The sequence below is a fragment of the Dama dama genome, chromosome 6 (genome assembly GCF_033118175.1).
Source record: "Dama dama isolate Ldn47 chromosome 6, ASM3311817v1, whole genome shotgun sequence".
In the NCBI taxonomy this organism is placed as follows: domain Eukaryota; kingdom Metazoa; phylum Chordata; class Mammalia; order Artiodactyla; family Cervidae; genus Dama; species Dama dama.
Genome location: NC_083686.1, coordinates 50608519 through 50752697, shown reverse-complemented (window position 1 = coordinate 50752697; position 144179 = coordinate 50608519).

The following is a 144179-nucleotide window of genomic DNA, read 5'->3' as shown; positions in this document are numbered from 1 at the left end:
GAGCCTGAAAAGGTGTGACAAATATTAAGAGCTTCAAAAGGTGTCAAAAATATGAGGAGCATGAAACGGTCTCAAAAATAGGAGGAGCATGAAGCGGTGTTCAAAAATATGGAGAGCCTGAAAAGGTATGAAAAATATGAAGAGCTTCAAAAGGTGTCAAAAATATGAGGAGCATGAAACGGTCTGAAAAATAGGATGAGTTTGAAACGGTGTTCAAAAATATGAAGAGCCTGGAATGGTGTGAAAAATATGAAGAGCCCAAAACGTGTCAAAAATATGAGGAGCATGAAACGTTCTGAAAAATAGGAGGAGCATGAAACGGTGTTCAAAAATATGAAGAGCCTGGAAATGGTGTGAAAAATAGGAGAGCCCCAAAACGTGTCAAAAATATGAGGAGTATGAAACGGTCTGAAACATACGAGGAGCATGAAGTGGCGTTCAAAAACATAAAGAGCCTGAAAAGGTGTGAAATATATGAAGAGCTTCAAAAGGTGTAAAAAATTTGAGCAGCATGAAACGGTCTGAAAAATAGGAGGAGCATGAAGTGGAGCTGAAAAACATGAAGTGCCTGAAAAGTTGTGCAATATATGAAGAGCTTCAAAAGGTGTAAAAAATGAGATGAGCATGAAACGGTCTGAAAAATAGGAGGACATTAAATGGTGCTGAAAAACATGAAGAGCCTGAAAAGGTGTAAAAAATATGAAGAGCTTCAAAAGGTGTGAAAAATATGAGGAGCATGAAACGATCTGAAAAATAGGAGGAGCATGGATCAGTGTTCAAAAACATGAAGAGCCTGAAAAGGTGTGAAAAATATGAAGAGCTTCAAAAAGTGTCAAATATATGAGGAGAAAGAAACGGTCTGAAAAAAAGGAGGAGCATGAAGTGGTGTTCAAAAACATGAAGAGCCTGAAAAGGTGTGAAAAATATGAAGAGCTTCAAAAGCTGTCAAAAATGAGATGAGCATGAAACGGTCTGAAAAAAAGCAGGAGCATGAAGCGTTGTTGAAAATCTTGAAGAGCTTGAAAAGGTGTGAAAAATATGAAGAGCTTCAAAAGGTTTCAAAAATATGAGGATCATGAAACGGTCTGAAAAATAGGAGCAACATGAAACGGTCTTAAAAATAAGAGGAGCATGAAATGGTTTTGAAAAACATGAAGAGCCTGAAAAGGTGTGAAAAATATGAAGACGTTTAAAAGGTGTCAAAAATATGAGGAGCATGAAACTTTCTGAAAAATAGGAGGATCATGAAGCGGTGTTGAAAAACATGAAGAGCCTGAAAAGGTGTGAAAAATATGAAGAGCTTCAAAAGGTGTGAAAAATATGAAGAGCTTCAAAAGGTGTCAAAAATATGAGGAGAATGAAACGGTCTGAAAAATAGGCGGAGCATGAAACGGTGTTCAAAAACATGAAGAGCCTGAAAAGGTGTGAAAAATATGAAGAGCTTCAAAACGTGTCTAAATATGAGGAGCATGAAACGGTCTGAAAAATAGGAGGAGCAAGAAGCGGTGTTGAAAAACATGAAGAGCCTGAAAATGTGTGAAGAATATGAAGAGCTTCAAAAGCTGTCAAATGAGATGAGCATGAAACGGTCTGAAAAATAGCAGGAGCATGAAGCGGTGTTCAAAAACATGAAGAGCCTGAAAAGGGGTGAAAAATATGAAGAGCTTCAGAAGGTGTCAAAAATGAGATGAGCATGAAACGGTTTGAAAAATAGGAGGAGCATGAAACGATCTGAAAAATAGGAGGAGCATGAAACGGTGTTGAAAACATAAAGAGCATGAAAAGGTGTGAAAAATACGAAGAGCTTCAAAAGGTGTCAAAAATATGAGGCGCATGAAACGGTCTGAAAAATAGGAGGAGCAGGAAGCGGTGGTGAAAAACATGAAGAGCCTTAAAAGGTGTGTAAAATATGAAGAGCTTCAAAAGTGTGAAAAATATGAGGAGCATGAGACGGTCTGAAAAAAAGGAGGAGCATGAAGTGGTGTTGAAAAACATGAAGATGCTGAAATGGTGTGAAATATATGAAGAGCTTCAAAATGTGTGAAACTTATGAGGAGCTTCAAAAAGTGTCAAAAATATGAGGAGCATGAAATGGTCTGAAAAATAGGAGGAGCATGAAGCGGTGTGCAAAAACATGAAGAGCCTGAAAAGGTGTGAAAAATATGAAGAGCTTCAAAATGTATCAAAAATATGAGGAGCATGAAACGGTCTGAAAAGTAGGAGGAACATGAAGCGGTGTTCAAAAACATGAAGAGCCTGAAAAGGTTTGAAAAATATGAAGAGCTTCAAAAGGTGACAAAAATATGAGGAGCATGAAACGGTCTGAAATATAAAGGAGCATGAAACGCTGATCAAATACATGAAGAGTCTGAAAAGGTGTGAAAAATATAAAGAGCTTCAAAAGCTGTCAAGTATATGAGTAGCATGAAACGGTCTGAAAAATAGGAGGAGCATGAAGCAGTGTTCAAAAACATGAAGAGCCTTAAAAGGTGTGAAAAATATGAAGAATTTTAAAAGGTGTCAAAAATATGAGGAGCATGAAACGTTCTGAAAAAGAGGAGGATCATGAAACGGTGTTCAAAAACATGAAGAGCATGAGAAGTTGTGAAAAATATGAAGAGCTTCAAAAGGTGTCAAAAATATGAAGAGCTTCAAAAGGTGTCAAAAATGAGATGAGCATGAAACGGTCTGAAAACTAGGAGGTGCATGAAGCGCAGTTGAGAAACATGAAGAGCCTGAAAAGGTGTGAAAAATATGAAGAGCTTCAAAAGGTGTAAAAAATATGAGGAGCTTCAAAAGGTGTCAAAAATATGAGGAGCATGAAACGGTCTGAAAAAGAGGAGGAGCATGAAGCGGTGTTGAAAAACATGAAGAGCCTGAAAATGTGTGAGAAATATGAAGAGCTTCAAAAGGTGTCAAAAATATGAGGAGCATGAAAAGTTATGAAAAATAGGACAAGCCTGAAGCGGTGTTGAAACACATGAAGAGCCTGAAAAGTTGTGAAAAATATGAAGAGCTTCAAAAGGTGTGAAATACATGAGGAGCATGAAACTCTCTGAAAAATAGTAGGAGCATGAAGTGGTGTTCAAAAATATGAACAGCCTGAAAAGGTGTGAAAAATATGAAGAGCTTCAATAGGTGTGAAAAATATGAGGAGCATGAAACGGTCTGAAAAATAGGAGGAGCATGAAGCCGTGTTCAAAAATATGAAGAGCCTGAAAAGAGGTAAAAATATGAAGAGCTTCCAAAGGTGTCAAATATATGAGGAGCATGAAACGGTCTGAAAAATAGGAAGAGCAAGAAGCGGTGCTGAAAAACATGAAGAGCCTGAAAAGGTGTGAAAAATATGAAGAGCTACAAAGGTGTCAAATATATGAGGAGCATGAAACGGTCTGAAAATATGAGGAGCATGAAGCGGTGCTCTAAAACATGAGGAGCCTGAAAACATGTGAAATATATGAAGAGCTTCAAAATGTGTGGAGAATATGAGGAGAATTAAAAGGTCTGAAAAATAGGAGGAGCATGAAGAGGTGTTGAATAATATGAAGAGCATGAAAAGGTGTGAAAAATATGAAGAGTTTTAAAAGGTGTCAAAAATACGAGGAGCATGAAACGGTGTGAAAAATAGGAGGAGCATGAATCATTGTCGAAAAATATGAAATGCCCGAAAAGGTGTGAAAAACATGAAGAGACTGAAAAGGTGTGAAATATATGAAGAGCTGCAAAAAGTGTGAAAAATATGAGGAGCATGAAACGTTCTGAAAAATTGGAGGAGCATGAAGCGGTGTTGAAGAACATGAAGAGACAGAAATGATGTGAAAAATATGAAGAGCTTCAAAAGGTGTTAAAAATATGGGGACCATGAAACGGTCTGAAAAATAGGAGGAGCATGAACTGGTGTTGAAAATCATGAAGAGCCTGAAAAAGTGTGAAATATATGAAGAGCTTCAAAAGGTGTCAAACAGATGAAGAGGATGAAACGGTCTGAAAAATAGGAGGAGCATGAACTGGTGTTGAAAAATATGAAGAGCCAGAAAAGGTGTGAAATATATGAAGAGCTTCAAAAGTTGTCAAAAATATGAGGAGCATGAAACGGTCTGAAAAATAGGAGGAGCATGAAACAGTGTTCAAAAACATGAAGAGCCTGAAGAGGTGTGAAAAATATGAAGAGCTTCAAAAGGTTTAAAAAATATGAAGAGCTTCAAAAGCTGTGAAATAGATGAGGAGCATGAAACGGTCTGAAAAATAGGAGGAGCATGAAGCAGTGTTCTAAAACATGAAGAGCCTGAAAAGGTGTGAAATATATGAAGAGCTTCAAAAGGTGTGAAATACATGAGGAGCATGAAACGGTCTGAAAAATAGGAGGAGCATGAAGTGGTGTTGAAAAACATGAAGAGCCTGAAAAGTTGTGAAAAATATGAAGAGCTTCTAAAGGTGTGAAAAATATGAGGAGCTTCACAAGTTGTCAAAAATATGAGGAGCATGAAACGTTCTGAAAAAAAGGAGGAGCATGAAACGGTATTCAAAACATGAAGAGCTTGAAAAGGTGTGAAAAATATGAAGAGCTTCAAAACCTGTCAAAAGTATGAGGAGCATGAAATGGTCTGAAAAGTAGGAGGAGCATGAAGCAGTGTTGAAAAACATGAAGAGCCTGAAAGTTTGTGAAATATATGAAGAGCTTCAAAAGGTGTCAAAAATATCAGGAGAGAGAAACGGTGTTCAAAAACGTGAAGAGCCTGAAAAGATGTGAAAAATACGAAGAGATTCAAAAGATGTCAAAAATAGGAGGAGCCTGAAACGGTGTTGAAAAACATGAAGAGCATGAAAAGGTGTGAAAAATATGAAGAGCTTCAAAAGGTGTCAAAAATATGAGGAGCATGAAACGGTCTGAAATATAGGAGACGCATGAAGCGGTGCTGAAAAGCATGAAGAGCCTGAAAAGGTGTGAAAAATATGAAGAGCTTCAAAAGGTGTCAAAAATATGAGGAGTATGAAAAGGTCAGAAAAATAGGAGGAGCATGAAGCGGTGTTGAAAAACATGAAAGCCTGAAAAGGTGTGAAAAATATGAAGAGCTTCAAAAGGTGTGAAAATTATGAAGAGCTTCAAAAGGGTGAAAAATATGAGGAGCATGAAACGGTCTGAAAAATAGGAGGAGCATGAAGTGGTGTTGAAAAACATGAAGAGCCAGAAAAGGTGTGAAATATATGAAGAGCTTCAAAAGTTGTCAAAAATATGAGGAGCATGAAACGGTCTGAAAAATAGGAGGAGCATGAAACAGTGTTCAAAAACATGAAGAGCCTGAAAAGGTGTGAAAAATATGAAGAGCTTCAAAAGGTTTAAAAAATATGAAGAGCTTCAAAAGCTGTGAAATAGATGAGGAGCATGAAACGGTCTGAAAAATAGGAGGAGCATGAAGCGGTGTTCCAAAACATGAAGAGCCTGAAAAGGTGTGAAATATATGAAGAGATTCAAAAGTTGTCAAAAATATGAGGAGCATGAAACGCTCTGAAAAATTGGAGGATCATGAAGCGGTGTTGAAAAACATGAAAAGCCTGAAAAGGTGTGAAAAATATGAAGTGTTTCAAAAGGTGTCAAAAATATGAGGAGCATGAAACTCTCTGAAAAACAGGAAGAGCATGAAACTGTGTTCAAAATCATGAAGAGCTTGAAAAGGTGTGAAAAATATGAAGAGCTTCAAAAGGTGTGAAATACATGAGGAGCATGAAACGGTCTGAAAAATAGGAGGAGCATGAAGCGGTGTTCCAAAACATGAAGAGCCTGAAAAGGTGTGCAGTACATGAAGAGCTTCAAAAGTTGTCAAAAATATGAGGAGCATAAAAATGTATGAAAAATAGGAGGAGCATGAAGCTTTTTTGAAAAATATGAAGAGCCTGAAAAGGTGTGAAAAATATGAAGAGCTTCAAAATGGTGTCAAAAATATGAGGAGCATGAACTGGACTGAAAAATAGGAGGAGCATGAAACGGTGTTCAAAAACATGAAGAGCCTGAAAAGGTGTGAAAAATATGCAGAGCTCAAAAGGTGTGAAATACATGAGGAGAATGAAACGGTCTGAAAAATAGGAGGAGCATGAAGCGGTGTTGAAAAACATGAACTGCCTGAAAAGCTGTGAAAAATATGAAGAGCTTCAAAAGGTGTGAAAAATATGAAGAGCTTCAACAGGTGTCAAAAATATGAGGAGCATGAAACGTTCTGAAAAAAAGGAGGAGCATGAAACGGTATTCAAAACATGAAGAGCTTGAAAAGGTGTGAAAAATATGAAGAGCTTCAAAACGTGTCAAAAGTATGAGGAGCATGAAATGGTCTGAAAAGTAGGAGGAGCATGAAGCAGTGTTGAAAAACATGAAGAGCCTGAAAAGTTGTGAAATATATGAAGAGCTTCAAAAGGTGTCAAAAATATCAGATGAGAGAGACACGGTGTTCAAAAACGTGAAGAGCCTGAAAAGATGTGAAAAATACGAAGAGATTCAAAAGATGTCAAAAATAGGAGGAGCCTGAAACGGTGTTGAAAAACATGAAGAGCATGAAAAACTGTGAAAAATATGAAGAGCTTCAAAAGGTGTCAAAAATATGAGGAGTATGAAAAGGTCAGAAAAATAGGAGGAGCATGAAGCGGTGTTGAAAAACATGAAAAGCCTGAAAAGGTGTGAAAAATATGAAGAGCTTCAAAAGGTGTGAAAATTATGAAGAGCTTCAAGGGGTGAAAAATATGAGGAGCATGAAACGGTCTGAAAAATAGGAGAAGCATGTAGCGGTGTTGAAAAACATGAACAGCCTGAAAAGGTGTGAAAAATATGAAGAGCTTCAAAAGGTGTGAAAAAATATGAGGTGCATAAAACGGTCTGAAAAATAGGAGGAGCATGATGCTTTGTTGAAAAACATGAAGAGCCTGAAAAGGTGGGAAATATATGAAGAGCTTCAAAAGGTGTGAAAAATATGAGGAGCATGAAACGGTCTGAAAAATAGGAGGAGCATGAAGTGGTGTTGAAAAACATGAAGAGCCAGAAAAGGTGTGAAATATATGAAGAGCTTCAAAAGTTGTCAAAAATATGAGGAGCATGAAACGGTCTGAAAAATAGGAGGAGCATGAAACAGTGTTCAAAAACATGAAGAGCCTGAAAAGGTGTGAAAAATATGAAGAGCTTCAAAAGGTTTAAAAAATATGAAGAGCTTCAAAAGCTGTGAAATAGATGAGGAGCATGAAACGGTCTGAAAAATAGGAGGAGCATGAAGCGGTGTTCCAAAACATGAAGAGCCTGAAAAGGTGTGAAATATATGAAGAGATTCAAAAGTTGTCAAAAATATGAGGAGCATGAAACGCTAAGAAAAATAGGAGGATCATGAAGCGGTGTTGAAAAACATGAAAAGCCTGAAAAGGTGTGAAAAATATGAAGTGTTTCAAACGGTGTCAAAAATATGAGGAGCATGAAACTCTCTGAAAAACAGGAAGAGCATGAAACCGTGTTCAAAAACATGAAGAGCTTGAAAAGGTGTGAAAAATATGAAGAGCTTCAAAAGGTGTGAAGTACATGAGGAGCATAAAACGGTCTGAAAAATAGGAGGAGCATGAAGTGGTGTTGAAAAACATGAAGAGCCTGAAAAGGTGTGAAAAATATGAAGAGTTTCAAAAGTTGTGAAAAATATGAGGAGCATGAAGCGGTCAGTAAAATAGGAGGAGCATGAAGCGGTGTTGAGAAACATGGAGAACCTGAAAAGGTGTGAAAAATATGAAGAGCTTCAAAAGGTGTGAAATACATGAGGAGCGTGAAACGGTCTGAAAAATAGCAGGAGAATGAAGCGGTGTTGAGAAACATGGAGAGCCTGAAAAGGTGTGAAAAATATGAAGAGCTTCAAAAGGTGTGAAATACATGAGGAGCATGAAACGGTCTGAAAAATAGGAGGAGCATGAAACGGTGTTCAAAAACCTGAAGAGAATGAAAATGTGTGAAAAATATGAAGAGCTTCAAAAGTTGTCAAAAAGATGAGGAGGATTAAACGGTCTGAAAAATAGGAGGAGCATGAAGTGGTGTTGAAAAACATGAAGAGCCTGAAAAGGTGTGAAGTACATGAAGAGCTTCAAAAGTTGTCAAAAATATGAGGAGCATGAAAATGTATGAAAAATGGGAGGAGCATGAACCGGTGTTGAAAAACATGAAGAGCCTGAAAAGGTGTGAAGTACATGAAGAGCTTCAAAAATTGTCAAAAATATGAGGAGCATGAAAATGTATGAAAAATAGGAGGAGCATGAACCAGTGTTGAAAAATATGAAGAGCCTGAAAAGGTGTGAAAAATATGAAGAGCTTCAAAGGTGTCAAAAATACGAGGAGCATGAAACGGTGTTCAAAAACATGGAAAGCAAGAAAAGGTGTGAAAAATATGAAGAGCTTCAAAAGGTGTCAAAAATATGAGGAGCATGAAACGGTCTGCAAAATAGGAGGAAAATGAAGCGGTGTTGAAAAACATGAAGAGCCTGAAAAGGTGTGAAAAATATGAAGAGTTGGAAAATGTGTCAAAAATATGAGGAGCAGGAAACGGTCTGAAAAATAGGAGGAGCATGAAGTGGTGTTGAAAAACATGAAGAGCCTGAAAAGCTGTGAAAAATATGAAGAGCATCAAAACCTGTCAAAATATGAGGAGCATAAAACGGTGGTCAAAAACATGAAACGCCTGAAAAGTTGTGCAATATATGAACAGCTTCAAAAGGTGTCAAAAATAGGAGGAGCATGAAGCGGTGTAGAAAAACATGAAGACCCTGAAAAGGTGTGAAAAATATGAAGACCTTCAAATCGTGTCAAAAATATGAGGAGCATGAAACGGGCTGAAAATTGGAGGAGCATGAAGCAGTGTTGAAAAACATGAAGACCCTGAAAAGGTGTGAAAAATATGAAGAGCTTCAAAAGGTGTCAAAAATATGAGGAGCATGAAACGGTCTGAAAATTGGAGGAGCATGAAGCGGTGTTGAAAAACATGAAGAGCCTGAAAAGGTGTGAAAAATATGAAGAGCTTCAAAAGGTGTCAAAAATATGAGGAGCATGAAACGGTCTGAAAAATAGGAGGAGAATGAAACGGTGTTCAAAAACATGAAGAGCCTGAAAAGGTGTGAAAAATATGAAGAGCTTCAAAAGGTGTCAAAAATATGAGGAGCATGAAACGTTCTGAAAAATAGGAGCAGCATGAAGCGGTGTAAAAAACATGAAGAGCCTGAAAACGTGTGAAAGATATGAAGAGCTTCAAAACGTGTCAAAAGTATGAGGAGCATGAAATGGTCTGAAAAGTAGGAGGAGCATGAAGCAGTGTTGAAAAACATGAAGAGCCTGAAAAGTTGTGAAATATATGAAGAGCTTCAAAAGGTGTCAAAAATATCAGATGAGAGAGACACGGTGTTCAAAAACGTGAAGAGCCTGAAAAGATGTGAAAAATACGAAGAGATTCAAAAGATGTCAAAAATAGGAGGAGCCTGAAACGGTGTTGAAAAACATGAAGAGCATGAAAAACTGTGAAAAATATGAAGAGCTTCAAAAGGTGTCAAAAATATGAGGACTATGAAAAGGTCAGAAAAATAGGAGGAGCATGAAGCGGTGTTGAAAAACATGAAAAGCCTGAAAAGGTGTGAAAAATATGAAGAGCTTCAAAAGGTGTGAAAATTATGAAGAGCTTCAAGGGGTGAAAAATATGAGGAGCATGAAACGGTCTGAAAAATAGGAGAAGCATGAAGCGGTGTTGAAAAACATGAACAGCCTGAAAAGGTGTGAAAAATATGAAGAGCTTCAAAAGGTGTGAAAAAATATGAGGTGCATAAAACGGTCTGAAAAATAGGAGGAGCATGATGCTTTGTTGAAAAACATGAAGAGCCTGAAAAGGTGGGAAATATATGAAGAGCTTCAAAAGGTGTGAAATACATGAGGAGCCTGAAATGGTCTGAAAAATAGGAGGAGCATGAAACGGTGTTCAAAAACCTGAAGAGAATGAAAAGGTGTGAAAAATATGAAGAGCTTCAAAAGTTGTCAAAAAGATGAGGAGGATTAAACGGTCTGAAAAATAGGAGGAGCATGAAGCGGTGTTGAAAAACATGAAGAGCCTGAAAAGGTGTGAAGTACATGAAGAGCTTCAAAAGTTGTCAAAAATATGAGGAGCATGAAAATGTATGAAAAATGGGAGGAGCATGAACCGGTGTTGAAAAACATGAAGAGCCTGAAAAGGTGTGAAGTACATGAAGAGCTTCAAAAATTGTCAAAAATATGAGGAGCATGAAAATGTATGAAAAATAGGAGGAGCATGAACCAGTGTTGAAAAATATGAAGAGCCTGAAAAGGTGTGAAAAATATGAAGAGCTTCAAAGGTGTCAAAAATATGAGGAGCATGAAACGGTGTTCAAAAACATGGAAAGCAAGAAAATGTGTGAAAAATATGAAGAGCTTCAAAAGGTGTCAAAAATATGAGGAGCATGAAACGGTCTGAAAAATAGGAGGAAAATGAAGCAGTGTTGAAAAACATGAAGAGCTTAAAAAGGTGTGAAAAATATGAAGAGTTGGAAAATGTGTCAAAAATATGAAGAGCAGGAAACGGTCTGAAAAATAGGAGGAGCATGAAGTGGTGTTGAAAAACATGAACAGCCTGAAAAGCTGTGAAAAATATGAAGAGCATCAAAACCTGTCAAAATATGAGGAGCATAAAACGGTGTTCAGAATCATGAAACGCCTGAAAAGATGTGCAATATATGAACAGCTTCAAAAGGTGTCAAAAATAGGAGGAGCATGAAGCGGTGTAGAAAAACATGAAGACCCTAAAAATGTGTGAAAAATATGAAGACCTTCAAATCGTGTCAAAAATATGAGGAGCATGAAACGGTCTGAAAATTGGAGGAGCATGAAGCAGTGTTGAAAAACATGAAGACCCTGAAAAGGTGTGAAAAATATGAAGAGCTTCAAAAGGTGTCAAAAATATGAGGAGCATGAAACGGTCTGAAAAATAGGAGGAGAATGAAACGGTGTTCAAAAACATGAAGAGCCTGAAAAGGTGTGAAAAATATGAAGAGCTTCAAAAGGTGTCAAAAATAGGAGGAGCATGAAACGGTCTGAAAAATAGGAGCAGCATGAAGCGGTGTAAAAAACATGAAGAGCCTGAAAACGTGTGAAAGATATGAAGACCTTCAAAAGGTGTCAAAAATATGAGGAGCATGAAACGGTCTGAAAAATAGGAGCAGCATGAAGCGGTGTAATAAACATGAAGAGCCTGAAAAGGTGTGAAAAATATGAAGAGCTTCAAAAGGTGTGAAAAAAATGAAGAGCTTCAAAACGTGTCAAAAATATGAGGAGCATGAAACGGTCTGATAAATAGGAGGAGCAAGAAGCGGTGTTGAAAAACATTAAGAGCCTGAAAACGTTTGAAAAATATGAAGAGCTTCAAAAGGTGTGGAAAATATGAAGAGCTTCAAAATGTGTCAAAAGCGAGATGAGTATGAAACGGTCTGAAAAATAGGAGGAACATGAAATGGTGTTGAAAAACATGAAGAGCCTGAAAATGTGTGAAATATATGAAGAGCTTCAAAATGTGTCAGAAATGAGAGAAGCATGAAACGGTCTGAAAAATAGGATGAGCAAGAAGGGGTGTTGAAAAATATGAAGAGCCTGAAAACGTTTGAGAAATATGAAGAGCTTCAAAAGGTGTGAAAAATATGAAGAGCTTCAAAAGTTGTTAAAAATGAGATGAGCATGACACAGTTTGAAAAATAGGAGGAGCATGAAACCGTGTTCAAAAACATGAAGAGCCTAAAAAGGTTGAAAAATATGAAGAGCTTCAAAAGGTGTGAAATACATGAGGAGCATGAAACGGTCTGAAAAATAGGAGGAGCATGAAGCTGTGTTCAAAAACATGAGAGCTTGAAAAGGTGTGAAAAAAATGAAGAGCTTTAAAAGGTGTGAAAAATACGAGGAGCATAAAACGGTCTGAAAAATAGTAGGAGCATGAAGCGGCGTTGAAAAACATGAAGAGCCTGAAAACGTGTGAAAAATATGAAGAGCTTTCAAAGGTGTCAAAAATGAGATGCGCAGGAAACGGTCTGAAAAATAGGAGGAGCATGAAGCGGTGTTCAAAAACATGAAGAGCCTGAAAAGGTGTGAAAAATATGAAGAGCTTCAAAAGGTTTCCAAAATATGAGGAGCATGAAACGGTCTGAAAAGTAGGAGGAGCAAGAAGTGGTCGTCAAAAACATGAAGAGCCTGAAAAGGTGTGAAAAATATGAGGAGCATGAAACCGTCAGAAAAATAGGAGGAGCATGACACGGTGTTGAAAAATATGAAGAGCATGAAAAGGTGTGAAAAATAGGAAGAGATTCAAAAGCTGTCAAAAATATGAGGAGCCTGAAACGTTCTGAAAAATAGCAGAAGCATGAAGTGTTGTTGACAAAGACGAAGAGCCTGAAAAGGTGTGAAAAATATGAAGAGCTTCAAAAGGAGTCAAAAATATGAGGAGCATGAAAAGGTCTGAAAAATAGGAGGAGCATGAAGCGGTGTTCAAAAACATGAAGAGCCTGAAAAGTTGTGAAAAATTTGAAGAGCTTCAAAAGGTGTGAAATACATGAGGAGCATGAAACGGTCTGAAAAAAAGTAGGAGCATGAAGCGGTGTTCAAAAACTTGAAGAGTCTGAAAAGATGTGAAATATATGAAGAGCTTCAAAAGGTGTCTAAAATATGAGGAGCATGAAACGGTCTGAAATATAGGAGGAGCAAGAAGCGGTGTTCAAAAACATGAAGAGCCTGAAAAGGTGTGAAAAATATGAAGAGCTTCAAAAGGTGTGTAATATATGAGGAGCATGAAACGGTCTAAAAAATAGGAGGAGGTGAAGCGGTGTTGAAAAACGTGAAGAGCCTGTAAAGGAGTGTAATAAATGACGAGCTTCAAAAGGTGTGAGAAATATGAAGAGCTTCAACAGGTGTCAAAAATGAGATGAACATGAAATGGTCTGAAAAACAGGAGGAGCATGAAGTGGTGTTGATAAACATGAAGAGACTGAAAAGTTGTGAAATATATGAAGAGCTTCAAAAGGTGTCAAAATTATGAGTAGTATGAAACTGTCTGAAAAAGAAGAGGAGCATGAAGCGGCGTTCAAAAACATGAAGAGCCTGAAAAGGTGTGAAAAATTTGAAGAGCTTCAAAATGTGTGAAATACATGAGCAGCATGAAACGGTCTGAAAAATTGGAGGAGCATGAAGTGGTGTAAAAAAACATGAAGAGCATGAAAAGGTGTGAAAAATTCGAAGAGCTTCAAAAGGTGTGAAATACATGAGGAGCAGGAAAATGTCTGAAAAATTGGAGGAGCATGAAACGGTGTTCAAAAACATGAAGAGCCTGAAAAGGTGTGAAAAATATGAAGAGCTTCAAAAGGTGTGAAAGACATGAGGAGCATAAAACGATCTGAAAAATGGGAGGCGCATGAAACCGTCTTCAAAAACATGAAGAGCCTGAAAAGGTGTGAAAAATATGAAGAGATGCAAGAGGTGTGAAATACAAGAGGAGCATGAAACGGTCTGAAAAATAGGAGGAGCATGAAGTGGTGTTCAAAAACATGAAGAGCCTGAAAAAGTGTGAAAAATATTAAGAGTTTCAAATGGTGTGAAAAATAAGATGAGCATGAAGCGGTGTGGAAAAACATGAAGAGCCCCAAAACGTGTGAAAAATATGAAGAGCTTCAAAAGGTGTGAAAAATATGAAGAGCTTCAAAAGGTGTCAAAAATGAAATAAGCATGAAACGGTCTGAAAAATAGGAGGACCATGAATAGGTGTTCAAAAACTTGAAGAGCCTGAACATGTGTGAAACATATGAAGAGCTTCCAAAGGTGTCAAAAATGAAATGAGCATGAAACGGCCTGAAAAATAGGAGGAGCATGAAGCGGTGTTTAAAAACATGAAGAGCCTGAAATGATGTGAAAAATATGAAGAGCTTCAAAAGATGTCAAAAGTATGAGGAGCATGAAACGGTCTGAAAAATAATAGGAGAATGAAACGGTGTTCAAAAATATGAAGAGCCTGAAAAGGTGTGAAAAATTTAAAGAGCTTCACAAGGTGTCAAATACATGAGGTGCATGAAACGGTATGAAAAATAGAAGGAGCAAGAAGCGGTGTTCAAAAACATCAAGAGTCTGAAAAGGTGTGAAATATATGAAGAGCTTCAAAAGGTGTCAAAATTATGAGCAGCATGAAACGGTCTGAAAAATAGGAGGAGCATGAAGCGATGTTCAAAAACATGAAGAGCCTGAAAAGGTGTGGAAAATTTGAAGAGCTTCAAAAGGTGTGAAATATATGAGGAGCATGAAACGGTCTGAAAAATAGGAGGAGCATGAAGTGGTGTTCAAAAACATGAAGAGTCTAAAAAGGTGTGATATATATGAAGAGCTTCAAAAAGTGTCAAAAATATGAGGAGCATGAAAAGATCTGAAAAATAGGAGGAGCATGAAGCGGTGTTGAAAAATATGAAGAGCCTCAAAAGGTGTGAAAAATATGAAGAGATTCAAAAGGTGTTAAAAATATGAAGAGCTTCAGAAAGTGCCAAAAATATGATGAGCATGAAATGGTCTGAAAAGAAGGAGGAGCATGAAATGGTGTTGAAAAACATGAAGAGCCTAAAAAGGTGTAAAATATATGAAGAGATTCAAAAGGTGTCAAAAATATAAGGAGCATGAAACGGTTTGGGAAATAGGACGAGCATGAAGTGGTGTTGAAATATATGAAGAGCCTGAAAAGATGTGAAATATATGAAGAGCTTCAAAATGTGTCAACAATATGAGGAGCATGAACCGGTCTGAGAAATAGGAAGAGCATGAAGTGGTGTTGAAACACATGAAGAGCCTGAAAAGGTGTGAAAAATATGAAGGGCTTCAAAAGATGTGAAAAATATGAAGAGCATGAAACGGTCTGAAAAATAAGAGGAGCATGAAGCCGTGTTGAAAAACATGTAGAGCCAGAAAAGGTGTGAAAAATATGAAGAGCTTCAAAATGTGTCAAAAATATGAGGAGTATGAAACCGTCTGAAAAATAGGAGTAGCATGAAGCGCTGTTCAAAAACATGAAGAGACTGAAAAGGTGTGAAAAATATGAAGAGCTTCAAAAGGTGTGAAAAATAGGAGGAGCATGAAGCGTTGTTGAAAAACATGAAGAGCCTGAAAACGTGTGAAATATATGAAGAGCTTCAAAAGGTGTGAAAAATAGGAGGAGCATGAAACGGTGCTCAAAAACATGAAGAGCCTGAAAAGGTGTGAAAAATATGAAGAACTGCAAAAGTTATGAAAAATATGAGGAACATGAAACGGTCTTAAAAATAGGAGGAGCATGAAGTGGTGTTGAAAAACATGAAGAGCCTGAAATGGTGTGAAATATATGAGGAGCTTCAAATGGTGTCAAAAATAAGAAGAGCATGAAACCGTCTGAAAAATAGAAGAGCATGAAGTGGTGTTGAAAAACATGAAGAGCCTGAAAAGGTGTGATAAATATGAATAGCTACAAAAGGTGTCAAAAATATGAGGAGCATGAAACGGTCTGAAAAATAGGAGGAGCATGACGCGGTGTTCAAAAACATGAAGAACCTGAAAAGGTGTGAAAAATATGAAGAGCTTCAAAAGTGTCAAAAATATGAGGAGCATGAAACGATCTGAAAAATAGGAGGAGCATGAAGCGGTGTTCAAAAAGATGAAGAGCCTGAAAAGGTGTGAAAAATATGAAGAGCTTCAAAAGGTGTCAAAAATATGAGGAGCATGAAACGGTCTGAAAAAAAGGAGGAGCATGAAGCCGTGTTCAAAAACATGAAGATCCTGAAATGGTGTGAAAATTATGAAGAGCTTCAAAATGTGTGAAATACATTAGGAGCATGAAACGGTCTGTAAAATAGGAGAAGCATGAAACGGTGTTGAAATACATGAAGAGCATGAAAAGGTGTGAAAAATATGAAGAGCTTCAAAAGGAGTGAAATACATGAGGAGCATGAAACGGTCTGAAAAATAGGAGGAGCATGAAGCGGTGTTGAAAAACATGAAGAGCCTGAAAAGGTGTGTAAAATATGAAGAGCTTCAAAAGGTGTGAAAAATATGAGGAGCATGAAAAGGTCTGAAAAATAAGAGGAGCATGAAGCCGTGTTGAAAAACATGTAGAGACTGAAAAGGTGTAAAAAATATGAAAAGTTTCAAAAGGTGTCAAAAATATGAGGAGCATGAAACGGTCTGAAAAATAGGAGGAGCATTGTAGCGTTGTTCAAAAACTAGAAGAGCCTGAAATGATGTGAAAAATATGAAGAGCTTCAAAAGGTGTCAAAAATATGAGGAGCATGAAACGGTCTGAAAAATAGGAGGAGCATGAAGCAGTGTAGAAAACATGAAGAGCCTGAAAATGTATCACAAATATGAAGAGCTTCAAAAGATGTCAAACATATGAGGAGCATGAAACGGTCTGAAAAATAAGAGTAGCATGAAGTGGTGTTGAAAAACATGAAGAGCCTAAAAGGTGTGTAAAATATGAAAAGCTTCAAAAGATGTCACAAATATGAGGAGCATGAAACGGTCTGAAAAATAGGAGGAGCATGAAACGGTGTTCAAAAACATGAAGAGCCTGAAAAGGTGTGAGAAATATGAAGAGCTTCAAAAGGTGTGAGAAATATGAAGAACTTCAACAGGTGTCAAAAATGAGATGAACATGATATAGTCTGAAAAACAGGAGGAGCATGAAGTGGTGTTGATAAACATGAAGAGACTGAAAAGTTGTGAAATATATGAAGAGCTTCAAAAGGTGTCAAAAATATGAGTAGTATGAAACGGTCTGAAAAAGAAGAAGAGCATGAAGCGGCGTTCAAAAACATGAAGAGCCTGAAAAGGTGTGAAAAATTTGAAGAGCTTCAAAATGTGTGAAATACATGAGGAGCATGAAACGGTCTGAAAAAAAGGAGGAGCATGAAGCGGTGTTCAAAACCTTTAAGACTCTGAAAAGGTGTGAAATATATGAAGAGCTTCAAAAGCTGTCAAAAATATGAGGAGCATGAAACGGTCTGAAAAATTGGAGGAGCATGAAGTGGTGTAAAAAAACATGAAGAGCCTGAAAAGGTGTGAAAAATTCGAAGAGCGTCAAAAGGTGTGAAATACATGAAGAGCAGGAAACTGTCTGAAAAATTGGAGGAGCATGAAACGGTGTTCAAAAACATGAAGAGCCTGAAAAGGTGTGAAAAATATGAAGAGCTTCAAAAGGTGTGAAAGACATGAGGAGCATAAAACGATCTGAAAAATGGGAGGCGCATGAAACCATGTTCAAAAACATTAAGAGCCTGAAAAGGTGTGAAAAATATGAAGAGATGCAAGAGGTGTGAAATACATGAGGAGCATGAAACGGTCTGAAAAATAGGAGGAGCATGAAGTGGTGTTCAAAAACATGAAGAGCCTGAAAAAGTGTGAAAAATATTAAGAGCTTCAAATGGTGTGAAAAATAAGACGAGCATGAAGCGGTGTGGAAAAACATGAAGAGCCTCAAAACGTGTGAAAAATATGAAGAGCTTCAAAAGGTGTGAAAAATATGAAGAGCTTCAAAAGGTGTCAAAAATGAAATAAGCATGAAACGGTCTGAAAAATAGGAGGACCATGAATAGGTGTTCAAAAACATGAAGAGCCTGAACATGTGTGAAACATATGAAGAGCTTCCAAAGGTGTCAAAAATGAAATGAGCATGAAACGGCCTGAAAAATAGGAGGAGCATGAAGCGGTGTTTAAAAACATGAAGAGCCTGAAATGATGTGAAAAATATGAAGAGCTTCAAAAGATGTCAAAATTATGAGGAGCATGAAACGGTCTGAAAAATAGGAGGAGAATGAAACGGTGTTCAAAAATATGAAGAGCCTGAAAAGGTGTGAAAAATTTAAAGAGCTTCACAAGGTGTCAAATACATGAGGTGCATGAAACGGTATGAAAAATAGGAGGAGCAAGAAGCGGTGTTCAAAAACATCAAGAGTCTGAAAAGGTGTGAAATATATGAAGAGCTTCAAAAGGTGTCAAAATTATGAGCAGCATGAAACGGTCTGAAAAATAGGAGGAGCATGAAGCGATGTTCAAAAACATGAAGAGCCTGAAAAGGTGTGGAAAATTTGAAGAGCTTCAAAAGGTGTGAAATATATGAGGAGCATGAAACGGTCTGAAAAATAGGAGGAGCATGAAGCGGTGTTCAAAAACATGAAGAGTCAAAAAAGGTGTGATATATATGAAGAGCTTCAAAAAGTGTCAAAATATGAGGAGCATGAAAAGGTCTGAAAAATAGGAGGAGCATGAAGCGGTGTTGAAAAATATGAAGAGCCTCAAAAGGTGTGAAAAATATGAAGAAATTCAAAAGGTGTTAAAAATATGAAGAGCTTCAGAAAGTGCCAAAAATATGATGAGCATGAAATGGTCTGAAAAGAAGGAGGAGCATGAAATGGTGTTGAAAAACATGAAGAGCCTAAAAAGGTGTAAAATATATGAAGAGATTCAAAAGGTGTCAAAAATATAAGGAGCATGAAACGGTTTGGGAAATAGGACGAGCATGAAGTGGTGTTGAAATACATGAAGAGCCTGAAAAGATGTGAAATATATGAAGAGCTTCAAAATGTGTCAACAATATGAGGAGCATGAACCGGTCTGAAAAATAGGAGAGGCTGAAACTTTGTGGAAATACAAGAAGACCCTAAAAATGTGTGAAAAATATGAAGAGCTTCAAAAGGAGTGAAATACATGAGGAGCATGAAACGGTCTGAAAATTAGGAAGAGCATGAAGTGGTGTTGAAACACATGAAGAGCCTGAAAAGGTGTGAAAAATATGAAGGGCTTCAAAAGGTGTGAAAAATATGAGGAGCATGAAACGGTCTGAAAAATGAGAGGAGCATGAAGCCGTGTTGAAAAACATGTAGAGCCAGAAAAGGTGTGAAAAATATGAAGAGCTTCAAAATGTGTCAAAAATATGAGGAGTATGAAACCGTCTGAAAAATAGGAGCAGCATGAAGCGCTGTTCAAAAACATTAAGAGACTGAAAAGGTGTGAAAAATATGAAGAGCTTCAAATGGTGTGAAATACATGAGGAGTTTGAAACGGTCTGAAAATTGTAGGAGCATGAAGCGTTGTTCAAAAACATGAAGAGCCTGATGTGTGAAAAATATGAAGAGCTTCAAAAGGTGTGAAAAATAGGAGGAGCATGAAGCGTTGTTGAAAAACATGAAGAGCCTGAAAACGTGTGAAATATATGAAGAGCTTCAAAAGGTGTGAAAAATAGGAGGAGCATGAAACGGTGCTCAAAAACATGAAGAGCCTGAAAAGGTGTGAAAAATATGAAGAACTGCAAAAGTTATGAAAAATATGAGGAACATGAAACGGTCTTAAAAATAGGAGGAGCATGAAGTGGTGTTGAAAAACATGAAGAGCCTGAAATGGTGTGAAATATATGAGGAGCTTCAAAAGGTGTCAAAAATAAGAAGAGCATGAAACGGTCTGAAAAATAGTAGGAGCATAAAACGGTGTTTAAAACATGAGGAGCCTGAAAAGGTGTGAAAAATATGAAGAGCTTCAAAAGGTTTCAAAAATATGAGGAGCATGAAGCGGTCTGAAAAATAGTAGGAGCATGAAGCGGTGTTCAAAAACATGAAGAGCCTGAAAAGGTGTGAAAAATATGAAGAGCTTCAAAAGGTGTGAAATACATGAAGAGCAAGAAATGGTCTGAAAATAGGAGGAGCATGAAACGGAGTTCAAAAACATGAAGAGCCTGAAAAGGTGCGAAAAAAATGAAGAGCTTCAAAAGGTGTCAAAAATATGAGGAGCATGAAACGTTCTGAAAAAACGGAGGAGCATTAAGCCGTGTTCAAAAACATGAAGATCGTGAAATGGTGTGAAAAATATGAAGAGCTTCAAAATGTGTGAAATACATTAGGAGCATGAAACGGTCTGTAAAATAGAAGAAGCATGAAACGATGTTGAAATACATGAAGAGCCTGAAAAGTTGTGAAATATATGAAGAGCTTCAAAATGTGTGAAAAATATGAGGAGCAAGAAACGGACTGAAAAATAGGAGAGGCTGAAAAGTTGTGGAAATACATGAAGAGCCGAAAAAGGTGTGAGAATTATGAAGAGCTTCAAAACTTGAGAAATACATGAGGAGCATGAAACGGGCTGAAAAATAGGAGAAGCATGAAGTGGTGTGGAAAAACATGAAGAGCCTGAAAAGGTGTGAAAAATATGAAGAGCTTCAAAACTTGAGAAATACATGAGGAGCATGAAACTCTCTGAAAAATAGAAGGAGCATGAAGCGGTGTTCAAAAACATGAAGAGCCTGAAAAGGTGTGAAAATATGAAGAGCTTCAAAAGGTGTGAAAAATATGAAGAGCTTCAAAAGGTGTCAAAAATTAGATGAGTATGAAACGGTCTGAAAATTTGGAGGAGCAAGAAGTAGTGTTGAAAAAAGTGAAGAGCCTGAAAAGGTGTGAAAAATATGAAAAGCTTCAAAAGGTGTCAAAAATATGAGAAGCATGAAACGGTCTAAAAAATAGGAAGAGCATGAAGCGGTGTTGAAAAACATGAGGAGGCAGAGAACTTGTGAAAAATATGAAGAGCTTCAAAAGGTGTCAAAAATGAGATGAGCATGAAACGGTCTGAAAAATAGGAGGAGCATGAAGCGGTGATCAAAAACATGAAGAGCCTGAAAAGGTGTAAAAAATATGAAGAGCTTCAAAAGGTGTCAAAAATATGAGGAGCATGAAACGGTCTGAAACATAGGAGGAGCAAGAAACGGTGATCAAAAACATGAACAGCCTGAAAAGGTGTGAAAAATATGACGAGCTTCAAAAGGTGTGAAAAACATGAGGAGCATGAAACGGGCTGAAAAATAGGAGAAGCATGAAGTGGTGTTGAAAAATATGAAGAGCCTGAAAAAGTGTGAAAAATGTGAAGAGCTTCAGAAGGTGTGAAAAATATGAAGAGCTTCAACAGGGGTCAAAAATTAGATGAGCATGAAACAGGCCGAAAAATTGGAGGAGCAAGAAGTAATGTTGAAAAAAATGAAGAGCCTGAAAAGGTGTGAAAAATATGAAAAGCTTCAAAAGGTGTCAAAAATATGAGGAGCATGAAACGGGCTGAAAAATAGGTGGAGCATGAAGCAGTGTTGAAAAATATGAAGAGCCTGAAAAGGTGTGCAAAATATGAAGAGCTTCAAAAAGTGTGAAATATATGAAGAGCTTCAAAAGGTGTCAAAAATGAGATGAGCATGAAACGGTCTGAAAAATAGGAGGAGCAAGAAACGGTGATCAAAAACATGAAGAGCCTGAAAAGGTGTGAAAAATATGAAGAGATTCAAAAGGTGTGAAATAAATGAGGAGCATGAAACGGGCTGAAAAATAGGAGAAGCATGAAGGGGTGTGGAAAAACATGAAGAGCCTGAAAAGGTTTGAAAAATATGAAGAGCTTCAAAAGGTGTGAAATACATGAGGAGCATGAAACTTTCTGAAAAATAGAAATAGCATGAAGCGGTGTTGAAAAACATGAAGAGCCTGAAAACGTGTGTAAATATGAAGAGCTTCAAAAATATGAAAAATATGAAGAGCTTCAAAAGGTGTGAAAAATTTGAAGAGCTTCAAAATGTGTCAAAATGAAATGAGCATGAAATGGTCTGAAAAATAGGAGGAGCATGAAGCGGTGTTGAAAATCATAAAGAGCCTGAAAAGTTGTGAAAAATATGAAGAGCTTCAAAAGATGTGAAAAATTTGAAGAGCTTCAAAAGGTGTAAAAATGAGATGAGCATGAAACGGTGTGAAAAATAGGAGGAGCATGATGTGGTGTTGAAAAAAATGAAAAGCCTGGAAAGGTGTGAAAAATATTCAGATCTTCAAAATGTGTCAAATATATGAGGAGCATGAAACGGTCTGAAAAATAGGAGGAGCATGAAACATTGATCAAAAACATGAAGAGCCTGAAAAGGTGTGAAAAATATGAACAGCAACAAAAGGTGTGAAATACATGATGAGCATGAAACGGGTTGAAAAATAGGAGAAGCATGAAGTGGTGTGGAAAAACATGAAGAGCCTGAAAAGGTGTGAAAAATATGAAGAGTTTCAAAAGGTGTGAAATACATGAGGAGCATGAAACTCTCTGAAAAATAGGAGGAGCATGAAGCGGTGCTCAAAAACATGAAGAGCCTGAAAAGTTGTGAAAAATATGAAGAGCTTCAAAAGGTGTCAAAAATATGAAGAGCATAAAACTGTCTGAAAAATAGGAGGAGCCTGAAGCGGAGTTCAAATACATGAAGAGCCTGAAATGCTGTGAAAAATATGAAGAGCTTCAAAAGGTGTCAAAAATATGAGGAGCATAAAAAGGTCTGAAAAATAGGACGAGCATGAAGTGGTGTTGAAAAACATGAAGAGCCTGAAAAGGTGTGAAAAATATGAAGAGCTTCAAAACGTGTCAAATATATGAGGAGCATGAAACGGTCTCAAAAATAGGAGGAGCATTAAGCGTTGTTGAAAAACGTGAAGAGCCTGAAAACGTGTGAAAAATATGAAGAGCTTCAAAAGGTGTGAAAAATATGAAGAGCTTCAAAAGGTGTGAAATACATGAGGAGCATGAAACTCTCTGAAAAATAGTAGGAGCATGAAGTGGTGTTAAAAACATGAAGAGCCTGAAAAGTTGTGAAATATATGAAGAGCTTCAAAAGGTGTCAAAAATATGAGGAGAATGAAACGGTCTGAAAAATAGGAGGAGCATGAAGTGGTGTTGAAAAACATGAAGAGCCTGAAATGGTGTGAAATATATGAAGAGCTTCAAAATGTGTGAAAAATATGAGGAGCAAGAAACTGTCTGAAAAATACGAGGAGCATGAAGAGGTGTTGAAGAAAATTAAGAGCCTGAACAGGTGTGAAAAATATGAAGAGCTTCTAAAGGTGTCAAAAATATGAGGAGCATGAAGGTCTGAAAAATAGGAGGAGCATGAAGTGGTGTTGAAAGACATGAAGAGCCTGAAAAGTGTGAAAAATATGAAGAGCTTCAAAAGGTGTCAAAAATATGAGGAGCATGAAACGGTCTGAAAAACAGGAGGAGCATGAAGCGATGTTGAAAAACATGAAGAGCTTGAAAACGTGTGAAAAAATATGAAGAGCTTCAAAAGGTGTGAAGAATATGAAGAGATTCAAAAGGTGTCAAATATGAGATGAGCATGAAACGGTCTGAAAAAAAGGAGGAGCATGAAGTGGTGTTGAAAAAAAAAGAAGAGCCTGAAAATGTGTGAAATATATGAAGAGCTTCAAAAGGTGTCAAAAATATGAGGAGCATGAAACGGTCTGAAATATAGGAGGAGCATGAAGCGGTGTTGAAAAACATGAAGAGCGTGAAAAGGTGTGAAAAATATGAAGAGCTTCAAAAGGTGTCAAAAATATGAGGAGCATGAAACGGTCTGAATAATAGGAGGAGCATGAAGCGCTGTTGAAAAACATGAAGAGCCTGAAAAGGTGTGAAACATATGAAGAGCTTCTAAAGTTGTCAAAAATATGAGGAGCATGAAACGATCTGAAAAATAGGAGGAGCATGAGGTGGTGTTGAAAAACATGAAGAGCCTGAAAAGGTGTGAAAAATATGAAGAGCTTTAAAAGGTGTGAAAAATATGAAGAGCTTCAAAAGGTGTGAAATATATGAAGAGCTTCAAAATGTGTCAAAAATATGAGGAGCATGAAACGGTCTGAAAAATAGGAGGAGCATGAAGCGGTGTTGAAAAACAAGAAGAGCCTGTAAAGGTGTGAAAAATATGAAGAGCTTCTGAAATGTGAAAAATATGAAGAACTTCAAAAGGTGTGAAATAGATGAGGCACATGAAACTCTCTGAAAATTAGGAGGAGCATGAAGCGGTGTTTAAAAACATGAAGAGGCTGAAAAGTTGTGAAAAATATGAAGAGCTTCAAAAGGTGTCAAAAATATAAGGAGCATGAAACGGTATGAAAAATAGGAGGAACATGAAGCGGTGTTGAAAAACATGAAGAGCCTGAAAAGGTGTGAAAAATATGAAGAGCTTCAAAAGGTGTGAAAAATATGAAGAGCTTCAAAAGGTGTCAAAAATTAGATGAGCATGAAACGGTCTGAAAAATAGGAGGAGCATGAAGTGGTGTTGAAAAAAATGAAGAGCCTGAAAAGGTGTGAATAATATGAAGATCCTCAAAAGGTGTCAAAAATATGAGGAGTATGAAAAGGTATGATAAATAGCAGGAGCATGAAGCGGTGTTGAAAAACATGAAGAGTCGAAATCGTGTGAAAAATATGAAGAGCTTCAAAAATGTGACAAATATGAAGAGCTTCAAAAGGTGTGAAAAATATGAAGAGCTTCAAAAGGTGTCAAAAATGAGATGAGCATGAAACGGTCCGAAAAATAGGAGGAGCATGAAGCGGTGTTGAAAATCATGAAGATAAAGAAAAGGTGTGAAAAATATGAAGAGCTTCAAAAGGTATCAAAATGAGATGAGCATGAAACGTCTGAAAAAGAGGAGGAGCATGAAGTGGTGTTGAAAAACATGAAAAGCCTGAAAATGTGTGAAAAATATGAAGAGCTTCAAAAGGTGTGAAATATATGAGGTGCAAGAAACGGTCTGAAAAATAGGAGGAGCATTAAGCGTTGTTGAAAAACATGAATAGCCAGAAAAGGTGTGAAAAATATGAAGAGCTTCAAAAGGTGTCAAAAATATGAGGAGCATGAAACGTTCTGAAAAATAGGAGGAGCATTAAGCGGTGTTGAAAAACATGAAGAGCCTGAAAACGTGTGAAAATATGAAGAGCTTCAAAAGGTGTGAAAAATATGAAGAGCTTCAAAAGGTGTCAAAAATATGAGGAGCATGAAACGGTCTGAAAAAATATAAGAAGCATGAAGCGGTGTTCAAAAACATGAAGAGCCTGAAAAGGTGTGAAAAATATTAAGAGCTTAAAAAGGTGTCAAAAATATGAGGAGCATGAAACGGTCTGAAAAATAGGAGGATTATGAATTGGTGTTCAAAAACATGAAGAGCCTGAAAGGGTGTGAAAAATATGAAAGCCTCAAAACCTATCAAAAATATGAGGAGCATGAAACCGTCTGAAAAATAGCAGGAGCATGAAGCGGTGTTGAAAAACATGAAGAGTCTGAAAACGCGTTAAAAAATGAAGAGCTTCAAACATATGAAAAATATGAAGAGCTTCAAAATGTGTGAAAAATATGAAGAGCTTCAAAAGGTGTAATAAGTGAGATGAGCATGAAACGGTCTGAAAAATACGAGGAGCATGAAGCGGTGTTGAAAATCATGAAGAGCCTGAAAAGGCGTGAAAAATATGAACGACTTCAAAAGATGTGAAATATATGAAGAGCTTCAAAAGGTGTCAAAAAGATGAGGAGCATGAAACGGTCTGAAAAATAGGAGGAACATGAAGCGGTGTTCAAAAACATGAAGAGCCTGAAAAGGTGAGAAAAATATGAAGAGTTTCAAAAGGTGTGAAATACATGAGGAGCATGAAACTTTCTAAAAAATAGGAAGAGCATGAAGCGCTGTTCTAAAACATGACAGCCTGAAAAGGTGAGAAAAATAAAAAGAGATTCAAAAGGTGTGAAAAATATGAGGAGCATGATACGGTCGAAAAAATAGGAGGAGCATGAATCGGAGTTCAAAAATATGAAGAGCCTGAAAAGGTGTGAAAAATATGAAGAGCCTTAAAATGTGTCAAAATATGAGGAGTATGAAACGGTATGATAAATAGCAGGAGCATGAAGCGGTGTTGAAAAACATGAAGAGTCTGAAATCGTTTGAAAATTATGAAGAGCTTCAAAAATGTTAAAAATATGAAGAGCTTCAAAAGGTGTAAAAAATATGAAGAGCTTCAAAAGGTGTCAGAAATTAGATGAGCATGAAACGGTCTAAAAAATAGGAGGAGCAACAAGTAGTGTTGAAAAAAATGAAGAGCCTGAAAAGGTGTGAAAAATATGAAGAGCTTCAAAAGGTGTGAAAAATACGAGGAGCATGATACGTTCTGAAAAATAGGAGGAGCATGAAGCGGTGTTCAAAAACATGAAGAGCCTGAAAAGTTGTGAAAAATATGCAAAGCTTCAAAAGGTGTCAAAAATCAGAGGAGCATGAAACGGTCTGAAAAATAGGAGGAGCATGAAGTCGTGTTCAAAAATATGAAGAGCCTGAAAAGGTGTGAAAAATATGAAGAGCTTCAAAAGGTGTGTAATATATGAGGAACATGATACGGTCTAAAAAATAGGAGGAGCATGAAGCGGTGTTGAAAAACATGAAGAGCTTAAAAAATGTGAAAAATATGAAGAGCTTCAAAAGGCGTCAAAAATACGAGGAGCATGAAACGGTCTGAAATAGGAGGAGCATGAAATGGTGTTGAGAGACATGAAGAGCCTGAAAAGGTTTGAAAAATATGAAGAGTTTCAAAAGGTGTCAAAATTATGGGGAGCATTAAACATTCTAAACATAGAGGAGCATGAAGTGGTGTTGAAAAATATGAAGAGCCAGAAAAGGTGTGAAAAATATGAAGAGATTCAAAAGCTGTCAAAAATATGTGGAGCCTGAAACGGTCTGAGAAATAGGAGGAAATGAAGTGGTGTTGAAAAAGATGGAGAGCCTGAAAAGGTGTGAAAAATATGAAGAGCTTCAAAAGGTGTCAAAAATATGAGGATCATGAAATGATGTGAAAAATATGAGGAACATGAAACGGTCTGAAAAATAGGAGGAGCATGAAACGGTGTTCAGAAACATGAAGAGCCTGAAAAGGTGTGAAAAATATAAAGAGCTTCAAAGTGTGACAAAAATATGAGGAGCATGAAACGGTCTGAAAAATAGCAGGAGCTTGAAGTGGTGTTGAAAAACACGACGAGCCTGAAAAGGTGTGAAATATATGAATAGCTTCAAAAGGTGTGAAATACATGAGGAGCACGAAACGGGATGAAAAACAGGAGGAGCATGAAGCGGTGTTCAAAAACATGAACAGCTTGAAAAGGGGTGAAAAATATGAAGAGTTTCAAAAGATGTCAAAAATAGGAACAGAATGAAACTGTCTGAAATAAAGGAGGAGCATGAAGCGGTGTTCAAAAACATGAAGAGCTTAAAAAATGTGAAAAATATGAAGAGCTTCAAAAGGCGTCAAAAATACGAGGAGCATGAAACGGTCAGAAGAGGAGGAGGAGCATGAAGCAGTGTTCAAAAACATGAAGAGCTAGTAAAGGTGTGAAATATATGAAGAGCTTAAAAGGTGTCAAAAATAGGAACAGAATGAAACTGTCTGAAATAAAGGAGGAGCATGAAGCAGTGTTGAAAAACATGAAGAGCCTGAAAAGGTGTGAAAAATATGAAGAGCTTCAAAAGGTGTCAAAATATGAGGAGCAAGAAACCGTCTGAAAAATAGGAGGAGCATGAAACGGTCTGAAAAATAGGAGGAGCATGAATCGGGGTTGAAAACATGAAGAGCATGAAAAGGTGTCAAAAATATGAAGAGCTTCAAAATGTGTCAAAAATATGAGGAGCAAGACACCGTCTGAAAAATAGGAGAAACATGAAGCGGTGTTGAAATACATGAAGAGCATGAAAAGGTGTCAAAAATATGAAGAGCTTCAAAGGGGGTGAAAAATATGAAGAGCTTCAAAAGCTGTCAAAAATGAGATGAGCATGAAACGGTCTGAAATATAGGAGGAGCTTGAAGTGGTGTTGAAAAAAAAGAAGAGCCTGTAAAGGTGTGAAATATATGAAGAGCTTCAAAAGGTGTCAAAATATGTGGAGAATGAAGCGGTCTGAAAAATAGGAGGATCAAGAAACGGTGTTGAAAAACATGAAGAGCCTGAAAACGTGTAAAATATGAAGAGCTACAAAAGGTGTCAAAAATGAGATGAGCATGAAACGGTCTGAAAAATAGGAGGAGAGAGAAGCGGTGTTCAAAAACATGAAGAGGCTGAAAGGGTGTGAAAAATATGAAGAGATTCAAAAGGTGTGAAAAATATGAGGAGCATGAAACGGTCTGAAAAATAGAAGCAGCATGAAACTGTGTTGAAAAAAAATGAAGAGCTTGAAAATGTGTGAAATATATGAAGAGCTTCAAAAGGTGTCAAAAATGAGATGAGCATGAAAAGGTCTGAAAAATAAAGGAGCATGAAATGGTGATCAAAACGTGAAGAGCCTGAAAAGGTGTGAAAAATATGAAGAGCTTCAAAAGGTGTGAAATACATGAGGAGCATGAAACGGTCTGAAAAACAGGAGGAGCATGAAGGGGTGTTGAAAAACATGAGGAGCCTGAGAACTTGTGAAAAATATGTAGAGCTTCAAAAGGTGTCAAAAATGAGATGAGCATGAAACGGTCTGAAATATAGGAGGAGCATGAAGTGGTGTTGAAAAAAATAAAGAGCCTGAAAAGGTGTGAAATATATGAAGAGCTTCAAAAGTTGTCAAAAATATGAGGAGAATGAAACGGTCTGAAAAATAGGAGGATCATGAAGCTGTGTTGAAAAACATGAAGAGTCTGAAAAGGTGTGAAAGATATGAAGAGTTTCTAAAGATGTCAAAAATATGAGGAGCATGAAACGGTCTGAAAAATAGGAGGAGCATGAAGTGGTGTTGAAAAACATGAAGAGGCTGAAAGGGTGTGAAAATTATGAAGAACTTCAAAAGGTGTCAAAAATATGAGGAGCATGCAACGGTCTGAAAAATAGGAGGAGCAAGAAACGGTGATCAAAAACATGAAGAGCCTGAAAAGGTGTGAAAAATATGACGAGCTTCAAAAGGTGTGAAAAACATGAGGAGCATGAAACGGGCTGAAAAATAGGAGAAGCATGAAGTGGTGTTGAAAAACATGAAGAGCCTGAAAAAGTGTGAAAAATATGAAGAGCTTCAGAAGGTGTGAAAAATATGAAGAGCTTCAACATGTGTCAAAAATTAGATGAGCATGAAACGGTCTGAAAAATTGAAGGAGCAAGAAGTAGTGTTGAAAAAAATGAAGAGCCTGAAAAGGTGTGAAAAATATAAAGAGCTTCAAAAGGTGTCAAAAATGAAATGAGCATGAAACGGTCTGAAAAATAAGAGGAGCATGAAGCGGTGTTCAAAAACTTGAAGAGCCTGAAAAGATATGACAAATATGAAGAGCTTCAAAAGGTGTCAAATATATGAGGAGCATGAAACGGTCTGAAAAATAGGAGGAGCATGAAGCGGTGTTCAAAAACATGAAGAGCCTGAAAAGTTGTGAAAAATATGAAGAGCTTCAAAAGGTGTCAAAAATATGAGGAGCATGAAACGGTCTGAAAAATAGGAGGAGCATGAAGAGGTGTTCAAAAACATGAAGAGCCTGAAAAGGCGTGAAAAATATGAAGAGCTACAAAAGGTGTTAAAAAATATGAGGAGCATGATACGGTCAGAAAAATAGGAGGAGCATGAATCGGTGTTCAAAAACATGAAGAGCCTGAAAAGTTGTCAAAAATATGAAAAGCTTCAATAGGTGTCAAAAATGAGATGAGCATGAAACGATCTGAAAAATAGGAGAAGCATGAAGCGGTGTTGAAAAACATGAAGAACCTGAAAAGGTGTGAAAAATATGAAGTGCTTCAAAACGTGTCAAAAATATTAGGAGCAGGAAACGGCCTGAAAAATAGCAGGAGCATGAAACGGTATGAAAAATAGGAGGAGCATGAATCCGTGTTCAAAACCATGAAGAGCTTGAAAAGTTGTGAAATATATGAAGAGTTTCAAAAGGTGTCAAAAATAGGAGGAGAATGAAACTGTCTCAAATAAAGGAGGAGCATGAAGCGGTGTTGAAAACCATGAAGAGCCTGAAAAGGTGTGAAAAATATGAAGAGCTTGAAAAGGTGTCAAACATAGGAGGAGCATAAAACGGTCTGCAAAATAGGAGGAGCATGAAGCCGTGATCAAAAACATGAAGAGCCTGAAAAGTTGTGAAAAATATGAAGAGCTTCAAAATGTGACAAAAATATGAGGAGTATGAAATGGTCTGAAAAATAGGAGGAGCAGGAAACGATGTTCAAAAACATGAAGAGCCTGGAAATGTGTGAAAAATATGAAGAGCTTCAAAAGTGTGAAATACATGAGGAGCATGAAACGGTCTAAAAATTGGAGGAGCATGAAGTGGTGTTCAAAAACATGAAGAGCCTGAAAAGGTATGAAATATATGAAGAGCTTCAAAAGGTGTGAAATACATGAGGAGCACGAAACAGTCTGAAAAAAAAGGAGGAGAATGAAGCGGTGTTCAAAAACATGAACAGTTTTAAAAGGTGTGAAAAATATGAAGAGTTTTAAAAGGTGTCAAAAATATGAGGAGCAGGAAACGGTCTGAAAAGTAGGAGGAGCATGAAGCGGTGTTCAAAAACACGAAGAGCCTGTAAAGGTGTGAAAAATATGAAGAGCTTCAAAAGGTGTCAAAAATATGAGGAGCATGAAATGGTCTGAAAAATAGGAGGAGCAGGAAGCGGTGTTGAAAAACATGAAGAGCGTGAAATGGTGTCAAAAATATGAAGAGCTTCAAAAGGTGTCAAAACTATGAGGAGCATGAAACGGTCAGAAAAATAGGAGGAGCATGAAGCGATGTTGAAAAACATGAAGAGCATGAAAAGGTGTGAAAAATATGAAGAGCTTCAAAAGGTGTCAAAAATATGAGGCGCATGAAATGGTCTGAAAAATAGGAGGAGCATGAAGCGCTGTTGAAAAACATGAAGAGCCTGAAAAGGTGTGAAAAATATAAAGACCTTCAAAAGGTGTCAAAAATATGAGGAGCATGAAACGGTCTGAAAAATAGGAGAACATGAAGCCGTGTTCAAAAACAGGAAGAGCCTGAAATGGTGTGAAAAATATGACGAGCCTAAAAGGTGTGAAAAATATGAAAAGCTTCAAAAGATGTCACAAATATGAGGAGCATGAAACGGTCTGAAAAATAGGAGGAGCATGAAGTGGTGTTGAAAAACATGAAGAGCCTGAATAAGTGTGAAATATATGAAGAGATTCAAAAGTTGTGAAAAATATGAAGAGCTTCAAAAGGTGACAACAATATGAGGAGAATGAAACGGTCTGAAAAATACGAGCATCATGAAGCCTTGCTTAAAAACATGAAGAGCCGGTAAAGGTGTGAAAAATATGAAGAGCTTGAAAATGTGTCAAAAATATGAGGAGCATGAAACGTTTTGAAAAATAGGAGGAGCATGAAGCGGTGTTGCAAACATGAAGAGCCTGAAAAGGAGTGAAAAATATGAAGAGCTTCAAAAAGTGTCAAAAATATGAGGAGCATGAAACGTTTTGAAAAACAGGAGGAGCATGAAACGGTGTTCAAAAACATGAAGAGCCTGAAAAGGTGTGAAAAATATGAAGAGCTTCAAAAGGTGTGAAAAATATGAAGAGCTTCAAAAGGTGTGAAAAATATGAAGAGCTTCAAAAGATGTGAAATATATGAGGAGCTTGAAACGGTCTGAAAAATAGGAGGAGAATGAAGAGGTGTTCAAAAACATGAAGAGCCTGAAAAGGCATGAAAAATATGAAGAGCTACAAAAGGTGTTAAAAAACATGAAGAGCATGAAAAGTAGTGAAAAATATGAAGAGCTTCAAAAGGTGTCAAAAATATGAGGAGCATGAAACGTTCTGAAAAATAAGAGGAGATGCAGTAGTGTTCAAAAACATGAAGAGCCTGAAAATGTGTGAAAAATACGAAGAGCTTCAAAAGGTGTCAAAATATGAGGAGCATGAAACGGCCTGAAAAATAGCAGGAGCATGAAACGGTATGAAAAATAGGGGGAGCATGAATCCGTGTTCAAAACCATGAAGAGCTTGAAAAGTTGTGAAATATATGAAGAGTTTCAAAAGGTGTCAAAAATAGGAGGAGAATGAAACTGTCTCAAATAAAGGAGGAGCATGAAGCAGTGTTGAAAACCATGAAGAGCCTGAAAAGGTGTGAAAAATATGAAGAGCTTCAAAAGCTGTCAAAAATATGAGGAGCATGAAACGGTCTGAAAAATAGGAGGAACATGAAGCCGTGTTCAAAAACAGGAAGAGCCTGAAATGGTGTGAAAAACATGACGAGCCTAAAAGGTGTGAAAAATATGAAAAGCTTCAAAAGATGTCACAAATATGAGGAGCATGAAACGGTCTGAAAAATAGGAGGAGCATGAAGTGGTGTTGAAAAACATGAAGAGCCTGAATAAGTGTGAAATATATGAAGAGCTTCAAAAGGTGTGAAAAATATGAAGAGCTTCAAAAGATGTGAAATATATGAGGAGCTTGAAACGGTCTGAAAAATAGGAGGAGCATGAATCGGTGTTCAAAATCATGAAGAGCCTGAAAAGTTGTCAAAAATATGAAAAGCTTCAATAGGTGTCAAAAATGAGATGAGCATGAAACGGTCTGAAAAATAGGAGGAGCATGAGGCGGTTTTCAAATAAATGAAGAGCCTGAAAAGTGTGAAAAATATGAAGAACTTCAAAAGGTGTCAAAAATATGAGGAGCATGAAACGGTCTGTAAAATAGGAGGAGAATGAAGCTGTGTTGAAAAACAAGAAGAGCCTGAAAAGGTGTGAAATATATGAAAAGCTTCAAAAGGTGTAACAAATATGAGGACCATGAAACAGTTTGAAAAATAGGAATAGCATGAAACGGTGTTCAAAAACATGAATAGCCTGAAAAGGTGTGAAAAAATATGAAGAGCTTCAAAAGGTGTCAAAAATAAGAGGAGCATGAAACGGTCTGAAAAATAGGAGGAGCATGAAGAGGTGTTGAAAAACAAGAAGAGCCTGAAAATGTGTAAAAAATATGAAGAGCTTCAAAAGGTGTCAAAAATATGAGGAGAATGAAACGGTCTGAAAAATAGGAGGAGCATGAAACGGTCTGAAAAATAGGAGAGGAATGAAGGGTTGTTGAAAAACATGAAGTGCCTGAAATGGTGTGAAATATATGAAGAGCCTCAAAATGTGTGAAAAATATGAGGAGCTTCAAAAAGTGTCAAAAATATGAGGAGCAAGAAACGGTCTGAAAAATACGAGGAGCATGAAGAGGTGTTGAAGAAAATGAAGAGCCTGAAAAGGTGTGAAAAATATGAAGAGCTTCTAAAGGTGTGAAAAATATGAGGAGCATGAAGGTCTGAAAAATAGGAGGAGCATGAAGTGGTGTTGAAAAACATGAAGAACCTGAAAAGTGTGAAAAATATGAAGAGCTTCAAAAGGTGTCAAACATAGGAGGAGCATAAAACTGTCTGAAAAGTAGGAGGAGCATGAAGCCGTGTTCAAAAACATGAAGAGCCTGATAAGGTGTGAAAAATATGAAGTGCTTCAAAACGTGTCAAAAATATTAGGAGCAGGAAACGGCCTGAAAAATAGCAGGAGCATGAAACGGTATGAAAAATAGGAGGAGCATGAATCCGTGTTCAAAACCATGAAGAGCATGAAAAGGTGTGAAAAATATGAAGAGCTTCAAAAGGATTGAAATACATGAGGAGTACGAAACGGTCTGAAAAAAAGGAGGAGCATGAAGCGGTGTTCAAAAACATGAAGAGCCTGAAAAGGTGTGAAAAATATGAAGAGCTTCAAAATGTGTCAAAAATATGAGGAGTATGAAATGGTCTGAAAAATAGGAGGAGCAGGAAACGATGTTCAAAAACATGAAGAGCCTGGAAATGTGTGAAAAATATGAAGAGCTTCAAAAGTGTGAAATACATGAGGAGCATGAAACGGTCTAAGAAATAGGAGGAGCATGAAGTGGTGTTCAAAAACATGAAGAGCCTGAAAAGGTATGAAATATATGAAGAGCTTCAAAAGGTGTGAAATACATGTGGAGCACGAAACAGTCTGAAAAAAAAGGAGGAGAATGAAGCGGTGTTCAAAAACATGAACAGTTTTAAAAGGTGTTAAAAATATGAAGAGTTTTAAAAGGTGTCAAAAATATGAGGAGCAGGAAACGGTCTGAAAAGTAGGAGCATGAAGGGGTGTTCAAAAACATGAAGAGCCTGTAAAGGTGTGAAAAATATGAAGAGCTTCAAAAGGTGTCAAAAATACGAGGACCATGAAACGGTCAGAAAAAGAGGAGGAGAATGAAGCAGTGTTCAAAAACATGACGAGCTTGAAAAGGTGTGAAATATAATAAGAGCTTCAAAAGGTGTGAAAAATGGGAGGAGAAGGAAACTTTCTGAAATAAAGGAGGAGCATGAAGCGGTGTTGAAAAACATGAAGAGCCTGAAATGGTGTGAAAAATATGAAGAGCTTCAAAAGGTGTTAAAAAACATGAAGAGCATGAAAAGTAGTGAAAAATATGAAGAGCTTCAAAAGGTGTCAAAAATATGAGGAGCATGAAACGTTCTGAAAAATAAGAGGAGATGCAGTAGTGTTCAAAAACATGAAGAGCCTGAAAATGTGTGAAAAATACGAAGAGCTTCAAAAGGTGTCAAAATATGAGGAGCATGAAACGGCCTGAAAAATAGCAGGAGCATGAAACGGTATGAAAAATAGGGGGAGCATGAATCCGTGTTCAAAACCATGAAGAGCTTGAAAAGTTGTGAAATATATGAAGAGTTTCAAAAGGTGTCAAAAATAGGAGGAGAATGAAACTGTCTCAAATAAAGGAGGAGCATGAAGCAGTGTTGAAAACCATGAAGAGCCTGAAAAGGTGTGAAAAATATGAAGAGCTTCAAAAGCTGTCAAAAATATGAGGAGCATGAAACGGTCTGAAAAATAGGAGGAACATGAAGCCGTGTTCAAAAACAGGAAGAGCCTGAAATGGTGTGAAAAACATGACGAGCCTAAAAGGTGTGAAAAATATGAAAAGCTTCAAAAGATGTCACAAATATGAGGAGCATGAAACGGTCTGAAAAATAGGAGGAGCATGAAGTGGTGTTGAAAAACATGAAGAGCCTGAATAAGTGTGAAATATATGAAGAGATTCAAAAGTTGTGAAAAATATGAAGAGCTTCAAAAGGTGACAACAATATGAGGAGAATGAAACGGTCTGAAAAATACGAGCATCATGAAGCCTTGCTTAAAAACATGAAGAGCCGGTAAAGGTGTGAAAAATATGAAGAGCTTGAAAATGTGTCAAAAATATGAGGAGCATGAAACGTTTTGAAAAATAGGAGGAGCATGAAGCGGTGTTGCAAACATGAAGAGCCTGAAAAGGAGTGAAAAATATGAAGAGCTTCAAAAAGTGTCAAAAATATGAGGAGCATGAAACGTTTTGAAAAACAGGAGGAGCATGAAACGGTGTTCAAAAACATGAAGAGCCTGAAAAGGTGTGAAAAATATGAAGAGCTTCAAAAGGTGTGAAAAATATGAAGAGCTTCAAAAGGTGTGAAAAATATGAAGAGCTTCAAAAGATGTGAAATATATGAGGAGCTTGAAACGGTCTGAAAAATAGGAGGAGAATGAAGAGGTGTTCAAAAACATGAAGAGCCTGAAAAGGCATGAAAAATATGAAGAGCTACAAAAGGTGTTAAAAAACATGAAGAGCATGAAAAGTAGTGAAAAATATGAAGAGCTTCAAAAGGTGTCAAAAATATGAGGAGCATGAAACGTTCTGAAAAATAAGAGGAGATGCAGTAGTGTTCAAAAACATGAAGAGCCTGAAAATGTGTGAAAAATACGAAGAGCTTCAAAAGGTGTCAAAATATGAGGAGCATGAAACGGCCTGAAAAATAGCAGGAGCATGAAACGGTATGAAAAATAGGGGGAGCATGAATCCGTGTTCAAAACCATGAAGAGCTTGAAAAGTTGTGAAATATATGAAGAGTTTCAAAAGGTGTCAAAAATAGGAGGAGAATGAAACTGTCTCAAATAAAGGAGGAGCATGAAGCAGTGTTGAAAACCATGAAGAGCCTGAAAAGGTGTGAAAAATATGAAGAGCTTCAAAAGCTGTCAAAAATATGAGGAGCATGAAACGGTCTGAAAAATAGGAGGAACATGAAGCCGTGTTCAAAAACAGGAAGAGCCTGAAATGGTGTGAAAAACATGACGAGCCTAAAAGGTGTGAAAAATATGAAAAGCTTCAAAAGATGTCACAAATATGAGGAGCATGAAACGGTCTGAAAAATAGGAGGAGCATGAAGTGGTGTTGAAAAACATGAAGAGCCTGAATAAGTGTGAAATATATGAAGAGCTTCAAAAGGTGTGAAAAATATGAAGAGCTTCAAAAGATGTGAAATATATGAGGAGCTTGAAACGGTCTGAAAAATAGGAGGAGCATGAATCGGTGTTCAAAATCATGAAGAGCCTGAAAAGTTGTCAAAAATATGAAAAGCTTCAATAGGTGTCAAAAATGAGATGAGCATGAAACGGTCTGAAAAATAGGAGGAGCATGAGGCGGTTTTCAAATAAATGAAGAGCCTGAAAAGTGTGAAAAATATGAAGAACTTCAAAAGGTGTCAAAAATATGAGGAGCATGAAACGGTCTGTAAAATAGGAGGAGAATGAAGCTGTGTTGAAAAACAAGAAGAGCCTGAAAAGGTGTGAAATATATGAAAAGCTTCAAAAGGTGTAACAAATATGAGGACCATGAAACAGTTTGAAAAATAGGAATAGCATGAAACGGTGTTCAAAAACATGAATAGCCTGAAAAGGTGTGAAAAAATATGAAGAGCTTCAAAAGGTGTCAAAAATAAGAGGAGCATGAAACGGTCTGAAAAATAGGAGGAGCATGAAGAGGTGTTGAAAAACAAGAAGAGCCTGAAAATGTGTAAAAAATATGAAGAGCTTCAAAAGGTGTCAAAAATATGAGGAGAATGAAACGGTCTGAAAAATAGGAGGAGCATGAAACGGTCTGAAAAATAGGAGAGGAATGAAGGGTTGTTGAAAAACATGAAGTGCCTGAAATGGTGTGAAATATATGAAGAGCCTCAAAATGTGTGAAAAATATGAGGAGCTTCAAAAAGTGTCAAAAATATGAGGAGCAAGAAACGGTCTGAAAAATACGAGGAGCATGAAGAGGTGTTGAAGAAAATGAAGAGCCTGAAAAGGTGTGAAAAATATGAAGAGCTTCTAAAGGGGTGAAAAATATGAGGAGCATGAAGGTCTGAAAAATAGGAGGAGCATGAAGTGGTGTTGAAAAACATGAAGAACCTGAAAAGTGTGAAAAATATGAAGAGCTTCAAAAGGTGTCAAACATAGGAGGAGCATAAAACTGTCTGAAAAGTAGGAGGAGCATGAAGCCGTGTTCAAAAACATGAAGAGCCTGATAAGGTGTGAAAAATATGAAGTGCTTCAAAACGTGTCAAAAATATTAGGAGCAGGAAACGGCCTGAAAAATAGCAGGAGCATGAAACGGTATGAAAAATAGGAGGAGCATGAATCCGTGTTCAAAACCATGAAGAGCATGAAAAGGTGTGAAAAATATGAAGAGCTTCAAAAGGATTGAAATACATGAGGAGTACGAAACGGTCTGAAAAAAAGGAGGAGCATGAAGCGGTGTTCAAAAACATGAAGAGCCTGAAAAGGTGTGAAAAATATGAAGAGCTTCAAAATGTGTCAAAAATATGAGGAGTATGAAATGGTCTGAAAAATAGGAGGAGCAGGAAACGATGTTCAAAAACATGAAGAGCCTGGAAATGTGTGAAAAATATGAAGAGCTTCAAAAGTGTGAAATACATGAGGAGCATGAAACGGTCTAAGAAATAGGAGGAGCATGAAGTGGTGTTCAAAAACATGAAGAGCGTGAAAAGGTATGAAATATATGAAGAGCTTCAAAAGGTGTGAAATACATGTGGAGCACGAAACAGTCTGAAAAAAAAGGAGGAGAATGAAGCGGTGTTCAAAAACATGAACAGTTTTAAAAGGTGTTAAAAATATGAAGAGTTTTAAAAGGTGTCAAAAATATGAGGAGCAGGAAACGGTCTGAAAAGTAGGAGCATGAAGGGGTGTTCAAAAACATGAAGAGCCTGTAAAGGTGTGAAAAATATGAAGAGCTTCAGAAGGTGTCAAAAATACGAGGACCATGAAACGGTCAGAAAAAGAGGAGGAGAATGAAGCAGTGTTCAAAAACATGACGAGCTTGAAAAGGTGTGAAATATAATAAGAGCTTCAAAAGGTGTGAAAAATGGGAGGAGAAGGAAACTTTCTGAAATAAAGGAGGAGCATGAAGCGGTGTTGAAAAACATGAAGAGCCTGAAATGGTGTGAAAAATATGAAGAGCTTCAAAAGGTGTTAAAAAACATGAAGAGCATGAAAAGTAGTGAAAAATATGAAGAGCTTCAAAAGGTGTCAAAAATATGAGGAGCATGAAACGTTCTGAAAAATAAGAGGAGATGCAGTAGTGTTCAAAAACATGAAGAGCCTGAAAATGTGTGAAAAATACGAAGAGCTTCAAAAGGTGTCAAAATATGAGGAGCATGAAACGGCCTGAAAAATAGCAGGAGCATGAAACGGTATGAAAAATAGGGGGAGCATGAATCCGTGTTCAAAACCATGAAGAGCTTGAAAAGTTGTGAAATATATGAAGAGTTTCAAAAGGTGTCAAAAATAGGAGGAGAATGAAACTGTCTCAAATAAAGGAGGAGCATGAAGCAGTGTTGAAAACCATGAAGAGCCTGAAAAGGTGTGAAAAATATGAAGAGCTTCAAAAGCTGTCAAAAATATGAGGAGCATGAAACGGTCTGAAAAATAGGAGGAACATGAAGCCGTGTTCAAAAACAGGAAGAGCCTGAAATGGTGTGAAAAACATGACGAGCCTAAAAGGTGTGAAAAATATGAAAAGCTTCAAAAGATGTCACAAATATGAGGAGCATGAAACGGTCTGAAAAATAGGAGGAGCATGAAGTGGTGTTGAAAAACATGAAGAGCCTGAATAAGTGTGAAATATATGAAGAGATTCAAAAGTTGTGAAAAATATGAAGAGCTTCAAAAGGTGACAACAATATGAGGAGAATGAAACGGTCTGAAAAATACGAGCATCATGAAGCCTTGTTTAAAAACATGAAGAGCCGGTAAAGGTGTGAAAAATATGAAGAGCTTGAAAATGTGTCAAAAATATGAGGAGCATGAAACGTTTTGAAAAATAGGAGGAGCATGAAGCGGTGTTGCAAACATGAAGAGCCTGAAAAGGAGTGAAAAATATGAAGAGCTTCAAAAAGTGTCAAAAATATGAGGAGCATGAAACGTTTTGAAAAACAGGAGGAGCATGAAACGGTGTTCAAAAACATGAAGAGCCTGAAAAGGTGTGAAAAATATGAAGAGCTTCAAAAGGTGTGAAAAATATGAAGAGCTTCAAAAGGTGTGAAAAATATGAAGAGCTTCAAAAGATGTGAAATATATGAGGAGCTTGAAACGGTCTGAAAAATAGGAGGAGCATGAATCGGTGTTCAAAATCATGAAGAGCCTGAAAAGTTGTCAAAAATATGAAAAGCTTCAATAGGTGTCAAAAATGAGATGAGCATGAAACGATCTGAAAAATAGGAGAAGCATGAAGCGGTGTTGAAAAACATGAAGAGCCTGAAAAGGTGTGAAAAATATGAAGAGCTTCAAAAGGTGTGAAAACTATGAGGAGAATGAAACTGTCTGAAAAATAGGAGGAGCATGAAACGGTCTGAAAAATAGGAGAGGAATGAAGGGTTGTTGAAAAACATAAAGTGCCTGAAATGGTGTGAAATATATGAAGAGCCTCAAAATGTGTGAAAAATATGAGGAGCTTCAAAAAGTGTCAAAAATATGAGGAGCAAGAAACGGTCTGAAAAATACGAGGAGCATGAAGAGGTGTTGAAGAAAATGAAGAGCCTGAAAAGGTGTGAAAAATATGAAGAGCTTCTACAGGTGTGAAAAATATTAGGAGCATGAAGGTCTGAAAAATAGGAGGAGCATGAAGTGGTGTTGAAAAACATGAAGAACCTGAAAAGTGTGAAAAATATGAAGAGCTTCAAAAGGTGTCAAAAATATGAGGAGCATGAAACGGTCTGAAAAATAGGAGGAGCATGAAGCGGTGTTGAAAAACATAAAGAGGCTGAAATCGTGTGAAAAAATATGAAGAGCTTCAAAAGGTGTGAAGAATATGAAGAGCTTCAAAAGGTGTCAAAAATGAGATGAGCATGAAACGGTCTGAAAAATAGGAGGAGCATGAAGTGGTGTTGAAAAAAAAAGAAGAGCCTGAAATGGTGTGAAATATATCAAGAGCTTCAAAAGGTGTCAAAAATATGAGGAGCATGAAACGGTCTGCAACATAGGAGGAGCATGAAATGGTGTTCAAAAACATGAAGAGCCTGAAAAGGTGTAAAAAATATGAAGTGATTCAAAAGGTGTGAAATACATGAGGAGGATTAAACGGTCTGAAACATAGGAGGAGCATGAAGCGGTTTTGAAAAACATGAAGAGCCTGAAAACGTGTGAAAAATATGAAGAGCTTCAAAATGTGTGAAAAATATGAAGAGCTTCAAAAAGTGTCAAAAATTAGATGAGCATGAAACGGTCTGAAAAATAGGAGTAGCATGAAGTGGTGTTGAAAAATATGAAGAGCCTGAAAACGTGTGAAAAATATGAAGAGCTTCAAAATGTGTGAAAAATATGAAGAGCTTCAAAAGGTGTCAAAATGAGATGAGCATGAAACGGCCTGAAAAATAGGAGGAGCATGAAGCGGTGTTTAAAAACATGAAGAGCCTGAAAAGCTGTGAGAAATATGAAGAGCTTCAAAAGGTGTCAAATATATGAGGAGCATGAAACGGTCTGAAAAATAGGAGGAGCATGACGCCGTGTTGAAAAATATGAAGAGCCTGAAAACGTGTGAAAAATATGAAGAGCTTCAAAAGGTGTGAAATACATGAGGAGCATGAAACGGTCTGAAAAATAGAAGCAGCATGAAGCGGTGTTGAAAAACATGAAGAGCCAGAAAACGTGTGAAAACTATGAAGAGCTTCAAAGTTGTGAATAATATGAAGAGCTTCAAAAGGTGTCAAAAATGAGATGAGTATGAAACGGTCTGAAAAATAGCAGGAGCATGAAGCGGTGTTGAAAAACATGAAGCGCCGGAAAAGGTGTGAAAAATATGAAGAGCTTCAAAATGTGTCAAAAATATGAGGAGCATGAAACAGTCTGAAAAATAATATGAGCATGAAGTGTTGTTGAAAACATGAAGAGATTGAAATGTTGTGAAAAATATGAAGAGCTTCAAAAGGTGTCAAATATATGAGGAGCATGAAACGGTCTGAAATACAGGAGGAGCAGGAGTATTTTTGAAAACATGAAGAGATTGAAAAGTTGTGAATAATATGAAGAGCTTCAAAAGGTGTCAAATATATGAGGAGGATGAAATGGTCTGAAAAATAGGAGGATCATGAAGCGGTGTTGACAAACATGAAGAGCCTGAAAAGGTGTGAAAAATATGAAGAGATTCAAAAGGTGTCAAACATATGAGGAGCATGAAACAGTCTGAAAAATAGGAGGAGCATGGAACGGTTTTGAAAAAGATGAAAAGCATGAAAAGGTGTGAAAAATATTAAGAGCTTCAAAAGGTGTCAAAAATATGAGGAGCATGAAACGTTCTGAAAAATAATATGAGCATGAAACGGTCTTGACAAACATGAAGAGCCTGAAAAGGTGTGAAAAATATGAAGAGCTTCTTAAGGTGTCAAACATATGAGGAGCATGAAACACTCTGAAAAACAGGATGAGCATGAAACGGTTTTGAAAAAGATGAAGAGCAGGAAAAGGTGTGAAAAATATGAAGAGCTTAAAAAGGTGTCAAATATATGAAGAGCATGAAACGGTGTGAAAAATAGGAGGAGACTGAAGCGGTGTTCAAAAACATGAAGAGCCTGAAAAGGTGTGAAAAGTATGAAGAGCTTCAAAACGTGTCAAAAATATGAGGAGCATGAAACGGTCTGAAAAATAGAAGCAGCATGATGCGGTGTTGAAAAACATGAAGAGCCTGAAAACGTGTGAAGAATATGAAGAGCTTCAAAAGGTGTGAAAAATATTAAGAGTTTCAAAAGGTGTCAAAAATTAGATGAGCATGAAACGGTCTGAAAAAAAGGAGGATCATGAAAAGCTGTTGAAAAAAATGAAGACCCTGAAAAGGTGTGAAAAATATGAAAAGCTTCAAAAGGAGTAAAAAATATGAGGAGCATGAAACGGTATGAAAAATAGGAGGAGCATGAAGCGGTGTTCAAAAACATGAAGAGACTGAAAACGTGTGAAAAATATGAAGAGCTTCAAAACGTGTCAAAAATATGAGGAGCATGAAACGGTCTGAAAAATAGGAGGAGCATGAAGCGGTGTTCAAAAACATAAAGAGCCTGAAAAGTTGTGAAAAATATGAAGAGCTTCAAAAGGTATAAAAAATATGAGGAGCATGAAACGGTCTGAAAAATATGAGGAGCATGAAGCTATGTTGAAAAACATGAAGAGCTTGAAAAGCTTTGAAATATATGAAGAGCTTCAAAAGGTGTGAAATACATGAGGAGCATGAAACGATCTGAAAAATAGGAGGAGCATGTAGTGGTGTTCAAAAACATGAAGAGTCTGAAAAGGTGTGAAAAATATGAAGAGCTTCAAAAAGTGTCAAAAATATGAGGAGCATGAAATGGTCTGAAAAATAGGAGGAGCATGAAGCGGTGTTGAAAAACATGAAAAGCCTGAAAACGTGTGAAAAATATGAAGAGCTTCAAAAGGTGTGAAAAATATGAAGAGCTTCAAATGTGTCAAAAATGAGATGAGCATGAAACGGTCTGAAAAATAGGAGGAGCATGAAGTGGTGTTGAAAAAAAAGAAGAGACTGAAAAGGTGTGAAAAATATGAAGAGCATCAAAAGGTGTCAAAAATATGAGGAGACTGAAACGGTCTCACAAATAGGAGGAGCATGAAGCGGTGTTCAAAAACATGAAGAGCCTGAAAAGTTGTGAAAAACATGAAAAGCTTCAAAAGGTGTCAAAAATGACATGAGCATGAAACGGTTTGAAAAAAAGGAGGAGCATGAAGTGTTGTTGAAAAAAAAGAAGAGACTGAAAAGGTGTGAAAAATATGAGGATCATCAAATGGTGTCAGAAATATGAGGAGCATGAAAAGGTCTGCAAAAAGGAGGAGCATGAAGTGGTCTTGAAAAACTTGAAGAGCTTGAAAAGGTGTGAAAAATATGAAAAGCTTCAAAATCTGTCAAAAATATGAGGAGCATGAAACGGTCTGAAAAATAGGAGGCGCATGAAGTGGTGTTCAAAAACATGACGAGTCTGAAAAGGTGTGAAAAATATGAAGAGCTTCAAAAGGTGTCAAATTTATGAGGAGAATGAAACAGTCTGAAAAATAGGAGGAGCATGAAGCTGTGTTGAAAACATGAAGAGCCTGAAAAGGTGTGAAAAATAAGAAGAGCTTCTAAAGGTGTCAAAAATATGAGGATCATGAAACGGTCTGAAAAATAGGAGCAGCATGAGGCTGTGTTGAAAACCATGAAGAGCCTGAAAAGGTGTGAAAAATATGAGGAGCTTCAAAAGGCGTGAAATACATGAGGAGCATGTAACGGGCTGAAAAATAGGAGAACCATGAAGTGGTGTGCAAAAACATGAAGAGCCTGAAAAGGTGTGAAAAATATGAAGAACTTCAAAAGGTGTGAAATACACGAGGAACATGAAACTCTCTGAAAAATAGGAGGAGCAAGAAGCAGTGTTCAAAAACATGAAGAGCCTGAAAACTTGTGAAAAATATGAAGAGCTTCAAAAGGTGTGAAACAGATGAGGCGCATGAAACACTCTGATAATTAGGAGGAGCAAGAAGCAGTGTTGAAAAACATCAAGAGCCTGAAAAGGTGTGAAAAATATGAAGACCTTCAAAAGGTGTGAAATACATGAGGCGCATGAAACTCTCTGAAAATTAGGAGGAGCAAGAAGCAGTGTTCAAAAACATGAAGAGCCTGAAAACGTGTGAAAAATATGAAGAGCTTTAAAAGGTGTGAAAAATATGAAGAGCTTCAAAAGTTTTGAAATATATGAAGAGCTTCAAAATGTGTCAAAAATATGAGGAGCATGAAACGGTCTGAAAAATAGGAGGAGCATGAAGTGGTGTTCAAAAACATGAAGAGCCTGAAAACGTGTGAAAAATATGAAGAGCTTCAAAGTTGTGAATAATATGAAGAGCTTCAAAAGGTGTCAAAAATGAGATGAGTATGAAACGGTCTGAAAAATAGCAGGAGCATGAAGCGGTGTTGAAAAACATGAAGCGCCGGAAAAGGTGTGAAAAATATGAAGAGCTTCAAAATGTGTCAAAAATATGAGTAGCATGAAACAGTCTGAAAAATAATATGAGCATGAAGTGTTGTTGAAAACATGAAGAGATTGAAATGTTGTGAAAAATATGAAGAGCTTCAAAAGGTGTCAAATATATGAGGAGCATGAAACTGTCTGAAATACAGGAGGAGCAGGAGTATTTTTGAAAACATGAAGAGATTGAAAAGTTGTGAATAATATGAAGAGCTTCAAAAGGTGTCAAATATATGAGGAGGATGAAATGGTCTGAAAAATAGGAGGATCATGAAGCGGTGTTGACAAACATGAAGAGCCTGAAAAGGTGTGAAAAATATGAAGAGATTCAAAAGGTGTCAAACATATGAGGAGCATGAAACAGTCTGAAAAATAGTAGGAGCATGAAACGGTTTTGAAAAAGATGAAAAGCGTGAAAAGGTGTGAAAAATATTAAGAGCTTCAAAAGGTGTGAAAAATATGAGGAGCATGAAACGGTCTGAAAAATAGAAGCAGCATGAAACGGTGATGAAAAACATGAAGAGCCTGAAAAGTTGTGAATAATATGAAGAGCTTCAAAAGGTGTCAAATATATGAGGAGCATGAAACGGTCTGAAAAATAGGAGGATCATGAAGTGGTGTTGAAAAATAAGAAGAGCCTGAAAAGGTGTGAAAAATACGAAGAGCTTCAAAAGGTGTCAAAAATATGAGGAGCATGAAACGTTCTGAAAAATAATATGAGCATGAAACGGTCTTGACAAACATGAAGAGCCTGAAAAGGTGTGAAAAATATGAAGAGCTTCTTAAGGTGTCAAACATATGAGGAGCATGAAACACTCTGAAAAACAGGATGAGCATGAAACGGTTTTGAAAAAGATGAAGAGCAGGAAAAGGTGTGAAAAATATGAAGAGCTTAAAAAGGTGTCAAATATATGAGGAGCATGAAACGGTGTGAAAAATAGGAGGAGCCTGAAGCGGTGTTCAAAAACATGAAGAGCCTTAAAAGGTGTGAAAAATATGAAGAGCTTCAAAACGTGTCAAAAATATGAGGAGCATGAAACGATCTGAAAAATAGAAGCAGCCTGAAGGGGTGTTGAAAAACATGAAGAGCCTGAAAACGTGTGAAGAATATGAAGAGCTTCAAAAGGTGTGAAAAATATTAAGAGCTTCAAAAGGTGTCAAAAATTAGATGAACATGAAACGGTCTGAAAAAAAGGAGGATCATGAAAAGGTGTTGAAAAAAATAAAGACCCTGAAAAGGTGTGAAAAATATGAAAAGCTTCAAAAGGTGTCAAAAATATGAGGAGCATGAAACGGTATGAAAAATAGGAGGAGCATGAAGCGGTGTTCAAAAACATGAAGAGACTGAAAACGTGTGAAAAATATGAAGAGCTTCAAAAGTTGTCAAAAATATGAGGAGCATGAAACGGTCTGAAAAATAGGAGGAGCATGAAGCGGTGTTCAAAAACATGAAGAGCCTGAAATGTTGTGAAAAATATGAAAAGCTTCAAAAGTTGTCAAAAATGAGATGAGCTTGAAACGGTCTGAAAAATAGGAAGAGCATGAAGCGGTGTTGAAACACATGAAGAGCTGAAAACGTGTGAAAAATATGAAGAGCTTCAAAAGGTGTCAAAAATATGAGGAGCAAAAAACGGTCTGCAAACAAGGAGAAGCATGAATCGTGTTCAAATACATGAAAAGCCTGAAAAGGTGTGAAAAATATGAAGAGCTTCAAAAGGTGTTAAAAATATGAGGAGCATGAAACGGTCTGAAAAATCGGAGGAGCATGAAGCGGTGTTCAAAAACATGAAGAGCCTGAAAAGTTGTGAAAAATATGAAGAGCTTCAAAAGGTTTGAAATACTTGAGGAGCATTAAACGGTCTGAAAAATACGAGGAGCATGAAGTGTTTTTGAAAACATGAAGAGATTGAAAAGTTGTGAATAATGTGAAGCGCTTCAAAAGGTGTCAAATATATGAGGAGGATGAAATGGTCTGAAAAATAGGAGGATCATGAAGCGGTGTTGAAAAAGTAGAAGAGCCTGAAAAGGTGTGAAAAACAGGAAGAGTTTCAAAAGGTGTCAAAGATATGAGGAGCATGAAACGGTCTGAAAAATAATAGGAGCATGAAACAGTGTTGACAAATATGAAGAGCCTGAAAAGGTGTGAAAAATATGAAGAGATTCAAAAGGTGTCAAAGATATGAGGAGTATGAAACAGTCTGAAAAATAGGAGGAGCATGAAACGGTTTTGAAAAAGATGAAAAGCATGAAAAGGTGTGAAAAATATTAAGAGCTTCAAAAGGTGTCAAAAATATGAGGAGCATGAAACGGTCTGAAAAATAGGAGGAGCATGAAGCTGTCGTCAAAAACATGAAGAGCCTGAAAAGGTGTGAAAAATATGAAGAGCTTCAAAAGATGTGAAAAATATGAGGAGCATGAAACGGTCTGAAAAATAGAAGCAGCATAAAACGGTGATGAAAAACATGAAGAGCCTGAAAAGTTGTGAATAATATGAAGAGCTTCAAAAGGTGTCAAATATATGAGGAGCATGAAACGATCTGAAAAATAGGAGGAGCATGAAACGGTGTTCAAAAACATGAAGAGCCTGAAAAGGTGTGAAAAATATGAGGAGCTTTAAAAGGTGTCAGAAATATGAGGAGCATGAAAAGGTCTGAAAAATAGGAGAAGCATGAAATGCTGATCAAAAACATGAAGAGCCTGAAAAGGTGTGAAAAATATGAAGAGCTTCAAAAGGCGTGAAATACATGAGGAGCATGTAACGGGCTGAAAAATAGGAGAACCATGAAGTGGTGTGCAAAAACATGAAGAGCCTGAAAAGGTGTGAAAAATATGAAAGGCTTCAAAAGGTGTGAAATACATGAGGAGCATGAAACTCTCTGAAAAAGAGGAGGAGCAAGAAGCACTGTTCAAAAACATGAAGAGCCTGAAAACTTGTGAAAAATATGAAGAGCTTCAAAAGGTGTGAAATACATGAGGCGCATGAAACTCTCTGAAAATTAGGAGGAGCAAGAAGCAGTGTTCAAAAACATGAAGAGCCTGAAAACGTGTGAAAAATATGAAGAGCTTCAAAAGGTGTGAAATACATGAAGAGCATGAAACTCTCTGAAAAATAGGAGGAGCATGTAGTGGTGTTCAAAAACATGAAGAGTCTGAAAAGGTGTGAAAAGTATGAAGAGCTTCAAAAAGTGTCAAAAATATGAGGAGCATGAAACGGTCTGAAAAATAGGAGGAGCATGAAGCGGTCTTGAAAAACATGAAGAGCCTGAAAACGTGTGAAAAATATGAAGAGCTTCAAAAGGTGTAAAAAATATGGGGAGCATGAAACGGTCTGCAAAAAAGGAGGAGCATGAAGTGGTGTTGAAAAACTTGAACAGCCAGAAAATGTGTGAAAAATATGAAAAGCTTCAAAAGGTGGTAAAAATATGCGGAGCATGGAGCGGTCTGAAAAATAGGAGGAGCATGAAGCGGTGTTCAAAAACATGAAGAGCCTGAAAAGTTGAGAAAAATATGAAGAGCTTCAAAAGGTGTGAAAAATATGAAGAGCTTCAAATGTGTCAAAAATGAGATGAGCATGAAACGGTCTGAAAAATAAGAGGAGCATGAATTGGTGTTGAAAAAAAAGAAGAGGCTGAAAAGGTGTGAAATATATGAAGACCTTCAAAAGGTGTAAAAAATATGAGGAGAATGAAACGATCTGAATAATAGGAGGAGCATGAAGCGGTGTTGAAAAACATGAACAGCCTGAAAACGTGTGAAAAATATGAAGAGCTTCAAAAGTGTGAAAAATATGAAGAGCTTCAAATGTGTGAAAAATGAGATGAGCATGAAACGGTCTGAAAAATAAGAGGAGCATGAAGTGGAGTTGAAAAAAAAGAAGAGCCTGAAAAGTTGTGAAATATATGAAGAGCTTTAAAAGGTGTGAAAAATATGAAGAGCTTCAAAAGGTGTGAAAAATATGAAGAGCATCAAAAGGTGTCAAAAATATGAGGAGAATGAAACGGTCTCAAATATAGGAGGAGCATGAAGCGGTGTTCAAAAACATGAAGAGCCTGAAAAGTTTTGAAAAATATGAAAAGCTTCAAAAGGTTTCAAAAATGAGATGAGCATGAAACGGTTTGAAAAATAGGAGGAGCATGAATTGGTGTTGAAAAAAAAGAAGAGACTGAAAAGGTGTGAAAAATATGAAGAGCTTTAAAAGGTGTGAAAAATATGAGGAGCATGAAAAGGTCTGCAAAAAGGAGGAGCATGAAGTGGTGTTGAAAAACTTGAAGAGCCTGAAAAGGTGTGAAAAATATGAGGAGCTTTAAAAGGTGTCAAAAATAGGAGGAGCATGAAACGGTCTGAAAAATAGGAGAAGCATGAAATGCTGATCAAAAACATGAAGAGCCTGAAAAGGTGTGAAAAATATGAAGAGCTTCAAAAGGCGTGAAATACATGAGGAGCATGTAACGGGCTGAAAAATAGGAGAACCATGAAGTGGTGTGCAAAAACATGAAGAGCCTGAAAAGGTGTGAAAAATATGAAAGGCTTCAAAAGGTGTGAAATACATGAGGAGCATGAAACTCTCTGAAAAAGAGGAGGAGCAAGAAGCACTGTTCAAAAACATGAAGAGCCTGAAAACTTGTGAAAAATATGAAGAGCTTCAAAAGGTATGAAATACATGAGGCGCATGAAACTCTCTGAAAATTAGGAGGAGCAAGAAGCAGTGTTCAAAAACATGAAGAGCCTAAAAACGTGTGAAAAATATGAAGAGCTTCAAAACGTGTGAAATAGATGAGGCGCATGAAACTCTCTGAAAATTAGGATGAGCAAGAAGCAGTGTTGAAAAACATCAAGAGCCTGAAAAGGTGTGAAAAATATGAAGACCTTCAAAAGGTGTGAAATACATGAGGTGCATGAAACTCTCTGAAAATTAGGAGGAGCAAGAAGCAGTGTTCAAAAACATGAAGAGCCTGAAAACTTGTGAAAAATATGAAGAGCTTCAAAAGGGGTCAAAAATATGAAGAACATGAAACCGTCTGAAAAATAGGAGGAGCATGAGGTGGTGTTGAAAAACATGAAGAGCTTGAAAACGTGTGAAAAATATGAAGAGCTTTAAAAGGTGTGAAAAATATGAAGAGCTTCAAAAGGTGTGAAATATATGAAGAGCTTCAAAATGTGTCAAAAATATGAGGAGCATGAAACGGTCTGAAAAATAGGAGGAGCATGAAGCGGTGTTCAAAAACATGAAGAGCTTGAAAGGTGTGAAAAATAAGAAGAGCTTTAAAAGGTGTCAAAAATATGAGGAGCATGAAACGTTCTGAAATATAGGAAGATCATGAAACGTTATTCAAAAACATGAAGAGCTTGAAAGGTGTGAAAAATATGAAGAGGTGCAAAAGGTTTGAAATATATGAGGAGCATTAAACGGTCTGAAAAATAGCAGGATCATGAATCGGTGTTGAAAAACATGAAGAGTATGAAAACGTGTGAAAATATGAAGAGCTTCAAAAATATGAAAAATATGAAGAGCTTCAAAAGGTGTGAAAAATATGAAGAGCTTCAAAAGGTGTCAAAAATGAGATGAGCATGAAAGGGTCTGAAAAATACAAGGAGCATGAAGCGGTGTTGAAAATCATGAAGAGCTTGAAAAGGCGTGAAAAATATGAAGAGCTTCAAAAGGTGTCAAAAATATGAGGAGCATGAAACGTTGTGAAAAATAGGAGCAGCATGAAACGGTGTTCAAAAACATGAAGACATTGAAAAGGTGTGAAAAATATGAAGAGGTGCAAAAGGTTTGAAATATATGAGGAGCATGAAACGGTCTGAAAAATATGAGGAGCATGAAGCGGTGTTCAAAAACATGAAGAGCCTGAAAAGGTGAGAAAAATATGAAGAGCTTCAAAAGGTGTGAAATACATGAGGAGCATTAAACGGTCTGAAAAATAGGAGGAGCATGCAGCGGTGTTCAAAAACATGAAGAGCCTGAAAAGGTGTCAAAAATATGAAGAGATTCAAAAGGTGTGAAAAATTTGAAGAACTTCAAAATGTTTCAAAAATGAGATGAGCATGAAACGGTCTGAAAAAGATGAGAAGCATGAAGTGGTGTTGAAACACATTAATAGCCTGAAAAGGTGTGAAAAATATGAAGAGGTTCAAAGGTGTGAAATACATGAGGATCATGAAATGGTTTGAAAAATAGGAGGAGCATGAAGCGGTGTTCAAAAACATGAAGAGCCTGAAAAGGTTTGAAAAATATGAAGAGTTTCAAAAGGTGTCAAAATCATGAGGAGGATGAAACCGTCTGAAAAATACGAGGAGCATGAAGCAGTGTTCAAAAACATAAAGAGCCTGAAAAGGTTTGAAAAATATGAAGAGCTTTAAAAGGTGTGAAAAATAGGAGGAGCATGAAGCGGTGTTCAAAAACATGAAAAGCCTGAAAAGGTGTGAAAAATATGAAGAGCATCAAAAGGTGTCAAAAATATGAGGAGCATGAAACGGTCTGAAAAATAGGAGAAGCATGAAGCGGTGTTGAAAAACATGAAGATCCTGAAAAGGTGTTAAAAATATGAAGAGTTTCAAAAGGTGTAAAAAATATGAGGAGCATGAAACGGTCTTAAAAATAGGAGGAGCATGAAGCGGTGTTCAAAAATATGAAGAGCCTGAAAAGGTGTGAAAAATATGAAGAGCTTCAAAAGGTATGAAATACATGAGGAGTATGAAACTGTCTTGAAAATAGGGGGAGCATGAAGCGGTGTTAAAAAACATGAAGAGGCTTAAAAGGTGTGAAAAATATGAAGAGCTTCAAAAGGTGTGAACAATATGAGGAGCATGAAACGGTCTGAAAAATAGGAGGAGCATGAAGCCGTGTTGAAAAACATGAAGAGCCTGAAAAAGTGTGAAATACATGAAGAGCTTCAAAAGGTGTAAAAAATATGAGGAGGGGAGGAGCCAAGATGGCGGAGGAGTAGGACGGGGAGACCACTTTCTCTCCTACAAATTCATCAAAAGAATAACTGAACGCAGAGCAAACTTCGCAAAACAACTTCTGATCGCTAGCTGAGGTCATCAGGTGCCCAGAAAAGCAGCCCATTGTCTTCGAAAGGAGGGCTGCATAGTTGGAGAAGTCCTGAAACTACAGGAAGAATAAAACTGAAATCCAGAGGCAGGAGACTTAAGCCCAAAACCTGAGAACACCAGAAAACTCCTGACTACAAGGAACTTTAAGTAATAAGTGACTGTCCAAAAGCCTCCATACCTACACTGAAACCAACCACCACACAAGAGCCAATAAGTTTTAGAGCAAGACATACCACGCAAATTCTCCAGCAACGCAGGAACATAGCCCTGAACATCAACATACAGGCTGCCCAAGGTCACACCTAACACATAGACCCATCTCAAAACTCATTACTGGGCACTCCATTGCTCTCCAAAGAGTAGAAATCAAGTTCCATGCACCAGAACACTGACGCAAGCTTCCCTAACCAGGAAATCTCGACAAGCCAATCGTCTAACCCTACCCACTGGGTTAATCCTCCACAACAAAAAGGAACCACAGACCTCCAGAATACAGAAAGCCCACTCCAGATACAGCAATCTAAACAAGATGAAAAGGCAAAGAAATACCCAACAGGTAAAGGAACATGAAAAATGCCCACCAAGTCAAACAAAAGAGGAGGAGATAGGGAATCTACCTGAAAAAGAATTTAGAATAATGATAATAAAAATGATCCAAAATCTTGAGAACAAAATGGAGTTACAGATAAATAGCCTGGAAACAAAGATTGAAAAGATTCAAGAACTGTTTAATAAAGACCTAGAAGAAATAAAAAAGAGTCAATTACAAATGAATAATGCAATGAATGAGATCAAAAACACTTTGGAGGGAACCAAGAGTAGAATAACGGAGGCAGAAGATAGGATAAGTGAGGTAGAAGATAAAATGGTGGAAATAAATGAAGCAGAGAGGAAAAAAGAAAAAAGGATCAAAAGAAATGAGGACAACCTCAGGGACCTCTGGGACACTGTGAAACGCCCCAACATTCGAATCATAGGAGTTCCAGAAGAAGAAGACAAAAAGAAAGGCCATGAGAAAATACTCGAGGAGATAATAGCTGAAAACTTCCCTAAAATGGGGAAGGAAATAGCCACCCAAGTCCAAGAAACCCAGAGAGTCCCAAACAGGATAAACCCAAGGCGAAACACCCCAAGACACATATTAATCAAATTAACAAAGATCAAACACAAAGAACAAATATTAAAAGCAGCAAGGGAAAAACAACAAATAACACACAAAGGGATTCCCATAAGGATAACAGCTGATCTATCAATAGAAACCCTCCAGGCCAGAAGGGAATGGCAGGACGTACTGAAAGTAATGAAAGAGAATAACCTACAACCTAGATTACTGTATCCAGCAAGGATCTCATTCAGATATGAAGGAGAATTTAAAAGCTTTACAGATAAGCAAAAGATGAGAGAATTCAGCACCACCAAACCAGCTCTTCAACAAATGCTAAAGGATCTTCTCTAGACAGGAAATGCAGAAAGGTTGTATAAACGTGAACCCAAAACAACAAAGTAAATGGCAACGGGACCACACCTATCAATAATTACCCTAAATGTAAATGGGTTGAATGCCCCAACCAAAAGACAAAGATTGGCTGAATGGATACAAAAACAAGACCCCTATATATGCTGTCTACAAGAGACCCACCTCAAAACAAGAGACACATACAGACTAAAAGTGAAGGGCTGGAAAAAAGTATTTCATGCAAACGGAGACCAAAAGAAAGCAGGAGTCGCAATACTCATATCAGATAAAATAGACTTTCAAATAAAGGAAGTGAAAAGAGACAAAGAAGGACACTACATAATGATCAAAGGATCAATCAAAAAAGAAGATATAACAATTATAAATATATATGCACCCAACATAGGAGCACCGCAATATGTACGGCAAACGCTAACAAGTATGAAAGAGGAAATTAATAGTAACACAATAATAGTGGGAGACTTTAATACCCCACTCACAACTATGGATAGATCAACTAAACAGAAAATTAACAAGGAAACACAAACCTTAAATGACACAATGGACCAGCTAGACCTAATTGATATCTATAGGACATTTCACCCCAAAACAATCAACTTCACCTTTTTCTCAAGTGCACACGGAACATTCTCCAGAATAGATCACATCCTGGGCCATAAATCTGGTCTTGGAAAATTCAAAAAAATTGAAATCATTCCAGTCATCTTTTCTGACCACAGTGCAGTAAGATTAGATCTCAATTACAGGGAAAAAATTGTTAAAACTTCAAACATATGGAGGCTAAATAACACGCTTCTGAATAACCAACAAATCATAGAAGAAATCAAAAAAGAAATCAAAATATGTATAGAAATGAATGAAAATGAAAACACAACAACCCAAAACCTATGGGACACTGTAAAAGCAGTGCTAAGGGGAAGGTTCATAGCATTACAGGCTTACATCAAGAAACAGGAAAAAAACCAATTAAATAACCTAACTCTACACCTAAAGCAATTAGAGAAGGAAGAAATGAAGAACCCCAGAGTTAGCAGAAGGAAAGAAATCTTAAAAATCAGGGCAGAAATAAATGCAAAAGAAACTAAAGAGACCATAGCAAAAATCAACAAAGCTAAAAGCTGGTTTTTTGAAAAAATAAACAAAATTGACAAACCATTAGCAAGACTCATTAAGAAACAAAGAGAGAAGAACCAAATTAACAAAATTAGAAATGAAAATGGAGAGATCACAACAGACAACACTGAAATACAAAGGATCATAAGAGACTACTACCAGCAGCTCTATGCCAATAAAATGGACAACTTGGATGAAATGGACAAATTCTTAGAAAAGTATAACTTTCCAAAACTGAACCAGGAAGAAATAGAAGATCTTAACAGACCCATCACAAGCAAGGAAATCGAAACTGTCATCAAAAATCTTCCAGCAAACAAAAGCCCAGGACCAGATGGCTTCACAGCTGAATTCTACCAAAAATTTAGAGAAGAGCTAACACCTATCTTACTCAAACTCTTCCAGAAAATTGCAGAAGAAGGTAAGCTTCCAAACTCATTCTATGAGGCCACCATCACCCTAATTCCAAAACCAGACAAAGATGCCACAAAAAAAGAAAACTACAGGCCAATATCACTGATGAACATAGATGCAAAAATCCTTAACAAAATTCTAGCAAACAGAATCCAACAACATATTAAAAACATCATACACCATGACCAAGTGGGCTTTATCCCAGGAATGCAAGGATTCTTTAATATAAGCAAATCAATCAATGTAATACACCACATTAACAAATTGAAAGATAAAAACCATATGATTATCTCAATAGATGCAGAGAAAGCCTTTGACAAAATTCAACACTCATTTATGATTAAAACTCTCCAAAAAGCAGGAATAGAAGGAACATACCTCAACATAATAAAAGCTATATATGACAAACCCACAGCAAGCATCACCCTCAATGGTGAAAAATTGAAGGCATTTCCCCTGAAATCAGGAACAAGACAAGGGTGCCCACTCTCACCACTACTATTCAACATAGTGTTGGAAGTGCTGGCCACAGCAATCAGAGCAGAAAAAGAAGTAAAAGGAATCCAGATAGGAAAAGAAGAAGTAAAACTCTCACTGTTTGCAGATGACATGATCCTCTACATAGAAAACCCTAAAGATTCTACCAGAAAATTACTAGAGCTAATCAATGAATATAGTAAAGTTGCAGGATATAAAATTAACACACAGAAATCCCTTGCATTCCTATATACTAACAATGAAAAAACAGACAGAGAAATTAAGGAAACAATACCATTCACCATTGCAACAAAAAGAATAAAATACTTAGGAGTATATCTACCTAAAGAAACAAAGGACCTATACATAGAAAACTATAAAACACTGATGAAAGAAATCAAAGAGGACACAAACAGATGGAGAAACATACCGTGTTCATGGATTGGAAGAATTAATATTGTCAAAATGGCTATTCTACCCAAAGCAGTCTATAGATTCAATGCAATCCCTATCAAGCTACCAACGGTATTTTTCACAGAACTAGACCAAAGAATTTCACAATTTGTATGGAAATACAAAAAACCTCGAATAGCCAAAGTAATCTTGAGAAAGAAGAATGGAACTGGAGGAATCAACCTGCCTGACTTCAGACTCTACTACAAAGCCACAGTCATCAAGACAGTATGGTACTGGCACAAAGACAGAAATATAGATCAATGGAACAGAATAGAAAGCCCAGAGATAAATCCACGAACCTATGGACACCTTATTTTTGACAAAGGAGGCAAGGATATACAATGGAAAAAAGACAACCTCTTTAACAAGTGGTGCTGGGAAAACTGGTCAACCACTTGTAAAAGAATGAAACAAGAACACTTTCTAACACCATACACAAAAATAAACTCAAAATGGATTAAAGATCTAAATGTAAGACCAGAAACTATAAAACTCCTAGAGGAGAACATAGGCAAAACACTCTCCGACATAAATCAAAGCAAGATCCTCTATGACCCACCTCCCAGAATATTGGAAACAAAAGCAAAACTAAACAAATGGGACCTAATGAAACTTAAAAGCTTTTGCACTACAAAGGAAACTATAAGTAAGGTGAAAAGACAGCCCTCAGATTGGGAGAAAATAATAGCAAATGAAGAAACAGACAAAGGATTAATCTCAAAAATATACAAGCAAATCCTGCAGCTCAATTCCAGAAAAATAAATGACCCAATCAAAAAATGGGCCAAAGAACTAAACAGACATTTCTCCAAAGAAGACAAACAGATGGCTAACAAACACATGAAAAGATGCTCAACATCACTCATTATTAGAGAAATGCAAATCAAAACCACAATGAGGTACCATTACACGCCAGTCAGGATGGCTGCTATCCAAAAGTCTACAAGCAATAAATGCTGGAGAGGGTGTGGAGAAAAGGGAACCCTCTTACACTGTTGGTGGGAATGCAAACTAGTACAGCCGCTATGGAAAACAGTGTGGAGATTTCTTAAAAAACTGGAAATAGAACTGCCATATGACCCAGCAATCCCACTTCTGGGCATACACACTGAGGAAACCAGATCTGAAAGAGACACGTGCACCCCAATGTTCATCGCAGCACTGTTTATAATAGCCAGAACATGGAAGCAACCTAGATGCCCATCAGCAGATGAATGGATAAGGAAGCTGTGGTACATATACACCATGGAATATTACTCAGCCATTAAAAAGAATTCATTTGAAACAGTCCTAATGAGATGGATGAAGCTGGAGCCCATTATACAGAGTGAAGTAAGCCAGAAAGATAAAGAACATTACAGCATACTGACACATGTATATGGAATTTAGAAAGGTGATAACGATAACCCAAAATGCAGAACAGAAAAAGAGACACAGAAACACAGAACAGACTTTTGAACTTTGTGGGAGAATGTGAGGGTGGGATATTAGAAAAGAACAGCATGTATACTATCTATGGTGAAACAGATCACCAGCCCAAGTGGGATGCACGAGACAAGTGCTCGGGCCTGGTGCACTGGGAAGACCCAGAGGAATCGGGTGGAGAGGGAGGTGGGAGGGGGGATCGGGATTGGGAATACATGTAAATCCATGGCTGATTCATATCAATGTATGACAAAACCCACTGGGAAAAAAAAATAATAATAATAAAAATTTAAAAAAAAAATAAAAAAAAAAATATGAGGAGATTCAAAAGGTGTCAAAAATATGAGGAGCATGAAACGGTCTGAAAAAGAGGAGGAGCATGAATCGGTGTTGAAAATCATGAAGAGCCTGAAAACGTGTGAGAAATATGAAGAGCTTCAAAAGGTGTCAAAAATATGAAGAGCTTCAAAAGGTGTCAAAAATGAGAGGAGTATGAAGCGGTCTGAAAAATAGGAGGAGCATGAAGCGGTGTTCAAAAACATGAAGAGCCTGAAAAGGTGTGAAAAATATGAAGAGCTTCAAAAGGTGTCAAAAATGAGATGAGCATGAAACGGTCTGAAAAATAGGAGGAGCATGAAGTGGTGTTGAAAAAAAAGAAGAGACGGAAAAGGTGTGAAATATATGAAGGGCTTCAAAAGGTGTCAAAAATATGAGGAGAATGACGCGGTCTGAAAAATAGGAGGAGCATGAAGCGGTGTTCAAAAACATGAAGAGCCTGAAAAGGTGTGAAAAATATGAAGAGCTTCAAAAGGTGTCAAAAATATGAGGAGCATGAAACGGTCTGAAAAATAGGAGGAGCATGAAGCGGTGTTCAAAAACATGAAGAGCCTGAAAACGTGTGAAAAATATGAGGAGCTTCAAAAGGTGTGAAATACATGAGGTGCATTAAACGGTTTGAAAAATAGGAGGAGCATGAAGAGGTGTTCAAAAACAGGAAAAGCCTGAAAAGTTGTGAAAAATATGAAGAGCTTCAAAAGTTGTCAAAAATATGAGGAGCATGAAAAGGTCAGAAAAATAGGAGGATCATGAAGCGGTGTTCAAAAACATGAAGAGCCTGAAAATGTGTGCAAAATATGAAGAACTTCAAAAGGTGTCAAAAATACGAGGATCATGAAACGTTCTGAAAAATAGGAGGATCATGAAGCGGTGTTCAAAAACATGAAGAGCCTGAAAAGGTGTGAAAAATATGAAGAGCTTCAAAAGGTGTCAAAAATATGAGGAGCATGAAACGGTCTGCAAAAAAGGAGGAGCATGAAGTGGTTTTGAAAAACTTGAAGAGCCTGACAATGTGTGAAAAATATGAAAAGCTTCAAAAGTTGTCAAAAATATGAGGAGCATGAAACGGTCTGAAAAATAGGAGGAGCATGAAGCGGTGTTCAAAAACATGAAGAGCCTGAAAAGGTGTGAAAAATATGAAGAGCTTCAAAAGGTGTAAAAAATATGAGGAGCATGAAACGGCCTGAAAAATAGGAGGATCATGAAGCGGTGTTGTAAAACATGAAGAGCCTGAAAAGGTGTGAAAAATATGAAGAGCTTCAAAAGGTGTCAAAAATATGAGGAGCATGAAACGGTCTGAAAAATAGGAGGAGCATGAAGCGGTGTTGAAAAACATGAAGAGCCTGAAAACGTGTGAAAAATATGAAGAGCTTCAATACGTGTGAAATACATGAGGAGCATTAAATGGTCTGAAAAATAGGAGGAGCATGAAGTGGTGTTCAAAAACATGAAGAGCCTAAAAAAGGTGTGAAAAATATGAAGATTTCAAAAGGTTTCAAAAATGAAATGAGCATGAAACGGTCTGAAAAATAGAAGGAGTATGATGTGGTGTTGAAAACAAAGAAGAGACTGAAAAGGTGTGAAATATATGAAGAGCTTCAAAAAGTGTGAAATACATGAGGAGCATTAAACGGTCTGAAAAATAGGAGAAGCATGAAGCGGTGTTCAAAAACATGAAGAGCCTGAAAACGTGTGAAAAATATGAAGAGCTTCAAAAGGTGTGAAATACATGAGGAACATTAAACGGTCTGAAAAATAGGAGAAGCATGAAGAGGGGTTCAAAAACAGGAAGAGCTTGAAAAGTTGTGAAAAATATGAAGAGCTTCAAAAGTTGTCAAAAATATGAGGAGCATGAAACGGTCTGAAAAATAGGAGGAGCATGAAGAAGTGTTCAAAAACATGAAGAGCCTGAAAAGGTGTGAAAAATATGAAGAGCTTCAAAAGGTGTGAAATACATGAGGAGCATGAAACTCTCTGAAAAATAGAAGGAGCATGATGTGGTGTTCAAAAACATGAAGAGCCTGAAAAAGTGTGAAAAATACGAAGAGCTTCAAAAGGTGTGAAAAATATGAGGAAGAAGATACGGTTTGAAAAATAGGAGGAGCATGAAGCGGTGTTGAAAAACATGAAGAGTCTGAAAACGTGTGAAATTATGAAGAACTTCAAAAATATGAAAAATATGAAGAGCTTCAAAAGGTGTGAAAAATATGAAGAGCTTCAAAAGGTGTCAAAATGAGATGAGCATGAAACGGTCTGAAAAATAAGAGGAGCATGAAGTGGTGTTGAAAATAATGAAAAGCCTGAAAAGGTGTGAAATATATGAAGAGATTCAAAAGGTGTCAAAAATATGAGGAACATGGAACGGTTTTAAAAATAAGAGGAGCATGAAGTGGTGTTGAAAAACATGAAGAGCCTGAAAAGATGTGAAAAATATGAAGAGCTTCAAAAGGTGTGAAAAATATGAAGAGCTTCAAAAGGTGTCAAAATGAGATGAGCATGAAACGGTCTGAAAAATAGGAGGAGCATGAAGCGGTGTTGCAAAACATGAGGAGCCTGAAAAGGTGTGAAAAATATGAAGAGCTTCAAAAGGTGAGAAAAATATGAAGTGCATGTAACGGTCTGAAAAATAGGAGGAGCATGAAGCGGTGTTGAAAAACATGAAGAGCCTGAAAAGGTGTGAAAAATATGAAGAGCTTCAAAAGGTGTGAAATACATGAGGAGCATGAAACGGGTTGAAAAATAGGAGAAGCATGAAGTGGTGTGGAAAAACATGAAGAGCCTGAAAAGGTGTGAAAAATATGAAGAGCTTCAAAAGGTGTGAAATACATGAGGAGCAAGAAACGATCTGAAAAATAGGAGGATCAAGAAGCGGTGTTCAAAAACATGAAGAGCCTGAAAAGGTGTGAAAAATAAGAAGAGCTTCAAAAGGTGTCAAAAATATGAGGAGCATGAAACGGTCTGAAAAATAGGAGGCACATGAAGCGGTGTTGAAAAACATAAAGAGCATGAAAACTTGTGAAAATTATGAAGAGCTTCAAAAGGTGTGAAAAATATGAACAGCTTCAAAAAGTGTCAAAAATGAGTTCAGGATGAAGCGGTCTGAAATATAAGAGGAGCATAAAGTGTTGTTGAATAACATGAAGAGCCTGAAAAGGTGTGAAAATATGAAGAGCTTCGAAAGGTGTGAAATACATGAGGAGCATTAAACGGTCTGAAAAATAGGAGGAGCATGAAGCAGTGTTGAAAAACATGAAGAGCCTGAAAAGGTGTGAAAAATATGAAAGCTTCAAAAGGTGTCAAAAATATGAGGAGCATGAGACGGTCTGAAAAATAGGAGGAGCATGAAGTGGTGTGGAAAAACATGAAGTGCCTGAAAAGGTGTGAAAAATATGAAGAGCTTCAAATGGTGTGAAAAATATGAGGAGCATGAAATGGTCTGAAAAATAGAAGCAGCATGAAATGGTGTTCAAAAACATGAAGAGCCTGAAAAGGTGTGAAAAATATGAAGAGCTTCAAAAGGTGTGAAATTCATGAGGAGCATGAAACGGTCTATAAAATAGGAGGAGCATGAAGCGGTGTTCAAAAACATGCAGAGACTGAAATCTTGTGAAAAATATGAAGAGCTTCAAAAGGTGTGAAAAATATGAGGAGCATGAATCGGTCTGAAAAATAGGAGGAGCATGATGCGGTTTTGAAAAACATGAAGAGCCTGAAATTGTGTAAAATATGAAGAGCTTCAAAATGTGTGAAAAATATGAATAGCTTCAAAACGTGTCAAAAATATCAGGAACATAAAGCGGTCTGGAAAATAGGATGAGCATGAAGCGGTGGTGAAAAACATGAAGCCTGAAAACGTGTGAAAAATATGAAGAGCTTCAAAAGGTGTGAAAAATATGAAGAGCTTCAAAAGTTGTCAAAAACGAGATGAGCAGGAAACGGTCTGAAAAATAGGAGAAGCAAGAAGTGGTGTTGAAAAACATGAAGAGCCTGAAAAGGTGTGAAAAATCTGAGGAGCTTCAAAACGTGTGAAAAATATGAGGAGCATGAAACTGTCTGAAAAAGAGGATGAGCATGAAGCGGTGTTCAAACACATGAAGAGCCTGAAAAGGTGTGAAAAATATGAAGAGCTTCAAAAGGTGTGAAAGACAAGAGAAGCAAGAAACAGTATGAAAAATAGGAGGAGTATGAAGTGGTGTTGAAAAACATGAAGAACCTGAAAAGGTGTGAAAAAATTGAAGAGCTTCAAAAGGTGTCAAAAATATGAAGAGCATGAAACGGTATGAAGAATAGAAGGAGCATGAAATGCTGTTCAAAAACATGAGGAGCCTTAAAAGGAGTGAAATATATGAAGAGCTTCAAAAGGGGTGAAATACAAGTGGAGCATGAAATGGTCTGAAAAATAGGAGGAGCATGAAACGGTGTTCAAAAATATGAAGAGCTGAAAAGGCGTGAAAAATATGAAGAGCTTCAAAAGGTGTCAGAAATATGAGGAGCATGAAACGGTCTAAAAAATAGGAGGAGCAAGAAGCGGTGTTCAGAATAATGAAGAGCCTGAAAAAGTGTGAAAAATATGAAGAGCTTCAAAAGTTGTCAAATACATGAGGAGCATTATACGGTCTGAAAAATAGGAGGAGCATGAAGCAGTGTTCAAAAACATGAAGAGTCCGAAAAGGTGTGAAAAAATATGAAGAGATTCAAAACGTGTGAAAAATAGGAGGAGCATGAAGCGGTGTTCAAAAACATGAAGAGCCTGAAAAGGTGTGGAAAATATGAAGAGCTTCCAAAAGTGTGAAATACATGAGGAGCATGAAACGGTCTGAAAAATAGGAGAAGCATGAAGCGGTGTTGAAAAAGATGAACAGCCTGAAAAGGTGTGACAAATATGAAGAGCTTCAAAAGGTGTCAAAAATATGAGGAGCATGAAACGGTCTTAAAAATACGAGGAGGATGAAGCGGTGTTCAAAAACTTGAAGAGCCTGAAAAGGTGTGAAAAATATGAAGAGACTCAAAAAGTGTCAAAAATATGAGGAGTATGAAACGTTATGATAAATAGCAGGAGCATGAAGCGGTGTTGAGAAACATGAAGAGCCTGAAAAGGTGTGAAAAATATGAGGAGCTTCAAAAGGGCTCAAACATATGAGGAGCATGAAACGGTCTGAAAAATAGGATGAGCATGAAACGGTTTTTTAAAAGATGAAGAGCCTGAAAAGGTGTGAAAAATATGAAGAGCTTCAAAAGGTGTCAAAAATATGATAGCATGAACGGTCTGAAAACCACTAGGAGCATGAAGCGGCATTGAAAAACATGAAGAGCCTGAAAAGGTGTGAAAAATATGAAGAGCTTCAAAATATTTCAAAAATATGAGGGGCATGAACGGTCTAAAAAATAGGAGGAGCATGAAGCTGTGTTCAAAAACATGAAGAGACTGAAAAGGTGTGAAAAACATGAAGAGCTTCAAAACGTGTGAAAAATATGAGGAGCATGAAACAGTCTGAAAAATAGGAGGAGGATGAAGTGGTGTTGAAAACCACGAAGAGCCTGAAGAGGAGTGAAATACATGAAGAGCTTCAAAAGGTGTCATAAATATGAGAAGCATGAAATGGTGTTCAAAAACATGAAGAGCCTGAAAATGTGTGAAAAATATGAGGAGCATGAAACGGTCTTAAAAATATGTGGAGCATGAAGCGGTGTTCAAAAACATGAAGAGCCTGACAAGGTGTGAAAAATATGAAGAGTTTCAAAAAGTGTCAAAAATATGAGGAGCATGAAACTGTTCTGAAAAATAGGTGCAGCATAAAGCGGTGTTGAAAAACATGAAGGGTCTGAAAATGTGTGAAATATATGAAGAGCTTCAAAAGGTGAAAAAATATGAGGAGCATGAAACGGTCTGAAAAATAGGAGGCGCATGAAGTAGTGTGCAAAAACATGAAGTGCCCGAAAAAGTGTTAAAAATATGAAGAGCTTCAAAAGGTGTCAAATATATGAGGAGCATGAAACTGTCTGAAAAATAAGAGGAGTATGAAACGGTGTTCAAAGTCATTAAGAGCCTGAAAAGGTGTCAAAAATATGAGGAGCAGGAAACAGTCTGAAAATAGGAGGAGCATGAAACTGTGTTGAAAAACATGAAGAGCATGAAAAGGATTGAAAAATATGAAGAGATTCAAAACGTGTGAAAAATAGCAGAAGCATGAAACGGTGTTCAAAAACTTGAAGATCCTGAAAAGGTGTGAAAAATATGAAGAGATTAAAAGCTGTCAAAATTACGAGAAGCGTGAAACGGTCTGAAAAATAGGAGGAGCATGAAGCGGTGTTGAAAAACATGAAGAGCCTGAAAACGTTTGAAAAATATGAAGAGCTTCAAAAGGTGTGAAAAATAGGAACAGCTTGAAAAGGTGTCAAAAATATGAGGAGCATGAAAGAATTTGAAAAATATGAGGAACATGAAGCTGCGTTCAAAAACAAGAAGAGCCTGAAAAGGTTTGAAATATATGAAGAGCTTCAAAAGGTGTCAAAAATATGAAGAGCTTCAAAAGGTGTCAAAAATATGAGGAGCATGAAACGGTCTGAAATTTAGGAGGAGCAAGAAACGGTGTTCAAAAACATGATGAGCATGAAAACTTGTGAAAAATAGGAACAGCTTCAAAAGGTGTCAAAAAAATGAGGAGCATGAAAGAATTTGAAAAATATGAGGAACATGAAGCTGCGTTCAAAAACAAGAAGAGCCTGAAAAGGTTTGAAATATATGAAGAGCTTCAAAAGGTGTCAAAAATATGAGGAGCAGGAAACGGACTGAAAAATAGGAGCAGCATGAAGTGGTGTTGAAAAACATGAAGAGCCTGAAAAGGTGTGAAAAATATGAAGGACTTCAAAAGGTTTCAATAATATGAGGAGCATGAAACTTTCTGAAAAATATGCGGAACACGAAACTGTCTGAAAAATAGGAGGAGCATGAAACGGTGTTGAAAAACATGAAAAGCAGGAATAAGGGTGAAATATATGAAGAGCGTCAAAAGGTGTTAAAAATATGAGGAGCATGAAACGGTCTGAAAACTAGGAGGAGCAAGAAACGGTGTTGAAAAACATGAAGAGCCTGAAAAGGTGTGAAAAATATTAAGAGCTTCAAAATGTGTCAAAAATACGAGGAGCATCAAGCGGTCTGAAAATTAGGAGGAGCATGAAACGGTGTTGAAAAACCTGAAGTGCCTTAAAAGGTGTGAAGAATATGAAGAGAGTCAAAAGGTGTTAAAAATATGAGGAGAGTGAAATGGACTGAAAAATATGGGGTGCATGAAACGGTCTGAACAATCAGAGAAGCATGAAACGGAGTTGAAAAACATGAAGAGCTGTGAAAGTTTTGAAAAATATGAAGAGCTTCAAAAGGTGTCAAAAATATGAGGAGCATGAAACGGTCTCAAAAGTAGGAGGAGCAGAAACGGTCTGAAAAATAGATAGAACATGAAACGGTGTTTAAAATCATGAAGAGCTTCAAAAGGTGACAAAAATATGAGGAGCATGAAACGGTCTGAAAACAATGAGGAGCATGAAACGGTCTGCAAAATAGGAGAAGCATGAAACGGTGTTGAAAAACAAGAAGAGCTTCAAAAGGTGTCAAAAATATGAGGATCATGAAATGATCTGAAAAATAGGAGGAGCATGAAACAGTGTTGAAACACATGAAGAGCCTGAAAACGTGTGAAAAATATGAACAGCTTCAAAAGGTGTCAAAAATATGAGGATCATGAAATGATCTGAAAAATAGGAGGAGCATGAAACGGTGTTGAAAAACATGAAGAGCCTGCAAACGTGTGAAAAATATCAAGAGCTTCAAAAATGTGTGAAAAATAGGAGGAGCATGAAACAGTCTGAAAAATAGGAGGAGCATGAAACGGTGTTGGAAAACATGAAGAGCCTGAAAATGTGTGAAAAATATCAGGAGCTTCAAAAGGTGTCAAAAATATGAGGAGCATGAACCGGGCTGAAAAATAGGAGGAGCATGAAACGGTGTTGAAAAACATGAAGAGCATGAAAAGGATTGAAAAATATGAAGAGCTTCAAAATGTGTGAAAAATAGGAGTAGCATGAAGCGGTGTTCAAAAACTTGAAGAGCCTGAAAATGTGTTAAAAATATGAAGAGCTTAAAAGGTTTCAAAAATATGAGGAACATGAAATGGTCTGAAAAATAGGTTGAGCATGGAAGGGTGTTCAAAAACATGAAGAGCCTGAAAGGTGTGAATAATATGAAGCCTTCAAAACGTAGCAAAAATATGAGGAGCATGAAACGGTCTGAAAAATAGGAGGAGCACGAAGCGCTGTTCAAAATCATGAAGAGCCGGAGAAGGGGTGAAATATATGAAGAGCTTAAAAAGGTGTCAAAAATATGAGGAGCATGAAGCGGTCTGAAAAATAGGAGGAGCATGAAGTGGTGGTCAAAACATGAAGAGCCTGCAAAGGTGTGAAAAACATGAAGAGCTTCAAAAGGTTTTAAAAATATGAGGAGCATGAAACGGTCTGAAAAATAGGACGAGCATGAATCGATGTTGAAAAACATGAAGAGCCTGAAAAGGTGTGAAAAATATGAAGAGCTTCAAATGGTGTCTAAAATAGGAGTAGCATGAAGCGGTGTTCCAAATCTTGAAGAGCCTGAAAATGTGTTAAATATATGAAGAGCTTAAAAGGTGTCAAAATTATGAGGAGCATGAAATGGTCTGAAAAATAGGAGGAGCATGAAACGGTGTTCAAAAACATGAAGAGTCTGAAAGGTGTGAAAAATATGAAGGGCTTCAAAACGTGTCAAAATTATGACGAGCATGAAACGGTCTGAAAAATACGAGTAGCATGAAGCGGTGTTGAAAAACATGAAGAGCCTGAAAATGTGTGAAAAAATGAAGAGCTTCAAAACGTGTCAAAATTATGACGAGCATGAACCGGTCTGAAAAATACGAGGAGCATGAAACTGTGTTGAAAAACATGAAGAGCATGAAAAGGATTGAAAAATATGAAGAGCTTCAAACGTTTTCATAAATAGGAGTAGCATGAAGCCGTGTTCAAAAACATGAAGAGCCTGAAAATGTGTTAAAAATATGAAAGCTTAAAAGGTTTCAAAAATATGAGGAGCATGAAACGGTCTGAAAAATAGGAGGAGCATGAAATGGTGTTCAAAACATGAAGATCCTGAAAACATGTGAAAAATATGAAGCGCTTCAAAAGGTGTCAAAAATATGAGGAGCATGAAACGGTCTGAAAAATAGGAGGAAAATGAAACGGTGTTCAAAATCATTAAGAGCCTGAAAAGGTGTGAAAAATATGAGGAGCATGAAACGGTCTGAAAAAAAGGCGAGAATGAAGTCGTGTTCAAAGACATGAAGAGCCCGAAAAGGTGTGTAAAATATGAAGAGCTTCAAAAGGTGTCAAAAATATGAGGAGCATGAAACGGTCTGAAAAATAGGAGGAGCATAAAGTGGTGTTGAAAAACATGAAGAGCCTGAAAATGTGTGAAAAATATGAAGAGCTTCAGAAGGTGTGAATAATATGAGGAACATGAAGCGGCGTTCAAAAACTTGAAGATACTGAAAAGGTGTGAAAAATATGAAGAGCTTCAAAAGGTGTCAAAAATATGAGGAGCATGAAACGGTCTGAAAAATATTAGGAGCATGAAACGGTGTTGAAAACCTGAAGCGCCTGAAAAGGTGTGAAAAATATGAAGAGTTTCAAAACATGTAAAAATATGAGGAGCATGAAACGGTGTTCAGAAACATGAAGAGCCTGAAATGGTGTGAAAAATATGAAGAGCTTCAAATGGTGTCTAAAATAGGAGTAGCATGAAGCGGTGTTCCAAACCTTGAAGAGCCTGAAAATGTGTTAAAAATATGAAGAGCTTAAAAGGTGTCAAAATTATGAGGAGCATGAAATGGTCTGAAATATAGGAGGAGCATGAAACGGTGTTCAAAAACATGAAGAGTCTGAAAGGTGTGAAAAATATGAAGGGCTTCAAAACGTGTCAAAATTATGACGAGCATGAAACGGTCTGAAAAATACCAGTAGCATGAAGCGGTGTTGAAAAACATGAAGAGCCTGAAAATGTGTTAAAAATATGAAGAGCTTTAAAGGTGTCAAAAATATGAGGAACATGAAATGGTCTGAAAATTAGGAGGAGCATGAAGCGGTGTTCAAAAACATGAAGACCCTGAAAAGGTGTGAAAAATATGAAGAGCTTCAAATGGTGTCAAAAATATGAGGAGGCTATAAGGGTCTGAAAAATAGGAGTAGCATGAAGCGGTGTTCAAAAACTTGAAGAGCCTGAAAATCTGTGAAAAATATGAAGAGCTTAAAAGGTGTCAAAAACATGAGGAGCATGAAATGGTATGAAAAATAGGAGGAGCATGAAACGGTGTTCTAAAACATGAAGAGCCTGAAAGGTGTGAAAAATATGAAGGGCTTCAAAAGGTGTCAAAAATATGAGGATCATGAAATGATCTTAAAAATAGGAGGAGCATGAAGCGGTGTTGAAAAACATGAAGAGCCTGAAAACGTGTGAAAAATATCAAGAGCTTCAAAAATGTGTCAAAAATAGGAGGAGCATGAAACAGTCTGAAAAATAGGAGGAGCATGAAACGGTGTTGAAAAACATGAAGAGCCTGAAAATGTGTGAAAAATATCAAGAGCTTCAAAAGGTGTCAAAAATATGAGGAGCAAGAACCGGGCTGAAAAATAGGAGGAGCATGAAACGGTGTTGAAAAACATGAAGAGCATGAAAAGGATTGAAAAATATGAAGAGCTTCAAAAGGTGTGAAAAATAGGAGTAGCATGAAGTGGTGTTCAAAAACTTGAAGAACCTGAAAATGTGTTAAAAATATGAAGAGCTTAAAAGGTTTCAAAAATATGAGGAACATGAAATGGTCTGAAAAATAGGTTGAGCATGGAAGGGTGTTCAAAAACATGAAGAGCCTGAAAGGTGTGAATAATATGAAGCCTTCAAAACGTAGCAAAAATATGAGGAGCATGAAACGGTCTGAAAAATAGGAGGAGCACGAAGCGCTGTTCAAAATCATGAAGAGCCTGAAAAGGGGTGAAATATATGAAGAGCTTCAAAAGGTGTCAAAAATATGAGGAGCATGAAGCGGTCTGAAAAATAGGAGTAGCATGAAGTGGTGTTCAAAACATGAAGAGCCTGAAAAGGTGTGAAAAATATGAAGAGCTTCAAAAGGTGTCAAAAATATGAGGAGTATGAAACGATCTGAAAAATAGGAGGAGCATCAAGCGGTGTTCAAAACATGAAGAGCCTGCAAAGTTGTGAAAAACATGAAGAGCTTCAAAAAGTTTTAAAAATATGAGGAGCATGAAACGGTCTGAAAAATAGGACGAGCATGAATCGATGTTGAAAAACATGAAGAGCCTGAAAAGGTGTGAAAAATATGAAGAGCTTCAAATGGTGTCTAAAATAGGTAGCATGAAGCGGTGTTCCAAATCTTGAAGAGCCTGAAAATGTGTTAAAAATATGAAGAGCTTAAAAGGTGTCAAAATTATGAGGAGCATGAAATGGTCTGAAAAATAGGAGGAGCATGAAACGGTGTTCAAAAACATGAAGAGTCTGAAAGGTGTGAAAAATATGAAGGGCTTCAAAACGTGTCAAAATTATGACGAGCATGAAACGGTCTGAAAAATACGAGTAGCATGAAGCGGTGTTGAAAAACATGAAGAGCCTGAAAATGTGTGAAAACATGAAGAGCTTCAAAACTTGTCAAAATTATGACGAGCATGAACCGGTCTGAAAAATACGAGTAGCATGAAACGGTGTTGAAAAACATGAAGAGCATGAAAAGGATTGAAAAATATGAAGAGCTTCAAAAGTTTTCATAAATAGGAGTAGCATGAAGCGGTGTTCAAAAACTTGAAGAGCCTGAAAATGTGTTAAAAATATGAAAGCTTAAAAGGTTTCAAAAATATGAGGAGCATGAAATGGTGTGAAAAATAGGAGGAGCATGAAGCGGCGTTGAAAAACATGAAGAGCCTGAAAACGTGTGAAAACATGAAGACCTTCAAAAGGTGTGAAAAATATGAAGAGTTTCAATAGGTGTAAAAAATATGAGGAGAATGAAACGGTCTGAAAAATAGGAGGAGCATGAAAGGTGTTGAAAAACATGAAGAGCCTGAAAAGGTGTGAAATAAATGAAGAGCTTCAAAAGGTGTCAAAAATATGAGGAGCATGAAAAGGTCTGAAGAATAGGAGGAGTAAGAAGAGGTGTTGAAAAACATGAAGAGCCTGAAAAGGTGTGAAATATATGAAGAGCTTCAAAAGGTGTCAAAAATATGAGGAGCATGACATGGTCTGAAAAATAGGAGGAGCATGAAGCGGTGTTGAAAAACATGAAGAGCCTGAAAAGGTGTGAAATATATGAAGAGCTTCAAAAGGTGTCAAAAATATGAGGAGCATGATACGGTCTGAAAAATAGGAGGAGCATGAAGCGGTGTTGAAAAACATGAAGAGCCTGAAAAGGTGTGAAATATATGAAGAGCTTCAAAAGGTGTCAAAAATATGAGGAGCATGATACGGTCTGAAAAATAGGAGGAGCATGAAGCAGTGTTGAAAAACATGAAGAGCCTGGAAAGGTGTGAAATATATGAAGAGATTCAAAAGTGTCACAAATAGGAGGAACATGAAACGGTCTGAAAAATAGGAGGAGCATGAAGTGAAGTTGAAAAAAATGAATAGCCTGAAAAAGTGTGAAAAATATTAGGAGCATGAAACAGTCTGAAAATAGGAGGAGCATCAAATGGTGCTGAAAAACATGGAGAGCCTGAAAAGGTTTGAAAAATATGAAGAGCTTCAAAAGGTGTCAAAAATATGAGGAGCATGAAATGGTCTGAAAAATAGGAGGAGCATGTAATGGTGTTGAAAACCACGAAGAGCCTGAAGAGGAGTGAAATACATGAAGAGCTTCAAAAGGTGTCATAAATATGAGAAGCATGAAATGGTGTTCAAAAACATGAAGAGCCTGAAAATGTGTGAAAAATATGAGGAGCATGAAACGGTCTTAAAAATATGTGGAGCATGAAGCGGTGTTCAAAAACATGAAGAGCCTGACAAGGTGTGAAAATTATGAAGAGGTTCAAAAAGTGTCAAAAATATGAGGAGCATGAAACTGTTCTGAAAAATAGGTGCAGCATAAAGCGGTGTTGAAAAACATGAAGGGTCTGAAAATGTGTGAAACATATGAAGAGCTTCAAAAGGTGAAAAAATATGAGGAGCATGAAACGGTCTGAAACATAGGAGGAGCATGAAGGAGTGTTCAAAACATGCAGAGCCTGAAAAGGTGTGAAAAATATGAAGAGCTCCAAAAGTTGTCAAAAATATGAGGAGCAGGAAAAGGTCTGAAAAATAGGAGGAGCATGAAACGGTGTTCAAAAACTTGAAGATACTGAAAAGATGTGAAAAATATGAAGAGCTTCAAAAGGTGTCAAAATATGAGGAGCATGAAACATTCTGAAAAATAAGAGGAGTATGAAACGGTGTTGAACAACATGAAGAGCATGAAAAGGTGTGAAAAATATGAAGAGATTAAAAAGGTGTCAAAATATGAGGAGCATGAAACGGTCTGAAAAATAGGAGGCGCATGAGATGGTGTTCAAAAACATGAAGAGCCCGAAAAGGTGTGAAAAATATGAAGAGCTTCAAAAGGTGTCAAATATATGAGGAGCATGAAACTGTCTGAAAAATAAGAGGAGTATGAAACGGTGTTCAAAATCATTAAGAGCCTGAAAAGGTGTCAAAAATATGAGGAGCATGAAACAGTCTGAAAATAGGAGGAGCATGAAACGGTGTTGAAAAACATGAAGAGCATGAAAAGGTGTGAAAAATATGAAGAGCTTCAAAAGGTGTCAAATAGGAGTAGCATGAAACGGTGTTCAAAAACATGAAGAGCCTGAAAAGGTGTGCAAAATTTGAAGAGCTTCAACACGTGTGAAAATATGAGGTGCATGAAACGGTCTGAAAAATAGGAGGAGCATGAAGCGGTGTTGAAAAACATGAAGAGCCTGAAAAGGTGTGAAATATATGAAGAGCTTCAAAAGGTGTCAAAAATATGAGGAGCATGATACGGTCTGAAAAATAGGAGGAGCATGAAGCGGTGTTGAAAAACATGAAGAGCTTGAAAAGGTGTGAAATATATGAAGAGCTTCAAAAGGTGTCAAAAATATGAGGAGCATGATACGGTCTGAAAAATAGGAGGAGCATGAAGCAGTGTTGAAAAACATGAAGAGCCTGGAAAGGTGTGAAATATATGAAGAGATTCAAAAGTGTCACAAATAGGAGGAACATGAAACGGTCTGAAAAATAGGAGGAGCATGAAGTGAAGTTGAAAAAAATGAATAGCCTGAAAAAGTGTGAAAAATATTAGGAGCATGAAACAGTCTGAAAATAGGAGGAGCATCAAATGGTGCTGAAAAACATGGAGAGCCTGAAAAGGTTTGAAAAATATGAAGAGCTTCAAAAGGTGTCAAAAATATGAGGAGCATGAAATGGTCTGAAAAATAGGAGGAGCATGTAATGGTGTTGAAAACCACGAAGAGCCTGAAGAGGAGTGAAATACATGAAGAGCTTCAAAAGGTGTCATAAATATGAGAAGCATGAAATGGTGTTCAAAAACATGAAGAGCCTGAAAATGTGTGAAAAATATGAGGAGCATGAAACGGTCTTAAAAATATGTGGAGCATGAAGCGGTGTTCAAAAACATGAAGAGCCTGACAAGGTGTGAAAATTATGAAGAGGTTCAAAAAGTGTCAAAAATATGAGGAGCATGAAACTGTTCTGAAAAATAGGTGCAGCATAAAGCGGTGTTGAAAAACATGAAGGGTCTGAAAATGTGTGAAACATATGAAGAGCTTCAAAAGGTGAAAAAATATGAGGAGCATGAAACGGTCTGAAACATAGGAGGAGCATGAAGGAGTGTTCAAAACATGCAGAGCCTGAAAAGGTGTGAAAAATATGAAGAGCTCCAAAAGTTGTCAAAAATATGAGGAGCAGGAAACGGTCTGAAAAATAGGAGGAGCATGAAACGGTGTTCAAAAACTTGAAGATACTGAAAAGATGTGAAAAATATGAAGAGCTTCAAAAGGTGTCAAAATATGAGGAGCATGAAACATTCTGAAAAATAAGAGGAGTATGAAACGGTGTTGAACAACATGAAGAGCATGAAAAGGTGTGAAAAATATGAAGAGATTAAAAAGGTGTCAAAATATGAGGAGCATGAAACGGTCTGAAAAATAGGAGGCGCATGAGATGGTGTTCAAAAACATGAAGAGCCCGAAAAGGTGTGAAAAATATGAAGAGCTTCAAAAGGTGTCAAATATATGAGGAGCATGAAACTGTCTGAAAAATAAGAGGAGTATGAAACGGTGTTCAAAATCATTAAGAGCCTGAAAAGGTGTCAAAAATATGAGGAGCATGAAACAGTCTGAAAATAGGAGGAGCATGAAACGGTGTTGAAAAACATGAAGAGCATGAAAAGGTGTGAAAAATATGAAGAGCTTCAAAAGGTGTCAAATAGGAGTAGCATGAAACGGTGTTCAAAAACATGAAGAGCCTGAAAAGGTGTGCAAAATTTGAAGAGCTTCAACACGTGTGAAAATATGAGGTGCATGAAACGGTCTGAAAAATAGGAGGAGCATGGAACGGTCTTGAAAAACATGAAGAGCATGAAACGGTCTGAAAAATAGGAGGAGCATGAAATGGTGTTCAAAAACATGAAGATCCTGAAAACATGTGAAAAATATGAAGCGCTTCAAAAGGTGTCAAAAATATGAGGAGCATGAAACGGTCTGAAAAATAGGAGGAAAATGAAACGGTGTTCAAAATCATTAAGAGCCTGAAAAGGTGTGAACAATATGAGGAGCATGAAACGGTCTGAAAAAAAGGCGAGAATGAAGTCGTGTTCAAAGACATGAAGAGCCCGAAAAGGTGTGTAAAATATGAAGAGCTTCAAAAGGTGTCAAAAATATGAGGAGCATGAAACGGTCTGAAAAATAGGAGGAGCATGAAGTGGTGTTGAAAAACATGAAGAGCCTGAAAATGTGTGAAAAATATGAAGAGCTTCAGAAGGTGTGAATAATATGAGGAACATGAAGCGGCGTTCAAAAACTTGAAGATACTGAAAAGGTGTGAAAAATATGAAGAGCTTCAAAAGGTGTCAAAAATATGAGGAGCATGAAACGGTCTGAAAAATATTAGGAGCATGAAACGGTGTTGAAAACCTGAAGCGCCTGAAAAGGTGTGAAAAATATGAAGAGTTTCAAATGGTGTCTAAAATAGGAGTAGCATGAAGCGGTGTTCCAAATCTTGAAGAGCCTGAAAATGTGTTAAAAATATGAAGAGCTTAAAAGGTGTCAAAATTATGAGGAGCATGAAATGGTCTGAAAAATAGGAGGAGCATGAAACGGTGTTCAAAAACATGAAGAGTCTGAAAGGTGTGAAAAATATGAAGGGCTTTAAAACGTGTCAAAATTATGACGAGCATGAAACGGTCTGAAAAATACCAGTAGCATGAAGCGGTGTTGAAAAACATGAAGAGCCTGAAAATGTGTTAAAAATATGAAGAGCTTAAAAGGTGTCAAAAATATGAGGAACATGAAATGGTCTGAAAAATAGGAGTAGCATGAAGCGGTGTTCAAAAACATGAAGACCCTGAAAAGGTGTGAAAAATATGAAGAGCTTCAAATGGTGTCAAAAATATGAGGAGGCTATAACGGTCTGAAAAATAGGAGTAGCATGAAGCGGTGTTCAAAAACTTGAAGAGCCTGAAAATCTGTGAAAAATATGAACAGCTTAAAAGGTGTCAAAAATATGAGGAGCATGAAATGGTATGAAAAATAGGAGGAGCATGAAACGGTGTTCTAAAACATGAAGAGCCTGAAAGGTGTGAAAAATATGAAGAGCTTCAAAAGCTGTCAAAAATATGAAGAGCATGAAACGGGCTGAAAAATAGGAGGAGCATGAAGCGGTGTTGAAAAACATGAAGAGCCTGAAAAGGTGTGAAAAAATATGAAGACCTTCAAAAGGTGTCAAAATATGAGGATCATGAAACGATCTTAAAAATAGGAGGAGCATGAAGCGGTGTTCAAAAACATGAAGAGCCTAAAAAGGTGTGAAATATATGAAGAGCTTCAAAAGGTGTGAAAAATATGAGGAGCATGAAACGGTGTGTAAAATAGGAGGAGCATGAAATGGTGCTCAGAAACATGAGGAGCCTGAAAAGGTGTGAAAAATATCAAGACCTTCAAAAATGTGTCAAAAATAGGAGGAGCATGAAACAGTCTGAAAAATAGGAGGAGCATGAAACGGTGTTGAAAAACATGAAGAGCCTGAAAATGTGTTAAAAATATCAAGAGCTTCAAAAGGTGTCAAAAATATGAGGAGCATGAACCGGGCTGAAAAATAGGAGGAGCATGAAACGGTGTTGAAAAACATGAAGAGCATGAAAAGGATTGAAAAATATGAAGAGCTTCAAAAGGTGTGAAAAATAGGAGTAGCCTGAAGCGGTGTTCAAAAACTTGAAGAGCCTGAAAAAGTGTTAAAAATATGAAGAGCTTAAAGGGTTTCAAAAATATGAGGAACATGAAATGGTCTGAAAAATAGGTTGAGCATGGAAGGGTGTTCAAAAACATGAAGAGCCTGAAAGGTGTGAATAATATGAAGCCTTCAAAACGTAGCAAAAATATGAGGAGCATGAAACGGTCTGAAAAATAGGAGGAGCACGAAGCGCTGTTCAAAATCATGAAGAGCCTGAAAAGGGGTGAAATATATGAAGAGCTTCAAAAGGTGTCAAAAATATGAGGAGCATGAAGCGGTCTGAAAAATAGGAGGAGCATGAAGTGGTGTTCAAAACATGAAGAGCCTGAAAAGGTGTGAAAAATATGAAGAGCTTCAAAAGGTGTCAAAAATATGAGGAGCATGAAACGGTCTTGAAAAACATGAAGAGCATGAAACGGTCTGAAACATAGGAGGAGCATGAAATGGTGTTCAAAAACATGAAGATCCTGAAAACATGTGAAAAATATGAAGCACTTCAAAAGGTGTGAAAAATATGAGAAGCATAAAGCGGTTATAAAAAACTTGAAGATAATGAACAGGGGTGAAAAATATGAAGAGCTTCAAAAAGTGGCAAAAATATGAGGAGCATGAAACGGTATGAAAAATAGGAGGAGCATGAAACGGTGTTCAAAAACATGAAGAGCCTGAAAAGTTGTGAAAAATATGAAGAGCTTCAGAAGGTGTGAAAAATATGAGGAGCATGAAGCGGTGTTCAAAAACTTGAAGATACTGAAAAGGTGTGAAAAATATGAAGAGCTTCAAAAGGTGTCAAAAATATGAGGAGCATGAAACGGTCTGAAAAATAGGAGGAAAATGAAACAGTGTTCAAAATCATTAAGAGCCTGAAAAGGTGTGAAAAATATGAAGAGCTTCAAAAGGTGTCAAAAATATGAGGAGCATGAAACGGTCTGAAAAATATTAGGAGCATGAAACGGTGTTGAAAAACATGAAGAGCCTAAAAAGGAGTGAAAAATATGAAGAGCTTCAAAAGGTGTCAAATATATAAGGAGCATGAAACGGTCTGAAAAATAGGAGCAGCCTGAAACGGTGTGGAAAAACATGAAGAGACTGAAAATGTGTGAAAAATATGAAGAGCTTCAAAAGGTTTCAAAATTATGATGCGCATGAAACTGTCTTAAAAATAGGAAGACCATGAAGCGGTGTTGAAAAACATGAAGAGCCTGAAAAGGTGTGAAATATATGAAGAGCTACAAAATGTGTCAAAAATATGAGGAGCATGAAACGGTCTGAAAAATAGGAGGACCATGAAGCGGTGTTGAAAAATATGAAGAGCCTGAAAAGGTGTGAAAAATATGAAGAGTTTCAAAACATGTAAAAATATGAGGAGCATGAAACCGTGTTCAGAAACATGAAGAGCCTGAAATGGTGTGAAAAATATGAAGAGCTTCAAAAGGTGTCAAAAATATGAGGAGCATGAAGCATTCTGAAAAATAGGAGGAGCATGAAGCGGTGTTGAATAAGACGAAGAGCCTAAAAAGGAGTGAAAAATATGAAGAGCTTCAAATGGTGTCAAATATATAAGGAGCATGAAGCGTTCTGAAAAATAGGAGCAACCTGAAACGGTGTGGAAAAACATGAAGAGACTGAAAATGTGTGAAAAATATGAAGAGCTTCATAAGGTTTCAAAATTATGATGCGCATGAAACTGTCTTAAAAATAGGAAGAGCATGAAGCGGTGTTGAAAAACATGAAGAGCCTGAAAAGGTGTGAAATATATGAAGAGCTACAAAATGTGTCAAAAATATGAGGAGCATGAAGCGTTCTGAAAAATAGGAGGAGCATGAAACGGTGGTGAAAAACACGAAGAGCCTAAAAAGGAGTGAAATAGATGAAGAGCTTCAAAAGAAGTCAAAAATATAAGGAGCATGAAACGGTCTGAAAAATAGGAGGAGCATGAAGCGGTGTTGAAAAACATGAAGAGCCTGAAAAGGTGTGAAATATATGAAGACGTTCAAAAGGTGTCAAAAATAGGAGGAGCATGAAACAGTTTGAAAAATAGGAAGAGCATGAAGTGGTGTTGAAAAACATGAAGAGCCTGAAAAGGTGTGAATAATATGAAGAGCTTCAAAAGGAGTCAAATATATGAGGAGCATGAAACGGTCTGAAAAATAGGAGGCGCATGAAACGGTGTTGCAAAACATGAAGAGCCTGAAAAGGTGTGAAATATATGAAGAGCTTCAAAAGTTTTCAAAAGTATGAGGAGCATGATACGGTCTGAAAAATAGGAGGAGCATGAAGCGGTGTTGAAAAGTGAAGAGCATGAAAAGGATTGAAAAATATGAAGAGCTTCAAAATGTGTGAAAAATAGGAGTAGCATGAAGCGGTGTTCAAAAACTTGAAGAGCCTGAAAATGTGTTAAAAATATGAAGAGCTTAAAAGGTTTCAAAAATATGAGGAACATGAAATGGTCTGAAAAATAGGTTGAGCATGGAAGGGTGTTCAAAAACATGAAGAGCCTGAAAGGTGTGAATAATATGAAGCCTTCAAAACGTAGCAAAAATATGAGGAGCATGAAACGGTCTGAAAAATAGGAGGAGCACGAAGCGCTGTTCAAAATCATGAAGAGCCGGAGAAGGGGTGAAATATATGAAGAGCTTCAAAAGGTGTCAAAAATATGAGGAGCATGAAGCGGTCTGAAAAATAGGAGGAGCATGAAGTGGTGGTCAAAACATGAAGAGCCTGCAAAGGTGTGAAAAACATGAAGAGCTTCAAAAGGTTTTAAAAATATGAGGAGCATGAAACGGTCTGAAAAATAGGACGAGCATGAATCGATGTTGAAAAACATGAAGAGCCTGAAAAGGTGTGAAAAATATGAAGAGCTTCAAATGGTGTCTAAAATAGGAGTAGCATGAAGCGGTGTTCCAAATCTTGAAGAGCCTGAAAATGTGTTAAATATATGAAGAGCTTAAAAGGTGTCAAAATTATGAGGAGCATGAAATGGTCTGAAAAATAGGAGGAGCATGAAACGGTGTTCAAAAACATGAAGAGTCTGAAAGGTGTGAAAAATATGAAGGGCTTCAAAACGTGTCAAAGTTATGACGAGCATGAAACGGTCTGAAAAATACGAGTAGCATGAAGCGGTGTTGAAAAACATGAAGAGCCTGAAAATGTGTGAAAAAATGAAGAGCTTCAAAACGTGTCAAAATTATGACGAGCATGAACCGGTCTGAAAAATACGAGGAGCATGAAACTGTGTTGAAAAACATGAAGAGCATGAAAAGGATTGAAAAATATGAAGAGCTTCAAACGTTTTCATAAATAGGAGTAGCATGAAGCCGTGTTCAAAAACATGAAGAGCCTGAAAATGTGTTAAAAATATGAAAGCTTAAAAGGTTTCAAAAATATGAGGAGCATGAAACGGTCTGAAAAATAGGAGGAGCATGAAATGGTGTTCAAAACATGAAGATCCTGAAAACATGTGAAAAATATGAAGCGCTTCAAAAGGTGTCAAAAATATGAGGAGCATGAAACGGTCTGAAAAATAGGAGGAAAATGAAACGGTGTTCAAAATCATTAAGAGCCTGAAAAGGTGTGAAAAATATGAGGAGCATGAAACGGTCTGAAAAAAAGGCGAGAATGAAGTCGTGTTCAAAGACATGAAGAGCCCGAAAAGGTGTGTAAAATATGAAGAGCTTCAAAAGGTGTCAAAAATATGAGGAGCATGAAACGGTCTGAAAAATAGGAGGAGCATAAAGTGGTGTTGAAAAACATGAAGAGCCTGAAAATGTGTGAAAAATATGAAGAGCTTCAGAAGGTGTGAATAATATGAGGAACATGAAGCGGCGTTCAAAAACTTGAAGATACTGAAAAGGTGTGAAAAATATGAAGAGCTTCAAAAGGTGTCAAAAATATGAGGAGCATGAAACGGTCTGAAAAATATTAGGAGCATGAAACGGTGTTGAAAACCTGAAGCGCCTGAAAAGGTGTGAAAAATATGAAGAGTTTCAAAACATGTAAAAATATGAGGAGCATGAAACGGTGTTCAGAAACATGAAGAGCCTGAAATGGTGTGAAAAATATGAAGAGCTTCAAATGGTGTCTAAAATAGGAGTAGCATGAAGCGGTGTTCCAAACCTTGAAGAGCCTGAAAATGTGTTAAAAATATGAAGAGCTTAAAAGGTGTCAAAATTATGAGGAGCATGAAATGGTCTGAAATATAGGAGGAGCATGAAACGGTGTTCAAAAACATGAAGAGTCTGAAAGGTGTGAAAAATATGAAGGGCTTCAAAACGTGTCAAAATTATGACGAGCATGAAACGGTCTGAAAAATACCAGTAGCATGAAGCGGTGTTGAAAAACATGAAGAGCCTGAAAATGTGTTAAAAATATGAAGAGCTTTAAAGGTGTCAAAAATATGAGGAACATGAAATGGTCTGAAAATTAGGAGGAGCATGAAGCGGTGTTCAAAAACATGAAGACCCTGAAAAGGTGTGAAAAATATGAAGAGCTTCAAATGGTGTCAAAAATATGAGGAGGCTATAAGGGTCTGAAAAATAGGAGTAGCATGAAGCGGTGTTCAAAAACTTGAAGAGCCTGAAAATCTGTGAAAAATATGAAGAGCTTAAAAGGTGTCAAAAACATGAGGAGCATGAAATGGTATGAAAAATAGGAGGAGCATGAAACGGTGTTCTAAAACATGAAGAGCCTGAAAGGTGTGAAAAATATGAAGGGCTTCAAAAGGTGTCAAAAATATGAGGATCATGAAATGATCTTAAAAATAGGAGGAGCATGAAGCGGTGTTGAAAAACATGAAGAGCCTGAAAACGTGTGAAAAATATCAAGAGCTTCAAAAATGTGTCAAAAATAGGAGGAGCATGAAACAGTCTGAAAAATAGGAGGAGCATGAAACGGTGTTGAAAAACATGAAGAGCCTGAAAATGTGTGAAAAATATCAAGAGCTTCAAAAGGTGTCAAAAATATGAGGAGCAAGAACCGGGCTGAAAAATAGGAGGAGCATGAAACGGTGTTGAAAAACATGAAGAGCATGAAAAGGATTGAAAAATATGAAGAGCTTCAAAAGGTGTGAAAAATAGGAGTAGCATGAAGCGGTGTTCAAAAACTTGAAGAACCTGAAAATGTGTTAAAAATATGAAGAGCTTAAAAGGTTTCAAAAATATGAGGAACATGAAATGGTCTGAAAAATAGGTTGAGCATGGAAGGGTGTTCAAAAACATGAAGAGCCTGAAAGGTGTGAATAATATGAAGCCTTCAAAACGTAGCAAAAATATGAGGAGCATGAAACGGTCTGAAAAATAGGAGGAGCACGAAGCGCTGTTCAAAATCATGAAGAGCCTGAAAAGGGGTGAAATATATGAAGAGCTTCAAAAGGTGTCAAAAATATGAGGAGCATGAAGCGGTCTGAAAAATAGGAGGAGCATGAAGTGGTGTTCAAAACATGAAGAGCCTGAAAAGGTGTGAAAAATATGAAGAGCTTCAAAAGGTGTCAAAAATATGAGGAGTATGAAACGATCTGAAAAATAGGAGGAGCATCAAGCGGTGTTCAAAACATGAAGAGCCTGCAAAGTTGTGAAAAACATGAAGAGCTTCAAAAGGTTTTAAAAATATGAGGAGCATGAAACGGTCTGAAAAATAGGACGAGCATGAATCGATGTTGAAAAACATGAAGAGCCTGAAAAGGTGTGAAAAATATGAAGAGCTTCAAATGGTGTCTAAAATAGGTAGCATGAAGCGGTGTTCCAAATCTTGAAGAGCCTGAAAATGTGTTAAAAATATGAAGAGCTTAAAAGGTGTCAAAATTATGAGGAGCATGAAATGGTCTGAAAAATAGGAGGAGCATGAAACGGTGTTCAAAAACATGAAGAGTCTGAAAGGTGTGAAAAATATGAAGGGCTTCAAAACGTGTCAAAATTATGACGAGCATGAAACGGTCTGAAAAATACGAGTAGCATGAAGCTGTGTTGAAAAACATGAAGAGCCTGAAAATGTGTGAAAACATGAAGAGCTTCAAAACTTGTCAAAATTATGACGAGCATGAACCGGTCTGAAAAATACGAGGAGCATGAAACGGTGTTGAAAAACATGAAGAGCATGAAAAGGATTGAAAAATATGAAGAGCTTCAAAAGTTTTCATAAATAGGAGTAGCATGAAGCGGTGTTCAAAAACTTGAAGAGCCTGAAAATGTGTTAAAAATATGAAAGCTTAAAAGGTTTCAAAAATATGAGGAGCATGAAATGGTGTGAAAAATAGGAGGAGCATGAAGCGGCGTTGAAAAACATGAAGAGCCTGAAAACGTGTGAAAACATGAAGACCTTCAAAAGGTGTGAAAAATATGAAGAGTTTCAATAGGTGTAAAAAATATGAGGAGAATGAAACGGTCTGAAAAATAGGAGGAGCATGAAAGGTGTTGAAAAACATTAAGAGCCTGAAAAGGTGTGAAATAAATGAAGAGCTTCAAAAGGTGTCAAAAATATGAGGAGCATGAAAAGGTCTGAAGAATAGGAGGAGTAAGAAGAGGTGTTGAAAAACATGAAGAGCCTGAAAAGGTGTGAAATATATGAAGAGCTTCAAAAGGTGTCAAAAATATGAGGAGCATGACATGGTCTGAAAAATAGGAGGAGCATGAAGCGGTGTTGAAAAACATGAAGAGCCTGAAAAGGTGTGAAATATATGAAGAGCTTCAAAAGGTGTCAAAAATATAAGAAGCATGAAACGGTTTTAAAAATAGGAGGAGCATGAAACGGTGTTGAAAAACATGAAGAGCCTGAAAATGTGTGAAAAATATGAAGAGCTTCAAAAGGTGTCAAAAATAGAAGGAGCATGAAGCGGAGTTGAAAAACATGAAGAGCTTCAAAATGTGTCAAAAATATGAGGAGCATGATACGGTCTGAAAAATAGGAGGAGCATGAAGCAGTGTTGAAAAACATGAAGAGCCTGGAAAGGTGTGAAATATATGAAGAGATTCAAAAGTGTCACAAATAGGAGGAACATGAAACGGTCTGAAAAATAGGAGGAGCATGAAGTGAAGTTGAAAAAAATGAATAGCCTGAAAAAGTGTGAAAAATATTAGGAGCATGAAACAGTCTGAAAATAGGAGGAGCATCAAATGGTGCTGAAAAACATGGAGAGCCTGAAAAGGTTTGAAAAATATGAAGAGCTTCAAAAGGTGTCAAAAATATGAGGAGCATGAAATGGTCTGAAAAATAGGAGGAGCATGTAATGGTGTTGAAAACCACGAAGAGCCTGAAGAGGAGTGAAATACATGAAGAGCTTCAAAAGGTGTCATAAATATGAGAAGCATGAAATGGTGTTCAAAAACATGAAGAGCCTGAAAATGTGTGAAAAATATGAGGAGCATGAAACGGTCTTAAAAATATGTGGAGCATGAAGCGGTGTTCAAAAACATGAAGAGCCTGACAAGGTGTGAAAATTATGAAGAGGTTCAAAAAGTGTCAAAAATATGAGGAGCATGAAACTGTTCTGAAAAATAGGTGCAGCATAAAGCGGTGTTGAAAAACATGAAGGGTCTGAAAATGTGTGAAACATATGAAGAGCTTCAAAAGGTGAAAAAATATGAGGAGCATGAAACGGTCTGAAACATAGGAGGAGCATGAAGGAGTGTTCAAAACATGCAGAGCCTGAAAAGGTGTGAAAAATATGAAGAGCTCCAAAAGTTGTCAAAAATATGAGGAGCAGGAAAAGGTCTGAAAAATAGGAGGAGCATGAAACGGTGTTCAAAAACTTGAAGATACTGAAAAGATGTGAAAAATATGAAGAGCTTCAAAAGGTGTCAAAATATGAGGAGCATGAAACATTCTGAAAAATAAGAGGAGTATGAAACGGTGTTGAACAACATGAAGAGCATGAAAAGGTGTGAAAAATATGAAGAGATTAAAAAGGTGTCAAAATATGAGGAGCATGAAACGGTCTGAAAAATAGGAGGCGCATGAGATGGTGTTCAAAAACATGAAGAGCCCGAAAAGGTGTGAAAAATATGAAGAGCTTCAAAAGGTGTCAAATATATGAGGAGCATGAAACTGTCTGAAAAATAAGAGGAGTATGAAACGGTATTCAAAATCATTAAGAGCCTGAAAAGGTGTCAAAAATATGAGGAGCATGAAACAGTCTGAAAATAGGAGGAGCATGAAACGGTGTTGAAAAACATGAAGAGCATGAAAAGGTGTGAAAAATATGAAGAGCTTCAAAAGGTGTCAAATAGGAGTAGCATGAAACGGTGTTCAAAAACATGAAGAGCCTGAAAAGGTGTGCAAAATTTGAAGAGCTTCAACACGTGTGAAAATATGAGGTGCATGAAACGGTCTGAAAAATAGGAGGAGCATGGAACGGTCTTGAAAAACATGAAGAGCATGAAACGGTCTGAAAAATAGGAGGAGCATGAAATGGTGTTCAAAAACATGAAGATCCTGAAAACATGTGAAAAATATGAAGCGCTTCAAAAGGTGTCAAAAATATGAGGAGCATGAAACGGTCTGAAAAATAGGAGGAAAATGAAACGGTGTTCAAAATCATTAAGAGCCTGAAAAGGTGTGAACAATATGAGGAGCATGAAACGGTCTGAAAAAAAGGCGAGAATGAAGTCGTGTTCAAAGACATGAAGAGCCCGAAAAGGTGTGTAAAATATGAAGAGCTTCAAAAGGTGTCAAAAATATGAGGAGCATGAAACGGTCTGAAAAATAGGAGGAGCATGAAGTGGTGTTGAAAAACATGAAGAGCCTGAAAATGTGTGAAAAATATGAAGAGCTTCAGAAGGTGTGAATAATATGAGGAACATGAAGCGGCGTTCAAAAACTTGAAGATACTGAAAAGGTGTGAAAAATATGAAGAGCTTCAAAAGGTGTCAAAAATATGAGGAGCATGAAACGGTCTGAAAAATATTAGGAGCATGAAACGGTGTTGAAAACCTGAAGCGCCTGAAAAGGTGTGAAAAATATGAAGAGTTTCAAATGGTGTCTAAAATAGGAGTAGCATGAAGCGGTGTTCCAAATCTTGAAGAGCCTGAAAATGTGTTAAAAATATGAAGAGCTTAAAAGGTGTCAAAATTATGAGGAGCATGAAATGGTCTGAAAAATAGGAGGAGCATGAAACGGTGTTCAAAAACATGAAGAGTCTGAAAGGTGTGAAAAATATGAAGGGCTTTAAAACGTGTCAAAATTATGACGAGCATGAAACGGTCTGAAAAATACCAGTAGCATGAAGCGGTGTTGAAAAACATGAAGAGCCTGAAAATGTGTTAAAAATATGAAGAGCTTAAAAGGTGTCAAAAATATGAGGAACATGAAATGGTCTGAAAAATAGGAGTAGCATGAAGCGGTGTTCAAAAACATGAAGACCCTGAAAAGGTGTGAAAAATATGAAGAGCTTCAAATGGTGTCAAAAATATGAGGAGGCTATAACGGTCTGAAAAATAGGAGTAGCATGAAGCGGTGTTCAAAAACTTGAAGAGCCTGAAAATCTGTGAAAAATATGAACAGCTTAAAAGGTGTCAAAAATATGAGGAGCATGAAATGGTATGAAAAATAGGAGGAGCATGAAACGGTGTTCTAAAACATGAAGAGCCTGAAAGGTGTGAAAAATATGAAGAGCTTCAAAAGCTGTCAAAAATATGAAGAGCATGAAACGGGCTGAAAAATAGGAGGAGCATGAAGCGGTGTTGAAAAACATGAAGAGCCTGAAAAGGTGTGAAAAAATATGAAGACCTTCAAAAGGTGTCAAAATATGAGGATCATGAAACGATCTTAAAAATAGGAGGAGCATGAAGCGGTGTTCAAAAACATGAAGAGCCTAAAAAGGTGTGAAATATATGAAGAGCTTCAAAAGGTGTGAAAAATATGAGGAGCATGAAACGGTGTGTAAAATAGGAGGAGCATGAAATGGTGCTCAGAAACATGAGGAGCCTGAAAAGGTGTGAAAAATATCAAGAGCTTCAAAAATGTGTCAAAAATAGGAGGAGCATGAAACAGTCTGAAAAATAGGAGGAGCATGAAACGGTGTTGAAAAACATGAAGAGCCTGAAAATGTGTTAAAAATATCAAGAGCTTCAAAAGGTGTCAAAAATATGAGGAGCATGAACCGGGCTGAAAAATAGGAGGAGCATGAAACGGTGTTGAAAAACATGAAGAGCATGAAAAGGATTGAAAAATATGAAGAGCTTCAAAAGGTGTGAAAAATAGGAGTAGCCTGAAGCGGTGTTCAAAAACTTGAAGAGCCTGAAAAAGTGTTAAAAATATGAAGAGCTTAAAGGGTTTCAAAAATATGAGGAACATGAAATGGTCTGAAAAATAGGTTGAGCATGGAAGGGTGTTCAAAAACATGAAGAGCCTGAAAGGTGTGAATAATATGAAGCCTTCAAAACGTAGCAAAAATATGAGGAGCATGAAACGGTCTGAAAAATAGGAGGAGCACGAAGCGCTGTTCAAAATCATGAAGAGCCTGAAAAGGGGTGAAATATATGAAGAGCTTCAAAAGGTGTCAAAAATATGAGGAGCATGAAGCGGTCTGAAAAATAGGAGGAGCATGAAGTGGTGTTCAAAACATGAAGAGCCTGAAAAGGTGTGAAAAATATGAAGAGCTTCAAAAGGTGTCAAAAATATGAGGAGCATGAAACGGTCTTGAAAAACATGAAGAGCATGAAACGGTCTGAAACATAGGAGGAGCATGAAATGGTGTTCAAAAACATGAAGATCCTGAAAACATGTGAAAAATATGAAGCACTTCAAAAGGTGTGAAAAATATGAGAAGCATAAAGCGGTTATAAAAAACTTGAAGATAATGAACAGGGGTGAAAAATATGAAGAGCTTCAAAAAGTGGCAAAAATATGAGGAGCATGAAACGGTATGAAAAATAGGAGGAGCATGAAACGGTGTTCAAAAACATGAAGAGCCTGAAAAGTTGTGAAAAATATGAAGAGCTTCAGAAGGTGTGAAAAATATGAGGAGCATGAAGCGGTGTTCAAAAACTTGAAGATACTGAAAAGGTGTGAAAAATATGAAGAGCTTCAAAAGGTGTCAAAAATATGAGGAGCATGAAACGGTCTGAAAAATAGGAGGAAAATGAAACAGTGTTCAAAATCATTAAGAGCCTGAAAAGGTGTGAAAAATATGAAGAGCTTCAAAAGGTGTCAAAAATATGAGGAGCATGAAACGGTCTGAAAAATATTAGGAGCATGAAACGGTGTTGAAAAACATGAAGAGCCTAAAAAGGAGTGAAAAATATGAAGAGCTTCAAAAGGTGTCAAATATATAAGGAGCATGAAACGGTCTGAAAAATAGGAGCAGCCTGAAACGGTGTGGAAAAACATGAAGAGACTGAAAATGTGTGAAAAATATGAAGAGCTTCAAAAGGTTTCAAAATTATGATGCGCATGAAACTGTCTTAAAAATAGGAAGACCATGAAGCGGTGTTGAAAAACATGAAGAGCCTGAAAAGGTGTGAAATATATGAAGAGCTACAAAATGTGTCAAAAATATGAGGAGCATGAAACGGTCTGAAAAATAGGAGGACCATGAAGCGGTGTTGAAAAATATGAAGAGCCTGAAAAGGTGTGAAAAATATGAAGAGTTTCAAAACATGTAAAAATATGAGGAGCATGAAACCGTGTTCAGAAACATGAAGAGCCTGAAATGGTGTGAAAAATATGAAGAGCTTCAAAAGGTGTCAAAAATATGAGGAGCATGAAGCATTCTGAAAAATAGGAGGAGCATGAAGCGGTGTTGAATAAGACGAAGAGCCTAAAAAGGAGTGAAAAATATGAAGAGCTTCAAATGGTGTCAAATATATAAGGAGCATGAAGCGTTCTGAAAAATAGGAGCAACCTGAAACGGTGTGGAAAAACATGAAGAGACTGAAAATGTGTGAAAAATATGAAGAGCTTCATAAGGTTTCAAAATTATGATGCGCATGAAACTGTCTTAAAAATAGGAAGAGCATGAAGCGGTGTTGAAAAACATGAAGAGCCTGAAAAGGTGTGAAATATATGAAGAGCTACAAAATGTGTCAAAAATATGAGGAGCATGAAGCGTTCTGAAAAATAGGAGGAGCATGAAACGGTGTTGAAAAACACGAAGAGCCTAAAAAGGAGTGAAATAGATGAAGAGCTTCAAAAGAAGTCAAAAATATAAGGAGCATGAAACGGTCTGAAAAATAGGAGGAGCATGAAGCGGTGTTGAAAAACATGAAGAGCCTGAAAAGGTGTGAAATATATGAAGACGTTCAAAAGGTGTCAAAAATAGGAGGAGCATGAAACAGTTTGAAAAATAGGAAGAGCATGAAGTGGTGTTGAAAAACATGAAGAGCCTGAAAAGGTGTGAATAATATGAAGAGCTTCAAAAGGAGTCAAATATATGAGGAGCATGAAACGGTCTGAAAAATAGGCGGCGCATGAAACGGTGTTGCAAAACATGAAGAGCCTGAAAAGGTGTGAAATATATGAAGAGCTTCAAAAGTTTTCAAAAGTATGAGGAGCATGATACGGTCTGAAAAATAGGAGGAGCATGAAGCGGTGTTGAAAAGTGAAGAGCCTGAAAAGGTGTGAAAAACATGAAGCGCTTCAAAAGTTGTCAAAAATATGAGGAACATGAAACGGTCTGAAAAATAGGAGAAGCAAGAATCGGTGTTGAAAAAAAGAAGAGCCTGAAAAGTTGTGAAATATATGAAGAACTTCAAAACGTGTCAAATATATGAGGAGCATGAAACGGTCTGAAAAAGAGGAGCCGCATGAAGCGGTGTTAAAAAACATAAACAGCCTGAAAAGGTGTGAAATATATGAAGAGCTTCAAAAGGTGTCAAAAATATGAGGAGCATAAAACGCTCTGAATATTAGGGGGAGCATGAAACGGTCTTCAAAAACATGAAGAGCCTGAAAAGGTGTTAAAAATATGAAGAGCTTCAAAACTTGTCAATAATATAACGAGAATGAAACGGTCTGAAAAATAGGAGGAGCATGAAGCGGTGTTGAAAAACATGAAAAGCCTGAAAAGGTGTGCAAAATAAGAAGAGCTTCAAAAGGTGGCAAAAATATGAGGAGCATGAAACGGTCTGAAAAACAGGAGGAGCATGACGCGGTGTTGAAAAACATGAGGAGCCTGAAAAGGTGTGAAATATATGAAGAGCTTCAAAAGGTGTCAAAAATATGAGGAGCATGAAAACGTCTGAAGAATAGGAGGAGTAAGAAGCGGTGTTGAAAAACATGAAGAGCCTGAAAAGGTGTGAAATACATGAAGAGCTTCAAAATAGTCAAAAATTTGAGGAGCATGAAACGGTCTTAAAAATAGGAGGAGCATGAAACGGTGTTGAAAAACATGAAGAGCCTGAAAATGTGTGAAAAATATGAAGAGCTTCAAACGGTGTCAAATATAGAAGGAGCATGAAGCGGAGTTGAAAAACATGAAGAGCTTCAAAATGTGTCAAAAATATGAGGAGCATGATACGGTCTCAAAAATAGGAGGAGCATGAAGTGGTGTTGAAAAACATGAAGAGCCTGGAAAGGTGTGAAATATATGAAGAGATTCAAAAGTGTCACAAATAGGAGGAACATGAAACGGTCTGAAAAATAGGAGGAGCATGAAGTGGAGTTGAAAAAAATGAATAGCCTGAAAAGGTGTGAAAAATATTAGGAGCATGAAACAGTCTGAAAATAGGAGGAGCATCAAATGGTGCTGAAAAACATGGAGAGCCTGAAAAGGTTTGAAAAATATGAAGAGCTTCAAAAGGTGTCAAAAATATGAGGAGCATGAAATGGTCTGAAAAATAGGAGGAGCATGTAATGGTGTTGAAAACCACGAAGAGCCTGAAGAGGAGTGAAATACATGAAGAGCTTCAAAAGGTGTCATAAATATGAGAAGCATGAAATGGTGTTCAAAAACATGAAGAGCCTGAAAATGTGTGAAAAATATGAGGAGCATGAAACGGTCTTAAAAATATGTGGAGCATGAAGCGGTGTTCAAAAACATGAAGAGCCTGACAAGGTGTGAAAATTATGAAGAGGTTCAAAAAGTGTCAAAAATATGAGGAGCATGAAACTGTTCTGAAAAATAGGTGCAGCATAAAGCGGTGTTGAAAAACATGAAGGGTCTGAAAATGTGTGAAACATGTGAAGAGCTTCAAAAGGTGAAAAAATATGAGGAGCATGAAACGGTCTGAAACATAGGAGGAGCATGAAGCGGTGTTGAAAAACATGAAGAGCCTGAAAAGGTGTGAAATATATGAAGAGCTTCAAAAGGTGTCAAAAATATAAGAAGCATGAAACGGTCTTAAAAATAGGAGGAGCATGAAACGGTGTTCAAAAACATGAAGAGCCTGAAAAGGAGTGCAAAATTTGAAGAGCTTCAACACGTGTGAAAATATGAGGTGCATGAAACGGTCTGAAAAATAGGAGGAGCATGAAACGGTCTTGAAAAACATGAAGAGCATGAAACGGTCTGAAAAATAGGAGGAGCATGAAATGGTGTTCAAAACATGAAGATCCTGAAAACATGTGAAAAATATGAAGCGCTTCAAAAGGTGTCAAAATTATGAGAAGCATGAAACGGTCTGAAAAATAGGAGGAAAATGAAACGGTGTTCAAAATCATTAAGAGCCTGAAAAGGTGTGAACAATATGAGGAGCATGAAACGGTCTGAAAAAAAGGCGAGAATGAAGTCGTGTTCAAAGACATGAAGATCCCGAAAAGGTGTGTAAAATATGAAGAGCTTCAAAAGGTGTCAAAAATATGAGGAGCATGAAACGGTCTGAAAAATAGGAGGAGCATAAAGTGGTGTTGAAAAACCTGAAGCGCCTGAAAAGGTGTGAAAAATATGAAGAGTGTCAAAACATGTAAAAATATGAGGAGCATGAAACGGTGTTCAGAAACATGAAGAGCCTGAAATGGTGTGAAAAACATGAAGAGCTTCAAATGGTGTCTAAAATAGAAGTAGCATGAAGCGGTGTTCCAAACCTTGAAGAGCCTGAAAATGTGTTAAAAATATGAAGAGCTTAAAAGGTGTCAAAATTATGAGGAGCATGAAATGGTCTGAAATATAGGAGGAGCATGAAACGGTGTTCAAAAACATGAAGAGTCTGAAAGGTGTGAAAAATATGAAGGGCTTCAAAACGTGTCAAAATTATGACGAGCATGAAACGGTCTGAAAAATACCAGTAGCATGAAGCGGTGTTGAAAAACATGAAGAGCCTGAAAATGTGTTAAAAATATGAAGAGCTTAAAAGGTGTCAAAAATATGAGGAACATGAAATGGTCTGAAAATTAGGAGGAGCATGAAGCGGTGTTCAAAAACATGAAGACCCTGAAAAGGTGTGAAAAATATGAAGAGCTTCAAATGGTGTCAAAAATATGAGGAGGCTATAACGGTCTGAAAAATAGGAGTAGCATGAAGCGGTGTTCAAAAACTTGAAGAGCCTGAAAATCTGTGAAAAATATGAAGAGCTTAAAAGGTGTCAAAAACATGAGGAGCATGAAATGGTCTGAAAAATAGGAGGAGCATGAAGCGGTGTTGAAAAACATGAAGAGCCTGAAAAGGTGTGAAAAAATATGAAGACCTTCAAAAGGTGTCAAAATATGAGGATCATGAAATGATCTTAAAAATAGGAGAAGCATGAAGCGGTGTTGAAAAACATGAAGAGCCTGAAAACGTGTGAAAAATATCAAGAGCTTCAAAAATGTGTCAAAAATAGGAGGAGCATGAAACAGTCTGAAAAATAGGAGGAGCATGAAACGGTGTTGAAAAACATGAAGAGCCTGAAAATGTGTGAAAAATATCAAGAGCTTCAAAAGGTGTCAAAAATATGAGGAGCAAGAACCGGGCTGAAAAATAGGAGGAGCATGAAACGGTGTTGAAAAACATGAAGAGCATGAAAAGGATTGAAAAATATGAAGAGCTTCAAAAGGTGTGAAAAATAGAAGTAGCATGAAGCGGTGTTCAAAAATTTGAAGAGCCTGAAAATGTGTTAAAAATATGAAGAGCTTAAAAGGTTTCAAAAATATGAGGAACATGAAATGGTCTGAAAAATAGGTTGAGCATGGAAGAGTGTTCAAAAACATGAAGAGCCTGAAAGGTGTGAATAATATGAAGCCTTCAAAACGTAGCAAAAATATGAGGAGCATGAAACGGTCTGAAAAATAGGAGGAGCACGAAGCGCTGTTCAAAATCATGAAGAGCCTGAAAAGGGGTGAAAAATATGAAGAGCTTCAAAAGGTGTTAAAAATATGAGGAGCATGAAACGATCTGAAAAATAGGAGGAGCATGAAATGGTGTTCAAAACATGAAGAGCCTGCAAAGGTGTGAAAAACATGAAGAGCTTCAAAAGCTTTTAAAAATATGAGGAGCATGAAACGGTCTGAAAAATAGGACGAGCATGAATCGATGTTGAAAAACATGAAGAGCCTGAAAAGGTGTGAAAAATATGAAGAGCTTCAAATGGTGTCTAAAATAGGAGTAGCATGAAGCGGTGTTCCAAATCTTGAAGAGCCTGAAAATGTTTTAAAAATATGAAGAACTTAAAAGGTGTCAAAATTATGAGGAGCATGAAATGGTCTGAAAAATAGGAGGAGCATGAAACGGTGTTCAAAAACATGAAGAGTCTGAAAGGTGTGAAAAATATGAAGGGCTTCAAAACGTGTCAAAATTATGACGAGCATGAAACGGTCTGAAAAATACGAGTAGCATGAAGCGGTGTTGAAAAACATGAAGAGCCTGAAAATGTGTGAAAACATGAAGAGCTTCAAAACTTGTCAAAATTATGACGAGCATGAACCGGTCTGAAAAATACGAGGAGCATGAAACGGTGTTGAAAAACATGAAGAGCATGAAAAGGATTGAAAAATATGAAGAGCTTAAAAAGTTTTCATAAATAGGAGTAGCATGAAGTGGTGTTCAAAACTTGAAGAGCCTGAAAATGTGTTAAAAATATGAAAGCTTAAAAGGTTTCAAAAATATGAGGAGCATGAAATGGTGTGAAAATAGGAGGAGCATGAAGCGGTGTTGAAAAACATGAACAGCCTGAAAAGGTGTGAAAAACAAGAAGAGCTTCAAAAGGTGTCAAAAATATGAGGAGCATGAAAAGGTCTGAAGAATAGGAGGAGTAAGAAGAGGTGTTGAAAAACATGAAGAGCCTGAAAACGTGTGAAAACATGAAGACCTACAAAAGGTGTGAAAAATATGAAGAGTTTCAATAGGTGTAAAAAATATGAGGAGAATGAAACGGTCTGAAAAATAGGAGGAGCATTAAAGGTGTTGAAAAACATGAAGAGCCTGAAAAGGTGTGAAATAAATGAAGAGCTTCAAAAGGTGTCAAAAATATGAGGAGCATGAAAAGGTCTGAAGAATAGGAGGAGTAAGAAGAGGTGTTGAAAAACATGAAGAGCCTGAAAAGGTGTGAAATATATGAAGAGCTTCAAAAGGTGTCAAAAATATGAGGAGCATGACATGGTCTGAAAAATAGGAGGAGCATGAAGCGCTGTTGAAAAACATGAAGAGCCTGAAAAGGTGTGAAATATATGAAGAGCTTCAAAAGGTGTCAAAAATATAAGAAGCATGAAACGGTCTTAAAAATAGGAGGAGCATGAAACGGTGTTGAAAAACATGAAGAGCCTGAAAATGTGTGAAAAATATGAAGAGCTTCAAAAGGTGTCAAAAATAGAAGGAGCATGAAGCGGAGTTGAAAAACATGAAGAGCTTCAAAATGTGTCAAAAATATGAGGAGCATGATACGGTCTCAAAAATAGGAGGAGCATGAAGCAGTGTTGAAAAACATGAAGAGCCTGGAAAGGTGTGAAATACATGAAGAGATTCAAAAGTGTCACAAATAGGAGGAACATGAAACGATCTGAAAAATAGGAGGAGCATGAAGTGAAGTTGAAAAAAATGAATAGCCTGAAAAGGTGTGAATAATATTAGGAGCATGAAACAGGCTGAAAATAGGAGGAGCATCAAATGGTGCTGAAAAACATGGAGAGCCTGAAAAGGTTTGAAAAATATGAAGAGCTTCAAAAGGTGTCAAAAATATGAGGAGCATGAAATGGTCTGAAAAATAGGAGGAGCATGTAATGGTGTTGAAAACCACGAAGAGCCTGAAGAGGAGTGAAATACATGAAGAGCTTCAAAAGGTGTCATAAATATGAGAAGCATGAAATGGTGTTCAAAAACATGAAGAGCCTGAAAATGTGTGAAAAATATGAGGAGCATGAAACGGTCTTAAAAATATGTGGAGCATGAAGCGGTGTTCAAAAACATGAAGAGCCTGACAAGGTGTGAAAATTATGAAGAGGTTCAAAAAGTGTCAAAAATATGAGGAGCATGAAACTGTTCTGAAAAATAGGTGCAGCATAAAGCGGTGTTGAAAAACATGAAGGGTCTGAAAATGTGTGAAACATATGAAGAGCTTCAAAAGGTGAAAAAATATGAGGAGCATGAAACGGTCTGAAACATAGGAGGAGCATGAAGGAGTGTTCAAAACATGCAGAGCCTGAAAAGGTGTGAAAAATATGAAGAGCTCCAAAATTTGTCAAAAATATGAGGAGCAGGAAACGGTCTGAAAATAGGAGGAGCATGAAACGGTGTTGAAAAACATGAAGAGCATGAAAAGGTGTGAAAAATATGAAGAGCTTCAAAAGGTGTCAAATAGGAGTAGCATGAAACGGTGTTCAAAAACATGAAGAGCCTGAAAAGGTGTGCAAAATTTGAAGAGCTTCAACACGTGTGAAAATATGAGGTGCATGAAACGGTCTGAAAAATAGGAGGAGCATGAAATGGTCTTGAAAAACATGAAGAGCATGAAACGGTCTGAAAAATAGGAGGAGCATGAAATGGTGTTCAAAAACATGAAGATCCTGAAAACATGTGAAAAATATGAAGCGCTTCAAAAGGTGTCAAAAATATGAGGAGCATGAAACGGTCTGAAAAATAGGAGGAAAATGAAACGGTGTTCAAAATCATTAAGAGCCTGAAAAGGTGTGAACAATATGAGGAGCATGAAACGGTCTGAAAAAAAGGCGAGAATGAAGTCGTGTTCAAAGACATGAAGAGCCCGAAAAGGTGTGTAAAATATGAAGAGCTTCAAAAGGTGTCAAAAATATGAGGAGCATGAAACGGTCTGAAAAATAGGAGGAGCATGAAGTGGTGTTGAAAAACATGAAGAGCCTGAAAATGTGTGAAAAATATGAAGAGCTTCAGAAGGTGTGAATAATATGAGGAACATGAAGCGGCGTTCAAAAACTTGAAGATACTGAAAAGGTGTGAAAAATATGAAGAGCTTCAAAAGGTGTCAAAAATATGAGGAGCATGAAACGGTCTGAAAAATATTAGGAGCATGAAACGGTGTTGAAAACCTGAAGCGCCTGAAAAGGTGTGAAAAATATGAAGAGTTTCAAAACATGTAAAAATATGAGGAGCATGAAACGGTGTTCAGAAACATGAAGAGCCTGAAATGGTGTGAAAAATATGAAGAGCTTCAAATGGTGTATAAAATAGGAGTAGCATGAAGCGGTGTTCCAAATCTTGAAGAGCCTGAAAATGTGTTAAAAATATGAAGAGCTTAAAAGGTGTCAAAATTATGAGGAGCATGAAATGGTCTGAAAAATAGGAGGAGCATGAAACGGTGTTCAAAAACATGAAGAGTCTGAAAGGTGTGAAAAATATGAAGGGCTTTAAAACGTGTCAAAATTATGACGAGCATGAAACGGTCTGAAAAATACCAGTAGCATGAAGCGGTGTTGAAAAACATGAAGAGCCTGAAAATGTGTTAAAAATATGAAGAGCTTAAAAGGTGTCAAAAATATGAGGAACATGAAATGGTCTGAAAAATAGGAGTAGCATGAAGCGGTGTTCAAAAACATGAAGACCCTGAAAAGGTGTGAAAAATATGAAGAGCTTCAAATGGTGTCAAAAATATGAGGAGGCTATAACGGTCTGAAAAATAGGAGTAGCATGAAGCGGTGTTCAATAATTTGAAGAGCCTGAATATCTGTGAAAAATATGAACAGCTTAAAAGGTGTCAAAAATATGAGGAGCATGAAATGGTATGAAAAATAGGAGGAGCATGAAACGGTGTTCTAAAACATGAAGAGCCGGAAAGGTGTGAAAAATATGAAGAGCTTCAAAAGGTGTCAAAAATATGAAGAGCATGAAACGGGCTGAAAAATAGGAGGAGCATGAAGCGGTGTTGAAAAACATGAAGAGCCTGAAAAGGTGTGAAAAAATATGAAGACCTTCAAAAGGTGTCAATATATGAGGATCATGAAACGATCTTAAAAATAGGAGGAGCATGAAGCGGTGTTGAAAAACATGAAGAGCCTGAAAAGGTGTGAAATATATGAAGAGCTTCAAAAGGTGTGAAATATATGAGGAGCATGAAACGGTGTGTAAAATAGGAGGAGCATGAAATGGTGTTCAGAAACATGAAGAGCCTGAAAAGGTGTGAAAAATATGAAGAGCTTCACAAGGTGTGAAAAATATGAGGAGCATGAAACGGTCTGAAAAATAGGAGGAGCATGAAACGGTGTTGAAAACATGAAGAGCCTGAAAAGGTGTGAAAAATATGAAGAGCTTCAAAAGGTGTCAAAAATATGAGGAGCATGAAACGATCTGAAATATAGGAGTAGCATGAAGTGGTGTTGAAAACCATGAAGAGACTGAAAAGGTTTGAAAAATATGAAGAGCTTCAAAAGCTGTGAAAAATATGAAGAGCTTCAAAAGGTGTGAAAAATATGAGGAGCATGAAACTGTCTGAAAATAGGAGGAGCATGAAACGGTGTTGAAAAACATGAAGAGCCTGAAAACGTGTGAAAAATATCAAGAGCTTCAAAAATGTGTCAAAAATAGGAGGAGCATGAAACAGTCTGAAAAATAGGAGGAGCATGAAACGGTGTTGAAAAACATGAAGAGCCTGAAAATGTGTGAAAAATATCAAGAGCTTCAAAAGGTGTCAAAAATAGGAGGAGCATGAAACGGTGTTGAAAAACATGAAGAGCATGAAAAGGATTGAAAAATATGAAGAGCTTCAAAAGGTGTGAAAAATAGGAGTAGCCTGAAGCGGTGTTCAAAAACTTGAAGAGCCTGAAAAAGTGTTAAAAATATGAAGAGCTTAAAGGGTTTCAAAAATATGAGGAACATGAAATGGTCTGAAAAATAGGTTGAGCATGGAAGGGTGTTCAAAAACATGAAGAGCCTGAAAGGTGTGAATAATATGAAGCCTTCAAAACGTAGCAAAAATATGAGGAGCATGAAACCGTCTGAAAAATAGGAGGAGCACGAAGCGCTGTTCAAAATCATGAAGAGCCTGAAAAGGGGTGAAATATATGAAGAGCTTCAAAAGGTGTCAAAAATATGAGGAGCATGAAGCGGTCTGAAAAATAGGAGGAGCATGAAGTGGTGTTCAAAACATGAAGAGCCTGAAAAGGTGTGAAAAATATGAAGAGCTTCAAAAGGTGTCAAAAATATGAGGAGCATGAAACGGTCTTGAAAAACATGAAGAGCATGAAACGGTCTGAAACATAGGAGGAGCATGAAATGGTGTTCAAAAACATGAAGATCCTGAAAACGTGTGAAAAATATGAAGCGCTTCAAAAGGTGTGAAAAATATGAGAAGCATAAAGCGGTTATAAAAAACTTGAAGATAATGAACAGGGGTGAAAAATATGAAGAGCTTCAAAAAGTGGCAAAAATATGAGGAGCATGAAACGGTATGAAAAATAGGAGGAGCATGAAACGGTGTTCAAAAACATGAAGAGCCTGAAAAGTTGTGAAAAATATGAAGAGCTTCAGAAGGTGTGAAAAATATGAGGAGCATGAAGCGGTGTTCAAAAACTTGAAGATACTGAAAAGGTGTGAAAAATATGAAGAGCTTCAAAAGGTGTCAAAAATATGAGGAGCATGAAACGGTCTGAAAAATAGGAGGAAAATGAAACAGTGTTCAAAATCATTAAGAGCCTGAAAAGGTGTGAAAAATATGAAGAGCTTCAAAAGGTGTCAAAAATATGAGGAGCATGAAATGGTCTGAAAAATATTAGGAGCATGAAACGGTGTTGAAAAACATGAAGAGCCTAAAAAGGAGTGAAAAATATGAAGAGCTTCAAAAGGTGTCAAATATATAAGGAGCATGAAACGGTCTGAAAAATAGGAGCAGCCTGAAACGGTGTGGAAAAACATGAAGAGACTGAAAATGTGTGAAAAATATGAAGAGCTTCAAAAGGTTTCAAAATTATGATGCGCATGAAACTGTCTTAAAAATAGGAAGACCATGAAGCGGTGTTGAAAAACATGAAGAGCCTGAAAAGGTGTGAAATATATGAAGAGCTACAAAATGTGTCAAAAATATGAGGAGCATGAAACGGTCTGAAAAATAGGAGGACCATGAAGCGGTGTTGAAAAATATGAAGAGCCTGAAAAGGTGTGAAAAATATGAAGAGTTTCAAAACATGTAAAAATATGAGGAGCATGAAACGGTGTTCAGAAACATGAAGAGCCTGAAATGGTGTGAAAAATATGAAGAGCTTCAAAAGGTGTCAAAAATATGAGGAGCATGAAGCATTCTGAAAAATAGGAGGAGCATGAAACCGTGTTGAATAAGACGAAGAGCCTAAAAAGGAGTGAAAAATATGAAGAGCTTCAAATGGTGTCAAATATATAAGGAGCATGAAGCGTTCTGAAAAATAGGAGCAGCCTGAAACGGTGTGGAAAAACATGAAGAGACTGAAAATGTGTGAAAAATATGAAGAGCTTCATAAGGTTTCAAAATTATGATGCGCATGAAACTGTCTTAAAAATAGGAAGAGCATGAAGCGGTGTTGAAAAACATGAAGAGTACGAAAAGGTGTGAAAAATACGAAAAGCAACAAAAGGTGTCAAAAATATTAGGAGCATGAAACGGTCTGAAAAATAGGAGGAGCATGAAGCGTTGTTGAAAAACATGAACAGCCTGAAAAGGTGTGAAAAATATGAAGAGCTTCAAAAGGTGTCAAAAATATGAGGAGCATGAAACGTTCTGAAAAATATGATGAGCATGAAAAGGTTTTGCAAATCATGAAGAGCCTGAAAAAGTGTGAAAAATATGAAGAGATTCAAAAGGTGTGAAAAATATGAAGAGCTTCAAAAGGTGTCATAAATGAGATGAGCATGAAACGGTCTGAAAAATAGGAGGAGCATGAAGCGGTGTTCAAAAACATGAAGAGCCTGAAAAGGTGTGAAATATATGAAGAGCTTCAAAAGGTGTCAAAAATATGAGGAGCATGAAACGGTCTGAAAAACAGGAGGAGCATGAAGTGGTGTTGAAAAACATGAAGAGCCTAAAAAGGTGTGAAAAATTTGAAGAGCTTCAAAAGGTGTGAAATACACGAGGAGCATGAAACGGTCTGAAAATAGTAGGAGCATGAAGTGGTGTTCAAAAACATGAAGAGCCTGAAAAGTTGTGAAAAATATGAAGAGCTTCAAAAGGTGTGAAATACATGAGGAGCATGAAACGGTCTGAAAAATAGGAGAAGCATGAAGTGTTGTTGAAAAACATGAAGAGCCTGAAAAGGTGTGAAAAATATGAAGAGCTTCAAAAGGTATCAAATATATGAGGAGCATGAAACGGTCTGAAAAAAAGAAGGAGCATGAAGCGGTGTTCAAAATCATGAAGAGCCTGAAAAGATGTAAGAAATATGAAGAGCTTCAAAAGGTGTCAAAAATATGAGGAGTATGAAATGGTATGAAAAATAGGAGCAGCATGAAACGGTGTTCAAAAACATGAAGAGCCTGAAAAGGTGTCAAAAATATGAAGAACTTCAAAAGGTGTCAAATATATGAGGAGCATGAAACGGTCTGAAAAGTAGGAGGAGCACCAAGTGGTGTTGAAAAACATGAAGAGCATGAAAAGGTGTGAAAAGTATGATCCCTTCAAAAGGTCACAAAAATATGAGGAGCATGAAACGGTGTTCAAAAACATGAAGAGCCTGATAAGGTGTGAAAAATGTGAAGAGCTTCAAATGCTGTCAAAAATATGAGGAAGTTGAAACGGTCTGAAATATAGGAGGAGCATGAAGCGATGTTCAAAAACATGAAGAGCCTGAAAAGATGTGAAAAACAAGAAGAGCTTCAAAAGGTGTCAAAAATATGAGGAGCATGAAATGGTATGAAAAATAGGAGGAGCATGAAGCGGTGTTCAAAACATGAAGAGCCTGAAAAGGTGTGAAAAATATGAAGAGCTTCAAAAGGTGTCAAAAATATGAAGAGCTTCAAAAGGTGTCAAAAATATGAGGAGCATGAAACGTTCTGAAAAATATGATGAGCATGAAAAGGTTTTGCAAATCATGAAGAGCCTGAAAAGGTGTGAAAAATATGAAGAGCTTCAAAAGGTGTCAAAAATATGAAGAGCTTCAAAAGGTGTCAAAAATATGAGGAGCATGAAACGTTCTGAAAAATATGATGAGCATGAAAAGGTTTTGCAAATCATGAAGAGCCTGAAAAAGTGTGAAAAATATGAAGAGCTTCAAAAGGTGTGAAAAATATGAAGAGCTTCAAAAGGTGTCAAAAATATGAGGAGCATGAAACGGTCTGAAAAATACGAGGAGCATGAAGCGGTGGTTAAAAACATGAAAAGCCTGAAAAGGGGTGAAAAACATGAAGAGCTTCTAAATGAGTTAAAAATATGAGAAGCATGAAACGACTGAAAAATAGGAGGAGCATGAAGCGGTGTTGAAAAACATGAAGAGCCTGAAAAGGTTTGAAATATATGAAGAGCTTCAAAGGTGTCAAAACTAGGAGGAGCATGAAACAGTCTGAAAAATAGGAGAAGCATGAAGCGGTGTTGAAAAACATGAATAGCCTAAAAAGAATTGAAAAATATGAAGAGCTTCAAAAGGTGTCAAAAATATGAGAAGCATGAAACGAATGAAAAATAGGAGGAGCATGAAACGGTGTTCAAAAACCTGAAGAGCCTGAAAAGGTGTGAAAAATATGAAGAGCTTCAAAAGGTGTCAAAAATATGAGAAGCATGAAACGAATGAAAAATAGGAGGAGCATGAAGAGGTGCTGAAAAACATTAAGAGCCTGAAAAGGTGTGAAATATATGAAGAGTTTCAAAAGGTGTCATAAATATCAGGAGCATGAAACGGTCTGAAAAATAGGAGGAGCATGAAGCGGTGTTTAAAAACATGAAGTGCCTGAAAATGTGTGAAAAATATGAAGAGCTTCAAAAGATCTCAAATATATGAGGAGCATGAAACGGTCTGAAAAATAGGAGGAGAATGAAGCGGTCCTCAAAAACATGAAGAGCCTGAAAAGTTGTGAAAAATATGAAGAGCTTAAAAAGGTGTCAAAAATATGAGGAGCATGAAACAGCCTGAAAAATAGGAGGAGCATGAAGCGGTGTTGAAAAACTTGAAGAGCCTGAAAAGGTTTGAAATATATGAAGAGCTTCTAGAGTTTTTAAAAATATGAGAAGCATGAAACGACTGACAAATAGGAGGAGCATGAAGTGGTGATGAAAAACTTGAAGAGCCTGAAAAGGTTTGAAATATATGAAGAGCTTAAAAAGGTGTCAAAAATATGAGGAGCACGAAACAGCCTGAAAAACAGGATGAGCATGAAACGGTTTTTAAAAAGATGAAGAGGATGAAAATGTGTGAAAAATATGAAGAGCTTCAAAACGTGTCAAAATTATGAGGAGCATGGAACAGTCTGAAAAATAGGAGGAGCATGAAGCGGTTTTCAAAAACACGAAGAGCCTGAAAAGGTGTGAAAAATATGAAGAGCTTCAAAAGGTGTCAAAAATATGAGGAGCCGGAAACGGTCTGAAAAATAGGAGGAGTATGAATCGGTTTAGAAAAAGATGAAGAGCCTGAAAATGTGTAAAAAATATGAAGAGCTTAAAAATGTGTCAAAAATATGAGGAGCATGGAACAGTTTGAAAAATATGAGGAGCATGAATCGGTTTAGAAAAAGATGAAGAGCCTGAAAAGCTGTGAAATATAAGAAGAGCTTCAAAAGGTGTCAAAAATATGAGGAGCATAAAACGGTCTGAAGCATTGCTGAAAAACAAGAAGAGCCTGAAAAGATGTGAAAAACATGAAAAGCTTCAAAAGGTGTCAAAATTATGAGGAGCATGAAACGGTCTGAAAAATATGAAGGAGCATGAAACGGTTTGAAAAATAGGAGGAGCATGAAACGTGGTGAAAAACATGAAGAGCTTCAAAAGTTGTCAAAAATAGGAAGAGCATGATACTGTCTGAAAAATTAGAGGAGCATGAAACAGTCTGAAAAATAGGAGGAGCATGATACTGTCTGAAAAATAAGAGGAGCACAAAACGGTCTGAAAAATAGGAGGAGCACGAAACTGTTTGAAAAATAGGAGGAGCATGAAACGTTGTTGAAAAACATAAAGAGCATGAAAAGGTGTGAAGAATATGAAGAGCTTCAAAAGGTGTCAAAAATATGAGGAGAAAGAAACGGTCAAAAAAATAGGAGGAGCATGAAAAGGTGTTGAGAACATAAAGAGCCTGAAAAGGTGTGAATAATATGAAGAGCTTCAAAAGGTGTCAAAAATATGAGGAGGATGAAACGGTTTTAAATATAGGAGGAGCATGAAATGGTCTGAAAAATAGGAGGAGCATGAAACAGTCTGAAAAATAGGAGGAGCATGAAATTGTGTTGAAAAACATGAAGGGCCTAAGAGGTGTGTAAAATATGAAGAGCTTCAAAAGGTTTCAATTATACGAGGAGCATGAAACGGTCTGAAAAATATGAGGAGCACGAAACTGTCTGAAAAATAGGAGGAGCATGAAACGGTCTGAAAAATAGGAGGAGCATGAAACAGTGGAGAAATATATGAAGAGCTTCAAAAGGTGTCAAAAATATGTGGAGCATGAAACGGTCTGAAAAATCGGAGGAGCATGAAACTATGTTGAAAAACATGAAGAGACTGAAAAGCTGTGAAAAATATGAAGAGCTTCAAAAAGTGTCCAAAATATGAGGTGCATGAAACTGTCTGATAATAGGAGGAGCATGAAACGGTCTGGTAAATAGGCGGAGCATTAAACGGTTTTGAAAAACATGAAGAGCTTCAAAAGGTGTCAAAAATTTGAGGAGGATGAAACGGTCTGAAAAATATGAGGAGCTTGAAACGGTCTGCAAAATAGTAGTAGCATGAAACGGTGTTCAAAAACATGAAGAGCTTCAAAAGTTGTCAAAAATATGAGGAGCATGAAACGGTCTGTAATATAGGAGGAGCATGAAACGGTGTTGAAAAACATGAAGAGCATGAAAAGGTGTGAAAAATATGAAGAGCTTCAAAAGGTGTCAAAAATATGAGGAGCATTAAACCTTCTGAAAAATAGGAGGAGCATGAACGGTGTTCAAAAACATGAAGAGCATGAAAAGGTTTGAAAAATTTGAAAAGCTACAAAGCGTGTCAAAAAAATTAGGAGGATGAAACGGTCTGATAAATTGGAGGAGCATGAAGCGATGTTGAAAAACATGAAGAGCCTGAAAAGGTGTGAAAAATATGAAGAGCTTCAAAAGGTGTCAAAAATATGAGGAGCATGAAACTGTCTGAAAAATATCATGAGCATGAAACGGTGTTGAATAACTTGAAGAGCATGAAAAGGTGTGACAAATATGAAGAGCTTCAAAAGGTGTTAAGAACATGAGGACAACGATACGATCTGAAAAATATGAGGAGCATGAAAGGATGTTGAAAAACATGAAGAGCATGAAAAGGTGTGAAAAATATGAAGAGCTTCAAAGAATGTCAAAAATGAGGAACATGAAACGGTCTGATAAATAGAGGAGCATGAAATGGTCTGAAAAATAGGAGGAGCATGAAACACTCTGAAAAATAGGAGGAGCATGAAACGCTCTGAAAAATAGGAGGAGCATGAAACGGTGTTGAAAAACGTGAAGAGCTTCAAAAGGTTTCAAAAATATGAGGAGCATGAAACGGTCTGAAAAATATGAGGAGAATGAAACAGTCTGCAAAATAGGAGGAGCATGAAATGGTGTTGAAAAATATGAAGAGCTTCAAAAGGTGTCAAAAAATGAGAAGCATGAAATGGTCTGAAAAATAGGAGGAGCATGAAACGATGTTGAAAAACATTAAGAGCTTCAAAAGGTGTCAAAAATATGAGGAGCATGAAACGGTCTGAAAAATAGGAGGAGCATGAAACGGTCTGCAAAATAGGAGTAGCATGAAAAGGTGTGAAAAATATGAAGAGCTTCAAAAGGTGTCAAAAATACGAGGAGCATGAAAAGGTGTGAAAAATATGAGGAGTATGAAACGGTGTGAAAAATACGATGAGAAAGAAAATGTGCGAAAAATACGAAGAGCATGAAAAGGTGTGAACAATAGTAGGAGCATGAAAAGGGCTGAAAAATACGAGGAGCATGAAAAGATGTGAAAAACCCGAGAAGCACGAAAAGGTCTGAAATATACGACGACCATGAAAAGTTCTAAAAAATACGAGTAGCGTGACAAGGTGTGAAAAATACGAGAAGCATGAAAAGATCTGAAAAATACGAGGAGCATGAAAAGGTGTGAAAAATACGAAGAGCATGAAAAGGTGTGAAAAATACAAGGAGCATGAAAAGGTGTGAAAAATACGATGAGAAAGAAAATGTGCGAAAAATACGAAGAGCATGAAAAGGTGTGAACAATAGTAGGAGCATGAAAAGGGCTGAAAAATACGAGGAGCATGAAAAGGTGTGAAAAATACGAGGAGCATGAAAATGTGTGAAAAAAACAGGAGCATGAAAAGGTCTGAAAAAAATACGAGGAGCATGAAAAGGTGTGAAAAACACGAGGAGCATGAAAAGGTGTGAAAAATACGAGGAGCATATAAAGGTCTGAAAAATATGAGGAGCATGAAAAAGTCTAAAAAATTTGAGGAGCATGAAATGGTGTGAAAATATGAAGATCATGAAATGGTGTGAAAAATATGAAGACCTTTTAAACGTGTCAAAAATATGAGGAGCATGAAAAGATGTGAAAAATATGAGGAGCATTAAAATATGTCAATAATATGAAGAGCATGAAAAGTTGTGAAATATATGATGAGCATGAAAAGGTGTGAAAAATATGAGGAGTACGAAAAGGTCTGCAAATATGAGGAGCACGAAAAGGTCTGAAAAATACTAGGAGCATGAAAATGTCTGAAAAATACGAGAAGCATGAAAAGGTGTGAAAAATATGAGGAGCATGAAACGGTGTGAAAATATGAAGAGCATGAAACGGTGTTAAAAATATGAAGAGCATGAAACGGTGTGAAAAACACGAGCAGCAAGAAAAAATGTGGAAAACACGAAGTGCATGAAAATGTGTGAAAAATTCGAAGAGCATGAAAAGGTTTGAAAAATACGAACAGCATGTAAAGTTGTGAAAAATACGAGGAGCATTAAAGGTGTGAAAAATACGAGGAGCATGAAAAGGTGTGAAAAATACGATGAGAAAGAAAATGTGCTAAAAATACAAGGAGCATGAACAGGTGGGAAAAATAGTAGGAGCATGAAAAGGTCTGAAAAATACGAGGAACATGAAACGGTGTGAAAATATAAAGAGCATGAAACGGTGTGAAAAATATGAAGACTTCAAAAGGTGTCAAAAATATGAGGAGCATGAAAAGATGTGAAAAATATGAGGAGCATGAAATGGTATGAAAAATATGAGAAGCATGAAATATGTAAAAAATATGAAGAGCATGAAAAGTTGTGAAAAATATGAAGAGCATGAAATGGTTTTAAAAGTATGAAGAGCTTGAAAAGGTGTGAAAAATACAAAGAGCATGACTGGTGTGAAATATACGAAGACAATGAAAAGGTGTGAAAAATTATGAAAAGCATGAAAAGTTGTGAAAAATACAAAGAGCATGAAAAGGTTTGAAAAATACAAAGTGCATGACAAGGTGTGAAAAATATGAGGAGCTTGAAACGGTGTTAAAAATGCGAAAGCATGAAATGCTGTGAAAAATATGAAGAGCATGAAAAGGTCTGAAAAATACAAGGAGCATGAATAGGTGTGAAAAATACGAGGAATATGAAAAGGTGTGAAAAAAACGAGGAGCATGAAAAGGTGTGAACAATACTAGGAGCATGAAAATGTCTGAAAAATATGAGGAGCATGAAAAGGTTTGAAAAATACGAGGAACATGAAAAGGTGTGAAAAATATGAGGAGTATGAAACGGTGTGATAAACATGAGGAATATGAAAAGGTTTCAAAAATATGAGGAGCATGAAAAGGTGTGAAAAATACGAAGAGCATGAAAAGGTCTGAAAAATACAAGGAGCATGAATGGGTGTGAAAAATACGAGGAGCATGAAAAGCTGTGAAAAATACGATGTGAAAGGAAATGTGAGAAAAATACGAGGAGCATGAAAAGGTAGGAAAAAGAGTAGGAGCATGAAAAGGTCTGAAAAATACAAGCAACATGAAACGGTGTGAAAATATAAAGAGCATGAAACGGTGTGAAAAATATGAAGACCTTTAAAAGGTGTCAAAAATATGAGGAGCATGAAAAGATGTGAAAAATATGAGTAGCATGAAATGGTATGAAAAATATGAGGAGCAAAAAAGGTCTGAAAATAGGAGGGGAATGAAAAGATCTGAAAAATACGAGGAGCATGAAAAGGTCTGAAAAATACCAGGAGCATGAAAAGTTCTGAAAAATATGAGGAGCATGAATAGGTGTCAAAAATACGAGGAGCATGAAAAGGTCTGAAAAACACGAGGAGCATGAAAAGGTCTGCAAAACACGAGGAGCATGAAAAGGTCTGAAAAATATGAGGAGCATGAAAAGGTCTGAAAAATACGAGAAGCATGAAAAGTTCTGAAAAACGCAAGGAGCATGAGAAGGTCTAAAAAATACGTGGACCATGAAAAGGTGTGAACAATATGAAGAGCACGAAAAAGTGTGAAAAATACAAAGAGCTTGAAAAGGTGTGAAAACACGAAGAACATGAAAAGGTCTCAAAAATATGAGGAGCCTGAAAAGGTGTGAAAAATATAGGGAGCATGAAAAGGTGTTAAAAACATAAGGAGCATGAATAGGTGTGAAAAACACGAAGAGCATGAAAATGTGTGAAAAATACGAGGAGCATGAAAAGGTCTGAAAAATACGAGGAGAATGAAAAGCTGTGAAAAATACGAGGAGCATGAAAAGGTCTGAAAAATACGAGAAGCATGAAAAGTTCTGAAAAACACGAGGAGCATGAGAAGGTCTAAAAAATACGTGGAGCATGAAAAGACGTGAACAATATGAAGAGCACGAAAAAGTGTGAAAAATACAAAGAGCTTGAAAAGGTGTGAAAACACGAACAGGATGAAAAGGTCTCAAAAATATGAGGAGCCTGAAAAGGTGTGAATAATCCGAGAAGAACGAAAAGGTCTGAAATATACGAGGACCATGTAAAGGTCTGAAAAATACGAGAGGCATGAAAAGATCTGAAAAATACTAGGAGTATGAAAAGGTCTGAAAAATACGAGGAGCATGACAAGGTCTGAAAAAAACGAGGAGCATGAAAAGGTCTGAAAAATACGAGGAGCATGAAAAGGTCTGGAAAACAGGAGGAGTATAAAAAGGTGTGAAAAATATGAAGAGCATGAAAAGTTCTCAAAAATATGAGGAGCCTGAAAAGGTGTGAAAAATACGAGGAGCCTGAAAAGGTGTGAAAAATATAAGAAGCATGAAAAGGTGTGAAAAATACGAGGAGTATGAAAAGGTGTGAAAAATATAAGGAGCATGAAGAGGTGTGAAAAATAGGAGGAGCATGAAAAGGTGTGAAAAATATAAGGAGCATAAAAAGGTCTGGAAAACACGAGGAGCATGAAGTTGTGAAAAATACAAAGAGCATGAAAAGGTTTGAAAAATACAAAGTGCATGAAAAGGTGTGAAAAATATGAGGAGCATGAAACGGTGTGAAAAATGCGAAAGCATGAAATGCTGTGAAAAATACAAAGAGCATGAAAAGGTCTGAAAAATACGAGGAGCATGAAAAGGTGTCAAAAATACGAGGAGCAAGAAAAGGTCTGAAAAATACGAGGAGCATGAAAAGGTCTGGAAAACAGGAGGAGCATAAAAAGATGTGAAAAATACGAAGAGCATGAAAAGGTCTCAAAAATATAAGGAGCCTGAAAAGGTGTGAAAAATATAAGGAGCATGAAAAGGTGTGAAAAATACGAGGAGCATGAAAAGATGTGAAAAAAAAGAGGAGCATGTAAAGCTGTGAAAAACACGAGGAGCATGAATAGGTGTGAAAAACATGAAGAGCAGGAAACAGTGTGAAAAATACAGGAGCATGAAAAAGTTTGAAAAATACGAGGAGCATGGAAAGGTGTGAAAAATTTGAGGAGCATGAAACGGTCTGAAAAATATGAAGAGCATGAAATGGTGTGAAAAACACGAGCAGCATGAAAAGTTGTGGAAAACACGAAGTGCATGTAAATGTGTGAAAAATTTGAAGAGCATGAAAAGGTTTGCAAAATACGAAGAGCATGTAAAGGTGTGAAATATACGAGGAGCATTAAAGGTGTGAAAAATACGAGGAGCATGAAAAGGTGTGAAAAATAGTAGGAGCATGAAAAGGTCTGAAAAATACGAGGACCATGAAAAGTTGTGAAAAATACGTAGAGCATTAAAAGGTGTGAGAAAAACAAGGAGCATGAAAAGCTCTGTAAAATACGAGGAGCATGAAAAGGTGTGAAAAATAGTAGGAGCATGAAAAGGTCTGAAAAATACGAGGACCATGAAAAGTTGTGAAAAATACGTAGAGCATTAAAAGGTGTGAGAAAAACAAGGAGCATGAAAAGCTCTGTAAAATACGAGGAGCATGAAAAGGTGTGAAAAATACGAGGAGCATATAAATGTCTGAAAAATATGAGGAGCATGAAACGGTCTAAATAATGTGAGGAGCATGAAACGGTGTGAAAATATAAAGAGCATGAAATGGTGTGAAAAACATGAAGACCTTTAAAACATGTCAGAAATATGAGGACCATGAAAAGATGTGAAAAATATGAGGAGCATGAAAAGGTATGAAAAATAGGAGGAGCATGAAAATGTATCAAAAATATGAAGAGCATGAAAAGTTGTGAAATATATGAGGAGCATGAAAAGGTGTGAAAAATACATGGAGCATGAAAAGGTGTGAAAAATACGAGGAGCACGAAAAGGTTTGAAAGTATGAGGACTATGAAAAGGTCTGAAAAATGAGTTGAGCATGAAAAGGTCTATAAAATATGAGGAGCATATAAAGGTCAGAAAAATACGAGGAGCATGAAAAGGTGTGAAAAATACGAGGAGCATGAAAAGGTGTGAAATATATGAGGAGCATGAAAAAGTGTGAAAAACACGAATAGCATGAAAATGTGTGAAAACACAAAGAGCATGAAAATGTATAAAAATTCGAAGAGCATGAAAAGGTTTGAAAAACACAAAGAGCATGAAAAGGTGGGAACAATACGAGGAGCATGAAAAGGTCTGTAAAATACGAGGAGCATGAAAACATGTGAAAAATCCGAGGAGCACGAAAAGGTCTGAAATATACGAGGACCATGAAAAGTTCTAAAAAATACGAGTAGCATGACAAGGTGTGAAAAATATGAGAAGCATGAAAAGGTCTGAAAAATATGAGGAGCATGAAAAGGTGTGAAAAATACGAAGACCATGAAGAGGTGTGAAAAATACAAGGAGCATGGAAAGGTGTGAAAAATACGAGGAGAAAGAAAATGTGCGAAAAATATGAAGAGCATGAAAAGGTGGGAACAATAGTAGGAGCATGAAAAGGTCTGAAAAATACGAGGAGCATGAAAAGTTGTGAAAATACGAGGAGCATGAAACGGTGTGAAAAACACGAGCAGCATGAAAAAATGTGGAAAACACGAAGTGAATGAAAATGTGTGAAAAATATGAAGAGCATTAAAAGGTTTGAAAAACACGAAGAGCATGTAAAGGTGTGAAAAATACGAGGAGCATTAAAGGTGTGAAAAATACGAGGAGCATGAAAAGGTGTGAAAAATACGATGAGAAAGGAAATGTGAGAAAAATACGAGGAGCATGAAAAGGTAGGAAAAATAGTAGGAGCATGAAAAGGTCTGAAAAATACGAGCAACATGAAACGGTGTGAAAATATAAAGAGCATGAAACGGTGTGAAAAATATGAAGACCTTTAAAAGGTGTCAAAAATATGAGGAGCATGAAAAGATGTGAAAAATATGAGTAGAATGAAATGGTATGAAAAATATGAGGAGCAAAAAAGGTCTGAAAATAGGAGGGGAATGAAAAGGTCTGAAAAATACGAGGAGCATGAAAAGGTCTGAAAAATACCAGGAGTATGAAAAGTTCTGAAATATATGAGGAGCATGAATAGGTGTCAAAAATACGAGGAGCATGAAAAGGTCTGAAAAATACGAGGAGCATGAAAAGGTCTGCAAAACACGAGGAGCATGAAAAGGTCTGAAAAATATGAGGAGCATGAAAAGGTCTGAAAAATACGAGGAGAATGAAAAGGTCTGAAAAATACGAGAAGCATGAAAAGTTCTGAAAAACGCGAGGAGCATGAGAAGGTCTAAAAAATACGTGGAGCATGAAAAGGTGTGAACAATATGAAGAGCATGAAAAAGTGTGAAAAATACAAAGAGCTTGAAAAGGTGTGAAAACACGAAGAACATGAAAAGGTCTCAAAAATATGAGGAGCCTGAAAAGGTGTGAAAAATATAGGGAGCATGAAAAGGTGTTAAAAACATAAGGAGCATGAATAGGTGTGAAAAACACGAAGAGCATGAAAATGTGTGAAAAATACAAGGAGCATGAAAAGGTCTGAAAAATACGAGGAGAATGAAAAGCTGTGAAAAATACGAGGAGCATGAAAAGGTCTGAAAAATACGAGAAGCATAAAAGTTCTGAAAAACACGAGGAGCATGAAAAGGTCTAAAAAATACTTGGAGCATGAAAAGATGTGAACAATATGAAGAGCACGAAAAAGTGTGAAAAATACAAAAAGCTTGAAAAGGTGTGAAAACACGAACAGCATGAAAAGGTCTCAAAAATATGAGGAGCCTGAAAAGGTGTGAATAATCCGAGAAGAACGAAAAGGTCTGAAATATACGAGGACCATGTAAAGGTCTGAAAAATACGAGAGGCATGAAAAGATCTGAAAAAAAACGAGGAGCATGAAAAGGTCTGAAAAATACGAGGAGCATGAAAAGGTCTGGAAAACAGGAGGAGTATAAAAAGGTGTGAAAAATACGAAGAGCATGAAAAGTTCTCAAAAATATGAGGAGCCTGAAAAGGTGTGAAAAATACGAGGATCCTGAAAAGGTGTGAAAATTACGAGGAGTATGAAAAGGTGTGAAAAATATAAGGAGCATGAAAAGGTGTGAAAAATAGGAGGAGCATGAAAAGGTGTGAAAAATATAAGGAGCATAAAAAGGTCTGGAAAACACGAGGAGCATGAAAAGTTGTGAAAAATACAAAGAGCATGAAAAGGTTTGAAAAATACAAAGTGCATGAAAAGGTGTGAAAAATATGAGGAGCATGAAACGGTGTGAAAAATGCGAAAGCATGAAATGCTGTGAAAAATACAAAGAGCATGAAAAGGCCTGAAAAATACGAGGAGCATGAAAAGGTGTCAAAAATACGAGGAGCAGGAAAAGGTCTGAAAAATACGAGGAGCATGAAAAGGTCTGGAAAACAGGAGGAGCATAAAAAGATGTGAAAAATACGAAGAGCATGAAAAGGTCTCAAAAATATAAGGAGCCTGAAAAGGTGTGAAAAATATAAGGAGCATGAAAAGGTGTGAAAAATATAAGGAGCATGAAAAGGTGTGAAAAATATGAGGAGCATGAAAAGATGTGAAAAAAAAGAGGAGCATGAAAAGCTGTGAAAAACACGAGGAGCATGAATAGGTGTGAAAAACATGAAGAGCAGGAAACAGTGTGAAAAATACAGGAGCATGAAAAAGTTTGAAAAATACGAGAAGCATGGAAAGGTGTGAAAAATTTGAGGAGCATGAAACGGTCTGAAAAATATGAAGAGCATGAAATGGTGTGAAAAACACGAGCAGCATGAAAAGTTGTGGAAAACACGAAGTGCATGTAAATGTGTGAAAAATTTGAAGAGCATGAAAAGGTTTGCAAAATACGAAGAGCATGTAAAGGTGTGAAATATACGAGGAGCATTAAAGGTGTGAAAAATACGAGGAGCATGAAAAGGTGTGAAAAATAGTAGGAGCATGAAAAGGTCTGAAAAATACGAGGACCATGAAAAGTTGTGAAAAATACGTAGAGCATTAAAAGGTGTGAGAAAAACAAGGAGCATGAAAAGCTCTGTAAAATACGAGGAGCATGAAAAGGTGTGAAAAATACGATGAGAAAGAAAATGTGCGAAAAATACGAGGAGCATGAAAAGGTGTGAAAAATAATAGGAGCATGAAAAGGTGTGGAAAAACACGAGAGCATGAAAAGGTGTGAAAAATACGAGGAGCATATAAAGGTCTGAAAAATATGAGGAGCATGAAACGGTCTAAATAATGTGAGGAGCATGAAACGGTGTGAAAATATAAAGAGCATGAAATGTTGTGAAAAACATGAAGACCTTTAAAACATGTCAGAAATATGAGGACCATGAAAAGATGTGAAAAATATGAGGAGCATGAAAAGGTATGAAAAATAGGAGGAGCATGAAAATGTGTCAAAAATATGAAGAGCATGAAAAGTTGTGAAATATATGAGGAGCATGAAAAGGTGTGAAAAATACATGGAGCATGAAAAGGTGTGAAAAATACGAGGAGCATGAAAAGGTTTGAAAGTACGAGGACCATGAAAAGGTCTGAAAAATGCGTGGAGCATGAAAAGGTCTATAAAATATGAGGAGCATGTAAAGGTCAGAAAAATACGAGGAGCATGAAAAGGTGTGAAAAATACGAGGAGCATGAAAAGGTGTGAAATATATGAGGAGCATGAAAAAGTGTAAAAAACACGAATAGCATGAAAATGTGTGAAAAACACGAAGAGCATGAAAATGTATAAAAATTCGAAGAGCATGAAAAGGTTTGAAAAACACAAAGAGCATGAAAAGGTGGGAACAATACGAGGAGCATGAAAAGGTCTGTAAAATACGAGGAGCATGAAAAGATATGAAAAATCCGAGGAGCACGAAAAGGTCTGAAATATACGAGGACCATGAAAAGTTCTAAAAAATACGACTGGCATGAAAAGGTGTGAAAAATACGATGAGAAAGAAAATGTGCAAAAAATACGAGGAGCACGAACAGGTGTGAACAATAGTAGGAGCATGAAAAGGTCTGAAAAATACGAGGAGCATGAAAAGATGTGAAAAATCCGAGGAGCACGAAAAGGTCTGAAATATACGAGGACCATGAAAAGTTCTAAAAAATACGAGTAGCATGACAAGGTGTGAAAAATACGAGAAGCATGAAAACGTCGGAAAAATATGAGGAGCATGAAAAGGTGTGAAAAATACGAAGAGCATGAAGAGGTGTGAAAAATACAAGGAGCATGAAAAGGTGTGAAAAATACGATGAGAAAGAAAATGTGCGAAAAATACGAAGAGCATGAAAAGGTGGGAACAATAGTAGGAGCATGAAAAGGTCTGAAAAATACGAGGAGCATGAAAAGTTGTGAAAATACGAGGAGCATGAAAAGGTGTGAAAAAACAGGAGCATGAAAAGGTCTGTAAAATACAACGAGCATGAAAAGGTGTGAAAAATACGATGAGAAAGAAAATGTGCGAAAAATACGAGGAGCATGAAAAGGTGTGAAAAATACGAGGAGCATATAAAGGTCTGAAAAATATGAGGAGCATGAAAAGGTCTAAAAAATTTGAGGAGCATGAAACGGTGTGAAAATATGAAGATCATGAAACGGTGTGAAAAATATGAAGACCTTTTAAACGTGTCAAAAATATGAGGAGCATGAAAAGATGTGAAAAATATGAGGAGCATTAAAATATGTCAATAATATGAAGACCATGAAAAGTTGTGAAATATATGAGGAGCATGAAAAGGTGTGAAAAATATGAAGAGCAAGAAACGGTGTGAAAAACACGAGCAGCATGAAAAAATGTGGAAAACATGAAGTGCATGAAAATGTGTGAAAAATTCGAAGAGCATGAAAAGGTTTGAAAAATACGAAGAGCATGTAAAGGTGTGAAAAATACGAGGAGCATTAAAGGTGTGAAAAATACGAGGAGCATGAAAAGGTGTGAAAAATACGATGAGAAAGAAAATCTGCTAAAAACACAAGGAGCATGAAAAGGTGGGAAAACTAGTAGGAGCATGAAAAGGTCTGAAAAATACGAGGAACATGAAACGGTGTGAAAATATAAAGAGCATGAAAGGGTGTGAAAAATATGAAGACCTTTAAAAGGTGTCAAAAATATGAGGAGCATGAAAAGATGTGAAAAATAAGAGGAGCATGAAATGGTATGAAAAATATGAGGAGAATGAAATATGTAAAAAATATGAAGAGCATGAAAAGTTGTGAAAAATATGAAGAGCATGAAATGGTTTTAAAAGTATGAAGAGCTTGAAAAGGTGTGAAAAATACAAAGAGCATGACTGGTGTGAAATATACGAAGACAATGAAAAGGTGTGAAAAATTATGAAAAGCATGAAAAGTTGTGAAAAATACAAAGAGCATGAAAAGGTTTGAAAAATACAAAGTGCATGAAAACATGTGAAAAATACGAGGAGCATGAAACGGTGTGAAATATGTGAAAGCATGAAATGCTGTGAAAAATACGAAGAGCATGAAAAGGTCTGAAAAATACAAGGAGCATTAATAGGTGTGAAAAATACGAGGAGCATGAAAAGGTGTGAACAATACTAGGAGCATGAAAATGTCTGAAAAAAACGAGGAGCATGAAAAGGTTTGAAAAATACGAGGAGCATGAAAAGGTGTGAAAAATATGAGGAGTATGAAACGGTGTGAAAAATACGATGAGAAAGAAAATGTGCGAAAAATACGAAGAGCATGAAAAGGTGTGAACAATAGTAGGAGCATGAAAAGGGCTGAAAAATACGAGGAGCATGAAAAGATGTGAAAAATCCGAGAAGCACGAAAAGGTCTGAAATATACGACGACCATGAAAAGTTCTAAAAAATACGAGTAGCGTGACAAGGTGTGAAAAATACGAGAAGCATGAAAAGGTCTGAAAAATACGAGGAGCATGAAAAGGTGTGAAAAATACGAAGAGCATGAAAAGGTGTGAAAAATACAAGGAGCATGAAAAGGTGTGAAAAATATGATGAGAAAGAAAATGTGCGAAAAATACGAAGAGCATGAAAAGGTGTGAACAATAGTAGGAGCATGAAAAGGGCTGAAAAATACGAGGAGCATGAAAAGGTGTGAAAAATACGAGGAGCATGAAAATGTGTGAAAAAAACAGGAGCATGAAAAGGTCTGAAAAAAATACGAGGAGCATGAAAAGGTGTGAAAAACACGAGGAGCATGAAAAGGTGTGAAAAATACGAGGAGCATATAAAGGTCTGAAAAATATGAGGAGCATGAAAAAGTCTAAAAAATTTGAGGAACATGAAATGGTGTGAAAATATGAAGATCATGAAACGGTGTGAAAAATATGAAGACCTTTTAAACGTGTCAAAAATATGAGGAGCATGAAAAGATGTGAAAAATATGAGGAGCATTAAAATATGTCAATAATATGAAGAGCATGAAAAGTTGTGAAATATATGATGAGCATGAAAAGGTGTGAAAAATATGAGGAGTTCGAAAAGGTCTGCAAATATGAGGAGTACGAAAAGGTCTGAAAAATATGAGGAGCATGAAAAGGTGTGAAAACTACGAGGTGCATGAAAACGTGTGAAAAATACTAGGAGCATGAAAATGTCTGAAAAATACGAGAAGCATGAAAAGATCTTAAAAATATGAGAAGCATGAAAAGGTGTGAAAAATATGAGGAGCATGAAATGGTGTGAAAATATGAAGAGCATGAAACGGTGTTAAAAATATGAAGTGCATGAAACGGTGTGAAAAACACGAGCAGCAAGAAAAAATGTGGAAAACACGAAGTGCATGAAAATGTGTGAAAAATTCGAAGAGCATGAAAAGGTTTGAAAAATACGAACAGCATGTAAAGGTGTGAAAAATACGAGGAGCATTAAAGGTGTGAAAAATACGAGGAGCATGAAAAGGTGTGAAAAATACGATGAGAAAGAAAATGTGCTAAAAATACAAGGAGCATGAACAGGTGGGAAAAATAGTAGGAGCATGAAAAGGTCTGAAAAATACGAGGAACATGAAACGGTGTGAAAATATAAAGAGCATGAAACGGTGTGAAAAATATGAAGACTTCAAAAGGTGTCAAAAATATGAGGAGCATGAAAAGATGTGAAAAATATGAGGAGCATGAAATGGTATGAAAAATATGAGAAGCATGAAATATGTAAAAAATATGAAGAGCATGAAAAGTTGTGAAAAATATGAAGAGCATGAAATGGTTTTAAAAGTATGAAGAGCTTGAAAAGGTGTGAAAAATACAAAGAGCATGACTGGTGTGAAATATACGAAGACAATGAAAAGGTGTGAAAAATTATGAAAAGCATGAAAAGTTGTGAAAAATACAAAGAGCATGAAAAGGTTTGAAAAATACAAAGTGCATGACAAGGTGTGAAAAATACGAGGAGCTTGAAACGGTGTTAAAAATGCGAAAGCATGAAATGCTGTGAAAAATATGAAGAGCATGAAAAGGTCTGAAAAATACAAGGAGCATGAATAGGTGTGAAAAACACGAGGAATATGAAAAGGTGTGAAAAAAACGAGGAGCATGAAAAGGTGTGAACAATACTAGGAGCATGAAAATGTCTGAAAAATATGAGGAGCATGAAAAGGTTTGAAAAATACGAGGAACATGAAAAGGTGTGAAAAATATGAGGAGCATGAAACGGTGTGATAAATATGAGGAATATGAAAAGGTTTCAAAAATATGAGGAGCATGAAAAGGTGTGAAAAATACGAAGAGCATGAAAAGGTCTGAAAAATACAAGGAGCATGAATGGGTGTGAAAAATACGAGGAGCATGAAAAGCTGTGAAAAATACGATGTGAAAGGAAATGTGAGAAAAATACGAGGAGCATGAAAAGGTAGGAAAAAGAGTAGGAGCATGAAAAGGTCTGAAAAATACAAGCAACATGAAACAGTGTGAAAATATAAAGAGCATGAAACGGTGTGAAAAATATGAAGACCTTTAAAAGGTGTCAAAAATATGAGGAGCATGAAAAGATGGGAAAAATATGAGTAGCATGAAATGGTATGAAAAATATGAGGAGCAAAAAAGGTCTGAAAATAGGAGGGGAATGAAAAGGTCTGAAAAATACGAGGAGCATGAAAAGGTCTGAAAAATACCAGGAGCATGAAAAGTTCTGAAAAATATGAGGAGCATAAATAGGTGTCAAAAATACGAGGAGCATGAAAAGGTCTGAAAAACACGAGGAGCATGAAAAGGTCTGCAAAACACGAGGAGCATGAAAAGGTCTGAAAAATATGAGGAGCATGAAAAGGTCTGAAAAATACGAGAAGCATGAAAAGTTCTGAAAAACGCAAGGAGCATGAGAAGGTCTAAAAAATACGTGGAGCATGAAAAGGTGTGAACAATATGAAGAGCACGAAAAAGTGTGAAAAATACAAAGAGCTTGAAAAGGTGTGAAAACACGAAGAACATGAAAAGGTCTCAAAAATATGAGGAGCCTGAAAAGGTGTGAAAAATATAGGGAGCATGAAAAGGTGTTAAAAACATAAGGAGCATGAATAGGTGTGAAAAACACGAAGAGCATGAAAATGTGTGAAAAATACGAGGAGCATGAAAAGGTCTGAAAAATACGAGGAGAATGAAAAGCTGTGAAAAATACGAGGAGCATGAAAAGGTCTGAAAAATACGAGAAGCATGAAAAGTTCTGAAAAACACGAGGAGCATGAGAAGGTCTAAAAAATACGTGGAGCATGAAAAGATGTGAACAATATGAAGAGCACGAAAAAGTGTGAAAAATACAAAGAGCTTGAAAAGGTGTGAAAACACGAACAGGATGAAAAGGTCTCAAAAATATGAGGAGCCTGAAAAGGTGTGAATAATCCGAGAAGAACGAAAAGGTCTGAAATATACGAGGACCATGTAAAGGTCTGAAAAATACGAGAGGCATGAAAAGATCTGAAAAATACTAGGAGTATGAAAAGGTCTGAAAAATACGAGGAGCATGACAAGGTCTGAAAAAAACGAGGAGCATGAAAAGGTCTGAAAAATACGAGGAGCATGAAAAGGTCTGGAAAACAGGAGGAGTATAAAAAGGTGTGAAAAATATGAAGAGCATGAAAAGTTCTCAAAAATATGAGGAGCCTGAAAAGGTGTGAAAAATACGAGGAGCCTGAAAAGGTGTGAAAAATATAAGAAGCATGAAAAGGTGTGAAAAATACGAGGAGTATGAAAAGGTGTGAAAAATATAAGGAGCATGAAGAGGTGTGAAAAATAGGAGGAGCATGAAAAGGTGTGAAAAATATAAGGAGCATAAAAAGGTCTGGAAAACACGAGGAGCATGAAGTTGTGAAAAATACAAAGAGCATGAAAAGGTTTGAAAAATACAAAGTGCATGAAAAGGTGTGAAAAATATGAGGAGCATGAAACGGTGTGAAAAATGCGAAAGCATGAAATGCTGTGAAAAATACAAAGAGCATGAAAAGGTCTGAAAAATACGAGGAGCATGAAAAGGTGTCAAAAATACGAGGAGCAAGAAAAGGTCTGAAAAATACGAGGAGCATGAAAAGGTCTGGAAAACAGGAGGAGCATAAAAAGATGTGAAAAATACGAAGAGCATGAAAAGGTCTCAAAAATATAAGGAGCCTGAAAAGGTGTGAAAAATATAAGGAGCATGAAAAGGTGTGAAAAATACGAGGAGCATGAAAAGATGTGAAAAAAAAGAGGAGCATGTAAAGCTGTGAAAAACACGAGGAGCATGAATAGGTGTGAAAAACATGAAGAGCAGGAAACAGTGTGAAAAATACAGGAGCATGAAAAAGTTTGAAAAATACGAGGAGCATGGAAAGGTGTGAAAAATTTGAGGAGCATGAAACGGTCTGAAAAATATGAAGAGCATGAAATGGTGTGAAAAACACGAGCAGCATGAAAAGTTGTGGAAAACACGAAGTGCATGTAAATGTGTGAAAAATTTGAAGAGCATGAAAAGGTTTGCAAAATACGAAGAGCATGTAAAGGTGTGAAATATACGAGGAGCATTAAAGGTGTGAAAAATACGAGGAGCATGAAAAGGTGTGAAAAATAGTAGGAGCATGAAAAGGTCTGAAAAATACGAGGACCATGAAAAGTTGTGAAAAATACGTAGAGCATTAAAAGGTGTGAGAAAAACAAGGAGCATGAAAAGCTCTGTAAAATACGAGGAGCATGAAAAGGTGTGAAAAATAGTAGGAGCATGAAAAGGTCTGAAAAATACGAGGACCATGAAAAGTTGTGAAAAATACGTAGAGCATTAAAAGGTGTGAGAAAAACAAGGAGCATGAAAAGCTCTGTAAAATACGAGGAGCCTGAAAAGGTGTGAAAAATACGAGGAGCATATAAATGTCTGAAAAATATGAGGAGCATGAAACGGTCTAAATAATGTGAGGAGCATGAAACGGTGTGAAAATATAAAGAGCATGAAATGGTGTGAAAAACATGAAGACCTTTAAAACATGTCAGAAATATGAGGACCATGAAAAGATGTGAAAAATATGAGGAGCATGAAAAGGTATGAAAAATAGGAGGAGCATGAAAATGTATCAAAAATATGAAGAGCATGAAAAGTTGTGAAATATATGAGGAGCATGAAAAGGTGTGAAAAATACATGGAGCATGAAAAGGTGTGAAAAATACGAGGAGCACGAAAAGGTTTGAAAGTATGAGGACTATGAAAAGGTCTGAAAAATGAGTTGAGCATGAAAAGGTCTATAAAATATGAGGAGCATATAAAGGTCAGAAAAATACGAGGAGCATGAAAAGGTGTGAAAAATACGAGGAGCATGAAAAGGTGTGAAATATATGAGGAGCATGAAAAAGTGTGAAAAACACGAATAGCATGAAAATGTGTGAAAAACACGAAGAGCATGAAAATGTATAAAAATTCGAAGAGCATGAAAAGGTTTGAAAAACACAAAGAGCATGAAAAGGTGGGAACAATACGAGGAGCATGAAAAGGTCTGTAAAATACGAGGAGCATGAAAAGATGTGAAAAATCCGAGGAGCACGAAAAGGTCTGAAATATACGAGGACCATGAAAAGTTCTAAAAAATACGAGTAGCATGACAAGGTGTGAAAAATATGAGAAGCATGAAAAGGTCTGAAAAATATGAGGAGCATGAAAAGGTGTGAAAAATACGAAGACCATGAAGAGGTGTGAAAAATACAAGGAGCATGGAAAGGTGTGAAAAATACGAGGAGAAAGAAAATGTGCGAAAAATATGAAGAGCATGAAAAGGTGGGAACAATAGTAGGAGCATGAAAAGGTCTGAAAAATACGAGGAGCATGAAAAGTTGTGAAAACACGAGGAGCATGAAACGGTGTGAAAAACACGAGCAGCATGAAAAAATGTGGAAAACACGAAGTGAATGAAAATGTGTGAAAAATACGAAGAGCATTAAAAGGTTTGAAAAACACGAAGAGCATGTAAAGGTGTGAAAAATACGAGGAGCATTAAAGGTGTGAAAAATACGATGAGAAAGGAAATGTGAGAAAAATACGAGGAGCATGAAAAGGTAGGAAAAATAGTAGGAGCATGAAAAGGTCTGAAAAATACGAGCAACATGAAACGGTGTGAAAATATAAAGAGCATGAAACGGTGTGAAAAATATGAAGACCTTTAAAAGGTGTCAAAAATATGAGGAGCATGAAAAGATGTGAAAAATATGAGTAGAATGAAATGGTATGAAAAATATGAGGAGCAAAAAAGGTCTGAAAATAGGAGGGGAATGAAAAGGTCTGAAAAATACGAGGAGCATGAAAAGGTCTGAAAAATACCAGGAGTATGAAAAGTTCTGAAAAATATGAGGAGCATGAATAGGTGTCAAAAATACGAGGAGCATGAAAAGGTCTGAAAAATACGAGGAGCATGAAAAGGTCTGCAAAACACGAGGAGCATGAAAAGGTCTGAAAAATATGAGGAGCATGAAAAGGTCTGAAAAATACGAGGAGAATGAAAAGGTCTGAAAAATACGAGAAGCATGAAAAGTTCTGAAAAACGCGAGGAGCATGGGAAGGTCTAAAAAATACGTGGAGCATGAAAAGGTGTGAACAATATGAAGAGCATGAAAAAGTGTGAAAAATACAAAGAGCTTGAAAAGGTGTGAAAACACGAAGAACATGAAAAGGTCTCAAAAATATGAGGAGCCTGAAAAGGTGTGAAAAATATAGGGAGCATGAAAAGGTGTTAAAAACATAAGGAGCATGAATAGGTGTGAAAAACACGAAGAGCATGAAAATGTGTGAAAAATACGAGGAGCATGAAAAGGTCTGAAAAATACGAGGAGAATGAAAAGCTGTGAAAAATACGAGGAGCATGAAAAGGTCTGAAAAATACGAGAAGCATGAAAAGTTCTGAAAAACACGAGGAGCATGAGAAGGTCTAAAAAATACGTGGAGCATGAAAAGATGTGAACAATATGAAGAGCACGAAAAAGTGTGAAAAATACAAAGAGCTTGAAAAGGTGTGAAAACACGAACAGGATGAAAAGGTCTCAAAAATATGAGGAGCCTGAAAAGGTGTGAAAAATATAGGGAGCATGAAAAGGTGTTAAAAACATAAGGAGCATGAATAGGTGTGAAAAACACGAAGAGCATGAAAATGTGTGAAAAATACGAGGAGCATGAAAAGGTCTGAAAAATACGAGGAGAATGAAAAGCTGTGAAAAATACGAGGAGCATGAAAAGGTCTGAAAAATACGAGAAGCATGAAAAGTTCTGAAAAACACGAGGAGCATGAGAAGGTCTAAAAAATACGTGGAGCATGAAAAGATGTGAACAATATGAAGAGCACGAAAAAGTGTGAAAAATACAAAGAGCTTGAAAAGGTGTGAAAACACAAACAGGATGAAAAGGTCTCAAAAATATGAGGAGCCTGAAAAGGTGTGAATAATCCGAGAAGAACGAAAAGGTCTGAAATATACGAGGACCATGTAAAGGTCTGAAAAATACGAGAGGCATGAAAAGATCTGAAAAATACTAGGAGTATGAAAAGGTCTGAAAAATACGAGGAGCATGACAAGGTCTGAAAAAAACGAGGAGCATGAAAAGGTCTGAAAAATACGAGGAGCATGAAAAGGTCTGGAAAACAGGAGGAGTATAAAAAGGTGTGAAAAATATGAAGAGCATGAAAAGTTCTCAAAAATATGAGGAGCCTGAAAAGGTGTGAATAATCCGAGAAGAACGAAAAGGTCTGAAATATACGAGGACCATGTAAAGGTCTGAAAAATACGAGAGGCATGAAAAGATCTGAAAAATACTAGGAGTATGAAAAGGTCTGAAAAATACGAGGAGCATGACAAGGTCTGAAAAAAACGAGGAGCATGAAAAGGTCTGAAAAATACGAGGAGCATGAAAAGGTCTGGAAAACAGGAGGAGTATAAAAAGGTGTGAAAAATATGAAGAGCATGAAAAGTTCTCAAAAATATGAGGAGCCTGAAAAGGTGTGAAAAATACGAGGAGCCTGAAAAGGTGTGAAAAATATAAGAAGCATGAAAAGGTGTGAAAAATACGAGGAGTATGAAAAGGTGTGAAAAATATAAGGAGCATGAAGAGGTGTGAAAAATAGGAGGAGCATGAAAAGGTGTGAAAAATATAAGGAGCATAAAAAGGTCTGGAAAACACGAGGAGCATGAAGTTGTGAAAAATACAAAGAGCATGAAAAGGTTTGAAAAATACAAAGTGCATGAAAAGGTGTGAAAAATATGAGGAGCATGAAACGGTGTGAAAAATGCGAAAGCATGAAATGCTGTGAAAAATACAAAGAGCATGAAAAGGTCTGAAAAATACGAGGAGCATGAAAAGGTGTCAAAAATACGAGGAGCAAGAAAAGGTCTGAAAAATACGAGGAGCATGAAAAGGTCTGGAAAACAGGAGGAGCATAAAAAGATGTGAAAAATACGAAGAGCATGAAAAGGTCTCAAAAATATAAGGAGCCTGAAAAGGTGTGAAAAATATAAGGAGCATGAAAAGGTGTGAAAAATACGAGGAGCATGAAAAGATGTGAAAAAAAAGAGGAGCATGTAAAGCTGTGAAAAACACGAGGAGCATGAATAGGTGTGAAAAACATGAAGAGCAGGAAACAGTGTGAAAAATACAGGAGCATGAAAAAGTTTGAAAAATACGAGGAGCATGGAAAGGTGTGAAAAATTTGAGGAGCATGAAACGGTCTGAAAAATATGAAGAGCATGAAATGGTGTGAAAAACACGAGCAGCATGAAAAGTTGTGGAAAACACGAAGTGCATGTAAATGTGTGAAAAATTTGAAGAGCATGAAAAGGTTTGCAAAATACGAAGAGCATGTAAAGGTGTGAAATATACGAGGAGCATTAAAGGTGTGAAAAATACGAGGAGCATGAAAAGGTGTGAAAAATAGTAGGAGCATGAAAAGGTCTGAAAAATACGAGGACCATGAAAAGTTGTGAAAAATACGTAGAGCATTAAAAGGTGTGAGAAAAACAAGGAGCATGAAAAGCTCTGTAAAATACGAGGAGCATGAAAAGGTGTGAAAAATAGTAGGAGCATGAAAAGGTCTGAAAAATACGAGGACCATGAAAAGTTGTGAAAAATACGTAGAGCATTAAAAGGTGTGAGAAAAACAAGGAGCATGAAAAGCTCTGTAAAATACGAGGAGCCTGAAAAGGTGTGAAAAATACGAGGAGCATATAAATGTCTGAAAAATATGAGGAGCATGAAACGGTCTAAATAATGTGAGGAGCATGAAACGGTGTGAAAATATAAAGAGCATGAAATGGTGTGAAAAACATGAAGACCTTTAAAACATGTCAGAAATATGAGGACCATGAAAAGATGTGAAAAATATGAGGAGCATGAAAAGGTATGAAAAATAGGAGGAGCATGAAAATGTATCAAAAATATGAAGAGCATGAAAAGTTGTGAAATATATGAGGAGCATGAAAAGGTGTGAAAAATACATGGAGCATGAAAAGGTGTGAAAAATACGAGGAGCACGAAAAGGTTTGAAAGTATGAGGACTATGAAAAGGTCTGAAAAATGAGTTGAGCATGAAAAGGTCTATAAAATATGAGGAGCATATAAAGGTCAGAAAAATACGAGGAGCATGAAAAGGTGTGAAAAATACGAGGAGCATGAAAAGGTGTGAAATATATGAGGAGCATGAAAAAGTGTGAAAAACACGAATAGCATGAAAATGTGTGAAAAACAGGAAGAGCATGAAAATGTATAAAAATTCGAAGAGCATGAAAAGGTTTGAAAAACACAAAGAGCATGAAAAGGTGGGAACAATACGAGGAGCATGAAAAGGTCTGTAAAATACGAGGAGCATGAAAAGATGTGAAAAATCCGAGGAGCACGAAAAGGTCTGAAATATACGAGGACCATGAAAAGTTCTAAAAAATACGAGTAGCATGACAAGGTGTGAAAAATATGAGAAGCATGAAAAGGTCTGAAAAATATGAGGAGCATGAAAAGGTGTGAAAAATACGAAGACCATGAAGAGGTGTGAAAAATACAAGGAGCATGGAAAGGTGTGAAAAATACGAGGAGAAAGAAAATGTGCGAAAAATATGAAGAGCATGAAAAGGTGGGAACAATAGTAGGAGCATGAAAAGGTCTGAAAAATACGAGGAGCATGAAAAGTTGTGAAAACACGAGGAGCATGAAACGGTGTGAAAAACACGAGCAGCATGAAAAAATGTGGAAAACACGAAGTGAATGAAAATGTGTGAAAAATACGAAGAGCATTAAAAGGTTTGAAAAACACGAAGAGCATGTAAAGGTGTGAAAAATACGAGGAGCATTAAAGGTGTGAAAAATACGAGGAGCATGAAAAGGTGTGAAAAATACGATGAGAAAGGAAATGTGAGAAAAATACGAGGAGCATGAAAAGGTAGGAAAAATAGTAGGAGCATGAAAAGGTCTGAAAAATACGAGCAACATGAAACGGTGTGAAAATATAAAGAGCATGAAACGGTGTGAAAAATATGAAGACCTTTAAAAGGTGTCAAAAATATGAGGAGCATGAAAAGATGTGAAAAATATGAGTAGAATGAAATGGTATGAAAAATATGAGGAGCAAAAAAGGTCTGAAAATAGGAGGGGAATGAAAAGGTCTGAAAAATACGAGGAGCATGAAAAGGTCTGAAAAATACCAGGAGTATGAAAAGTTCTGAAAAATATGAGGAGCATGAATAGGTGTCAAAAATACGAGGAGCATGAAAAGGTCTGAAAAATACGAGGAGCATGAAAAGGTCTGCAAAACACGAGGAGCATGAAAAGGTCTGAAAAATATGAGGAGCATGAAAAGGTCTGAAAAATACGAGGAGAATGAAAAGGTCTGAAAAATACGAGAAGCATGAAAAGTTCTGAAAAACGCGAGGAGCATGAGAAGGTCTAAAAAATACGTGGAGCATGAAAAGGTGTGAACAATATGAAGAGCATGAAAAAGTGTGAAAAATACAAAGAGCTTGAAAAGGTGTGAAAACACGAAGAACATGAAAAGGTCTCAAAAATATGAGGAGCCTGAAAAGGTGTGAAAAATATAGGGAGCATGAAAAGGTGTTAAAAACATAAGGAGCATGAATAGGTGTGAAAAACATGAAGAGCATGAAAATGTGTGAAAAATACAAGGAGCATGAAAAGGTCTGAAAAATACGAGGAGAATGAAAAGCTGTGAAAAATACGAGGAGCATGAAAAGGTCTGAAAAATACGAGAAGCATAAAAGTTCTGAAAAACACGAGGAGCATGAAAAGGTCTAAAAAATACTTGGAGCATGAAAAGATGTGAACAATATGAAGAGCACGAAAAAGTGTGAAAAATACAAAAAGCTTGAAAAGGTGTGAAAACACGAACAGCATGAAAAGGTCTCAAAAATATGAGGAGCCTGAAAAGGTGTGAATAATCCGAGAAGAACGAAAAGGTCTGAAATATACGAGGATCATGAAAAGGTCTGAAAAATACGAGAGGCATGAAAAGATCTGAAAAAAACGAGGAGCATGAAAAGGTCTGAAAAATACGAGGAGCATGAAAAGGTCTGGAAAACAGGAGGAGTATAAAAAGGTGTGAAAAATACGAAGAGCATGAAAAGTTCTCAAAAATATGAGGAGCCTGAAAAGGTGTGAAAAATACGAGGATCCTGAAAAGGTGTGAAAATTACGAGGAGTATGAAAAGGTGTGAAAAATATAAGGAGCATGAAAAGGTGTGAAAAATAGGAGGAGCATGAAAAGGTGTGAAAAATATAAGGAGCATAAAAAGGTCTGGAAAACACGAGGAGCATGAAAAGTTGTGAAAAATACAAAGAGCATGAAAAGGTTTGAAAAATACAAAGTGCATGAAAAGGTGTGAAAAATATGAGGAGCATGAAACGGTGTGAAAAATGCGAAAGCATGAAATGCTGTGAAAAATACAAAGAGCATGAAAAGGCCTGAAAAATACGAGGAGCATGAAAAGGTGTCAAAAATACGAGGAGCAGGAAAAGGTCTGAAAAATACGAGGAGCATGAAAAGGTCTGGAAAACAGGAGGAGCATAAAAAGATGTGAAAAATACGAAGAGCATGAAAAGGTCTCAAAAATATAAGGAGCCTGAAAAGGTGTGAAAAATATAAGGAGCATGAAAAGGTGTGAAAAATATAAGGAGCATGAAAAGGTGTGAAAAATACGAGGAGCATGAAAAGATGTGAAAAAAAAGAGGAGCATGAAAAGCTGTGAAAAACACGAGGAGCATGAATAGGTGTGAAAAACATGAAGAGCAGGAAACAGTGTGAAAAATACAGGAGCATGAAAAAGTTTGAAAAATACGAGGAGCATGGAAAGGTGTGAAAAATTTGAGGAGCATGAAACGGTCTGAAAAATATGAAGAGCATGAAATGGTGTGAAAAACACGAGCAGCATGAAAAGTTGTGGAAAACACGAAGTGCATGTAAATGTGTGAAAAATTTGAAGAGCATGAAAAGGTTTGCAAAATACGAAGAGCATGTAAAGGTGTGAAATATACGAGGAGCATTAAAGGTGTGAAAAATACGAGGAGCATGAAAAGGTGTGAAAAATAGTAGGAGCATGAAAAGGTCTGAAAAATACGAGGACCATGAAAAGTTGTGAAAAATACGTAGAGCATTAAAAGGTGTGAGAAAAACAAGGAGCATGAAAAGCTCTGTAAAATACGAGGAGCATGAAAAGGTGTGAAAAATACGATGAGAAAGAAAATGTGCGAAAAATACGAGGAGCATGAAAAGGTGTGAAAAATAATAGCATGAAAAGGTGTGGAAAAACACGAGAGCATGAAAAGGTGTGAAAAATACGAGGAGCATATAAAGGTCTGAAAAATATGAGGAGCATGAAACGGTCTAAATAATGTGAGGAGCATGAAACGGTGTGAAAATATAAAGAGCATGAAATGTTGTGAAAAACATGAAGACCTTTAAAACATGTCAGAAATATGAGGACCATGAAAAGATGTGAAAAATATGAGGAGCATGAAAAGGTATGAAAAATAGGAGGAGCATGAAAATGTGTCAAAAATATGAAGAGCATGAAAAGTTGTGAAATATATGAGGAGCATGAAAAGGTGTGAAAAATACATGGAGCATGAAAAGGTGTGAAAAATACGAGGAGCATGAAAAGGTTTGAAAGTACGAGGACCATGAAAAGGTCTGAAAAATGCGTGGAGCATGAAAAGGTCTATAAAATATGAGGAGCATGTAAAGGTCAGAAAAATACGAGGAGCATGAAAAGGTGTGAAAAATACGAGGAGCATGAAAAGGTGTGAAATATATGAGGAGCATGAAAAAGTGTAAAAAACACGAATAGCATGAAAATGTGTGAAAAACACGAAGAGCATGAAAATGTATAAAAATTCGAAGAGCATGAAAAGGTTTGAAAAACACAAAGAGCATGAAAAGGTGGGAACAATACGAGGAGCATGAAAAGGTCTGTAAAATACGAGGAGCATGAAAAGATGTGAAAAATCCGAGGAGCACGAAAAGGTCTGAAATATACGAGGACCATGAAAAGTTCTAAAAAATACGACTGGCATGAAAAGGTGTGAAAAATACGATGAGAAAGAAAATGTGCAAAAAATACGAGGAGCACGAACAGGTGTGAACAATAGTAGGAGCATGAAAAGGTCTGAAAAATACGAGGAGCATGAAAAGATGTGAAAAATCCGAGGAGCACGAAAAGGTCTGAAATATACGAGGACCATGAAAAGTTCTAAAAAATACGAGTAGCATGACAAGGTGTGAAAAATACGAGAAGCATGAAAACGTCGGAAAAATATGAGGAGCATGAAAAGGTGTGAAAAATACGAAGAGCATGAAGAGGTGTGAAAAATACAAGGAGCATGAAAAGGTGTGAAAAATACGATGAGAAAGAAAATGTGCGAAAAATACGAAGAGCATGAAAAGGTGGGAACAATAGTAGGAGCATGAAAAGGTCTGAAAAATACGAGGAGCATGAAAAGTTGTGAAAATACGAGGAGCATGAAAAGGTGTGAAAAAACAGGAGCATGAAAAGGTCTGTAAAATACAACGAGCATGAAAAGGTGTGAAAAATACGATGAGAAAGAAAATGTGCGAAAAATACGAGGAGCATGAAAAGGTGTGAAAAATACGAGGAGCATATAAAGGTCTGAAAAATATGAGGAGCATGAAAAGGTCTAAAAAATTTGAGGAGCATGAAACGGTGTGAAAATATGAAGATCATGAAACGGTGTGAAAAATATGAAGACCTTTTAAACGTGTCAAAAATATGAGGAGCATGAAAAGATGTGAAAAATATGAGGAGCATTAAAATATGTCAATAATATGAAGACCATGAAAAGTTGTGAAATATATGAGGAGCATGAAAAGGTGTGAAAAATATGAAGAGCAAGAAACGGTGTGAAAAACACGAGCAGCATGAAAAAATGTGGAAAACATGAAGTGCATGAAAATGTGTGAAAAATTCGAAGAGCATGAAAAGGTTTGAAAAATACGAAGAGCATGTAAAGGTGTGAAAAATACGAGGAGCATTAAAGGTGTGAAAAATACGAGGAGCATGAAAAGGTGTGAAAAATACGATGAGAAAGAAAATCTGCTAAAAACACAAGGAGCATGAAAAGGTGGGAAAACTAGTAGGAGCATGAAAAGGTCTGAAAAATACGAGGAACATGAAACGGTGTGAAAATATAAAGAGCATGAAAGGGTGTGAAAAATATGAAGACCTTTAAAAGGTGTCAAACATATGAGGAGCATGAAAAGATGAGAAAAATAAGAGGAGCATGAAATGGTATGAAAAATATGAGGAGAATGAAATATGTAAAAAATATGAAGAGCATGAAAAGTTGTGAAAAATATGAAGAGCATGAAATGGTTTTAAAAGTATGAAGAGCTTGAAAAGGTGTGAAAAATACAAAGAGCATGACTGGTGTGAAATATACGAAGACAATGAAAAGGTGTGAAAAATTATGAAAAGCATGAAAAGTTGTGAAAAATACAAAGAGCATGAAAAGGTTTGAAAAATACAAAGTGCATGAAAACATGTGAAAAATACGAGGAGCATGAAACGGTGTGAAATATGTGAAAGCATGAAATGCTGTGAAAAATACGAAGAGCATGAAAAGGTCTGAAAAATACAAGGAGCATTAATAGGTGTGAAAAATACGAGGAGCATGAAAAGGTGTGAAAAATACTAGGAGCATGAAAATGTCTGAAAAAAACGAGGAGCATGAAAAGGTTTGAAAAATACGAGGAGCATGAAAAGGTGTGAAAAATATGAGGAGTATGAAACGGTGTGAAAAATACGATGAGAAAGAAAATGTGCGAAAAATACGAAGAGCATGAAAAGGTGTGAACAATAGTAGGAGCATGAAAAGGGCTGAAAAATACGAGGAGCATGAAAAGATGTGAAAAATCCGAGAAGCACGAAAAGGTCTGAAATATACGACGACCATGAAAAGTTCTAAAAAATACGAGTAGCGTGACAAGGTGTGAAAAATACGAGAAGCATGAAAAGGTCTGAAAAATACGAGGAGCATGAAAAGGTGTGAAAAATACGAAGAGCATGAAAAGGTGTGAAAAATACAAGGAGCATGAAAAGGTGTGAAAAATACGATGAGAAAGAAAATGTGCGAAAAATACGAAGAGCATGAAAAGGTGTGAACATTAGTAGGAGCATGAAAAGGGCTGAAAAATACGAGGAGCATGAAAAGGTGTGAAAAATACGAGGAGCATGAAAATGTGTGAAAAAAACAGGAGCATGAAAAGGTCTGAAAAAAATACGAGGAGCATGAAAAGGTGTGAAAAACACGAGGAGCATGAAAAGGTGTGAAAAATACGAGGAGCATATAAAGGTCTGAAAAATATGAGGAGCATGAAAAAGTCTAAAAAATTTGAGGAGCATGAAATGGTGTGAAAATATGAAGATCATGAAACGGTGTGAAAAATATGAAGACCTTTTAAACGTGTCAAAAATATGAGGAGCATGAAAAGATGTGAAAAATATGAGGAGCATTAAAATATGTCAATAATATGAAGAGCATGAAAAGTTGTGAAATATATGATGAGCATGAAAAGGTGTGAAAAATATGAGGAGTACGAAAAGGTCTGCAAATATGAGGAGCACGAAAAGGTCTGAAAAATATGAGGAGCATGAAAAGGTGTGAAAACTACGAGGTGCATGAAAACGTGTGAAAAATACTAGGAGCATGAAAATGTCTGAAAAATACGAGAAGCATGAAAAGATCTTAAAAATATGAGAAGCATGAAAAGGTGTGAAAAATATGAGGAGCATGAAAAGGTGTGAAAAATATGAGGAGCATGAAATGGTGTGAAAATATGAAGAGCATGAAACGGTGTTAAAAATATGAAGTGCATGAAACAGTGTGAAAAACACGAGCAGCAAGAAAAAATGTGGAAAACACGAAGTGCATGAAAATGTGTGAAAAATTCGAAGAGCATGAAAAGGTTTGAAAAATACGAACAGCATGTAAAGGTGTGAAAAATACGAGGAGCATTAAAGGTGTGAAAAATACGAGGAGCATGAAAAGGTGTGAAAAATACGATGAGAAAGAAAATGTGCTAAAAATACAAGGAGCATGAACAGGTGGGAAAAATAGTAGGAGCATGAAAAGGTCTGAAAAATACGAGGAACATGAAACGGTGTGAAAATATAAAGAGCATGAAACGGTGTGAAAAATATGAAGACTTCAAAAGGTGTCAAAAATATGAGGAGCATGAAAAGATGTGAAAAATATGAGGAGCATGAAATGGTATGAAAAATATGAGAAGCATGAAATATGTAAAAAATATGAAGAGCATGAAAAGTTGTGAAAAATATGAAGAGCATGAAATGGTTTTAAAAGTATGAAGAGCTTGAAAAGGTGTGAAAAATACAAAGAGCATGACTGGTGTGAAATATACGAAGACAATGAAAAGGTGTGAAAAATTATGAAAAGCATGAAAAGTTGTGAAAAATACAAAGAGCATGAAAAGGTTTGAAAAATACAAAGTGCATGACAAGGTGTGAAAAATACGAGGAGCTTGAAACGGTGTTAAAAATGCGAAAGCATGAAATGCTGTGAAAAATATGAAGAGCATGAAAAGGTCTGAAAAATACAAGGAGCATGAATAGGTGTGAAAAACACGAGGAATATGAAAAGGTGTGAAAAAAACGAGGAGCATGAAAAGGTGTGAACAATACTAGGAGCATGAAAATGTCTGAAAAATATGAGGAGCATGAAAAGGTTTGAAAAATACGAGGAACATGAAAAGGTGTGAAAAATATGAGGAGTATGAAACGGTGTGATAAATATGAGGAATATGAAAAGGTTTCAAAAATATGAGGAGCATGAAAAGGTGTGAAAAATACGAAGAGCATGAAAAGGTCTGAAAAATACAAGGAGCATGAATGGGTGTGAAAAACACAAGGAGCATGAAAAGCTGTGAAAAATACGATGTGAAAGGAAATGTGAGAAAAATACGAGGAGCATGAAAAGGTAGGAAAAAGAGTAGGAGCATGAAAAGGTCTGAAAAATACAAGCAACATGAAACGGTGTGAAAATATAAAGAGCATGAAACGGTGTGAAAAATATGAAGACCTTTAAAAGGTGTCAAAAATATGAGGAGCATGAAAAGATGTGAAAAATATGAGTAGCATGAAATGGTATGAAAAATATGAGGAGCAAAAAAGGTCTGAAAATAGGAGGGGAATGAAAAGGTCTGAAAAATACGAGGAGCATGAAAAGGTCTGAAAAATACCAGGAGCATGAAAAGTTCTGAAAAATATGAGGAGCATGAATAGGTGTCAAAAATACGAGGAGCATGAAAAGGTCTGAAAAACACGAGGAGCATGAAAAGGTCTGCAAAACACGAGGAGCATGAAAAGGTCTGAAAAATATGAGGAGCATGAAAAGGTCTGAAAAATACGAGAAGCATGAAAAGTTCTGAAAAACGCAAGGAGCATGAGAAGGTCTAAAAAATACGTGGAGCATGAAAAGGTGTGAACAATATGAAGAGCACGAAAAAGTGTGAAAAATACAAAGAGCTTGAAAAGGTGTGAAAACACGAAGAACATGAAAAGGTCTCAAAAATATGAGGAGCCTGAAAAGGTGTGAAAAATATAGGGAGCATGAAAAGGTGTTAAAAACATAAGGAGCATGAATAGGTGTGAAAAACACGAAGAGCATGAAAATGTGTGAAAAATACGAGGAGCATGAAAAGGTCTGAAAAATACGAGGAGAATGAAAAGCTGTGAAAAATACGAGGAGCATGAAAAGGTCTGAAAAATACGAGAAGCATGAAAAGTTCTGAAAAACACGAGGAGCATGAGAAGGTCTAAAAAATACGTGGAGCATGAAAAGATGTGAACAATATGAAGAGCACGAAAAAGTGTGAAAAATACAAAGAGCTTGAAAAGGTGTGAAAACACGAACAGGATGAAAAGGTCTCAAAAATATGAGGAGCCTGAAAAGGTGTGAATAATCCGAGAAGAACGAAAAGGTCTGAAATATACGAGGACCATGTAAAGGTCTGAAAAATACGAGAGGCATGAAAAGATCTGAAAAATACTAGGAGTATGAAAAGGTCTGAAAAATACGAGGAGCATGATAAGGTCTGAAAAAAACGAGGAGCATGAAAAGGTCTGAAAAATACGAGGAGCATGAAAAGGTCTGGAAAACAGGAGGAGTATAAAAAGGTGTGAAAAATATGAAGAGCATGAAAAGTTCTCAAAAATATGAGGAGCCTGAAAAGGTGTGAAAAATACGAGGAGCCTGAAAAGGTGTGAAAAATATAAGAAGCATGAAAAGGTGTGAAAAATATGAGGAGTATGAAAAGGTGTGAAAAATATAAGGAGCATGAAGAGGTGTGAAAAATAGGAGGAGCATGAAAAGGTGTTAAAAATATAAGGAGCATAAAAAGGTCTGGAAAACACGAGGAGCATGAAGTTGTGAAAAATACAAAGAGCATGAAAAGGTTTGAAAAATACAAAGTGCATGAAAAGGTGTGAAAAATATGAGGAGCATGAAACGGTGTGAAAAATGCGAAAGCATGAAATGCTGTGAAAAATACAAAGAGCATGAAAAGGTCTGAAAAATACGAGGAGCATGAAAAGGTGTCAAAAATACGAGGAGCAAGAAAAGGTCTGAAAAATACGAGGAGCATGAAAAGGTCTGGAAAACAGGAGGAGCATAAAAAGATGTGAAAAATACGAAGAGCATGAAAAGGTCTCAAAAATATAAGGAGCCTGAAAAGGTGTGAAAAATATAAGGAGCATGAAAAGGTGTGAAAAATACGAGGAGCATGAAAAGATGTGAAAAAAAAGAGGAGCATGTAAAGCTGTGAAAAACACGAGGAGCATGAATAGGTGTGAAAAACATGAAGAGCAGGAAACAGTGTGAAAAATACAGGAGCATGAAAAAGTTTGAAAAATACGAGGAGCATGGAAAGGTGTGAAAAATTTGAGGAGCATGAAACGGTCTGAAAAATATGAAGAGCATGAAATGGTGTGAAAAACACGAGCAGCATGAAAAGTTGTGGAAAACACGAAGTGCATGTAAATGTGTGAAAAATTTGAAGAGCATGAAAAGGTTTGCAAAATACGAAGAGCATGTAAAGGTGTGAAATATACGAGGAGCATTAAAGGTATGAAAAATACGAGGAGCATGAAAAGGTGTGAAAAATAGTAGGAGCATGAAAAGATCTGAAAAATACGAGGACCATGAAAAGTTGTGAAAAACACGTAGAGCATTAAAAGGTGTGAGAAAAACAAGGAGCATGAAAAGCTCTGTAAAATACGAGGAGCATGAAAAGGTGTGAAAAATAGTAGGAGCATGAAAAGGTCTGAAAAATACGAGGACCATGAAAAGTTGTGAAAAATACGTAGAGCATTAAAAGGTGTGAGAAAAACAAGGAGCATGAAAAGCTCTGTAAAATACGAGGAGCATGAAAAGGTGTGAAAAATACGAGGAGCATATAAATGTCTGAAAAATATGAGGAGCATGAAACGGTCTAAATAATGTGAGGAGCATGAAACGGTGTGAAAATATAAAGAGCATGAAATGGTGTGAAAAACATGAAGACCTTTAAAACATGTCAGAAATATGAGGACCATGAAAAGATGTGAAAAATATGAGGAGCATGAAAAGGTATGAAAAATAGGAGGAGCATGAAAATGTATCAAAAATATGAAGAGCATGAAAAGTTGTGAAATATATGAGGAGCATGAAAAGGTGTGAAAAATACATGGAGCATGAAAAGGTGTGAAAAATACGAGGAGCACAAAAAGGTTTGAAAGTACGAGGACCATGAAAAGGTCTGAAAAATGCGTGGAGCATGAAAAGGTCTATAAAATATGAGGAGCATATAAAGGTCAGAAAAATACGAGGAGCATGAAAAGGTGTGAAAAATACGAGGAGCATGAAAAGGTGTGAAATATATGAGGAGCATGAAAAAGTGTGAAAAACACGAATAGCATGAAAATGTGTGAAAAACACGAAGAGCATGAAAATGTATAAATTTCGAAGAGCATGAAAAGGTTTGAAAAACACAAAGAGCATGAAAAGGTGGGAACAATACGAGGAGCATGAAAAGGTCTGTAAAATACGAGGAGCATGAAAAGATGTGAAAAATCCGAGGAGCACGAAAAGGTCTGAAATATACGAGGACCATGAAAAGTTCTAAAAAATACGAGTAGCATGACAAGGTGTGAAAAATATGAGAAGCATGAAAAGGTCTGAAAAATATGAGGAGCATGAAAAGGTGTGAAAAATACGAAGACCATGAAGAGGTGTGAAAAATACAAGGAGCATGGAAAGGTGTGAAAAATACGAGGAGAAAGAAAATGTGCGAAAAATATGAAGAGCATGAAAAGGTGGGAACAATAGTAGGAGCATGAAAAGGTCTGAAAAATACGAGGAGCATGAAAAGTTGTGAAAATACGAGGAGCATGAAACGGTGTGAAAAACACGAGCAGCATGAAAAAATGTGGAAAACACGAAGTGAATGAAAATGTGTGAAAAATACGAAGAGCATAAAAAGGTTTGAAAAACACGAAGAGCATGTAAAGGTGTGAAAAATACGAGGAGCATTAAAGGTGTGAAAAATACGAGGAGCATGAAAAGGTGTGAAAAATACGATGAGAAAGGAAATGTGAGAAAAATACGAGGAGCATGAAAAGGTAGGAAAAATAGTAGGAGCATGAAAAGGTCTGAAAAATACGAGCAACATGAAACGGTGTGAAAATATAAAGAGCATGAAAGGGTGTGAAAAATATGAAGACCTTTAAAAGGTGTCAAAAATATGAGGAGCATGAAAAGATGTGAAAAATATGAGTAGAATGAAATGGTATGAAAAATATGAGGAGCAAAAAAGGTCTGAAAATAGGAGGGGAATGAAAAGGTCTGAAAAATACGAGGAGCATGAAAAGGTCTGAAAAATACCAGGAGTATGAAAAGTTCTGAAAAATATGAGGAGCATGAATAGGTGTCAAAAATACGAGGAGCATGAAAAGGTCTGAAAAATACGAGGAGCATGAAAAGGTCTGCAAAACACGAGGAGCATGAAAAGGTCTGAAAAATATGAGGAGCATGAAAAGGTCTGAAAAATACGAGGAGAATGAAAAGGTCTGAAAAATACGAGAAGCATGAAAAGTTCTGAAAAACGCGAGGAGCATGAGAAGGTCTAAAAAATACGTGGAGCATGAAAAGGTGTGAACAATATGAAGAGCATGAAAAAGTGTGAAAAATACAAAGAGCTTGAAAAGGTGTGAAAACACGAAGAACATGAAAAGGTCTCAAAAATATGAGGAGCCTGAAAAGGTGTGAAAAATATAGGGAGCATGAAAAGGTGTTAAAAACATAAGGAGCATGAATAGGTGTGAAAAACACGAAGAGCATGAAAATGTGTGAAAAATACAAGGAGCATGAAAAGGTCTGAAAAATACGAGGAGAATGAAAAGCTGTGAAAAATACGAGGAGCATGAAAAGGTCTGAAAAATACGAGAAGCATAAAAGTTCTGAAAAACACGAGGAGCATGAAAAGGTCTAAAAAATACTTGGAGCATGAAAAGATGTGAACAATATGAAGAGCACGAAAAAGTGTGAAAAATACAAAAAGCTTGAAAAGGTGTGAAAACACGAACAGCATGAAAAGATCTCAAAAATATGAGGAGCCTGAAAAGGTGTGAATAATCCGAGAAGAACGAAAAGGTCTGAAATATACGAGGACCATGTAAAGGTCTGAAAAATACGAGAGGCATGAAAAGATCTGAAAAAAACGAGGAGCATGAAAAGGTCTGAAAAATACGAGGAGCATGAAAAGGTCTGGAAAACAGGAGGAGTATAAAAAGGTGTGAAAAATACGAAGAGCATGAAAAGTTCTCAAAAATATGAGGAGCCTGAAAAGGTGTGAAAAATACGAGGATCCTGAAAAGGTGTGAAAATTACGAGGAGTATGAAAAGGTGTGAAAAATATAAGGAGCATGAAAAGGTGTGAAAAATAGGAGGAGCATGAAAAGGTGTGAAAAATATAAGGAGCATAAAAAGGTCTGGAAAACACGAGGAGCATGAAAAGTTGTGAAAAATACAAAGAGCATGAAAAGGTTTGAAAAATACAAAGTGCATGAAAAGGTGTGAAAAATATGAGGAGCATGAAACGGTGTGAAAAATGCGAAAGCATGAAATGCTGTGAAAAATACAAAGAGCATGAAAAGGCCTGAAAAATACGAGGAGCATGAAAAGGTGTCAAAAATACGAGGAGCAGGAAAAGGTCTGAAAAATACGAGGAGCATGAAAAGGTCTGGAAAACAGGAGGAGCATAAAAAGATGTGAAAAATACGAAGAGCATGAAAAGGTCTCAAAAATATAAGGAGCCTGAAAAGGTGTGAAAAATATAAGGAGCATGAAAAGGTGTGAAAAATATAAGGAGCATGAAAAGGTGTGAAAAATACGAGGAGCATGAAAAGATGTGAAAAAAAAGAGGAGCATGAAAAGCTGTGAAAAACACGAGGAGCATGAATAGGTGTGAAAAACATGAAGAGCAGGAAACAGTGTGAAAAATACAGGAGCATGAAAAAGTTTGAAAAATACGAGAAGCATGGAAAGGTGTGAAAAATTTGAGGAGCATGAAACGGTCTGAAAAATATGAAGAGCATGAAATGGTGTGAAAAACACGAGCAGCATGAAAAGTTGTGGAAAACACGAAGTGCATGTAAATGTGTGAAAAATTTGAAGAGCATGAAAAGGTTTGCAAAATACGAAGAGCATGTAAAGGTGTGAAATATACGAGGAGCATTAAAGGTGTGAAAAATACGAGGAGCATGAAAAGGTGTGAAAAATAGTAGGAGCATGAAAAGGTCTGAAAAATACGAGGACCATGAAAAGTTGTGAAAAATACGTAGAGCATTAAAAGGTGTGAGAAAAACAAGGAGCATGAAAAGCTCTGTAAAATACGAGGAGCATGAAAAGGTGTGAAAAATACGATGAGAAAGAAAATGTGCGAAAAATACGAGGAGCATGAAAAGGTGTGAAAAATAATAGGAGCATGAAAAGGTGTGGAAAAACACGAGAGCATGAAAAGGTGTGAAAAATACGAGGAGCATATAAAGGTCTGAAAAATATGAGGAGCATGAAACGGTCTAAATAATGTGAGGAGCATGAAACGGTGTGAAAATATAAAGAGCATGAAATGTTGTGAAAAACATGAAGACCTTTAAAACATGTCAGAAATATGAGGACCATGAAAAGATGTGAAAAATATGAGGAGCATGAAAAGGTATGAAAAATAGGAGGAGCATGAAAATGTGTCAAAAATATGAAGAGCATGAAAAGTTGTGAAATATATGAGGAGCATGAAAAGGTGTGAAAAATACATGGAGCATGAAAAGGTGTGAAAAATACGAGGAGCATGAAAAGGTTTGAAAGTACGAGGACCATGAAAAGGTCTGAAAAATGCGTGGAGCATGAAAAGGTCTATAAAATATGAGGAGCATGTAAAGGTCAGAAAAATACGAGGAGCATGAAAAGGTGTGAAAAATACGAGGAGCATGAAAAGGTGTGAAATATATGAGGAGCATGAAAAAGTGTAAAAAACACGAATAGCATGAAAATGTGTGAAAAACACGAAGAGCATGAAAATGTATAAAAATTCGAAGAGCATGAAAAGGTTTGAAAAACACAAAGAGCATGAAAAGGTGGGAACAATATGAGGAGCATGAAAAGGTCTGTAAAATACGAGGAGCATGAAAAGATGTGAAAAATCCGAGGAGCACGAAAAGGTCTGAAATATACGAGGACCATGAAAAGTTCTAAAAAATACGACTGGCATGAAAAGGTGTGAAAAATACGATGAGAAAGAAAATGTGCAAAAAATACGAGGAGCACGAACAGGTGTGAACAATAGTAGGAGCATGAAAAGGTCTGAAAAATACGAGGAGCATGAAAAGATGTGAAAAATCCGAGGAGCACGAAAAGGTCTGAAATATACGAGGACCATGAAAAGTTCTAAAAAATACGAGTAGCATGACAAGGTGTGAAAAATACGAGAAGCATGAAAACGTCGGAAAAATATGAGGAGCATGAAAAGGTGTGAAAAATACGAAGAGCATGAAGAGGTGTGAAAAATACAAGGAGCATGAAAAGGTGTGAAAAATACGATGAGAAAGAAAATGTGCGAAAAATACGAAGAGCATGAAAAGGTGGGAACAATAGTAGGAGCATGAAAAGGTCTGAAAAATACGAGGAGCATGAAAAGTTGTGAAAATACGAGGAGCATGAAAAGGTGTGAAAAAACAGGAGCATGAAAAGGTCTGTAAAATACAACGAGCATGAAAAGGTGTGAAAAATACGATGAGAAAGAAAATGTGCGAAAAATACGAGGAGCATGAAAAGGTGTGAAAAATACGAGGAGCATATAAAGGTCTGAAAAATATGAGGAGCATGAAAAGGTCTAAAAAATTTGAGGAGCATGAAACGGTGTGAAAATATGAAGATCATGAAACGGTGTGAAAAATATGAAGACCTTTTAAACGTGTCAAAAATATGAGGAGCATGAAAAGATGTGAAAAATATGAGGAGCATTAAAATATGTCAATAATATGAAGACCATGAAAAGTTGTGAAATATATGAGGAGCATGAAAAGGTGTGAAAAATATGAAGAGCAAGAAACGGTGTGAAAAACACGAGCAGCATGAAAAAATGTGGAAAACATGAAGTGCATGAAAATGTGTGAAAAATTCGAAGAGCATGAAAAGGTTTGAAAAATACGAAGAGCATGTAAAGGTGTGAAAAATACGAGGAGCATTAAAGGTGTGAAAAATACGAGGAGCATGAAAAGGTGTGAAAAATACGATGAGAAAGAAAATCTGCTAAAAACACAAGGAGCATGAAAAGGTGGGAAAACTAGTAGGAGCATGAAAAGGTCTGAAAAATACGAGGAACATGAAACGGTGTGAAAATATAAAGAGCATGAAAGGGTGTGAAAAATATGAAGACCTTTAAAAGGTGTCAAAAATATGAGGAGAATGAAAAGATGTGAAAAATAAGAGGAGCATGAAATGGTATGAAAAATATGAGGAGAATGAAATATGTAAAAAATATGAAGAGCATGAAAAGTTGTGAAAAATATGAAGAGCATGAAATGGTTTTAAAAGTATGAAGAGCTTGAAAAGGTGTGAAAAATACAAAGAGCATGACTGGTGTGAAATATACGAAGACAATGAAAAGGTGTGAAAAATTATGAAAAGCATGAAAAGTTGTGAAAAATACAAAGAGCATGAAAAGGTTTGAAAAATACAAAGTGCATGAAAACATGTGAAAAATACGAGGAGCATGAAACGGTGTGAAATATGTGAAAGCATGAAATGCTGTGAAAAATACGAAGAGCATGAAAAGGTCTGAAAAATACAAAGAGCATTAATAGGTGTGAAAAATACGAGGAGCATGAAAAGGTGTGAACAATACTAGGAGCATGAAAATGTCTGAAAAAAACGAGGAGCATGAAAAGGTTTGAAAAATACGAGGAGCATGAAAAGGTGTGAAAAATATGAGGAGTATGAAACGGTGTGAAAAATACGATGAGAAAGAAAATGTGCGAAAAATACGAAGAGCATGAAAAGGTGTGAACAATAGTAGGAGCATGAAAAGGGCTGAAAAATACGAGGAGCATGAAAAGATGTGAAAAATCCGAGAAGCACGAAAAGGTCTGAAATATACGACGACCATGAAAAGTTCTAAAAAATACGAGTAGCGTGACAAGGTGTGAAAAATACGAGAAGCATGAAAAGGTCTGAAAAATACGAGGAGCATGAAAAGGTGTGAAAAATACGAAGAGCATGAAAAGGTGTGAAAAATACAAGGAGCATGAAAAGCTGTGAAAAATACGATGAGAAAGAAAATGTGCGAAAAATACGAAGAGCATGAAAAGGTGTGAACAATAGTAGGAGCATGAAAAGGGCTGAAAAATACGAGGAGCATGAAAAGGTGTGAAAAATACGAGGAGCATGAAAATGTGTGAAAAAAACAGGAGCATGAAAAGGTCTGAAAAAAATACGAGGAGCATGAAAAGGTGTGAAAAACACGAGGAGCATGAAAAGGTGTGAAAAATACGAGGAGCATATAAAGGTCTGAAAAATATGAGGAGCATGAAAAAGTCTAAAAAATTTGAGGAACATGAAATGGTGTGAAAATATGAAGATCATGAAACGGTGTGAAAAATATGAAGACCTTTTAAACGTGTCAAAAATATGAGGAGCATGAAAAGATGTGAAAAATATGAGGAGCATTAAAATATGTCAATAATATGAAGAGCATGAAAAGTTGTGAAATATATGATGAGCATGAAAAGGTGTGAAAAATATGAGGAGTTCGAAAAGGTCTGCAAATATGAGGAGTACGAAAAGGTCTGAAAAATATGAGGAGCATGAAAAGGTGTGAAAACTACGAGGTGCATGAAAACGTGTGAAAAATACTAGGAGCATGAAAATGTCTGAAAAATACGAGAAGCATGAAAAGATCTTAAAAATATGAGAAGCATGAAAAGGTGTGAAAAATATGAGGAGCATGAAATGGTGTGAAAATATGAAGAGCATGAAACGGTGTTAAAAATATGAAGTGCATGAAACGGTGTGAAAAACACGAGCAGCAAGAAAAAATGTGGAAAACACGAAGTGCATGAAAATGTGTGAAAAATTCGAAGAGCATGAAAAGGTTTGAAAAATACGAACAGCATGTAAAGGTGTGAAAAATACGAGGAGCATTAAAGGTGTGAAAAATACGAGGAGCATGAAAAGGTGTGAAAAATACGATGAGAAAGAAAATGTGCTAAAAATACAAGGAGCATGAACAGGTGGGAAAAATAGTAGGAGCATGAAAAGGTCTGAAAAATACGAGGAACATGAAATGGTGTGAAAATATAAAGAGCATGAAACGGTGTGAAAAATATGAAGACTTCAAAAGGTGTCAAAAATATGAGGAGCATGAAAAGATGTGAAAAATATGAGGAGCATGAAATGGTATGAAAAATATGAGAAGCATGAAATATGTAAAAAATATGAAGAGCATGAAAAGTTGTGAAAATATGAAGAGCATGAAATGGTTTTAAAAGTATGAAGAGCTTGAAAAGGTGTGAAAAATACAAAGAGCATGACTGGTGTGAAATATACGAAGACAATGAAAAGGTGTGAAAAATTATGAAAAGCATGAAAAGTTTTGAAAAATACAAAGAGCATGAAAAGGTTTGAAAAATACAAAGTGCATGACAAGGTGTGAAAAATACGAGGAGCTTGAAACGGTGTTAAAAATGCGAAAGCATGAAATGCTGTGAAAAATATGAAGAGCATGAAAAGGTCTGAAAAATACAAGGAGCATGAATAGGTGTGAAAAACACGAGGAATATGAAAAGGTGTGAAAAAAACGAGGAGCATGAAAAGGTGTGAACAATACTAGGAGCATGAAAATGTCTGAAAAATATGAGGAGCATGAAAAGGTTTGAAAAATACGAGGAACATGAAAAGGTGTGAAAAATATGAGGAGCATGAAACGGTGTGATAAATATGAGGAATATGAAAAGGTTTCAAAAATATGAGGAGCATGAAAAGGTGTGAAAAATACGAAGAGCATGAAAAGGTCTGAAAAATACAAGGAGCATGAATGGGTGTGAAAAATACGAGGAGCATGAAAAGCTGTGAAAAATACGATGTGAAAGGAAATGTGAGAAAAATACGAGGAGCATGAAAAGGTAGGAAAAAGAGTAGGAGCATGAAAAGGTCTGAAAAATACAAGCAACATGAAACAGTGTGAAAATATAAAGAGCATGAAACGGTGTGAAAAATATGAAGACCTTTAAAAGGTGTCAAAAATATGAGGAGCATGAAAAGATGGGAAAAATATGAGTAGCATGAAATGGTATGAAAAATATGAGGAGCAAAAAAGGTCTGAAAATAGGAGGGGAATGAAAAGGTCTGAAAAATACGAGGAGCATGAAAAGGTCTGAAAAATACCAGGAGCATGAAAAGTTCTGAAAAATATGAGGAGCATGAATAGGTGTCAAAAATACGAGGAGCATGAAAAGGTCTGAAAAACACGAGGAGCATGAAAAGGTCTGCAAAACACGAGGAGCATGAAAAGGTCTGAAAAATATGAGGAGCATGAAAAGGTCTGAAAAATACGAGAAGCATGAAAAGTTCTGAAAAACGCAAGGAGCATGAGAAGGTCTAAAAAATACGTGGAGCATGAAAAGGTGTGAACAATATGAAGAGCACGAAAAAGTGTGAAAAATACAAAGAGCTTGAAAAGGTGTGAAAACACGAAGAACATGAAAAGGTCTCAAAAATATGAGGAGCCTGAAAAGGTGTGAAAAATATAGGGAGCATGAAAAGGTGTTAAAAACATAAGGAGCATGAATAGGTGTGAAAAACACGAAGAGCATGAAAATGTGTGAAAAATACGAGGAGCATGAAAAGGTCTGAAAAATACGAGGAGAATGAAAAGCTGTGAAAAATACGAGGAGCATGAAAAGGTCTGAAAAATACGAGAAGCATGAAAAGTTCTGAAAAACACGAGGAGCATGAGAAGGTCTAAAAAATACGTGGAGCATGAAAAGACGTGAACAATATGAAGAGCACGAAAAAGTGTGAAAAATACAAAGAGCTTGAAAAGGTGTGAAAACACGAACAGGATGAAAAGGTCTCAAAAATATGAGGAGCCTGAAAAGGTGTGAATAATCCGAGAAGAACGAAAAGGTCTGAAATATACGAGGACCATGTAAAGGTCTGAAAAATACGAGAGGCATGAAAAGATCTGAAAAATACTAGGAGTATGAAAAGGTCTGAAAAATACGAGGAGCATGATAAGGTCTGAAAAAAACGAGGAGCATGAAAAGGTCTGAAAAATACGAGGAGCATGAAAAGGTCTGGAAAACAGGAGGAGTATAAAAAGGTGTGAAAAATATGAAGAGCATGAAAAGTTCTCAAAAATATGAGGAGCCTGAAAAGGTGTGAAAAATACGAGGAGCCTGAAAAGGTGTGAAAAATATAAGAAGCATGAAAAGGTGTGAAAAATACGAGGAGTATGAAAAGGTGTGAAAAATATAAGGAGCATGAAGAGGTGTGAAAAATAGGAGGAGCATGAAAAGGTGTGAAAAATATAAGGAGCATAAAAAGGTCTGGAAAACACGAGGAGCATGAAGTTGTGAAAAATACAAAGAGCATGAAAAGGTTTGAAAAATACAAAGTGCATGAAAAGGTGTGAAAAATATGAGGAGCATGAAACGGTGTGAAAAATGCGAAAGCATGAAATGCTGTGAAAAATACAAAGAGCATGAAAAGGTCTGAAAAATACGAGGAGCATGAAAAGGTGTCAAAAATACGAGGAGCAAGAAAAGGTCTGAAAAATACGAGGAGCATGAAAAGGTCTGGAAAACAGGAGGAGCATAAAAAGATGTGAAAAATACGAAGAGCATGAAAAGGTCTCAAAAATATAAGGAGCCTGAAAAGGTGTGAAAAATATAAGGAGCATGAAAAGGTGTGAAAAATACGAGGAGCATGAAAAGATGTGAAAAAAAAGAGGAGCATGTAAAGCTGTGAAAAACACGAGGAGCATGAATAGGTGTGAAAAACATGAAGAGCAGGAAACAGTGTGAAAAATACAGGAGCATGAAAAAGTTTGAAAAATACGAGGAGCATGGAAAGGTGTGAAAAATTTGAGGAGCATGAAACGGTCTGAAAAATATGAAGAGCATGAAATGGTGTGAAAAACACGAGCAGCATGAAAAGTTGTGGAAAACACGAAGTGCATGTAAATGTGTGAAAAATTTGAAGAGCATGAAAAGGTTTGCAAAATACGAAGAGCATGTAAAGGTGTGAAATATACGAGGAGCATTAAAGGTGTGAAAAATACGAGGAGCATGAAAAGGTGTGAAAAATAGTAGGAGCATGAAAAGATCTGAAAAATACGAGGACCATGAAAAGTTGTGAAAAACACGTAGAGCATTAAAAGGTGTGAGAAAAACAAGGAGCATGAAAAGCTCTGTAAAATACGAGGAGCATGAAAAGGTGTGAAAAATAGTAGGAGCATGAAAAGGTCTGAAAAATACGAGGACCATGAAAAGTTGTGAAAAATACGTAGGGCATTAAAAGGTGTGAGAAAAACAAGGAGCATGAAAAGCTCTGTAAAATACGAGGAGCATGAAAAGGTGTGAAAAATACGAGGAGCATATAAATGTCTGAAAAATATGAGGAGCATGAAACGGTCTAAATAATGTGAGGAGCATGAAACGGTGTGAAAATATAAAGAGCATGAAATGGTGTGAAAAACATGAAGACCTTTAAAACATGTCAGAAATATGAGGACCATGAAAAGATGTGAAAAATATGAGGAGCATGAAAAGGTATGAAAAATAGGAGGAGCATGAAAATGTATCAAAAATATGAAGAGCATGAAAAGTTGTGAAATATATGAGGAGCATGAAAAGGTGAAAAATACATGGAGCATGAAAAGGT